This window comes from Salvelinus namaycush, chromosome 5 (assembly GCF_016432855.1).
Source record: "Salvelinus namaycush isolate Seneca chromosome 5, SaNama_1.0, whole genome shotgun sequence".
Classification (NCBI taxonomy): domain Eukaryota; kingdom Metazoa; phylum Chordata; class Actinopteri; order Salmoniformes; family Salmonidae; genus Salvelinus; species Salvelinus namaycush.
This window is the reverse complement of record NC_052311.1, coordinates 36,202,187-36,346,365: the sequence shown is the minus strand read 5'-3', so window position 1 is coordinate 36,346,365 and position 144,179 is coordinate 36,202,187. Positions and strand designations below refer to the sequence as shown.

Below are 144,179 nucleotides of genomic sequence, written 5' to 3'. Positions count from 1 at the left end.
CCAAGAAACAACTTCATCAGATGACAGTCTTATAACATGTTATACAATAAATCTATGTTTTGTTCGAAAAATGTGCATATTTCAGGTATAAATCATAGTTTACATTGCAGCTACAATCAGAAATTGCACCGAAAGCAGCCATAATAATTACAGACACCAACGTCAAATACCTAATTACTCATCATAAAACATTTCTAAAAAATACATAGTGTACAGCAAATGAAAGACAGGCATCTTGTGATTCCAGCCAATATTTCCGATTTATTAAGTGTTTTACAGCGAAAACACAATATAGCGTTATATTAGCTTACCACAATAGCCAGAAACACAAGCCATTTCCCAGTAGCAAAAGTTAGCGATCGTAACAAACAAGCAAAGGATATATAATTTTTGACTAACCTTGATATACTTCCTCAGATGACAGTCCTATAACATCAGGTTATACATACACTTATGTTTTGTTCGTAAATGTGCATATTTAGAGCTGAAATCAGTGGTTATACATTGTGCTAACGTAGCATCTTTTTCCCACAACGTCCGGATATTTTTCGGACACTTTTTCTGACACACATATTCTGACCAAATAGCTATTCATAAACATAACTAAAAAATACTGTAACGGCAATGTGAGCCCAGTGTCCTTTTCCCTCCAATACTTCCTCCCAAGTCCATGAGTCCTGATTTCTTGGCCGCTGCTCAAACTTGCGCTGCTTGGTTCTGGATTGGTGGGTGGTTCTGTAACGGCTCTCCTCCTCCTCTTCATCCGAAGAGGAGGAGCAGGGATTTAACCAAAATGCAGCTTCTTGAGTTGACATGATTTATTTAAAGAAAAGACGAAAACACGAACTTCACTATAAACTAACAAAACAACAAACGGAGTAGACAGACCTGGACGACGAACTTACATGAAACACGAAGAACTCACGAACAGGAAAATGACTACACAAAATGACGAACGAACGAAACAGTCCCGTATGGTGCAACATAGACACAGACACAGGAGACAACCACCCACAAACAAACACTGTGAAACTACCTACCTTAATATGATTCTCAATCAGAGGAGATGAAAACCACCTGCCTCTAATTGAGAACCATATTAGGTACCCATTAACCAACATAGAAACAGAAAACATAGACTGCCCACCCAAACTCACGTCCTGACCAACTAACACATACAAAACTAACAGAAAACAGGTCAGGAACGTGACATAACCCCCCCCTTAAGGTGCGAACTCCGGGCGCACCAGCACAAAGTCTAGGGGAGGGTCAGGGTGGGCATCTGACCACGGTGGTGGCTCAGGCTCTGGGCGAGGTCCCCACCCCACCATAGTCAATCCCAGCTTACTTCTCCCCCTCAGAATGACCACCCTCTTATTCCACCCACCTAATATAAGAGGCAACACAAAAATAAGGGACAGCTCCGGGACAAGGTAGCTCAGGACAGAGAGGTAGCTCAGGACAGAGAGGTAGGTCAGGATAGAGAGGTAGCTCAAGATAGAGAGGTAGCTCAGGATAGAGAGGTAGCTCAGGATAGAGAGGCAGCTCCGGACTGAAGGGCAGCTCCGGACAGAGAGACAGCTCTGGACTGAGGGGCAGTTCTGGATACATGACAACTCCGGACGCTCATGACTGGCGGACGGCTCTGGACGCTCATGGCAGGCTGACGGCTCTGGACGCTCATGGCAGGCTGACGGCTCTGGACGCTCATGGCAGGCTGACGGCTCTGGACGCTCATGGCTCGCTGACGGCTCTGGCTGCTCATGGCTCACTAACGGCTCTGGACGCTCATGGCTCACTGGCGGCTCTGGCAGATCCTGTCTGGCTAGCGGCTCTGGCAGATCCTGTCTGGTTGGCGGCTCTGGCAGATCCTGTCTGGTTGGCGGCTCTGGCAGATCCTGTCTGGTTGGCGGCTCTGGCAGATCCTGTCTGGTTGGCGGCTCTGGCAGATCCTGTCTGGTTGGCGGCTCTGGCAGATCCTGTCTGGTTGGCGGCTCTGGCAGATCCTGACTGACAAACGGCTCTAGCGGCTCCTGACTGACGAACGGCTCTGATGGCTCGGGACAGACGGGCGGCTCTAATGGCTCGGGACAGACGGATGGCTCAGATGGCGCTGGGCAGACGGATGGCTCAGATGGCGCTGGGGAGACGGATGGCTCAGATGGCGCTGGGGAGACGGATGGCTCAGATGGCGCTGGGGAGACGGATGGCTCAGATGGCGCTGGGGAGACGGATGGCTCAGATGGCGCTATGGAGACGGATGGCTCAGATTGCGCTATGGAGACGGATGGCTCAGATGGCGCTATGGAGACGGATGGCTCAGATGGCGCTATGGAGACGGATGGCTCAGATGGCGCTGGGGAGACGGATGGCTCTGGCCGGATAAGGCGCACTGTAGACCTGGTGCGTGGTGCCGGAACTGGAGGCACCGGGCTAAGGACACGCACTTTCAGGCTAGTGCGGGGAGCAGGGACAGGGCACACTGACCTCTCAAAGCGCACTATAGGCCTGGTGCGTGGTACCGACACTGGTGGTACCGGGCTAAGGGCACGCACCTCAGGGCGAGTGCGGGGAGAAGGAACAGTGTGTACAGGACTCTGGAGACGCACAGGTGGCTTAGTGCGTGGTGCCGGAACTGGAGGCACTGGGCTGGAGACACGCACCATAGGAAGAGTGCGTGGAGGAGGAACAGGGCTCTGAAGACGCACTGGAAGCCTGGTGTGTGGTGTAGGCACTGGTGGTACTGGACTGGGGCGGGAAGGTGGCGCCGGAAATACCGGACCGTGCAGGCGTACTGGCTCCCTTGAGCACCGAGCCTGCCCAACCTTACCTGGTTGAATACTCCCCGTCGCCCGACCAGTGCGGGGAGGTGGAATAACCCGCACCGGGCTATGTAGGCGAACCGGGGACACCATGCGTAAGGCTGGTGCCATGTAAGCCGGCCCGAGGAGACGCACTGGAGACCAGACGCATTGAGCCGGCCTCATGACACCTGGCTCAATGCCCAATCTAGCCCTACCAGTGCGGGGAGGTGGAATAACCCGCACCGGGCTATGCACACGTACAGGAGACACCATGCGCTCTACTGCGTAACACGATGTCTGCCCGTACTCCCGCTCTCCACGGTAAGCCTGGGAAGTGGGCGCAGGTTTCCTACCTGCCCTCGGCCCACTACCTCTTAGCCCCCCCCCAAGACATTTTTGGGGTCTCTTCTCGGGCTTCCAGCCACGTCTCCTTGCTGCCTCCTCATACCACCGCTCTTGGGCTCTCGCTGCCTCCATCTCCTCACGAGCGCGGCGATATTCCCCAATGTGAGCCCAGTGTCCTTTTCCCTCCAATACTTCCTCCCAAGTCCATGAGTCCTGATTTCTTGGCCGCTGCTCAAACTTGCGCTGCTTGGTTCTGGATTGGTGGGTGGTTCTGTAACGGCTCTCCTCCTCCTCTTCATCCGAAGAGGAGGAGCAGGGATTGAACCAAAATGCAGCTTCTTGAGTTGACATGATTTATTTAAAGAAAAGACGAAAACACGAACTTCACTATAAACTAACAAAACAACAAACGGAGTAGACAGACCTGGACGACGAACTTACATGAAACACGAAGAACTCACGAACAGGAAAATGACTACACAAAATGACGAACGAACGAAACAGTCCCGTATGGTGCAACATAGACACAGACACAGGAGACAACCACCCACAAACAAACACTGTGAAACTACCTACCTTAATATGATTCTCAATCAGAGGAGATGAAAACCACCTGCCTCTAATTGAGAACCATATTAGGTACCCATTAACCAACATAGAAACAGAAAACATAGACTGCCCACCCAAACTCACATCCTGACCAACTAACACATACAAAACTAACAGAAAACAGGTCAGGAACGTGACAAATACATGTTGTATAGGAAATGATAGATCCATTAGTTCTTAATGAAATCGCCGTGTTAGAATTCTAAAAATAACTTCATTACGACATACAGCTTCGGTATAGCTAGAGTACCCAAAAGCTGGGCGCCGACGACTAGTTCACATGTATGACAGATATATGAAATAGCATCATAAAATGTTTCCTACTTTTGCTGATCTTTCATCAGAATGTTGGACAAGGGGTCCTTTGTCAAGAACAATCGTTGTTTGGATTTAGAACGGCCTCTTTCCCTCTCGATTTAGCAAGCACACTAGCCAAGTGGCACGAATCTCTCCATGTCAACAAACGGAAGAGAACGGAACACGGCAAAACTTTCGAAAAAATTTCAATAATCTGATTAAGAATATTGGTAGTAGTAATAATTTGTCAAACAGTAAATAATTTGTCTGGATTTCCAGAATCAGAAATGCCCTAAACCAAACTGTTGTTCTGGTCTGTCCTCTCTCAAGGTTATGGCAAAGGTGACTACAGATGGTGTCTAGCATCGAAGCAATAATTTGACAATAATAAAGAATGATACATTTTGACTTCCATTTTGACTTCCATTGTGCCTGTGTAGAAATTCCACGACAACAGCCTCGTTATTGTTTTTTATTTTGTTACTATTTTAAAATAATAATAATAAAAATATTAGCAAATTGGGTGATTTTTTACTCTTCCTTATTATTAGACTTGATTTATTGATTTATTGTCATCGCTAAGATAAAGTGCATGTCCTCCATTTCCATTTGAGCACCAGTAGACTCAAAGCATGAGAGAGCTTACCTGTAGACCATCTATTTGTGGAATTGATGAAGTCAGTGAGTTCTTGTTAAGCAGCCCATTATTTCAGCGTCTTTGCCATTGTTACAGATAAGCATTGCTGAGTTTTTTTTCTTCCATTGTTCTTTTGCAGAGATGAAAAGACAGGAGAGACAAGCCTATGTAGAGTAGACAAAACCAACCAGTTTTATTTTCCTTTTTGGGGATGGGAGGAGAGGTAGGAATCAAAGTGAGGTCAGGATCTTGTTCATTTATATTCACTAGTCTGTTATCTATTTTTCTACTGCATTACTATTTGCCAAAACTAATCTAGCAGACCTGGGGTGACGAGACAGGCCTGTGCTTTGAAACAGAACTAGTCTCTTTCTCTGTAGATGCATTTTCTACAGTGAACTAATTTCAGCAGCAGAATACCTGAATATGCAGTGAAGCACAAATGCCACATTCCCTTGTGAGCCATGATATGCAGTTCACATGCAGATAGGAACCAAAGGATAGGAACCAATGAAAAAGAGTTTCCTACAAACATAATTTTAAGTCATGACTATTCCTTTATATTTATCAGGGCTCTAGGTGCCCTTATTTTATGGCATTAAATGGCATTAATAATACACGGTATAATGTGAAAGGCTCTATTCTATTTCTAAAACATTAATAATAACCTAGCTATTGACAACTATTACATTTGTATTGCTTAATACTGAACAGGCTGGAAAGAGTAATCACTAAATGTATGTATTGAACTGAAGCAGGCTCAAGTCAGTCTTTGGGAGGGAAGGGAAAAATGTTTTTACCTTGATGCAATCACTCCCTCGAGGAATTCCCATCCTTCCCAGTCATGGCTCCAAATTGATTCTGAAATCTATTTGTTCTAGAAAGCAAAAAGGTACCGAATGTTCTGAGGGAAAAATTGAATTTCATAGTGGTTATAAAGGCCCTAGCTAGTTCTGATCCTGGTTAAACAGAATATCTCCCACAGAGGGGAAAAAACACTCAAGGTCAGTGGGAGCTCTCAGTACACAGAAGTCCTCACGTTCCGAGAAACAGGAACAAGCCAAAGAATCAACATCCTGACAGCAACAGAGGTGATATGAACAGAGGTGATATGGTCGAGCTATCTGCTACAATAATCCCTTCAGGATTATTGGCAGGTTAAGAATATGTGGGGTTTATGGGATCCTTAATTATGCAGCAGCATTTCCTGATTGTCCGACTAATGACGATAGAATTAGCACTGTTTGCCAATTAGTCGGCCTGCTCTCTGAGCCATAGCATATTGAGCAGGAGGGAATGGCTCCATTTGTCATGTGAAGGTTCTGCTTACCAAACAGCCCTGAAGCATTTTCAGCCTCATCCACTCAAAGTTCAGCAATTAGCTCCGGCAACAATAATTTATTAGAGCAAGTTTACCTCCCCTAATTTACTTGTCAGCATGATTAAGGGAAATCCAAAAACCACCCTGGTAAATCGAGAAGGGCGTTGAGATGGTTCGTTACAATGGCATCCTCTTAATGTAAAATTTAAGTGAGTCTTAAATATTTAAGAGGGACTTAGTTTGGTTAAATATATGTTATATGCTGTTTCTCTCTTCAACAAACATCCAGCTACATTGATGTTTGTGTGTAAAGAAAGGATACAGTAAAAGTTCCACTGTGGCCCTCAGTAACTTAACATTTACCTTTAGTGGGGCAAACATAATTTTGAAAGGAATGGGAAAACATTCATTTAAACTATCTCAGTAAGAAAATGGCAGCATAAAAAACACTGGCTGTGGCGTAGTGCAATGCTATTAAATTTCACCACTTCATGTCTTAATGCTATAAGAGTGCAACAATGCTGAACACTGCACATTGTACTGCTCTCTGTCCGTGAAGGTTCAAAACGCCATGCAGTATAACCTAAGCACTCATACAACAGATCATCAACTCATGAGTGCATTGATTTTTTATTAGGGGCCAGGAACGCAATAATGAATGACATATGAAGTGGATGCCCCCACCCCCATCAATATTGAGAGAGGGGCCAGTGTATTAAAAAATATGAGAATTGATGCCACCCCCTAGCTTTCAATTGAGCAGTAACACGTTGTCAGTGATTTACACACCTGTAGTGATGCAGCTTGTTGAGGTGAATCTCTATGATGGACACTCAGTGGATCATAGCATGCAGTGGACAGGAATCACAGATGCCTAACAGTGATCGACTGCAGATCTGTGATTAATGAGTCCCCATCATCTATATTTAATGTGTGTGTGATATTAAGGGGCATCCTGGTAAGAAGTCACCCCATACCCTTCATCCGGCATACCCGTCTATTTTAGGCACTGAGAGATGACCGGTAATTGGTTTTCATTTTCATTATGAAATCCTTTGAATTTTTAATTCCACAGGGCCTCTTGCTCCTGAACAGTTTAATTACTACCTCTGTGCCTGCCGTGGCTGTGGCTGGGCCTGCAGGTCCACCATGCTGCAGTGAAAAGACTCTCTCAAAACAGGGAGTGGTAGTGGGGGAGCCACGGGGGTGGGGATATTCTTACTGTTCTCAGCGAAGGAGGACTTATTGATTATAGTCATACACTTGCAAGTATTTATTTGTATTAAAAAATATATGTATGTCCGTTTCACCCTAGGAGAGGTGGGTGTGGAGTCAGGCGCAGGAGAGAGCGAATTGCAAGAAAGGGCGTTTTATTTACAAGTCCAAAGAACAGGAACAGGACCACAACAGTAGCCACAAAACAACAGGAACGTAGCCCCGAAAAAAAACACCTGTTCAACAGAACAAACCAAAACGCAACCCAAACAAATGACAGCTACACGAACAATCCCGCACAAAACCAAGAGGGTAGGGCGAGATTAAATACCCCACTAATAACCTAAACTATACACAGGTGCACAACAAGATAGACAAAACTAAACGAAAAAGAAAAGGGATCGGTGGCAGCTAGTAGACCGACGACCGCCGAGCGCCGCCCGAACAGGGAGAGGAGCCACCTTCGGTGGAAGTCGTGACAATGTATTCTAATTTAACTTTTACAATATAGGCTACATGAATTGTAGATCAGGCCAGTGAAATACAAATTACAAAACAGTTATTGAAAATATTGAAATACCTATATCAAATACATGTAACAGAAATACTGCCCGTCGTTGGCACTAGCTACCTGCACTGTACATCTGCAACAGTCTACTAACCACTGTGCTTCCAGTAATGCACGGTAAATTCTAACAATATAGCATGTTACTGTAGTCAGGTGTTCCAGTAATTATGCTTTAAATTTGTGTGACAGTAAAGGTCCTGTACATTTACAGTAATGTACTGGCTACTTTGCTGCCAGTCATTTACTGTAAAATTACAGGAAATGTTTTACATGGCACTTATGAAGAGGATAGATTTTTGTGACATTGTTTTGGATAAAAACTCAAAAGGTAATATTTTACAGTATGAATAAAAAAACTCAGTCTTGATGAATTACAGCCAAATAGACATTGATTGCCAATAACTGAAACATCAACGTATAGATTTTTGTCTTGGTCCAGAAAGGGCAGCTGCTATCTTATTTCAGTCACAGCTAAAGAAAAAGAGAGCTGCCGATATCTTGGTGAGGCAGGGCTGAATGAAAGAAGATGGAAGACGCAACATCCAGTATTTTTGTACAGTATTACATGGCTCTGAAATGTGAAATAAGCTACACTTCCTGTTATTGTGTGTGTGTGTGCCTATGCACTTCTCCTGAAATAACCTGCAGGTGTTTTGACAAAGCATGCATTTATGCATACAAATGCAAACTACACTGCACAAAAATGCTATTCCTCTTTGTCTGCTTGTAAACACACAAGGGGAGGATTTCTCTAGTTTTCCCTGGTGAGCATGAACACATTAATATTTTAGTGAACTCGCATCCACATAAACACACACCCACTTGGAAAGTTAAATCTAGTGTTTTAAACATGGTGTTTCACCTAACATAACAGACCCTGAGTGGAAATGGAGCACAGATTTACCCAAACCTTTAAATCTGAATTAAGTGGTATTTTGTTCATTGGCTAGCAACGTTACACCCACTACTGATGGCAGCTACTGATTATCCATGTCACACTAAAATGAAATGATGTTGAGAGATATAAACAAACATGTTGATATTTTCAGCTTTAAAACTGAATTATTCTGATTTATTTCTGGCTGAGAAATAGTATCATAATAGTATCTGAATAGTTCAATCTTGGCAATATATTTTATACTGCCGAATTTGACAATGTACCATCCTATCTTCATATACCCTACATGCAACAACTGGTTATCACACAATCTCCTCGAGCAAAATGTGCTTACCAGGCATCTTGCAATTATAGAACTGCATTGTTTACAAGTCAAAACAACCCAATGCACATTTTGCAGACACATTTATTTGCATAGTTGGATACAAATACATACATTTTTACATTTCAGCTAATGGAACAGAGGTGTTATATTGTTTTAATGATGGTGAAACCATCATTGGGGAGTGATACATGATTGTACCCATCTAATAGTGGTTGTTGGTTTAGAACAAACAATTTGCTTTTCACTTTACCTGTCTGACTAAAGATGTGTGATGTTGCAGAGATAGCCCATTCCCACTTGTGTTTATGTTGTTTAGCCAATCTGCAGGCAGAGTGCTTCTTGTGATTGATTACTCGACTGCAGAAAACATTTCATTGAGAGAGATGCCCTTGCCTGGGCTATGGGGCCAATGTTGGTTAATGCCCTTTGTCAGTCTCCAATATAGATACACTGAGGAATCCTGGGAAGAAAATGCTCACTGTGCCTCACATACCTCCGCACATTACTCCTCACGCTCCACACATTCATATTGTACACAGCAACAGTGATTTTTTTTGTCACGACTCAAGTATTACAAAAACAAGGCGAAACACTTTCAAAAGTTAAGGTATTGATGACTTCTAAGCAATAAAAAAATATAACTTTTTTTTATTTATCTTAGAGTTTTCTTTGATGTTCCTCAAGTAATGCTATTTTGTAATTAACTAGCCCTCACATGGATATACCCATTCTATTTGTAGGGAGCAGTTGCCTCAATTTATAATGCTCACTATGTTGCTGTCACGCCCTAGGATGGGCATTAGGGTGGGCATTCTATGTTTCTATTTCTTTGTTTTTTGCCGAGTGTGGTTCCCAATCAGAGGCAGCTGTCTATCGTTGTCTCTGATTGGGAATCATACTTAGGCAGCCTTTTTTCCCACCTGTGTTTTGTGGGTAGTTGTTTTCTTTTTTGTGTCTGCACCTGACAGAACTGTTTCGTTTTGTTCTACTTTGTTATTTTGTTTTCTCAATCAGAGACAACGATAGACAGCTGCCTCTGATTGAGAACCACACCCGGCCAAACACATAGAAATAGACAACATAGAACAAAAAAATAGAATGCCCACCTCAACTCACGCCCTGACCAACCAAAATAGAGACATAAAAATGATCTCTAAGGTCAGGGCGTGACAAAATGTTTCTTACAGAAGAAATACTGTATGAAAAGCATATTCATAAGCATAGTAGCAATTGAAAGGGAACAGTTTGGAGATTATGGGAAATGTATTAGACCAAAGTTGAGAACACAACAGTTCACCTGAACTTTTCACTGCATTTGTTGATAATGAAATCTGACAACACTCTGGATACATTCAGTAACATGATAAGAATGTTAGGTAGGAAAATGTTGGGTAGGTGCAACATAAGACAAAATAATGACAAGGGTTTGAGTGAGAGAACTAACTGGTGTCTCCATGTACCCCCCCCCCCAAGTGTGCACAGTTCCTAAGTAATTTCAATCAACTTCTATGACTCAAGGAGGTCTTCAACTATACAGTGCTTTTTTGAGCTCTCATAGCTGTGCCGTTGAGGAACTAGAGCAAGCACCCTTGTAGTTTGTTTGAAACACAACCCTGCAATAACATTATTTATTCGCAATCTGGGTCAGGTGGGCATCATTTGAAAGCTTGTTCTATTGCCAACATGACTAGTTAAGTTATAAAATATGATCTTAAAGTGTTAGGCTTTCACAGGCAATTTAGAGAAACAGATTGTAATTTTGGTGTGCAATGAAAGGTGTCGTGCGTGCATTCAGGTGCGTGTTCTGTGGCGTATTTTCTTCACAATAGACAAATATAAGCTGTTCAGAACAACCCAGGGTATGACGCCATGTCACCTAGGAACTGAACATCAAATATAGTAATAATAAGCATTGACACTGTATATGACATGAGCTTTATGATATGGAAATGTGAAATGCACATTTGGACTCACGGGTGTTTGGCTTGAATGTATGACATCAGATCTGCATTTATTACAATCCTCAATGTCTCATCTTTCATAATACATTGAGTCTTCTTAATTGACACAATTTCTCTCACTCAGACAACAAAACCTTTGCAAAAGTTGCCAATTAGCGAGAAGGATGGGGGAACCTGTCGTGCGCAGTGCTACAGTTCAGAACGGCTGTCAATCAAAATCCTTACATCGCTGTGAAGCACAGAGACAGATTTTTACAGATTTGATTACAGAATTGATTACAGCCTGATTTTTACAGAATTTCCCTTACTCAGACAACAAAACATTTGCAAAAGTGGCCCAATTAACAGGAAGGATGGGGGAACCTGTCATGTCTGGTGCTCAAGTTCAGAATGTCTGTCATTCAAACTCCTTACAGCGCTGTGAAGCACAGAGGCTGAGCTCTGACGTCATTTATAACATTTTACTGTATAGCCACTGCGTACCAATTTAGGTGCTTATCAGTGCCCAAATATTTAATTTTAACTTGATAAGAAGTAAATACTAAATCATGTTAATTGACTCAAATCATGTGTAAATCTATGTGTATTTTTTTATTCTAAATTAATCAAAATATCAAAGCAGGTAGGAATGCCAACTATTGGAAGTTGAACAGCGGTTATAATGTATTAAATAGTTGGGGGAAAGTATTTAAAGCTTTCTGCTTTTATATCTTGATTGTGCTAACTGTTGTATGTCTGTTTGCCCTTTGCATGTTGAGAGGAGAAACTCCCCCACTGAAGATCAATGACTGGGTGGTCCTCCCCTGAAACATATAAACGAGGAGAAATAGTGCAAAGCAGGCATGCCTTTGTTAATGTCCTTCATTACTCTATGATGTTTGTGGCCCATAAACAAGCTGGAGCAATGAGTTCACTCCCGTGTCATGTTTACCTAAACAACACTGGGCGGGGTCAGGGTCTGAACACCAACCGCAAAGGATCACTCTCACGGTTTTAGGTTTGAGTTGTGAGCCGCTTGATCGCCCGGGGTGAAGTTGTGGATCTATGGCATAAAACATTTAGCAGCATGGGGCGTGCTTATAGCCTCTTAGCAAGAATGCCAAGTAAAGCACTTGATTGTATCATAGTCTTTGCTGCAGAGTGTGCTTGAGTTTCAACTTAATGTTCGCTCCTGAAGAGAAAATGGGAAGAATTGGCCTCGAGAATGGTCCTCCTGCTTCACCACTAAGTTGTAAGCAATACAACTTAGTAGAAATACATTAGTAGAAATAGGTTGAGGCCTCAAGGTTGCCTTTTTTGATTAACCTTTTTGGGATAGGGGGTGCTGTTGTCACTTTTTCTGGAAATCGTGTAATTTTTAAACGGCTTCCTACTCAATTCTTGCTCGTACAATATGCATATTATTATTATTATTGGATAGAAAACAGTCTCTAGTTTCTATAGGCGTTGAAATTTTGTCTCTGAGTGGAACAGAACTCATTCTACAGCAATTTCCCTGACATGGAGTCAGATTTCACACATCTTGGCCCCTGATCTGGAGTCAGTTTAAAGGTCCCCGTAAATGCTATGAGGATACAGACACTGCTTACGTCTTCCCCTGGATGTCTTTACGTGATGACGCTTTGAATGGTGTCGATTGCGCAATCACAGCCTCTATAAAACAGATCAACGTGTAGGAAGTAACTCTTTTCCAGCTGCGTCGGACGCGCGGTGGACACCGACCTACTATTTTTCCAAGCATTAGTGTAGCCAGTAATATTTATCCGGTCATGTTTTTACTTGTAATAGGTGTTAAAAACATCATAAGGTAGTTAATTTAAACCGTTTTATAGCAATTTATATCCGTTTAGTGCGATTTTGGGACATTTATTTCTGAGACAATTTCAAGCTCTGGGCACGTTTTCAGTTCATGCCGAACGCAGTGGGCATTTCGACATGGCAAGAGGACAGCTTTCGACCAAAAGACGATTAGACCCAAGAAAGGATTCTTTGCCCAAGATTCTGATGGAAGAACGGCTCAAAGTAAGATCAATTTATTATGATAAATCGTGTTTCTGTCGAAAAATGTTAATCGCTAATACCGCCATTTTGTTTCGTGTAGCTTCGTTTGGCGCAAACTGTATTGAAAAGTAAGGATAATTAAAAAAATGTAAATCAGCGATTGTATTAAGAATTAAATTGTCTATCAATCGCTGTCCACCCTATATTTTTTAGTCACGTTTATGAGTATTTATGTATACGACTAGATCACTGTCTAATATTGCGTCCGACATTTTCTGACCAGCTCGGCTACTTTTCTCATTGTATAACCACGATTTTGGTGGCTAAATATCCACATTTTCGAACAAACTGTATATGTATGTTGTAATATGATGTTACAGGAGTGTCATCTGAAGAATTCTGAGAAGGTTAGTGAAAAAATTAATATCTTTTGGCGATGTTGACGTTATCGCTCTCTTTGGCTAGAATCAATGCTGGGGTAATGTTTGCACATGTGGTATGCTAATATAACGATTTATTGTGTTTTCGCTGTAAGACACTTAGAAAATCTGAAATATTGTCTGTATTCACAGGATCTGTGTCTTTCGATTAGTGTATGCTGTGTATTTTTACGAAATGTTTTATGATTAGTAATTAGGTAAGACACGTTGCTCTATCTATTTATTCTAGTCGATTTGTGACGGTGGGTGCAATTGTAAACTATGATATCTACCTGAAATATTCACATTTTTCTAACAAAACCTATCCTATACCATAAATATGTTATCAGACTGTCATCTGAGGAGGTTTTTTCTTGGTTAGTGGCTATCAATATCTTAGTTTAGCCGAATTGGTGATAGCTAGTGGTGTTGGTGGACAAAGAAAAAATGGTCTCTTTTGCTAAGGTGTTTACCTAATAGATTTACATATTGTGTCTTCCCTGTAAAACATTTTAAAAATCGGACATGTTGGCTGGATTCACACGATCTGTATCTTTCATTAGCTGTATTGGACTTGTTAATGTGTGAAAGTTAAATATTTTAAAAAAATATTTTTTTTGAATTTCGCGCCCTGGCTTTTCAGTGGAATGTGGGAGGAGTGCCGCTAGCGGCACCCCAGTCCTAGACAGGTTAAAGTATGTTCTACGGCTATTAATCTCCTTAAGTTAAACATATTGATATGGCAAGGATACCTTGAAACTCAAAAGGAGGTCCCTTTAGTTGTATTTGCAAGGGGAAATTAAACATCTAATAGGTTTCAATATGCCAAGAGTCATTACACACATAATGAACAAACACAACCCAAAGAGCATGGTGATTGATGTGAGGAGAGATTGGCGTATGAAAATTAGGTTTCCTTAGGTGGAGGTGAGCCTTGAAGGCTGTCTCTGTGGGTGTTTAAGGGGTATCTCGAGATTACAGGGCTGATATCTATGTTTAACTCATCCATCATCCATCATCGCAGATTCACCAGTGTAAGTGAAGCTCACACTTGGGGATAAAGCTAGCAAGGGATGAAGGGTTTCAGCCCAAAATATATTCAAGGTAAATGGATTGATACATCTTGATTTAAATATCACTATAGATTTAAGTTAAGAAGCTTTAAGACATTTTCACTACCCCTGAAATCAGTGTGTAAATACGCAAGAGACTCAAATACTGTAGATACTGTATTTTCCTGTCTCAAATCATTTGGGAGCTGTTTCAATGTAAACTATTTTTTTATCTATAGTGTACTCACTCACAGTGTGCTAACGTTGCACAGCATGTGAAACATAGAGCTCATGAGACCCTAGCCCTAGCAATAGAGATGTGGCCATGTGGTTGCCTTGTAGAGATGCCTGTCAGTTGTACCCCAACAGCAGTGGAGGTGAGGGACTCTCCTCTCTCTCTATCCAGCCTGTGAGCTGTGAAGCATAAAGGGTTGTGAGCGGAATTGAGAGAGAGCGTTCCATTTTGTCCCTGCCCATCAGAGAGGGGTGGATAAACCGCTGGGACCAGGGAAAGGCCTTCATGTTGCCTGTCCCTTCACAGTGTAATCTTTTGTGACAGAGCCATAGAGTCCTGGGAAACAGCCTATAACAGCCAAACCTCCTAATAAAATGGCCTCACAGGGAGAGAGTGAAAGACCACAGAGAGAGGGGGGGGAAGCAAACACACACACAACACACACACCTATTCACTGGCCTGGCTGTCTGCCTGTGTCAGTCAGCATGAAGGCTGCACAGTACAATATTTTTATCATCATAGTATGCGGCCTCTGTGACCTGAATCTGGGGTATAAAGACACCTGGCAACGATGGGTCAGAGGTCCTGGAGCTGCATGTGTCATCTTGCTTTGTTGGAAATGCCAAGGACCAAACTTAGTCACTTCTTATGTTCAGTGGTAAACTTACAGAAATGGAGGTTGAAAAAGAAAGAAAGGTTATGATGAATAGGGTTTATCACTCTGTCCTGTCACAAATTCCTCCAGAGCATGAAGAAAGGTGATTTGAAGAAATTCTGTTACATCAAGAATTGTTGGATTGTAACTACGGGGTGTTTTCACATAGTCCTCTATAAGGATGTTGACATACTTGGTCCCTTTCAGTTTGTTTTGCTAAATGTTTTGTGCAGCATGAACATTTCAAAAGAACTCAGCCCCCACAAAAGTGACCCCAAAGTGAACTCGAGAGGTGGTCTGAGATCGGCTCGTTTGAATTCCGTGGCCCCGTTCACTTTTTTTCGGGAAATGTGAAAACAAAGCTACCCAGGTGCGCTTGTCATTATTCCGGCACCACACATTAGACTAGTGCAACAACGTTTCCCCTGCCTTAACCCCTCACATTGGTGCCAATAACGAGAAAAGATGATGCTGTGTTTTTGGATATTTGGATATTGATTAGTGATTGTCAAGGACACACAAAAATTCCAAAACGTGTGGAGTTTTTAGTTCAGATTATTTGTTTGCAATATTTGGTCTATAGGCTAAGAGAGCTTCATAAACATTCCATTGTGGGGTTTCAATAGTGTGAGAAGACAACAACATATTTGCTGAGAATCACAACATAGGCCACAAAATTAATTATAGCTCTTAAAGGACCAGTAGCCTACATTGGGTGTACCATTTTCAATTACAGCATTATTTAATCTTCAGTTATTCTTCTACTATTTATTCTGTTACCAATAATATTTACATGTTAATAGTATCTTCTGTTTACAATTATTATGTCTCACCTTTTGCAATCTATTAGCTTAGTTATATCTAGCTGTCCGATAACACGTTCTGATGGAATTGCTTCACCTGCACCTTGTAAAAACCCAGAGTGCAATGTGTGAATGTTGTAAAAATATATTGGTTCCTTTCTAAACATAGCAATGTGAATGCAAAGAGGACGTGGACCACAAAATAGGTGAAGTGAGCTGGCAAAAAAAGTCCTCTTTCAAAGTCCTCATTTTAAATATGTCTTCTGTCCCTGAACAAGGTAGCTAACTTGCAGACGTGTTGCTGTGCGTTTTGTTGCCAACCTTACTTTGCTACCTGACAACTTTACGGTTTTTACTTTTTAATTACCGTTTATAATTTTAGTTTTTCCCTCACAACTTTTTTTTTTCATTCAACTTTTTCACTCCGGACGCTTTATCTGGACATGGTTCGTCAGCACCTTCAACAGCCGAAGCTAAGTAGTAACATTAATGCAATCGCTGTGTTACATTTTTAAAATTAACGTTACTACGACATACAGCGTGCGTTAAAGCGAGACCACACAGAAATTAATGGCGGATTATGCATTTTACATTTTTCAACAGAACAACGAATTAACAGCATAAATAGTTCTTACTTTTTGATGTGCTTCCATCAGAATCTTGGGAAAGTTGTCCTTTGTCCAAAAGAATCGTTGCTCGGTTGTAGAATGTAGTCTTCAACGTTGCAATTAGCAGTAAACATTAGCCATGTGGGCCAGACATCCCCAACTCCATAGAACGCAACACAAATAAATACCCGAAAATCGCAATATACTGACATAAACTGATATAACTCGGTTTAAAATAACAACATTATGATGTCTTTAACAGCTATATCGAATAAAAACAGAGCCGGATATATCTAAGAGCTATAACCGGAGCTTTCTAGTACGACATGCCAAGGTCCTTCCTGCGTCAGAGCGAAGTGAACAAAGACCGGACCCTTCGTTCCCAAGCCATTTATAACCTCTCAGATCTGCCTAGAGACTCCATTTCAAATCTCACTATTCGCTGACATCCAGGGGAAGGCGTATGCAGTGCATCTCAACCAATAGAAGACAGGCAAATTAATAAACTGACCTGGGAACAGCTTGCAGAATTCAGCATTCTCACATCCACATAGGAAAAAGGCTCCAACTCGAGTTCTGTTTTACTCACAGATATAATTCAAACGGTTTTAGAAACTAGAGAGTGTTTTCTATCCAATAGTAATAATAATATGCATATTGTACGAGCAAGAATTAGGTACGAGGCAGTTTAATTTGGGAACAAAATTATTACAAAGTGCAAACAGCACCCCCTATTGAGAAGAAGTTAACATGATGCCTTCTAATTGCAGTCGCTGTACTCATAATATACAGGAGAATGATCGCCTTAAGGCGAGGATAGCTGTGCTGCAAGCCCAGCTTCAGACGCAATCATTAGGCAAGGGTAATTTCAGTATAGGAAAGGATGAAACAACGTCTGTGCCAGATAGTACAGATAGTACTATAATTCCCCTCGCACAGTCCCCGCAGCCGGACAACTTTCTCATGGCTTCTGGAGGGAAATGCTGTAGGAATGCTCAACCGGTGTCGCTCATTCAGCCGACAGAAACTTTCAACCGGTTTTCCCCATTAACTTCTCTAGAGTAGGGGGCAGCATTTTCACGTTTGGATGAAAAGCATACCCAAATCCAACTGCCAGTTACTCATCCCCAGGACATAAGATATGCATATTAATAGTAGATTTGGATAGAAAACACTCTGAAGTTTCTAAAACTGTTTGAATAATGTCTGTGAGTATAACATAACTTATTTAGCAGGCGAAACCCAGAGGACAAACCATTCAGATTTTTTTTTTAGGTCACTGTCTTTTCAATGAGATTTCATTGGGAAACCAGATTTCTAAGAGAATTGCTTGCTGTTCCTACGGCTTCCACTAGATGTCAACAGTCTAGAGAAATAGGTTGAGGTTATTCCTTTGCGTAATGAAGAAATACGGCCATCTTGAAGTCGAGGCACTCCAGGTGTCCTGGACATGCGCTTCAATCAAACAGAAAGCATGCTACATATCGTTTTAATTCTGTATTGAACACATATAATCCCATGTTCAATTTTATCGATTATTAACGTAAAAAAATACCTAAAGTTGTATTACATAAGTAGTTTGACATTTTTTTGCAAAGTTTACAGGTAACCTTTGATATATTTTGTCGTCATGTTTGAGCAAGTTGGAACCGGTGTTTTTCTGGATCAAACGCGCCAAATAAATGGACATTTTGGATATATATCGACGGAATTAATCGAACAAAAGGACCATTTGTGATGTTTATGGGACATATTGGAGTGCCAACAACAGAAGCTCCTCAAAGGTAAGGCATGAATTATATTTTCATTTCTGAGTTTTGTGTCGCGCCTGCAGGGTTGAAATGTTTTCTCTCTTTTGTTTACTATGGTGCTATGCTCAGATAATAGCATCGTATGCTTTCTCTGAAAAGCCTATTTGAATTCTGACACGTTGGCTGGATTCACAACCAGTGTAGCTTTAATTTGGTATCTTTCATGTGTGATTTAATGAAAGTTTGATTTTATAGTAATTTTCATAGTAATTAATATTAATTTGCGTTCTGCATTTTCTCAGGCTTTTTGCCAAGTGATACAGTAGCGTCTTGCCTAAACTCAGATTTTTGGATATAAATATGAACTTTACCGAACAAAAAATACATGTATTGTGTAACATGAAGTCCTATGAGTGTCATCTGATGAAGATTATCAAAGGTTAGTGATTCATTTTATCTCTATTTCTGCTTTTTGTTACTGCTCTCTTTAGCTGGAAAAATGGCTGTCTTTTTCTGTGACTTGGCTCATACCTAATCTGTGACTTGGCTCATTACCTGTGACTTGGCTCATTTCGGTGTTCCTAATCTCCACCCGGCACAGCCAGAACAGGACTGGCCACCCCTCATAGCCTGGTTCCTCTCTAGGTTTCTTCCTATGTTTTGGCCTTTCTAGGGAGTTTTTCCTAGCCACCGTGCTTCTACACCTGCATTGCTTGCTGTTTAGGGTTTTAGGCTGCGTTTCAGCACTTTTTAGATATCAGCTGATGTACGAAGGGCTATATAAATACATTTGATTTGATTTGATATACATGCATGACTGTAAATCGCTTTGGATAAAAGTGTCTGCTAAAATGCATATATTATTTTAAATTCCCTGCCTCACTGAGGGGCTTTACAGATAATTGTATGCGTGTGGTACAGAGAGTAAGTAGTCATTAAAAAATCATGTTAAACAGTATTATTGCACACAGAGTGAGTCCATTCCACATATTATGTGACTTAAGCACATTTTCTCTCCTGAAAGTATTGAGGCATCAAAGGGGTTGAATACTTATTGATTGAAGACAATTAAGATTTTAATTTGAAACAATTACTAAAACAGTTCCACTTTGACATTATGGGGTATTGTGTGTAGATAAATTACACAAAATCTCAGTTTAACCTGTCTGGCACCGGCGTTCCGCTAGCGGAACTCCTCCCACATTCCACTGAAAAGGCAGAGTGCGAAATTCAATTTTTTTTTTAGAAATATTTAACTTTCACACATTAACAAGTCCAATACAGCAAATGAAAGATACACATCTTGTGAATCCAGTCAACATGTCCGATCTTTAAAATGTTTTACAGCGAAAACACCACATATATTTATGTTAGCTCACCACCAAATACAAAAAAGGACAGACATTTTTCACAGCACAGGTAGCATGCACAAAGCCAACCTAACTAACCAAGAACCAACCAAACTAACCAAGAAACAACTTCATCAGATGACAGTCTTATAACATGTTATACAATAAATCTATGTTTTGTTCGAAAAATGTGCATATTTGAGGTATAAATCAGTTTTACATTGCAGCTACCATCACAGCTACCGTCAGAAATAGAACCGAAGCAGCCAGAGTAATTACAGACACCAACGTCAAATACCTAAATACTCATCATAAAACATTTCTGAAAAATCGATGGTGTACAGCAAATTAAAGACAAACATCTTGTGAATCCAGCCAATATTTCCGATTTTTTAAGTGTTTTACAGCGAAAACACAATATAGCATTATATTAGCTTACTACAATAGCCTACCACACTACCGCATTCATTCATCAAGGCACGTTAGCGATAGCAATAGACACGTTAGCGATAGGGAATAAACCAGCAAAAGATATTAATTTTCACTAACCTTCATAAACCTTCATCAGATGACAGTCCTATAACATCAGGTTATACATACACTTATGTTTTGTTCGAAAATGTGCATATTTAGAGCTGAAATCAGTGGTTATACATTGTGCTAACGTAGCATCTTTTTCCCAGAATGTGCGGATATTTTTACGACACTCAACTATTCTGACCAAATAACTATTCATAAACGTTACTAGAAAATACATGTTGTATAGGAAATGATAGATACACTAGTTCTTAATGCAATCGCCGTGTTAGAATTCTAAAAATAACTTCATTACGACATCCAGCTTAGTTATAGCGAGAGAGTACCCAAAATCTGGGCGCAAACGACTATTTCACATGTTCGACAGATATATGAAATAACATCATAAAATGGTTCCTACTTTTGATGATCTTTCATCAGAATGTTGTACAAGGGGTCCTTTGTCCAGAACAATCGTTGTTTGGATTTAGAATGTCCTCTTCTCCAGTCAATTAGCACGGAAAGCTAGCAAAGTAGCGCGAAGCTCTCCTTCCTGAACAAAGGCACACAACGCAACACGCCTAACGTCCCGAATAAATTTCAATAATCTAATAAAACTATATTGAAAAAACATACTTTACGATGATATTGTCACATGTATCAAATAAAATCAAAGCCGGAGATATTAGTCGTCCATAACGGCAGCTTTTCAGAAGGCAAAACCAGGTCCCTTCACGCGCTCTCCAGAAAAAAGGAAACTGGTGACACGTCATGCCGAGAGCTTTTATTCGACCCCAGATCAAGTTATACACTCCATTTCTTCTCTCACTGCCTGTCGACATCTAGTGGAAGACGTATGAAGTGCATGTCTACTGATATATATGAAGCCCATTTATAGGCAGGCCCTAGAACAGAGCATCGATTTCAGATTTTCCACTTCCTGTCAGGAAGTTTGCTCCAACTTGAGTTCTGTTTTACTCACAGATATAATTCAAACGGTTTTAGAAACTAGAGAGTGTTTTCTATCCAATAGTAATAATAATATGCATATTGTACGAGCAAGAATTGAGTACGAGGCCGTTTAAATTGGGCACGATTTTCCCCCAAAATGAAAACAGCGCCCTCTGTCCTCAACAGGTTTTAATCCATTTTAAATTCAGACTGTAACACAACAAACTGTCCAAAGGTCAAGGAGTGTGAATACTTTCTTAACCTGTTTGGGCTGCAAGGGGCAGTATTGAGTAGCCAGATAAAAGGTGCCCATTTCAAACGGCCTCGTACTCAATTCTTGCTCGTACAATATGCATATTATTATTACTATTGGATAGAAAACACTCTCTAGTTTCTAAAACCGTTTGAATTATTTCTCTGAGTGAAACAGAACTCATTCTGCAGCACACTTCCTGACCAGGAAGTGGAAAGTCTGAAATCGAGGCTCTGTTCTTCTTCCTGCCTATAAATGGGCACGAGACCTATTAGTATACATGCACGTCATACACCTTCCCCTGGGTGTCAAGAGGCTGTGAGAGAAGAAATGAGGTGATTATCTTGGTCTGAGATGGAACATATCATCTTGGAATGACGTGTCCACCATTTTCGGTACTCTGAAGAGCGCGAGCTGGACAGTGGGATTGCCTTTTGTTTAGCTGTCGTTATAGGCGACTACTATCTCCGGCTTTGATTTTATTTGATACATGTCACCATATCATCGTAAAGTATGTTTTTTCAATATAGTTTCATCAGATTATTGAAAATTTTTCGGGAGTTTTGTCGTGTTCCGTTCTCTTCCGTTTGTTGACATGGAGAGCGTCGTGCCACTTGGCTAGTGTGCTTGCTAAATGAAGAGGGAAAGTTGCCGTTCTAAATCCAAACAACGATTGTTCTGGACAAAGGACACCTTGTCCAACATTCTGATGGAAGATCAGCAAAAGTAAGAAACATTTTATGATGCTATTTCATATATCTGTCGTAGATGTGAACTAGTCGTCGGCGCCCAAGTGTTTCTGGCTATTGTGGTAAGCTAATATAACGCTATATTGTGTTTTCGCTGTAAAACACTTAGAAAATCTGAAATATTGGCTGGATTCACAAGATCTGTGTCTTTCATCTGCTGTACGCTGTGTATTTTTAAGAAATGTTTTATGATGAGTAATTAGGTAATACACGTTGCTCTCTGTAGTTATTCTAGTCGCTTTGGTGAGAGTTGTGATGGTGGCTGCAATGGTAAACTATGATTTATACCTGAAATATGCACATTTTTCTAACAAAACATATGCTATACAATAAATATGTTATCAGACTGTCATCTGATGAAGTTGTTTCTTGGTTAGTGGCTATTTATATCTTTATTTGGTCGAATTTGTGATAGCTACTGATGGAGTAAAAAACTGGTGGAGTAAAAAAAGTGGTGTCTTTTGCTAACGTGGTTAGCTAATAGATTTACATATTGTGTCTTCCCTGTAAAACATTTTAAAAATCGGACATGTTGGCTGGATTCACAAGATGTGTACCTTTTATATGCTGTATTGGACTTGTTAACCTGTCTAGGACTGGGGTGCCGCTAGCGGCACTCCTCCCACATTCCACTGAAAAGCCAGGGCGCGAAATTCAAAAAAAATATTTTTTAAAAATATTTAACTTTCACACATTAACAAGTCCAATACAGCTAATGAAAGATACAGATCGTGTGAATCCAGCCAACATGTCCGATTTTTAAAATGTTTTACAGGGAAGACACAATATGTAAATCTATTAGGTAAACACCTTAGCAAAAGAGACCATTTTTTCTTTGTCCACCAACACCACTAGCTATCACCAATTCGGCTAAACTAAGATATTGATAGCCACTAACCAAGAAAAAACCTCCTCAGATGACAGTCTGATAACATATTTATGGTATAGGATAGGTTTTGTTAGAAAAATGTGAATATTTCAGGTAGATATCATAGTTTACAATTGCACCCACCGTCACAAATCGACTAGAATAAATAGATAGAGCAACGTGTCTTACCTAATTACTAATCATAAAACATTTCGTAAAAATACACAGCATACACTAATCGAAAGACACAGATCCTGTGAATACAGACAATATTTCAGATTTTCTAAGTGTCTTACAGCGAAAACACAATAAATCGTTATATTAGCATACCACATGTGCAAACATTACCCCAGCATTGATTCTAGCCAAAGAGAGCGATAACGTCAACATCGCCAAAAGATATTAATTTTTTCACTAACCTTCTCAGAATTCTTCAGATGACACTCCTGTAACATCATATTACAACATACATATACAGTTTGTTCGAAAATGTGGATATTTAGCCACCAAAATCGTGGTTATACAATGAGAAAAGTAGCCGAGCTGGTCAGAAAATGTCGGACGCAATATTAGACAGTGATCTAGTCGTATACATAAATACTCATAAACGTGACTAAAAAATATAGGGTGGACAGCGATTGATAGACAATTTAATTCTTAATACAATCGCTGATTTACATTTTTTTAATTATCCTTACTTTTCAATACAGTTTGCGCCAAACGAAGCTACACGAAACAAAATGGCGGTATTAGCGATTAACATTTTTCGACAGAAACACGATTTATCATAATAAATTGATCTTACTTTGAGCCGTTCTTCCATCAGAATCTTGGGCAAAGAATCCTTTCTTGGGTCTAATCGTCTTTTGGTCGAAAGCTGTCCTCTTGCCATGTCGAAATGCCCACTGCGTTCGGCATGAACTGAAAACGTGCCCAGAGCTTGAAATTGTCTCAGAAATAAATGTCCCAAAATCGCACTAAACGGATATAAATTGCTATAAAACGGTTTAAATTAACTACCTTATGATGTTTTTAACACCTATTACAAGTAAAAACATGACCGGATAAATATTACTGGCTACACTAATACTTGGAAAAATAGTAGGTCGGTGTCCACCGCGCGTCCGACGCAGCTGGAAAAGAGTTACTTCCTACACGTTGATCTGTTTTATAGAGGCTGTGATTGCGCAATCGACACCATTCAAAGCGTCATCACGTAAAGACATCCAGGGGAAGACGTAAGCAGTGTCTGTATCCTCATAGCATTTACGGGGACCTTTAAACTGACTCCAGATCAGGGGCCAAGATGTGTGAAATCTGACTCCATGTCAGGGAAATTGCTGTAGAATGAGTTCTGTTCCACTCAGAGACAAAATTTCAACGCCTATAGAAACTAGAGACTGTTTTCTATCCAATAATAATAATAATATGCATATTGTACGAGCAAGAATTGAGTAGGAAGCCGTTTAAAAATTACACGATTTCCAGAAAAAGTGACAACAGCACCCCCTATCCCAAAAAGGTTAATGTGTGAAAGTTAAATATTTAAAAAATATATATTTTGAATTTCGCGCCCTGCACTTGAAGTGGCTGTTGTCATAAGTGTACCGACGCCGGGCTGCAGCCATAAGAAGTTAAATTCACACAGGACACCGGATAAGACAGGAGAAATACTCCAGATATAACAAACTGACCCTAGCCCCCCGACACATAAACTACTGCAGCATAAATACTGGAGGCTGAGACAGGAGGGGTAAGGAGACACTGTGGCCCCATCGAATATTACCCCCGGACAGGGCCAAACAGGAAGGATATAACCCTACCCACTTTGCCAAAGCACAGCCCCCACACCACTAGAGGGATATATTCAACCACCAACTTACCATCCTGAGACAAGGCCGAGTATAGCCCACAAAGATCTCCGCCACGGCACAACCCAAGGGGGGGGGGGCCAACCCAGACAGGAAGATCACGTCAGTGACTCAACCCACTCAAGTGACGCACCCCTCCTAGGGACGGCATGAAAGAGCACCAGTAAGCCAGTGACTCAGCCCCTGTAATAGGGTTAGAGGCAGAGAATCCCAGTGGAGAGAGGGGAACCGGCCAGGCAGAGACAGCAAGGTCGGTTCGTTGCTCCAGAGCCTTGCCGTTCACCTTCACACTCCTGGGCCAGACTACACTCAATCATATGACCCACTGAAGAGATGAGTCTTGAGTAAAGACTTAAAAGTTGAGACCGAGTCTGCGTCTCTCACATGGGTAGGCATATCATTCCATAAAAATGGAGCTCTATAGGAGAAAGCCCTGCCTCCAGCTGTTTGCTTAGAAATTCTAGGGACAATTAGGAGGCCTGCGTCTTGTGACCGTAGCGTACGTGTAGGTATGTACGGCAGGACCAAATCGGAACGATAGGAGCAAGCCCATGTAATGCTTTGTAGGTTAGCAGTAAAACCTTGAAATCAGCCCTTGCCTTAACTTCTCTGCGCTACGGATCCCTTTTACGCGATCATTTTCCTAAACAACTGCTGAATTGCAGGGCCCAAAATATTACAAAAAATATTGTGAAATATACCAAAACACAGCTTAGCTTGTTGTTAATCCACCTATCGTGTTAGATTTTGAAAATACGCTTTACAGAGAAAGAAATCCAAGCTTTTGTGAGTGTATCAATCAATGCTAGAACATCTAGCCCCAAATTAACATGGTCACGAAAGTCAGAAAAGCAATTAAATTAATCGCTTACCTTTGATAATCTTTGGATGTTTCCAATCACGAGACTTCCAGTTACACAACAAATGTTATTTTTGTTCAATAAATATTACTTTTATAACAAAAAAACGCCATTTGGGTTGCGCGTTATGTTCAGAAAACTACAGCCTCGTTCCGGGCCTGAAACCCAGAAGACAATTTCCAAACGTATCAGATTAAAAAATATTACAAAAAATATTTATAATCATACAATCACAAGTGAAATATACCAAAACACAGCTTAGCTTGTTGTTAATGCACCTATCGTGTCAGATTTAGAAAATATGCTTTGCAACGAAAGCAATCTAAGCTTTTTTGATACACTCACTCAATACTAGAACATTTAGCCTTATATTAGCTTGGTTAGCTTGGTCACGAAAGTCAGAAAAGCAATAAAATTAATCGCTTACCTTTGATATTCTTCGGAAGTTTGCACTCACGAGACTCCCAGTTACACAACAAATGTTCTTTTTGTTCGATAAATATTACTTTTATAACAAAAAAAACGCCATTTGGGTTGCGCGTTATGTTCAGAAAACCAAAGCCTCGTTCCGTTCGACGAAAATTCCAAAAAGTATCCGTAATGGTCGTAGAAACATGTCAAATGTTTTTTATAATCAATCCTCAGGTTGTTTTTAACAGGAAGCCAGTGTAGGGAGACTAGCACTGGAGTAATATGATAAAAAAAATGTGGTTCTAGTCAGGATTCTAGCAGCCGTATTTAGCACTAACTGAAGTTTATTTAGTGCTTTATCCGGGTAGCCGGAAAGTAGAGCATTGCAGTAGTCTAACCTAGAAGTAACAAAAGCATGGATACATTTTTCTGCATCATTTTTGGACATAAAGTTTATGTATACATTTTACATATGGGTGGCCCCGGGAATCATACCCACAACCCTAGTGGTGCATGTACCATGCTCTACCAACTGGGCTACAGAGGACCTTGCAGAGTCAACCACAAAGACCAGGGAGTTTTTAATTATTGTGTGTAGATGGCTGAAAGAAAATGTATTTCATTCATTTTGAAATCAGGCTACAACACAAAAAAATGTGGAATAAGTCAAGAGGTATGAATACTTTCTGAAGGCAAAGGTGGTGCTCACTCCCTAATGTTTTCAAGTATGTTGTCAAATATGAAAATGGTTAAATGATCCTAAATGATCCATAAATAGAGGAAGACAAATAAATGACACAGGATTCCATAATAATTGCCAACTAAGTCTGTTTGTTTTGATAAACATTTCCTCGCCTGCCTTATTGAAACTAAAGGGAAAAGTACAAGCTGAGTACTTATTTATTGCCCAAAATACTGCAATCAAGCCCATCTCCTGACTCCTCCAAAACTACATTTTTAAATAAGCTACTGTTTCTACCCTCCTCCTCTGTGGATGGTACTTGTGTGAATTAGCCACTCTGCTCTGAGAGAGGAGATACAGCAGCAATACTAAAGAACTTTATATAACATGTGTTCTGTGCAACACAGCATTGACAACTATATGGTAACTCTAACCAGGGGCTTTCTTTTTATATATATATATGTATATATATATATATTTTTTTTTAATAGGGGTGGATCAGTTTAATATTGCGGAAAGATTGTTGCTTCCATCTGCATAATTTCCAATCCCCCATATAATTTTTCGGTAAATATATATATATATATATGCATACACGTATATATCTATATACACTGCTCAAAAAAATTAAGGGAACACTTAAACAACACAATGTAACTCCAAGTCAATCACACTTCTGTGAAATCAAACTGTCCACTTAGGACGCAACACTGATTGACAATACATTTCACATGCTGTTGTGCAAATGGAATAGACAAAAGGTGGAAATTATAGGCAATTAGCAAGACACCCCCAATAAAGGAGTGGTTCTGCAGGTGGTGACCACAGACCACTTCTCAGTTCCTATGCTTCCTGGCTGATGTTTTGGTCACTTTTGAATGCTGGCGGTGCTTTCACTCTAGTGGTAGCATGAGACGGAGTCTACAACCCACACAAGTGGCTCAGGTAGTGCAGCTCATCCAGGCTGGCACATCAATGCGAGCTGTGGCAAGAAGGTTTGCTGTGTCTGTCAGCGTAGTGTCCAGAGCATGGAGGCGCTACCAGGAGACAGGCCAGTACATCAGGAGACGTGGAGGAGGCCGTAGGAGGGCAACAACCCAGCAGCAGGACCGCTACCTCCGCCTTTGTGCAAGGAGGAGCACTGCCAGAGCCCTGCAAAATGACCTCCAGCAGGCCACAATATATATATATATATATACAAATATGCATACATACAGTTGAAGTCGGAAGTTTACATACACCTTAGCCAAATAATTTAAACTCTGTTTATCACAATTCCTGACATTTAATCCTGGTAAACATTCCCTGTTTTAGGTCAGTTAGGATCACCACTTTATTTTAACCTCTAACACCTCCCAAACCTGGATCCGGGATCCCCCCCCATCAAAAAAGCTGACTAGCATAGCCTAGCCTAAAGCCACAGGGATATCATATAATAAAATGTTCATGAAATCACAAGTCCAAGACACCAAATGAAAGATACACATCTTGTGAATAAAGCCATCATTTCTGATTTTTACAATGTTTTACAGGGAAGACACAATATGTAAATCTATTAGCTAACCACGTTAGCAAAAGACACCACTTTTCTTACTCCACCATTTTTTTACTCCATCAGTAGCTATCACAAATTCGACCAAATAAAGATATAAATAGCCACTAACCAAGAAACAACCTCATCAGATGACAGTCTGATAACATATTTATTGTATAGCATATCTTTTGTTAGAAAAATGTGCATATTTCAGGTATAAATCATAGTTTACCATTGCAGCCACCATCCCAACTCTCACCAAAGCGACTAGAATAACTACAGAGACCATCGTGTATTAGCTAATTACTCATCATAAAACATTTCTTAAAAATACACAGCGTGCAGCAGATGAAAGACACAGATCTTGTGAATCAAGACAATATTTCAGATTTTCTAAGTGTTTTACAGCGAAAACACAATATAGCGTTATATTAGCTTACCACAATAGCAAACATCACACCAGCATTGATTCAAGGCAAAAATAGCTATAACGTATAAACCACCAAAATATATTAATTTTTTCACTAACCTTCTCAGAATTCTTCAGATGACAGTCCTGTAACATCATATTACACAATTCATATAGAGTTTGTTCGAAAATGTGCATATTTAGCGGCACAAATCGTGCTTATACAATGAGAATAGTGTCCATAACGTCAAGCAATCTGTCCGGCGCCATCTTGGAAAGGCACCTATTCTTATCGAAAACTATTCATAAACTTGACTAAAAAAATACAGGTTGGACAGCAATTGAAAGACAAATTAGTTCTTAATGCAATCGCTGAATTACATTTTTAAAATTAACGTTACTGCGCAATACAGGGTGCGATAACGCAAGGCTACACTGCAAGAAATGGCGTCTTATGCATTTGACATTTTTCAACAGAACAATGAATTATCAGCATAAATAGTTCTTACTTTTCGATGAACTCTCATCAGAATCTTGGGATAGGTGTCCTTTGTCCAAAATAATCGTTGCTAGGTTGGAGAACGTCGTCTTCCACGTTGCAATTAGCAGTAAACATTAGCTTGAGAGAGAGAGATACCCAACTTCCTACAGCGCCAAGAAAATAAATACCCGAAAATCGCAATATACTGACATAAACTGATATAATTCGGTTCAAAATAACAAGATTATGATGTCTTTAAAGCCTATATCGAATAAAAACACAGCCGGAAATGTCTGAGATCTATAACCGATGTTTCCAAAAGAACGTTCCAAGGTCCTCAGTGCGTCAGAGCGAAGGGGAAAAGAACGATACACCTCGTTTCCAATCAATTTATAGACTTTCAGCTCTGCCTAGAGACTCCATTTCAAGGCCCTCTATTCGCTGACACCCAGAGGAAGGCGTATGCAGTGCATCTCAACCAATAGAAGACAGGCAGATTTATAAACAGGTCTGAGAACAGGTTGGAAAATTCTGCATTCTCAACTCCACATAGGGAAATTGCTCTAAGTCCAGTTCTGTTTCACCCACAGACATAATTCAAACGGTTTTAGAAACTAGAGAGTGTTTTCTATCCAATAGTAATAATAATATGCATATTGTACGAGCAAGAATTGAGTACGAGGCAGTTTAATTTGGAAACGAATTTGTACTATGTCGAAATGGCACCCCCCTAGTGGCAAGAAGTTGACCTCTACCGACCACCAAACCCGGATCCGGGATCCCCCCCAGCATAATTGCTGACTAGCATAGCCTAGCCTAAAGTTACAGGGATATCATAAAAAAAATTGTTCATGAAATCACAAGTCCAAGACACCAAATGAAAGATACAGATCTTGTGATTCAAGCCGTCATCTCTGATTTGTAAAATGTTTTACAGGGAAGACAAAATATGTAAATCTATTAGCTAACCACTGTTAGCAAAAGACAACAATTTTTTTACTCCACCATTTTCTTACTGCATCAGTAGCTATCACCAATTCGGCTAAACTAAGATATTGATAGCCACTAACAAAGAAAAAACCTCATCAGATGACAGTCTGATAACATATTTATTGTATAGGATAGGTTTTGTTAGAAAAATGTGCATATTTCAGGTATAAATCATAGTTTGCTATTGCAGCCACCATCACAAATCTCACCAAAGCGACTAGAATTACTACAGAAAGCAACTTGTATTACCAATTTACTCATCATAAAACATTTCTTAAAAATACACAGCACATAGCAATGGAAAGACACAGATCTAGTGAATTCAGACAACATTTCAGATTTTCTAAGTGTTTTACGGCGAAAACACAATAAATCGTTATATTAGCATACCACATATGCAAACGTTACCCCAGCATGAATTCAAGCCAAAGAGAGCGATAACGTAATCATCGCCAAAATATATTAATTTTTTCACTAACCTTCTCAGAATTCTTCCGATGACACTCCTGTAACATCATATTACAACATACATATATTGTTTGTTCGAAAATGTGCATATTTAGCCATAAAAAACCGTGGTTATACAATGAAAATAGTAGCAAATCAAGCCTCAAAATGTCTGACGTCATCTTTCAGAGTGATCTAGTTTAATTGAAAGCTAATCATATACTTGACTAAAAAATACAGGGTTGACAGGAATCGAAAGACAAATTAGTTCTTAATGCAATCGCTGATTTACATTTTTTAAATTATCCTTACTTTTCAATACAGGTTGCGCCAAGCGAAGCTATAGAAAACAAAATGGCGCCATAAGCGTTTAAAATTTTTCGACAGAAACACGATTTATCATCATAAATTGTTCTTACTGTGAGCTGTTCTTCCATCAGAATCTTGGGCAAAGAATCCTTTCTTGGGTCTAATCGTCTTTTGGTCGAAAGATGTCCTCTTGTCCGTCGAAATGCCCACTAACGTTCGACCGGGACCCCGAAACGTGCCCGGCGCTTCAAAGTGCAACACAAAGCAATGCCTCAAAATCGCACTAAACGGATATAAATTGCTATAAAACGGTTTAAATTAACTACCTTATGATGTTTTTAACACCTCTAACGAGTAAAAACATGACCAGAGAAATATTACTGGCTAAACTAAAGCTTGGAAGGAGGCGAGTCCGATGTCCTTCGCGCGCAAGGCGCAGGCAGCAAAGGGAAGCTACTTCCGGTATTTGCTGTTTTATACAGCCCCTGATTGCGCAATCGACTCCATTCAAAGCGTCATCACGCACTGACATCCAGGGGAAGACGTAAGACGTGTCTGTTTCTCCATAGCATTTACACGGACCTTCAAACTGACTCCAGATCAGTGGCCAAAATGTTTGAAATCTGACTCCCTATCATGAAAAGTGCTGTAGATTGAGTTCTGTTTCACTCAGAGACAAAATTCCAACGGCTATAGAAGCTAGAGACTGTTTTCTATCCAATAATAATAATAATATGCATATTGTACGAGCAAGAATTGAGTAGGAAGCCGTTTAATCTGTAGTGCAAATTATGCTAATGCCAAACAGCACCCCCTATATTCGCAAGAGGTTAACCTCTTTCAGCTAGGGGGCAGAATTTTTATGTTTGGAAAAATAACGTTCCCAAGGTAAACTGACTATTTCTCAGGTCCAGATGCTAGAATATGCATATAGTTGACAGATTGGAATAGAAAACACTCTAAAGTTTCCAAAACTGTCAAAATATTGTCTGTGAGTATAACAGAACTGATTTTGCAAGCGAAAACCTGAGGAAATCCAACCCGGAAGTGCCTTTTATTTGGAAAAATCCCTGTTCCATTGCCTGCCCCTCCTCCATTTAAAGGGGTATCAACCAGATTCCTTTTCCAATGGCTTCCTCAGGCTGTGACCAGACTTTAGACTTAGTTTCAAGCTTTTATTTTTAAAAATGAGCGAGATTTTTCAAAACGCGTCAGGTGTCCTTTGATTAGTTCCTGTGCCCGAGAGATGTAGCTCGACATTTTCTTTCTCTGTAGTATTGAATAGGTTACCGTCCGGTTGAAATATTATCGATTATGTATGTTAAAAACATCTTATGGCTGCAGGGGCAGTATTGAGTAGCTTGGATGAAAGGTGCACAGAGGTGCCCAGAGTAAACGGCCTACTCCTCAGTCATAGTTGCTAATATATGCATATTATTATTAGTATTGGATAGAAAACACTCTGAAGTTTCTAAAACTGTTTGAATTATGTCTGTGAGTATAACAGAACTCATATGGCAGGCAAAAACCTGAGAAGTTCCACTTCCTGTTTGGAATTTTTCTGAGGCTGGTAGTTTTTCAACCAAGCTCTCATTGAAATTACAGCGAGATATGGATGAGTTTTCACTTCCTACGGCTTCCACTAGATGTCAACAGCCAATAGAACTTTGTCTGATGACTCTGCTGTGAAGGGGGGCCGAAGGAGACAGGAATGAATAACCAAAGCCATGAGGTGACCACGCTTTGACCATGCGCGTTCACGTGGGAGGCAGCTCCATTCCATCGCTCAACTGAAGTCAATGTAATTCTCCAGTTGGAACGTTATTCAAGATGTATGTTAAACTTCTTATGGCTGCAATCCCACTACCGGGATCGATATGACAACAGCCAGTGAAAGTGCAGGGCGCCAAATTCAAACAACAGAAATCTCATAATTAAAATTCCTCAAACATACATGTGTCTTCAACATTTTAAAGGTAATCTTGTTGTTAATCTCACCAAAGTGTCCGATTTCAAATATGCTCTTCAGCGAAAGCACTACAAACGATTATGTTAGGTCACCACCAAACCACAATAAGCACAGCCATTTTTCCAGCGAAAGATAGCAGTCAGAAAAAGCAGAAATAGAGATAAAATTAATCACTAACCTTTGATTATCTTCATCAGATGACACTCATAGGACCTCATGTTACACAATACAAGCATGTTTTGTTTGATAAAGTTCATATTTATATAAAAAAATTGGAGTTTACATTGGCGCGTTACATTCACTAGTTCCAAAAACATCAAGTGATTTTGCATAGCCACATCGTTTCAACAGAAATACTCATCATAAATGTAGATGATAATACAAGTTATACACATGGAATTATAGATATACCTCTCCTTAATGCAACCGCTGTGTCAGATTTCAAAAAAACTTTATGGAAAAAGCAAACCATGCAATAATCTGAGACAGAGCTCAGAAAAATAGTAAAATTAGCCGCCATGTTGGAGTCAACAGAAACCAGAAAATACATGATAAATGTTTCCTTACCTTTGATGAACTTCATCAGAATGCATTCCTAGGAATCCCAGGTCCACAATAAATGCTTGATTTGTTCGATAATGTCCGTTATTTATGTCCAATTAGCTACTTTGGTTAGCGCGTTTGGTAAACAATTTCAAAGTCACAAAGCGCGTCCACTATAACGTGACGAAATGTCCAAAAGTTCCGTAACAGTCAGTAGAAACATGGCAAACGATGTATTGAATCAATCTTAAGAATGTTGTTAAAAACAACCTGAGGATTGATTATTAGAAACGTTTGACATGTTTCTACGAACATTACAGATACTTTTTGGAATTTTCGTCTGCCTTTCAGGACCGGAATGAGTCTGTGGTTTTCTGAACATAACGCGCAAACCAAATGGCAGTTTTTGGTTATAAAACAAATCTTTATCGAACAAAAATAACATTTATTGTGTAACTGGGAGTCTCGTGAGTGCAAACATCCGAAGATTATCAAAGGTAAGCGATTAATTTTATTGCTTTTCAGACTTTCGTGACCAAGCTAATTTGAGGCTAGCTGTTCTTACCGTTTTGTCTAGTGATTGATAAACTCACAAACGCTTGGATTGCTTTCGCTGTAAAGCATATTTTCAAAATCTGAAACGATAGGTGGATTAACAACAAGCTAAGATGTTTTTTGGTATATTTCACTTGTGATTTCATGATAATAAATATTAATTTTTTTATTTATTTTTATTTGGCGCTCTGCAATTCAGCGGTTGTTTACGAAAATGATCCCGCTAAAGGGATCCGTGCGGCAAGAAGTTAAAGGAGCTCTGTCAGGAGGAATGGGCCAAAACTCACCCAACTCATTGTGGGAATCTTGTGGAAGGCTACCCGAAATGTGTGACCCAAGTTAAACAATTTAAAGGCAATGCTACCAAATACTAATTGAGTGTATGTAACCTTCTGACCCACTGGGAATGTGATGAAATAAATAAAAGCTGAAATAAATCATTCTCTCTACTATTATTCTGACATTTCACATTCTTAACTTCCATACAGGAAGTGAAAAATCTGATAACGAGGCTCTGTTTCAGGGCCTGCCTTTTCAACTGGCTTTTATTATCGATATGTATGCACTTCATACGCCTTCCACTAGATGTCAACAGGCAGTGGAAGGTGGAATTGGGTGTCTAGCTTGATCTGAGGCTGAATAAGAGCTTTTGGAGTGACAGGTCCGGTATTTTCTTTGTCTTCGACAAGGCGCGCGGGGGAGCTCGACATTGTCTTCTGAAAAGCGTTCGGTATACACGGCGAATATCTCCGGCTCTGATTTTATTTGATACATATGAGAAAAACATCATAAAGTCGTTTTTTTCAACCGAGTTTTATCAGTTTATTCAACGTTTAATGGGACTTTTGGAATTTTCTGTTCTTTGCGCCAAGAGAGGATGGGAATGTTCGCGCCACAATGCTAGCCAAGGTTGCTAATTCGACCGAAGAAACGGACATTCTAAAACCAAACAACGATTTATTCTGGAAATAGGACTCCTTGTACAACATTCTGATGGAAGCTCAGCAAAAGTAAGAAAACATTTATGATGTTATTTCGTAATTCTGTGTAATATGTTGATGCCTATTCTCCACCGTATTGGTGAGCGCTGTCTCACAATAACCCAAGCTGTATGTTGTGGTAAGGTTATTTTTAAACATCTAACACAGCGGTTGCATTAAGAACCAGTGTATCTTTCATTTGCCATACAACAAGTATTTTTATGTAAAGTTTATGATGAGTTCTTTGGTCAGATTAGGTATGTATTTCTATTAGCTAACCACAATAGCCAAACACACAACCGCATATTTTCACCATGTTTCCACCGCATAGGTAGCTTTCACAAAACCCACAAATAGAGATAAAATTAATCACTAACCTTGAACAACTTCATCAGATGACAGTCTTATAACATGTTATACAATAAATCTATGTTTTGTTCGAAAATGTGCATATTTGAGGTATAAATCATAGTTTTACATTGCAGCTACCATCAAAAATAGCACCAAAGCAGCCAGAATAATTACAGAGAGCAACGTGAAATACATAAATACTCATCATAAAACATTTATGAAAAATACATGGTGTACAGCAAATGAAAGATAAACATCTTGTGAATCCAGGCAATATTTCCGATTTTTTAATTGTTTTACAGCGAAAACACAATATAGCATTATATTAGCTTACCACAATAGCCAAACACACAACCGCATTCATTCACCGCAAAGATAGCATTCGCAAAAACCAGCAAAAGATATAAAATTAATCACTAACCTTGACCAACTTCATCAGATGACAGTCTTATAACATCATGTTACACAATACATATATGTTTTGTTCGAAAATGTGCATATTTAGAGGTACAAATCTTGGTTTTACATTGTGAATACGTAGCCAAAATGCACAAAATTCGCCGGAGATATTTTGGACAGTCACCTAATCTAATCAAAGAACTCATCATAAACTTTACTAAAAAATACATGTTGGACAGCAAATGAAAGATACACTAGTTCTTAATGCAATCGCCGTGTTAGATTTTTTAAAATAACTTTTCCATAACAAACAGCTTACGTTATAGCGAGACAGCGCCCGCAAAAAGGAAGGAAAATAGGACTAAACATTTTCCACAGAAATACGAAATAACATCATAAATGGTTCTTACTTTTGCTGAGCTTCCATCAGAATCTTGTACAAGGAGTCCTTTGTCCAGAATAAATCGTTGTTTGGTTTTAGAATGTCCTCTTCTCCTGTCGAATTAGCAACATTAGCTAGCCATGTGGCGCGAACATGCCCAAATTCTCCTGACGCAAAGAAAGGAAAATTCCAAAACTCGCAATAAACGTTGAATAAACTGATACAACTCGGTTGAAAAAAACTACTTTATGATGTTTTTATCACATCTATCAAATAAAATCAGAGCCGGAGACATCCACCGTCTATACCAAACACTTTTCAGAAGCCAATGCTGATGTCCTTCCCGCGCCTTGGTAGACAAAGGAAATTGTGGTCACGTCATTCCAAGAGCTCTTGTTCGACCTCAGATCAAGCTAGACACCCCATTCCACCTTCCACTGCCTGTTGACATCTAGTGGAAGGCGTATGCAGTGCATGCAAATCCATAGAAATTAGGCAATTGAATAGGCAGGCCCTGGAACAGAGCATCGTTTTCAGATTTTTCACTTCCTGTCTGGAAGTTTGCTGCCAAATTAGTTATGTTTTACTCACAGATATAATTCAAACAGTTTTAGAAACTTGAGTGTTTTCTATCCAATAGTAATAATAATATGCATATTGTACGATCTAGAATAGAGTACGAGGCTGTATAAATTGGGCACGATTTTTTCCAAAGTAGAAATAGCGCCTCCCTATTGACAAGAAGTTTTAACTGAGTCAGGATTGTAGGCCTCCTTACTCGCACACACTTTTTCAGTTCTGCCCACAAATGTTCAATGGGATTGAGGTCAGGGCTTTGTGATGGCCACTCCAATACCTTGACTTTGTTGTCCTTAAGCCATTTTGCCACAACTTTGGAAGTATGCTTGGGGTCATTGTCCATTTGGAAGATACATTTGCGACCAAGTTTTAACTTCCTAACTGATGTCTTGAGATGTTGCTTCAATATATCCACATAATTTTCCTGCCTCATGATGCCATCTATTTTGTGAAGTGCACCAGACCCTCCTGCAGCAAAGCACCCCCACAACATGATGCCACCCCCGTGCTTCATGGTTGGGATGGTGTACTTTGGCTTGCAAGCCTAACCCTTTTCCTCCAAAATAATGATGGTCATTATGGCCAAACACTTCTATTTTTGTTTCATCAGACCAGAGGACATTTCTCCAAAAGGTACGATCTTTGTCCCCATGTGCAGTTGCAAACCGTACATTTTTTATGGCAGTTTTGGAACAGTGGCTTCTTCCTTGCTGAGCGGCCTTTCAGGTTATGTCGATATAGGACTCATTTTACTGGGCATATAGATACTTTTGTACCTGTTTCCTCCAGCATCTTCACAAGGTCCTTTGCTGTTGTTCTGGGATTGATTTGCACTTTTCACACCAAAGTATGTTCATCTTTGGGACACAGAACGCGTCTCCTTCCTGAGCGGTATGACGGCTGTGTGGTCCCATGGTGTTTATACTTGTGTACTATTGTTTGTACAGATGAACGTGATACCTTCAGGCATTTGGAAATTGCTCTCAAGGATGAACCACACTTGTGGAGGTCTACAATTTTTTTCTGAGGTCTTGGCTGATTTCTTTTGATTTTCCCATGATGTCAAGAATTTAGGAACTGAGTTTGAAGGTAGGCCTTGAAATACATTCACAGGTACACCTCCAATTGACTCAAATTATGTCAATTAGCCTATCAGAAACTTCTAAAGCCATGGATCAACACTGGAGGCTTCGTGCCATGGATCATCACTGGAGGCGTCTTGCCATGGATCATCGCTGGAGGCTTCTTGCCATGGATCATCACTGGAGGCTTTGTGCCATGGATCATCACTGGAGGCTTCTTGCCATGGATCATCACTGGAGGTTTTGTGCCATGGATCATCACTGGAGGCTTCTTGCCATGGATCATCACTGGAGGCTTCTTGCCATGGATCATCACTGGAGGCTTTGTGCCATGGATCATCACTGGAGTGAGGAGACGTATGGGCAGTCTGGTACGTGGAGCTGCAACAGGGATCACCAGGCTGGGGAGACATACAGGAGGCCTGGTTCTGGCAGCTGGCACAGGACTCACCAGGCTGGGGAGACATACAGGAGGCTTAGTTCTGGGCGCAGGCACATGACTCACCAGGCTGGAGAGACATACAGGAGGCTTTGTCCTTGGCAGAGGCACTGGATACACTGGGCCGTGGAGACGCACTGGAGGTCTCGAGCTTAGAGCCTGCACAACCTGTCCTGGCCGAATGTTTATCTTCGCCCTGCACATGCAGGGCGCTGGCACAGGACGCACTGGGCTGTGCAGACGCACCGGAGACACTGTGCGTAGAGCCGGCACAGGATATACTGGGCCGAGGAGGCACACTGGAGGTCTGGAGAACAGGGCTGGCACAACCCGTCCTGGCTGGATGCTCATCCTAGCCCGGCAGATGCGGGGAGCTGGGATGTAGCGCACCGGGCTGTGAACGCGCACTGGAGACACCGTGCGCTCCACCGCATAACACGGTGCCTGACCAGTACGACGCTCGCCACGGTAAGCACGAGGAGTTGGCTCAGGTCTCCAACCTGACTCAGCCAATCTCCTCGTGTGCCACCCCCCCAAAAAAAATTGGGGGCTGCCTCTCGGGCTTCCTCGCTAACCGTCTACATCTCGCCAACTCCATTCTCTGGTATCCCTCTTCGCACTGCTCAATTGAATCACAGGCGGGCTCTGGCACTCTCCCTGGGTCGACCGACCACCTCTCTACCTCCTCCCAGGTTGTCTCATACTCCTGGCCACGCTGCTTGGTCCATTAGTTTTGGGAAGTAATGTCACGGCCGTCGAATGAAGTAGACCAAAGTGCAGCGTGGTCAGCGTACATATTCCTTTTATTTAGGATGACGCCGCCAAAAACAATAAACAATACAAAAACAACCGTGAAGCTGAAGGGCTATGTGCCACAAACCAAGTTAACTTCCCACCCTGAAAGGAGGGAAAAGGGCTACCTAAGTATGGTTCCCAATCAGAGACAATGATAGACAGCTGTCCCTGATTGAGAACCATACCCGGCCAAAACATAGAAGTACAAAATCATAGAGAAACAAAACATAGAATGCCCACCCCAAATCACACCCAGACCAAACCAAATAGAGACATAAAAAGGCTTTCAAAGGTCAGGGCGTGATACATATACAGTGTTGAACAAGTATTTGATACACTGCCGATTTTGCAGGTTTTCCTACTTACAAAGCATGTAGAGGTCTGTCATTTTTTATCATAGGTACACTTCAACTGTGAGAGACGGAATCTAAAACAAAAATCCAGAAAATCACATTGTATGATTTTTAAGTAATTAATTTGCATTTTATTGCATGACTTAAGTATTTGATCACCTACCAACCAGTAAGAATTCCGGCTCTCACAGACCTGTTAGTTTTTCTTTAAGAAGCCCTCCTGTTCTCCACTCATTACCTGTATTAACTGCACCTGTTTGAACTCGTTACCTGTATAAAAGACACCTGTCCACACACTCAAACAAACAGACTCCAACCTCTCCACAATGGCCAAGACCAGAGAGCTGTGTAAGGACTGTCGTGGCTGAATCAGAATTAGTTAGGTAACATATATAAATAAGATGTTTTAGATATCTTTATGCTTGTCATTAGAATGTCTTCTTTTGGACTATACTGTTGGCAGTTGAATGTCCCTTTCTCTCTAGGGAAACGTCACTGGGGCCCAGAGAGGGGAGAGGTCAGGCTTGTCTTTTACATGTCTGGTAATATGTGAATCATCTGTGAAACCATGTGAAGGGATCCATTATGTCTGTAATCCACTCACTCCCTTCTTTTCCCCATTCTGGGGAGGAGTATGGCAGTGTCTGAAACCATTATACCACCTCTTCTGATGTTGAACTTATCTTTCATAGTATATGACCTAGAGGTTCACTCCCCTTAGTGAGCTTCTCCAGGAGTGGGGAGAAGAGGGGGTGTATTTGGGATGGGAGTATCTAGAATTGACAATTGATATATGCCATTGGATGAGGTAATGTTTTCGTACTAAGTGGTACCAAGAACGAGATATAAATCTTGTCTTAGGAGACCAAACTGAACGATAATTTATAGCTAATGCTATCTAGCTATGGGATACTCCTCTTTCAAGTAAAAGGTTATTTGTAATGTTCCTAAGATCTGTTATTCGTCATGTGAGTTGAGAGGGGTGTATCTTGGCTATAAAAGATGGAATGAATTGTTTTGTAAGCACTCTCAGAGAATTCATTTATAGACACTGAATTGATCTGAGAGTCAAAAAGGGCTATGGTGAAGCTCATATATAATTAAAGATGGACTTTATAATATAACTCTGACTTGTCTGTGGTTTGCTCTCTCATCATTGAGTAATACATGAAATTACCACGACAGGACATCAGGGATAAAATTGTAGACCTGCACAAGGCTGGGATGGGCTACAGGACAATAGGCAAGCAGCTTGGTGAGAAGGCAACAACTGTTGGCACAATTATTAGAAAATGGAAGAAGTTCAAGATGACGGTCAATCACCCTCGGTCTGGGGCTCCATGCAAGATCTCACCTCGTGGGGCATCAATGATCATGAGGAAGGTGAGGGATCAGCCCAGAACTACACGGCAGGACCTGGTCAATGACCTGAAGAGAGCTGGGACCACAGTCTCAAAGGAAACCATTAGTAACACACTACGCCGTCATGGATTAAAATCCTGCAGCACACGCAAGGTCCCCCTGCTCAAGCCAGCGCATGTCCAGGCCCATCTGAAGTTTGCCAATGACCATCTGGATGATCCAGAGGAGGAATGGGAGAAGGTCATGTGGTCTGATGAGACAAAAATAGAGCTTTTTTGTCTAAACTCCACTCGCTGTGTTTGGAGGAAGAAGAAGGATGAGTACAACCCCAAGAACACCATCCCAACCGTGAAGCATGGAGGTGGAAACATCATTCTTTGGGGATGCTTTTCTGCAAAGGGGACAGGACGACTGCACCGTATTGAGGGGAGGATGGATGGGGCCATGTATCGCGAGATCTTGGCCAACAACCTCCTTCCCTCAGTAAGAGCATTGAAGATGGGTCGTGGCTGTGTCTTCCAGCATGACAACGACCAGAAACACACAGCCAGGGCAACTAAGGAGTGGCTCCGTAAGAAGCATCTCAAGGTCCTGGAGTGGCCTAGCCAGTCTCCAGACCTGAACCCAATACAAAATCTTTGGAGGGAGCTGAAAGTCCGTATTGCCCAGCGACAGCCCCGAAACCTGAAGGATCTGGAGAAGGTCTGTATGGAGGAGTGGGCCAAAATCCCTGCTGCAGTGTGTGCAAACCTGGTCAAGAACTACAGGAAACGTATGATCTCTGTAATTGCAATCAAAGGTTTCTGTAACAAATATTAAGTTATGTTTTTCTGATGTATCAAATACTTATGTCATGCAATAAAATGCAAATTAATTACTTAAAAATCATACAATGTGATTTTCTGGATTTTTGTTTTAGATTCCGTCTCTCACAGTTGAAGTGTACCTATGATAGAAATGACAGACCTCTACATGCTTTGTAAGTAGGAAAACCTGCAAAATCGGCAGTGTATCAAATACTTGTTCTCCCCACTGTACACCGTAGCGCAGAGAAGTTAACACTCATTTAAGACCTGTAAGTGATTTCTGAATTAAATTAAAGTCATGCTGAAGTTCACAAATGGCCTGATGCACTGAGGTGGCACAGGAATACATAACCGTGTCATCTGCATAGAGATTAATGTTACAAGTATTAAGTGTTTCCTATGTCATTAATATACAAGGTGAACAATAATGGACCCACAATCGAACCCTGAGGAACACCTTTTTGAATCTCAAGAAATTCAGATTTAACCCCAAGATGGCCTGAGTTCTGTCACTAAAATAATTCTGAAACCATAAACAGGCTGTATATCCCAGGCCTATTCTTGATAACTTCTTCAGTAAAACAGAATGATCAGTAGTGTCGAACGCCTTTGACAGGTCAATGAACAAGGCAGCACAGCTCTTTTTAGCATCCAAGGCATTGACAAGATCATTAACAACTAGCGTCGTTGCTGTGGTAGTACTATGCCCAGACCTAAACCCTGATCCAGGACTTCTTTATCAGTGAATCCCGACTAGCATTTTTAGTATCATTCAATAGATTTTCACCATCAACATCCAAACTACTCTTTTCAAGAGCTGGCTTTCAAATACATTCAAATATATATACAGAGATGAAATGCATTAATGATATCAATTTTGTCAGTAATAGGGACAGAATCGAAGTTAATTTATTGGAGGAGAGAAGAGAAGACACAATCCTTCAGTGACGTAACAGCTTTCCAAATTTAGCTGGGTACCCTATTTACATTCAGATAATGTATTAACATAAATATCTCTTTTAGCTTTTTTAACTAGTTTTACACACAGATTTCTCAATCGCCTAAAAGACTGCCAGTCGGTTCCCGAGTCTGTGAATCTAGCTTTGGCCCAACCAGCATGTCTGTTGTGTATGACTTCAGATAGCTCTGGACTGAACCAAGGGCAAGACCTTTTTTTAACCTGTTTGGGCTGCAGGGGCAGTATTGAGTAGCCAGATAAAAGGTGCCCATTTCAAACGGCCTGGTACTCAATTCTTGCTCGTACAATATGCATATTATTATTACTATTGGATAGAAAACACTCTGTAGTTTCTAAAACCGTTTGAATTATATCTGTGAGTAAAACATAACTCATTTGGCACAAACTTCCTGACCAGGAAGTGGAAAATCTGAAATTGATGCTCTCTTCTAGGTCCTGCCTATAAATGGGCATGATACGTATTAGTATACATGCACGTCATACACCTTCCCCTGGATGCCAAGAGGCAGTGAGAGAAGAAATGGAGTGTTTATCTTGGTCTGAGATGGAATAAATCCTCTTGGAATGACGTGTCACCCATTTCCTGTTTTCTGGAAAGCGCGAGGTTGGACCTGGAATTGCCTTCTGAAAAGCTTTCGTTATAGGCGACTACTATCTCCGGCTTTGATTTTATTTGATACATGTGACAATATCATCGTAAAGTATGTTTTTTCAATATAGTTTTATTAGACTATTGAAATTTATTCGGGACGTTAGGCGTGTTGCGTTGTGTGCCTTTGTTCAGGAAGGAGAGCTTCGCGCCACTTGGATAGTGCGCTTGCTAATTCAAGAGGGAAAAAGGACGTTCTAAATCCAAACAACGATTGTTCTTGACAAAGGACATCTTGTACAACATTCTGATGGAAGATCAGCAAAAGTAGGACCCATTTTATGATGCTATTTCATATATCTGTCGAACTGTGTACTATTAGTTTTGCGCCCAGGTTTTGGGCACTCGGTCGCCATAACGTAAGCCTTATGTCGTAATGAAGTTATTTTTAGAATTCTAACACTGCGATTGCATTAAGAACTAGTGTATCTATCATTTCCTATACAACATGTATTTTTTAGTTATGTTTATGAATAGCTATTTGGTCAGAATATGTGTGTCAGAAAAAGTGTCAGAAAAATATCCGGACGTTGTGGGAAAAAGTAGCTACGTTAGCACAATGTATAACCACTGATTTCAGCCCTAAATATGCACATTTTCGAACAAAACATAAGTGTATGTATAACCTGATGTTATAGGACTGTCATCTGATGAAGCATATCAAGGTTAGTCAAAAATTATATATCTTTTGCTGGTTTGTTACGATCGCTAACTTTTGCTGCTGGGAAATGGCTTGTGTTTCTGGCTATTGTGGTAAGCTAATATAACGCTATATTGTGTTTTCGCTGTAAAACACTTAATAAATCGGAAATATTGGCTGGAATCACAAGATGCCTGTCTTTCATTTGCTGTACACTATGTATTTTTTAGAAATGTTTTATGATGAGTATTTAGGTATTTGACGTTGGTGTCTGTAATTATTCTGTCTGCTTTCGGTGCAATTTCTGATTGTAGCTGCAATGTAAATTATGATTTATACCTGAAATATTTCGAACAAAACATAGATTTATTGAATAACATGTTATAAGACTGTCATCTGATGAAGTTGTTTGTTGGTTAGTTTGGTTGGTTCTTGGTTAGTTAGGTTGGCTTTGTGCATGCTACCTGTGCTGTGAAAAATGTCTGTCCTTTTTTGTATTTGGTGGTGAGCTAACATAAATATACGTGGTGTTTTTGCTGAGAAACATTTTAAAAATCGGACATGTTGGCTGGATTCACAAGATGTTTATTTTTCATATGCTGTATTGGACTTGTTAATGTGTGAAAGTTAAATATTTCTAAAAAATATATTTTGAATTTCGCGCCCTGCACTTGAAGTGGCTGTTGTCATATTGTGGCCGGCCTCGGGCTTGCAGCCAGAAGAAGTTAACCTTTTCTCAATAGGGGGTGCTGTTTTCACTTTGTAAAAATTTCGTTCCCAAATTAAACTGCCTCGTACTCAATTCTTGCTCGTACAATATGCATATTATTATTACTATTGGATAGAAAACACTCTCTAGTTTCTAAAACCGTTTGAATTATATCTGTGAGTAAACAGAACTCAAGTTGGAGCAAACTTCCTGTCAGGAAGTGAGAAATCTGAAATCAGGCAGTCTGTTCTAGGGTCAGTTTATTAATTTGCATGTGTTCTATTGGTCGACATGCACTGCATACGTCTTCCCCTAGATGTCAGCAAGTAGTGAGAATTTGAATGGAGTTGCTAGGCAGATCTGAGGCCATATAAAGGGTCTGGGTACGTGGGGTACACTCTTTTCAACATTCGCCATGACGCAAGACAGACCCCAGGATGGCGTTCTGGAAAGCTCCCGTTATAGGCCTTAGATATATCCGGCTCTGATTTTATTCGATATAGGTGTTAACTTCTTCTGGCTGCAAGCCCGAAGCCGGGCACAATATGACAACAGCCACTTCAAGTGCAGGGCGCGAAATTCAAAATATATTTTTTAGAAATATTTAACTTTCACACATTAACAAGTCCAATACAGCATATGAAAAATAAACATCTTGTGAATCCAGCCAACATGTCCGATTTTTAAAATGTTTCTCAGCAAAAACACCACGTATATTTATGTTAGCTCACCACCAAATACAAAAAAGGACAGACATTTTTCACAGCACAGGTAGCATGCACAAAGCCAACCTAACTAACCAAGAACCAACCAAACTAACCAAGAAACAACTTCATCAGATGACAGTCTTATAACATGTTATTCAATAAATCTATATTTTGTTCGAAAATGTGCATATTTAGAGCTGAAATCAGTGGTTATACATTGTGCTAACGTAGCTACTTTTTCCCACAACGTCCGGATATTTTTCTGACACTTTTTCTGACACACATATTCTAACCAAATAACTATTCATAAACATAACTAAAAAATACATGTTGTATAGGAAATGATAGATACACTAGTTCTTAATGCAATCGCCGTGTTAAAATTCTAAAAATAACTTCATTACGATATGCAGTTTACGTTATGGCGAAGAGCGTGCCCAAAACCTGGCCTCAAACTACTAGTTCACATGTACGACAGATATATGAAATAACATCATAAAATGGGTCCTACTTTTGCTGATCTTCCATCAGAATGTTGTACAAGGGGTCCTTTGTCCAGAACAATCGTTGTTTGGTTTTAGAACGGCCTTTTTCCCTCTCGATTTAGCAAGCACACTTGCCAAGTGGCGCGAATCTCTCCATCGTCAACAAACTCAGAGAACGGAACACGGCAAAACTCCGGAAAAAATTTCAATAATCTGATTAAACTATATTGAAAAAACATACTTTACGATGATATTGTCACATGTATCAAATAAAATCAAGGCCGGAGATATTAGTCGTCCATAACGACAGCTTTACAGAAGGCAATACCAGGTCCCTTCACGCGCTCTCCAGAAAACAGGAAACTGGTGACACGTCATGCCGAAAGCTATTATGCGACCCCAGATCAAGTTACACACTCCATTTATTCTCTCACTGCCTGTTCGACATCTAGTGGAAGACGTATGAAGTGCATCTAAACTAATAAATATCAAGGACTTTAATAGGCAGGCCCTAGAACAGTGCATCGATTTCAGATTTTCCACTTCCTGTCAGGAAGTTTGCTGCAAAAGGAATTCTGTTTTACTCACAGATATAATTGAAACGGTTTTAGAAACTAGAGAGTGTTTTCTATCCAACAGTAATAATAATATGCATATTGTACGAGCAAGAATTGAGTACGAGGCCGTTTGAAATGGGCACCTTTTATCCGGCTACTCAATACTGCCCCTGCAGCCCAAACAGGTTAACCTGTTTGGCGTGCAAGCCCGACGTCGGTACACTTATGACAACAGCCACTTCAAGTGCAGGGCGCGAAATTCAAAAAAATTTTTTTTTTAATATTTAACTTTCACACATTAACAAGTCCAATACAGCATATGAAAGGTACACATCTCGTGAATCCAGCCAACATGTCCGATTTTTTTAATGTTTTACAGGGAAGACAAAATATGTAAATCTATTAGCTAACCACGTTAGCAAAAGACTCCACTTTTATTACTCCATCAGTTTTTGACTCCATCAGTAGCTATCACAAATTCGGCCAAATAAAGATATAAATAGCCACTAACCAAGAAACAACCTCATCAGATGACAGTCTGATAACATATTTATTGTATAGCATATGTTTTTTTCGAAAAATTTGCATATTTCAGGTATAAATCATAGTTTACATTGCAGCTACATTCAGAAATTGCACCGAAAGCAGCCATAATATTTACAGACACCAACGTCAAATACCTAATTACTCATCATAAAACATTTCTGAAAAATACATAGTGTACAGCAAATGAAAGACAGGCATCTTGTGATGCCAGACAATATTTCCGATTTATTAAGTGTTTTACAGCGAAAACAAAATGTAGCGTTATATTAGCTTAGCACAATAGCCAGAAACACTTGGGCGCCGGTGACTACGACAGATATATGAAACAACATCATAAAATGGGTCTTACTTTTGCTGATCTTTCATCAGAATGTTGAACAAGGTGTCCTTTGTCCAGATGAGTCGTTGTTTGGATTCAGAATGGCAACTTTCTCTCTCCATTTAGCAAGCGCGCTAGCCGGGTTGCACGGATCTCTCCATGTAAACAAACGGAAGAGAACGGAACACGGCAAAACTCCTGAAAAAAATTCAATAATCTGATGAAACTATATTGAAAAAACATACTTTACGATGATATGGTGACATGTATCAAATAAAATCAAAGCCGGAAATAATAGTCGCCTATAACGTCAGCAAAACAAAAGGCAACCCCACTGTCCAAATCGCGTTCTTCAGAGTACCGGAAATGGGGTACACGTCATTCCAAGAGGATTTATTCCATCCCAGATCGAGATAATCACCTCATTTCTTCTCTCACAGCCTTCTTGACACCCAGAGGAAGGTGTATGACGTGCATGTATACTAATAGTTCTTGTGCCCATTTATAGGCAGGAAGAGGAAGAGAGCATTGATTTCAGACTTTGAACTTCCGGGTCAGGAAAAGTGCTGCAGAATGAGTTCTGTTTCACTCAGAGAAATAATTCAAACGGTTTTAGAAACTAGAGAGTGTTTTCTATCCAATAGTAATAATAATATGCATATTGTACGAGCAAGAATTGAGTACGAGGCCGTTTGAAATGGACACATTTTATCAGGCTACTCAATACTGCCCCTTGCAGCCATAAGAAGTTAAAGACATCATAATGTAGTTATTTTAAACCGAGTTATATCAGTTTATATCAGTATATTGCGATTTTCGGATATTTCTTTGTGCTGCGTTATAGTGAGTTGGGCACGTCTTCGCCACATGGCTAATGTTTACTGCTAATTCCATAGTTGAAGGCGACAATCTACAACCGCGAAACGATTCTTCTGGACAAAGGACAACTTGCCCAAGATTCTGATGGAAGCTCATCAAAAAGTAAGAACTATTTATGATGTTAATTCGTTGTTCTGTTGAAAAATGTGAAACTACTATTCCGCCATTCATTTCGGTGCGGTCTCGCTTTAACGCACGCTGTATGTCGTAGTAACGTTAATTTTAAAAATCTAACACAGCGGTTGCATTAAGAACTAATGTATCTTTCATTTGCTGTCCAACCTGTATTTTTTTGTCAAGTTTATGATTAGTTACTGATTAGATTAGGTGCCTCTCCCAAGATTTCTCCCGACATTTTGTTGGCAGCTTGGCTACTATTCTCATTGTATAACCACGATTTGTGCCGCTAAATATGCACATTTTCGAAACAAACAATATATGTATTGTGTAATATGATGATGGCTGCAAGCCCGATATCGGTACACTTATGACAACAGCCAGCTCAAAGTGCAGGGCGCGAAATTCAAAAAAATATTTTTTTTAAATATTTAACTTTCACACATTAACAAGTCCAATACAGCATATGAAAGGTACACATCTTGTGAATCAAGCCAACATGTCCGATTTTTAAAATGTTTTACAGGGAAGACAAAATATGTAAATCTATTAGCTAACCACGTTAGCAAAAGACACCACTTTTCTAACTCCATCAGTTTCTTACTCCATCAGGTGCTATCACAAATTCGACCAAATAAAGATATAAATAGCCACTAACCAAGAAAAAACTTCATCAGATGCCAGTCTGATAACATATTTATTGTATAGCATAGGTTTTGTTAGAAAAATGTGCATATTTCAGGTATAAATCATAGTTTGCCATTGCAGCCACCATCACAAATCTCACCAAAGCGACTAGAATTACTACAGAGAGCAACGTGTATTACCAATTTACTCATCATAAAACATTTCTTAAAAATACACAGCGCATAGCAATGGAAAGACACAGATCTTGTGAATTCAGACAATGTTTCAGATGTTCTAAGTGTTTTACAGCGAAAACACAATAAATCGTTATATTAGCATACCACATATGCAAACGTTACCCGAGCATTGATTCAATCCAAAGAGAGCGATATCGTTATCATCGCCAAAATATATTAATTTTTTCACTAACCTTCTCAGAATTCTTCCGATGACACTCCTGTAACATCATATTACAACATACATATAGAGTTTGTTCGAAAATGTGCATATTTAGCCACAAAAAAACGTGGTTATACAATGAGAATAGTAGCCAACCTGGGCCGAAAACGTCGGCCGCCATCTTTGACAGTGATCTAGTCTAATGAATAACTATTCATAAACTTGACTAAAAAAATATAAGTTGGACAGCTATCGAAAGACAAATTAGTTCTTAATGCAATCGCTGAATTACATTTCTAAAATTATCCTTACTCTGCAATACAGGGTTCGCCAAGCGAAGCTACACAAAAAAAAATGGCGATATATGCGTTTAACATTTTTCAACAGAACAACGATTTATCATCATAAATAGTTCTTACTATGAGCTGATCTTCCATCAGAATCTTGGGCAATGTATCCTTTCTCCGGTCTAATCGTCTTTTGGTCGAAAGATGTCCTCTTGCCCTGTCGAAATGGCCACTAACGTTCGGCATGTACTGGAAACGTGCCCAGCCGTTCAAAGTGCATCACAAAGAAATGCCTCAAAATCGCACTAAACGGATATAAATTGCTATAAAACGGTTTAAATTAACTACCTTATGATGTTTTTAACACCTATAACGAGTAAAAACATGACCGGCGATATAGAAGTTGCTAAACCAAAGCTTGGAAAGAGAGCCAGTCCGACGTCCATCGTGCGTCAGGCGCAGGAAGAAAAGAAAGCTACTTCCGCCTTGTAGTCTTTTATACAGGCCCTGATTGCGCAATCGACTCCATTCAAATTGTCACCTCTTACTGACATCTAGAGGAAGGCGTAGGCAGTGTTTGTATCCTCATAGCATTTACAGGGACCTTAAAACTGACCTGGGACCAGGGGCCAAGATTTCTGAAATCTCACTCCCTGTCAGGAAAAGTGCTGTAGAATGAGTTCTGTTTCACTCAGAGACATAATTCCAACGGTTATAGAAACTAGAGAGTGTTTTCTATCCAATAATAATAATAATAATATGCATATTGTACGAGCAAGAATTGAGTACGAGGCCGTTTGAAATGGGCACGATTTAACTGGCTACTCAATACTGCCCCTTGCAGCCATAAGAAGTTAAAGGACTGTCATCTGAAGAAGTTTGAGAAGGTTAGTGAAAAAATTAATATCTTTTGCTGGTTTATTCGTTATCGCTATTGTTGGCTTGAATCAATGCTGTTGTGTGGTTGGCTATTGTAGTAAGCTAATATAATGCTATATTGTGTTTTCGCTGTAAAACACTTAAAAAATCTGAAATATTGGCTGGATTCACAAGATCTTTGTCTTTCATTTGCTGTACGCTGTGTATTTTTCATAAATGTTTTATGATGAGTATTTAGGTAATTCACGTTGGTCTCTGTAGTTATTCTAGTTGCTTTGGTGAGAGTTGTGATGGTGGCTGCAATGTAAAACTATGATTTATACCTGAAATATGCAAATTTTTCTAACAAAACATATGCTATACAATAAATATGTTATCAGACTGTCATCTGATGAAGTTGTTTCTTGGTTAGTGACTATTTATATCTTTATTTGGTCGAATTTGTGATAGCTACCTATGCAGGAAAAAAATGGTGGGAAAAAAAAGTTGTGTCTTTTGCTATCGTGGTTAGCTAATAGAAATACATATTGTGTCTTCCCTGTAAAACATTTTAAAAATCAGAAATGATGGCTGGATTCACAAGATGTGTATCTTTCATCTGGTGTCTTGGACTTGTGATTTAATGATATTTAGATGCTAATATTTACCTGTGGCGCTATGCTAGGCTATGCTAGTCAGCTTTTTTACTGATGAGGGTGCTCCCGGATCCGGGATTGTGACCAAGTAGAAGTTAATTCACAGTTTTATAAAAGTAGCATGTTTATCTATAATACAATTGAAAACATTTGAGAAGTGGTTCAGAGCCACTCTGGGTCAGGTATACATGCAATCAAAGTCACCAAAATAAAGGTCACAAAAAAGGCCTGTTCATTGAAATGTTCAAAATTCCTCGTTGATAAAACGAGGTTTGGATCTAGGCATCTGTATATCCCTGGCATATACAATTGGACAGTGTTCACTTACATCCAAAGCAAATACCCCACTCCCAGCATATTTCTCTGGAGTATTTGTAAATATGAGGTCAATCAAAGTAAATTTCGTAGGGTCATTTACATTTGGACAAGTGGGCTTTGGAATCAGCTGGGTCAAATTTTAATCAGTACAACAATTATTTAAACAGTCAGCATACTGCGTTCCCCATTGTCATGAATACTCAGGGAGAAAAAGGTGTAGATTCACACGCAGAGTGCGGCAGGTGTAGGCAGACAGGCAGGGTGAATCAATTGGTTCTCACAAACGAGCTAGGAAAAGGCTTAGTTTAGTCAAAACGAAGAATACCTCACAAAGGCACAAACAGAAGGAACTGAAGTAAATAAGGAGCTGATGAGACCAGGTGAGTAACTAACACAGGTGAAATCAATGAACAAAAATGAAAGAAAGGGCTACGTTCAAGAACACAAAAACAGGGCTACGTTCAAGAACACAACAAAACACAAGGTTGACTAAGAAATTAAATACAGCACCTTACACCCATGCAACATTAAAATCTCCAGCTATCAACACCGCTGAGGTAGTAAAAATGGCAATAAAATCAGTGAGTTCACTTAGTACACACTTCTTGGTGGAGGGTGGACGATAGATTCCTATAACTGTTATTTTTTAGTTTGAACCCAACTGAAAACCAAAAGCCAACAATTCTAATTGTTTAGGACTGGAGGTAGCCTTTAACAGAGACACAGAAATAATATTATTTGTGTGAATAGCAACACCACCACCTTTGCCTTTCCTATCAGCCTGAAACACATTGTAACCATACATAGCAACCTCAGAGTCCAGGGTTTTATCAGTCAATCAGGTTTCAGATACAATAAAAATATCAGGGTCTGCCTGAGGCCCAGATCTTGACATTATCCATTATCCAAACCTTTTCTGCATTTAAAATCACACTGAGTTTTAATACAAGTCAGATTACTTTGAGATTTCAGGACAGGAGACTCAAATATTGGATTATACATCTTAGGAAAAGAAAAGTAGGAATAGCAATTACATTTCTCCGGTTAGCACCATTAGGCATATCACCACTTTCAGAAGCAACATGTGGAACTCTCACAGTGACCAAAAGAGGAGATGGTAAAAACGGACTTACATGTAATGTTAATATTGTCCTCTCATCAATTTAGTTGACCAAGAACCTTTCCAATGTTTGATGACAACTGTCGGGAGCCATTTTCACTCAGGTGAATACTGTCTTCCACAAAGTAGCCACGCCTATTCCAGAAGGAGTCAAAATTGTAGACGAAGGACATGCCCAAGTCTCTGGTGAAGAGACCAGACAGCCTAAACACTCAGTCTCACAACGGCGAGGAGATGGAACTGGGCCCGAGACAATTATATGCTCTGCTAATTTCTGAGCGTTCTCCAAGAGGTGTCAGAAATTGTCTCTTAGCTTTACAGTTTTCACATGCATAATATCATTAGACCCCATATGCAACACAACTGTTTCAGAGCAGGAATATGTTTATTGATGGTGGGCATGACTTCTGATAAATCCAATCCCCTAACTCCAGGAAAACAAAGTGTACGGGTATTTCAGGCTTCCACCGATCTAACCATGGAGCTTCCCATAATAATGGTTCATGGCCGAAAATGGCATCAGTGGTTCAAGGCATGTCCAGCCATGAGCTCTTGCAACTGGCTACTATTAATGTTCTTGGCAACTCCAGACAACGGCATCCCTTTCTTGGGAGGAAAGGTAGTTTCTCCCAGAGGGAGGAAAATACCCCCAAAAAATCGGCTTCGCCAGCAATGGGGGACAACTCCAAAACAGGCTGATCCTTCTCCAATCATGTGTCAAGCCCTGGCCATAGAGAGGCTTTTATTCTCTATTCTGGTTAGGCCAGGGTGTGACTAGGGTGGGCATTCTAGTTTCTTTATTTCTATTTTTTCTGTTTCTATGTTTTGGCCGGGTATGATTCTCAATCAGGGACAGCTGTCTATCGTTGTCTCTGATTGGGAATCATACTTAGGCAGCCTGTTTTTCCACCTTAGTTGTGGGTAGTTGTCTGTGTTAGTGGCCTGTATAGCCCTATTCATATACATGTTCGTTTCTGTTGTTTCTTGTTTTGTTGGCGACATTCATAATAAAAAATGTACACTCGCCACGCTGCACCTTGCTCCGGTCATTTCCACCCTGACGACGATCGTGACATCAGGCTGGTTCTTCTTCCGGGGTATTCCCGGTGCTGCGACTTCCTCCACCAGGGTCTTCTTGCCGCTGCTGTGACCAACGACCTTGGCACCATGGGCTCTAATAATGCATGGCTCCAGTTATGACGGGTGATCCATTGTGTCTCCCAGTCTGAAGACCACTATCCTTCAAAGGAAAGATGTCAACCTCATCAGCCTCTTGCTGCCCCACCCCGGGTGTGACCGGGATCATGGCTTGTTAATATGCAACAGTCTTTAAAACCTCTGATCCCAGGCTACAGCATATCCTTTCCATCGCAGAGTTTGTGGTAGCATTTTAGAACAACTTTAGGTATGTAAAAACATATTAACTTCTCTGGGATAGGTGGGACGGTAGCGTCCCACTTGGCCAAAATCCAGAAAGAATGTAGCGCGCCAAATTCAAATATATTACTATAAAAATCTATTTTTCATGAAATCACACATGAAAGACACCAAATTAAAGCTACACATGTTGTGAATCCAGCCAACATGTCTGATTTCAAAAAGGATTTACAGGGAAAGCACACCAAACAATTATGTTAGCTCAGTACATAGCCACAGGAAAACACAGCCATTTTCCCAGCAAATGATAGTAGTCACAAAAAGCAGAAATTGAGATAAAATGAATCACTAACCTTTGAGGATCTTCATCAGATGACACTCATAGGACATCATGTTACACAATACATTTATGTTTTGTTCGATAATGTGCATATGTATGTCCACAAATCTCAGTTTACATTGGCGCCATGTTCAGAAATGCCTCTAAAATATCCGGAGTAATTGCAGAGAGCCACGTCAAATAACAGAAATACTCATCATAAACTTGGATGAAAGATACATGTTTTACACAGAATTAAAGATACACTTGTTCTTAATGCAACTGCTGTGTCAGATTTAAAAAAAACTTTACGTAAAAAGCACACCATGCAATAATCTGAGACAGCGCTCAGATTTAAAAACATTTCTCCGCCATGTTGGAGTCAACAGAAATACGAAATTACATCATAAATATTCCCTTACCTTTGATTATGTTCATCAGAATGCATTGCCAGGAATCCTAGTTCCACAATAAATTGTTGTTTTGTTCGATAATGTCCATGACTTATGTCCAATTAGCTACTTAGCTACTTTTGCGTGTCCAAACGCTCGCGCAGATGCAGGCAAACGTCGGAAGAAAACTTCAAAAAGTTATATTACAAGTCGAATAAACTGGTCAAACTTAGTAGAGAATCAATCTTCAGGATGTTGTTATCATATATATCCAATAACGTTCCAACCGGAGCATTTCTTCATGCCTGTATAAGTAATGGAACGCAAGGCGATATCATGAGTGAAGCGTGTGAGCAAGAACTGGCAATCTGCCAGACCAGTGACTGAAACACCTCCCATCTGGCCCCACATCACACTAGAGGCTTCATTCAGCGTTCTACAGACTGTTGACATCTAGTGGAAGGCGTAGGAAGTGCAAACAGATCCATATAGTACAGGGAATTGAATAGGCAATGACTTTAACATCGACCCTTCTCAGAATTCTCACTTCCTGTTTGGATTTTTTCTCCGGTTTTTGCCCTGTCCTATGAGTTCTGTTATACTCACAGACATCATTCAAACAGTTTTAGAAACTTCAGAGTGTTTTCTATCCAATAGTAATAATAATATGCATATATTAGCATCTGGGACAGAGTAGGAGGCAGTTCACTATGGGCACGCAATTCATCCAAAAGTGAAAATGCTGTCCCCTATATCAAAGAAGTTAACTTCTAGTTCCTCCCAAACCCGGATCCGGGAGCACCCCCACCAGTAAAAAAGCTGACTAGCATAGCCTAGCATAGCGTCACAAGTAAATACTAGCATCTAAATATCATTAAATCACAAGTCCAAGACACCAGATGAAAGAAACACATCTTGTGAATCCAGACATCATTTCTGATTTTTAAAATGTTTTACAGGGAAGACACAATATGTAAATCTATTAGCTAACCACGTTAGCAAAAGACACCATTTTTTTTACTCCACCAGTTTTTTACTCCATCAGTAGCTATCACAAATTCGACCAAATAAAGATATAAATAGCCACTAACCAAGAAACAAATTAATCAGATGACAGTCTGATAACATATTTATTGTATAGCATATGTTTTGTTCGAAAAATGTGCATATTTCAGGTATAAATCATAGTTTACCATTGCAGCCACCATCACAACTCGACTAGAATAACTACAGAGAGCAACGTGTATTACCTAATTACTCATCATAAAACATTTCTTAAAAATACACAGCGTACAGCAATTGAAAGACACAGATCTTGTGAATCCAGACAATATTTCAGATTTTCTAAGTGTTTTACAGCGAAAACACAATATAGCGTTATATTAGCTTAGCACAGTAGCAAACCACACAACAGCATTGATTCCAGCCAAACATAGCGATAACGTATTCACCACCAAAATATATTAATTTTCACTAACCTTCTCAGAATTCTTCAGATGACAGTCCTGTAACATCATATTACACAATGCATATAGAGTTTGTTCGAAAATGTGCATATTTAGCGGCACAAATCGTGGTTATACAATGAGAAAAGTTGCCAAGCTGCCCAGAAAATGTCGGGCGCCATCTTGGAGAGTCACCTATTCTAATCAATAAATAATCATAAACTTGACTAAAAAATACAGGGTGGACAGCAAATGAAAGACAAATTAGTTCTTAATGCAATCGCTTTGTAACATTTTTAAAATTAACGTTATTGCGCAATACATCGTGCGCTAAAGCAAGGCTACACTGAAATTAATGGCGGCTTATGGATTTAACATTTTTCAACAGAACAACGATTTATCAGCATAAATAGTTCTTACTTTTTGATGATCTCCCATCAGAATCTTGGGAAAGGTGTCCTTTGTCCAGAACAATCGTCTTTTGGTTGAAAGCTGTCCTCTTGTCCTGTCGAAATAGCCGCTAACGTTCGGCATGTGCCGGAAAGGTGTCCAACTCTTGAAAGCGCGTCACAAAGAAATGCCAGAAAATCGCAATAAACTGATATAAATTGCTATAACGAATAAAAACATGACCGGAGATATAGAACTGGCAAAACGAAAGCTTGGCAGGAGGCCACTCTGATGTCCCTACTGCGCCAGGCGCAACGTTGAAAAGGACGGTACTTCCGCTCCAGGGTCTTATATAAGGTCCCAGATTGCGCAATCCACTCCATTCAAATTCACCCCGCTTACTGACATCTAGAGGAAGACGTATGCAGTGCACGTAGCCCGATGGCTTACATGGGGACTTATAAACTGACCTCAGAACAGGGACCTCGATTTCTGAAATCTCACTCCCTGACAGGAAAAGTGCTGCAGAATGAGTTCTGTTTCACTCAGAGAAATAATTCAAACGGTTTTAGAAACTAGAGAGTGTTTTCTATCCAATAGTAATAATAATATGCATATTGCACGAGCAAGAATTGAGTACGAGGCAGTTTAATTTGGGAACACATTTTTCCAAAGTCGAAATAGCACCCCCCATAGGCTCAAGAGGTTAAACAATTATTTGATAAAATATAGATTTTGGCCTTTACTATTAAAGCCCATGGAAGCACATTGAATAACGCATTCAAAAATGGCAAAAAGGACATTCAAAAAATAAATCATAAGAAAGTGTCTGTCCTAAATCTATGAGATATAAAAAACCTCAGGAAATATATATATATATCAAAAAATGTATAACCCCGTTTTTAGATAAGCCCAAAACTACCTTTATACTTCCATTTGTTTTTTTCCGTGACACTTCTCGGGGTCATGGATAAAATATTTTGTGATAATCTCCCCTTTCCATAGAGTGGTTATAATAGTAATAGGTCAAACGGTTCGGACGCTACAGACGTTTGTCATGGTCTGACAAACACCGCTCTAGCTCTGCCACCTTCCACCGCAGATGCGGAAGTGTGACACTGGTGGATACAGTGGATTGAGACGCATCCAATGCAAAAATGAGATATCTTTAGATTTCATTTTTTTATTTTTTTTATGTGGATTTATTTTTGTGTGATTTAGAATCGACTCTAAGGGATTAAGCATAGTGACCAAATCCCAGAGCCCCTAACAAATCAACTCTATTGGACATTATTATTACCAAGTTTTGGAAACTAAAGAAATCAGTGTCAAATGAATCCTCTGGCCTTCCAGACCATTTAGTGATGGATTCAAATGAAGTGAAGGATAAAGATGATATTGTAGGGATATTTTACAAGCACTTCATATCTGATGTTTCAGTTTTTGATAAGGGTGGGGCACACGCCTCTAATGTAAGCTATGTTACAGTGAGCTCTGTGGCCCTCATGTGAACCCTTTTAACTTTGAGGCTGTTTCTTATGCTGAGGTCTATAAAGCTCTAAAAGCAATAGACCCTAAAAGGTCTGCAGGCCCAGACAACTTGGATCCCTATCTCATAAAGACAGCAGCTGGTATTATTGCTGAGCCTGTGGCTTACATTTTATACTTATGTCTCTGTAACCCACATTTTGATATCAGCTTATGTCCTCACACTACTATACCCTTCAGATATAACTACCGCCCTATCTCCAAGCTCACTATCCTGGCAAAAGTCTTTGAATCCATTGTGAACTCCCAGCTAAAGAAATTATTACTTGAAAATAACATCCTGAGCGGGTTTGTCTGGTTTTAGGTTTGGGCACAGCACCAAAACCGCAGCTTGACCACGAAATGTTGCTAGCCAGACTCAGCAACATTGGTGTCCGTGAATGTGCTGTCAATTTGTTTAGAAATTATCTTGCAGACAGAACGCAATGTGTCAATACTGAGAATGACAAGTCTAGCTTATTTTAGGTCACTAGAGGTGTAAGCCAGTGCTCCATTTTAGCTCCAATTTTGTTTTCCATTTTTATCAATGACCTTTGAAATGGGATGCAACCAGCCAAATTGCATCTGTATGCAGATGATACGGTCATCTACTCAAATTCTCCATCTCTGGTTCAGGCTGTTGAAGAGGGTCAGACTGCCTTTTAGTCACTGCAGACCTCCCTATGTGGTATCAAACTAGTCTTGAATGCTGAAAAAACTAAATTCATGACATTCACCAGAGCACGCTCTCAGCCTGAGAAGGTTAGCATTTTGATCTCAGGGGGCACACCCATTGAAAAGGGGTCATCCTACAAAGACCTTAGTCTTTGGTTACAAAGTTAATGTAGACCATTTTCGTAACAAGTCTTGCTTCTCGTTTGAGGATAGAAAGAAGCTTGTTCAAGCCACTTTTCTTTCTGGAATTGATTATGGTGACTAATTTTATAAACATCAAATCAAATTTTATTGATCACATGCACATATTTAGCGGATGGTATTGCAGGTGTTAGTGAAATGCTTGTGTTTCTAGCTAAAATGCATCTTGCATTTTGTTACAAAGGCCAAGTTGCTCATCCACCATTGCACTTTCTATCAAATGGTGGGATGGACATCGCTTTACATGCGCAAACAACTACATTTGTATATGTTTATTTATAAAGCCCTTCTGGGTAAACTCCCCCTCTACCTTAGTAACCTGCTCTCTCCTTCAACGCTAGCAGTTACCAGACACGGTCTACTAGGTGGTTGCTATTTAAAGTAGAGTCACCAGGGCCCTTACCAAGACTGCCTTTTCCCAATGTGCAGCAGAGGCATGGAAGAGTCTGCAATGTGTGCTTCAACTAGATGTACCAGTGCCCCTTAGTGAGTTTAAAACTATGGGGTGTAGATGTTCCTGTAGGCTGAATCAACTCTTGATGACACGTTGATGTGCTGTTTATATTGTTGTAATGTTGTATTGACTGCTGCTGCTGCTTTTTTGGCCAGGTGTCCCTTGCAAAAGAGATCCAGTGTCTCAATGTTTATTTCCCCTGGTTAAATAAAGTTTCTCGAGGCTATTCATGGGGAACACTTTACCATATCATGAATATTTACTATGGTTGTTTCTTAAACAATGGTTTGCCGTGTGTCATAAACTTTCTTTAGCAGGGAGAGCACAGAGTAACACTATATATACAATAGTATGTGGACACCCCTTCAAATTAGTGCATTCGGCTATTTCAGCCACACCCCTTGACAACAGGTGTTTAAAATCGAGTACACAGCCATGCAATCTCCATAGACAAACATTGACAGTAGAATGACCTTACTGAAGAGCTCATTGACTTTCAACATGGATGGACCTTTCCAACAAGTCAGTTTGTCAAATGTCTGCCCTACTAGAGCTGCCCCGGGTCAACTGTAAGTGATGTTATTTTGAAGTGGAAACGTCTAGGAGCAACAACGGCTCAGCCATGAAGTAGTAGGCCAAACAAGCTCACGGACTGGACCGCCGAGTGCTGAAGAGCATTGTGTGTAAAAATCGTCTGTCCTCGGTTGCAACACTCACTACCGAATTCTAAACTGCTTCTGGAAGCAACGTCAGCACAAAGAACTGTTCGTCGGGAGCTTCATGAAATGGGTTTCCATGGCCGAGCAGCCATGGAAAGCCATGGAAATCCAAGTGTCGGCTGAAGTGGTGTAAAGCTCGCCGCCTTTGGACTCTGGGACAGTAGAAATGCGTTCTCTGGAGTGATGAATCACGCTTCACTATCTGGCATGAATCTGGATTTGGCGGATGTCAGGAGAACACTACCTGCCCGAATGCATAGTGCCAACTGTAAAGTTTGCTGGAGGAGGAATAATGGTATGGGCTGTTTTTCATGGTTCGGGCTAGGCCCCTTAGTTCCAGTGAAGGGAAATGTTAACGCTACAGCATACAATGACATTCTAGACCAAACTGTGCTTCCAACTTTGTGGCAACAGTTTGGGGAAGGCCCTTTCTTGTTTCAGCTGTTATAGCAGCAAAGGGGGGACCAACTCCATATTAATGCTCATGATGTTGAAATGAGATTTTCGACAAGCAGGTGTCCAAATACTTTTTGTCATGTAGTATATTTCCAAATATAGCTTTTCTCTGCAGGGACAACAGTGCATATACGTAGGCTAGTGGTAATGGCTCGAAAGTATAATTCATGATCAGCCTATATTTATCTGACAATATTAATTGTTACTCATTGTCACTTCATTCTTAAGCTCTGCATGCAATGCACAGGCATAGTTATTATCAGAGGTGGCACCACAAGTTCAAAAGTGGTGTGGCAAAATTTGTAGGTGTATTTTCTGGGGCCTGGAGTTTTTCCTGATCTCATGGCCTGGTCAGGTAAAACTCTGGCTCATGTTAGTATGCTATGACAACATTTTATTATTATAGATAGCTTCCATTTTTTCTGTGCTAAGACTATATGGCTATGGTTTTTCTTGTCGGGTCATGTGATTTGTAAACACTCCTGGCGTGATGGATCAAATCCTTTTAGAACAATCACAAACCTTGTTATTATTCAAATCAAATACAATTTGATGTAACTGAGTTAATAAAGCTGCATACAAACATGGTCTATTTTAGTTTCTTGAGGAAGGCAGCTCCAAAATGCAGGTGTTTCAGCCTAGCTCAGTGCTTTCTGTGGTGATGGGGCTAGCCAGCAGAAAATACAGAGCGTTGCGCCTGATTGGCTCAGTTTTCTGTCTAGATTGGCTCAGTTTTCTGTCAGTCATTGGACATTACGTCATCCCCAATTCTAATGTTAGAGCTGAAAAATGTTTGCCCCTAGGATTCTGCCATAGAGTTATTTTAGAAGTGCCCATCCAAGAAGGCTCAAGGTCATTGACCACAGAATGACATCAAAATGTCTCGGTGCTCATCGGCCATTGTACAATAACATTACAACAAGTTGGAAATCGCAAATTCAACAATGAGTGGTTTGGGAAGGAATCAGTGGCTAACTGTGAGTTCAAGACAACTGGGAACTCGGGAAAAGCGAGCTACGACTTGGAAAATACGTTTTGAACAGTCATTGAACTTGGAATTGTAAATCCGGAATCTTTCTCTTTGATGACAAAATTTGCCCCACGAAGGACCGCCGCGCCACTTTCCTGTTCAAGCACATCATAACTTGAGTCCATAAATTATATAGGATGCCAGAGAGATATGTATACTGTAGCTAAAGTAATACTAAGTGTATGTTGTGTAGTAAGCTGTTAGTAGCCCATGTGCCTCACCATAATAATTTGGTCTATTTTCACCAACGGGGTATTGTAAACACACCGTTTGTGGCCGGTGTGTGCTTGTTTGCAACTTTTTTTGTACAGCTTTGACAGTGCTACTGATATTAGTGGTGGCGCTTGGCAGCACACACAACGTTCCATAATAGAAATGTGTTATTTGATGTGTCAAATTAAACATTTATTTAACACGTCAAATAGTGTAAAGTGACGTGTATCCTTTTTGACACACTAAGACCCAAACGGCGTTCAATGTTTAGAGAAATGTAATCATCGAATATTGTAAGAGCTTTCATTGTCTGTTTATATGTAAGAACGGCCCATGTTCTGAATTCTGTCACCTGTACATTTCAAAAGTGCGGGACAAATCGTTATATTGACTACGTCCGTCATCTCTCGCTCACTATTATCTTAATCGAAATTACAGATTGACTCATTCGCTTGTCGTCTCCTTATGCCATAGTTTGTACATCTCAATTGTCAGTAGAAACCACATTTGTTTAAGCAAGTCAGCCATATCAGCTATGTTTTTTTTAAAGGCAGTAAATGAGGCTGAATGAACTGTAGCAGTGGTAAGGTGTTGGGACTGCTGTTGGGAGACTACTGTTGGGATAGCTTTATGTAGGCCCTAACAGTTTATGAGCACCGTTTGTCACTGTTATAGTGCAATTAATGTCATGTTTAGTGTTGTGTTGTTGCTTTGCTGGCATGCATCCCACATGTTTGTTGTTTGCCCCTCCAAGATTTACATGCTAAAATCGCCACTGGGCCCGAGACATGGGCATTATCACTTTTATACAATGGGTTACCAACACATTCAAATAATGATTTACATATGTTCATAAAAAATGGTATTTTGATGAATTTATTCATACTATTTCATCCCTCCACAAGATATAGTCCCCACACAAATCTAAGGTTGCTACCCAAGCCAGAGGTGGTCATTCATTCTATTGGTTTGGTTGCCAGAGACGCAGCCCATCGTTCAGTCTTTTTGTTCTGTATCTATGGATGCGACCCAGTTGTTCATTCTAAATGTTCCATTGCCATACTGGCTGGCATTGTTCTTATCCCTTAATTGCTAGCTAACCAGCTACGGTTGGGTTCCAAAATAAGCTTTAAATGTGTTTTATATACTGGATTCCAGAAGGCTGTTGAATGTCCAGAGAACTTTTTTTTTCTTTATAATGCTGTACAGAGCAATGAATGACATTCCCATTGATTCTATATACTCTGATATTTATTTGCACACAGAGTTTGTAATGTTTATAATAAACTGTTGTCTCAACATTCATAGTGTGGTCTTTCCTATTTACCTTTGTACATGTTTGACTCCTACAATTTCACCAAAGTTGACAGTATAAGACAGAATGTAGTAAAATGCACAGCAATGTTGTAATGCGCACTGCAGGTAAATATACTGGTAATGCAATTGACATGTTCTGTAACTTTTCCATGTCAGTTTTACTACATTTCAATAGTTACAAGCTTTGCATTAATTACTTACTACTTCCTTGATGAGTCCTACAATGTACCCACACAGCATTTAGACATAAACATGTCTGTTTTTGAACATTGTTTGACTTGAACCATTCCAAAAAAAATTTACAATTAGGCTAGAGAACATTTGCTGCATCACAATTCTACAATAAAGTGTATTGTGTACCTTTCGATACATTGATTTAAATCACTACACAATCCCGGGTCTTGGCAATGTTTGGAGGGTGTAACGGGTCTGCGGTCAAACGACCACCTAATCACGGTCAAACGCTCCCTAAAACACTTCAGCGAGCAGGCCTTTCTAATCGACCTGGCCCGGGTATTCTGGAAGGATATTGCCCTCATTCCGTCAGTAGAAGATGCCTGGTTATTCTTTAAAAGTGCTTTCCTCACAATCTTAAATAAGCATGCCCCATTCAAAAAAACATTGAACCAGGAACAGATATAGACCGTGGTTCACTCCAGTCCTGACTGCCCTTGACCAGCACAAAAACATATTGTGGCGTGTTGCATTAGCATCAAATAGCGCCCGCGATATGCAACTTTTCAGGGAAGTTAGGAACCAATATACACAGACAGTTAGGAAAGCAAAGGCTACCCTTTTCAAACAGAAATTTGCATCCTGCAGCACAAACTCCAAAAAGTTCCTCCCAGCTGCCCACTGCACTAATGCTAGGAAACACTGTCACCACCGATAAATCCACAATAATTGAGAATTTCAATAAGCATTTTTCTACGGCTTGCCATGCTTTCCACCTTGCCACCTACTCTGGTCAACAGCCCTCCATCCCCCATAGCAACTCGCCCAAGCCTCCCCCATTTCTCCTTCACCCAAATCCAGTTAGCTGATGTTCTGAAAGAGCTGCAAAATCTGGACCCCTACAAATCAGCAGGGCTAGACAATCTGGACCCTCTCTTTCTAAAATCATCAGCCTAAATTGTTGCAACCTCTATTACTAGCCTGTTCAACCTCTCTTTTGTATCGTCTGAGTTCCCCCTCTTCAAAGGCGGAGACACTCTAGACCCAAACTGCTACAGACCTATATCTATCCTACCCTGCCTTTCTAAGGTCTTTGAAAGCCAAGTTAACTTCTAGTTGGTCCCAATCCCGGATCCGGGAGCACCCTCATCAGTAAAAAAGCTGACTAGCATAGCCTAGCATAGCGCCACAAGTAAATACTAGCATCTAAATATCATGAAATCACAAGTCCAAGACACCAGATGAAAGATACACATCTTGTGAATCCAGCCATCATTTCTGATTTTTAAAATGTTTTACAGGGAAGACACAATATGTATTTCTATTAGCTAACCACGATAGCAAAAGACACACATTTTTTTTCCACCATTTTTTTACTGCATAGGTAGCTATCACAAATTCGACCAAATAAAGGTATAAATAGTCACTAACCAAGAAACAACTTCATCAGATGACAGTCTGATAACATATTTATTGTATAGCATATGTTTTGTTCGAAAAATTTGCATATTTCAGGTATAAATCATAGTTTTACATTGCAGCCACCATCACAACTCTCACCAAAGCAACTAGAATAACTACAGAGAGCAACGTGAATTAGCTAAATACTCATCATAAAACATTTATGAAAAATACACGGTGTACAGCAAATGAAAGACAAAGATCTTGTGAATCCAGCCAAAATTTCAGATTTTTTAAGTGTTTTACAGCGAAAACACAATTTAGCATTATATTAGCTTACTACAATAGCCAACCACACAGCAGCATTGATTCATGCACGTTAGCGATAGCGAATAAACCAGCAAAAGATATTACATTTTTCACTAACCTTCTCAAAACTTCATCAGATGACAGTCCTATAACATCATATTACACAATACATATATTGTTTGTTCGAAAATGTGCATATTTAGCGCCACAAATCGTGGTTATACAATGAGAATAGTAGCCAAGCTGCAAACAAAATGTCGGGAGAAATCTTGGGAGAGGCACCTAATCTAATCAATAACTAATCATAAACTTGACTAAAAAATACAGGTTGGACAGCAAATGAAAGATACATTAGTTCTTAATGCAACCGCTGTGTTAGCTTCCATCAGAATCTTGTGCAAGTTGTCCTTTGTCCAGAAGAATCGTTGCTCGGTTGTAGATTGTCGTCTTCAACTTTGGAATTAGCAGCAAACATTAGCCATGTGACGAAGACGTGTCCAACTCACTATAAAGCAGCACAAATGAAATACCGAAAATCGCAATATACTGATATAAACTGATATAACTCGGTTTAAAATAACTACATTATGATGTTTTTAACACCTATATCGAATAAAATCAGAGCCGGTTATATCTAAAGCCTATAACGAGAGCTTTTCAGAATGCAATCCTGAGGTCTGTCATGCGTCATGGCGAACGTTGAAAAGACTGCACACCCGGTTCCAAGAGCTTTTATACGGCCTCAGAACTACCCAGACACCCCATTCCAATTCTCCCCATTCCAACTCAACAGCCTTGGTTTCTCAAATGACTGCCTCGCCTGGTTCACCAACTACTTCTCAGACAGAATTCAGTGTGTCAAATCGGAGGGTCTGTTGTCCGGACATCTGGCAGTCTCTTTGGGGGTGCCACAGGGTTTAATTCTCGGGCCGACTCTTTTCAATGATGCCGCTCTTGCTGCAGGTGGTTCTCCGATCCAGCTCTACGCAGACGACACCATTCTGTTAACTTCCGGCCCTTCTTTGGACACTGTGTTAACTAACCTGCAGACGAGCTTCAATGCCATACAACTCTCCTTCCGTGGCCTCCAACTGCTCTTAAATGCAAGTAAAACTAAATGCATGCTCTTCAACCGATCGCTGCCCGCACCTGCATGCCCTTCCAGCATCACTACTCTGGACGGTTCTGACTTAGAATATGTGGACAACTACAACTATTTAGGTGTCTGGTTAGACTGTAAACTCTCCTTCCAGACTCGCATTAAGCATCTCCAATCCAAAATTAAATCTAGAATCAGCTTCCTATTTCGCAACAAAGCATCCTTCACTCATGCTGCCAAACATACCCTCGTAAAACTGACTATCCTGCCGATCCTTTACTTTGGCGATGTCATTTACAAAATAGCCTCCAACACTCTACTCAGCAAATTGGATGCAGTCTATCACAGTGCCATCTGTTTTGTCACCAAAGCCCCATATACTACCCACCACTGCTCCCTGTATGCTCTCGTTGGCTGGCCCTCGCTTCATATTCGTCACCAAACCCACCAAATCCTGGTCATCTATAAGTCTTTGCTAGGTAAAGCCCCGCCTTATCTCAGCTCACTGGTCACCATAGCAGCACCCACCCGTAGCATGCGCTCCAGCAGGTATATTTCACTGGTCACCCCCAAAGCCAAATCCTTCTTTGGCCACCTTTCCTTCCAGTTCTCTGCTGCCAATGACTGGAACGAACTGCAAAAATCACTGAAGCTGGAGACTCATATCTCCCTCACTAGCTTTAATCACCAGCTTTCAGAGCAGCTCACAGATCACTGCACCTGTACATAGCCCATCTGTAAATAGCCCATCCAACTACCTCATCCCCATACTGTTATTTATTTTTTTGCTCCTTTGCACCCCAGTATCTCTACTTGCACATTCATCTTCTGCACATCTATCACTCTAGTGTTTAATTGCTAAATTGTAATTACTTCACCACTATGGCCTATTTATTGCCTTACCTCCCTTATCTTACCTCATTTGCACACACTGTATATAGACTTTTTTTTCTCTATTGTGTATTGACTGTATGTTTGTTTATTCAATGTGTAACTCTGTGTTGTTGTTTGTGTCGCACTGCTTTGCTTTATCTTGGCCAGGTCGCAGTTGTAAATGAGTACTTGATCTCAACTAGCCTACCTGGTTAAATAAAGGTGAAAATATATATATTTTTAAAAGTGTCTCATGGAAGTGGCATGTTTTTGGCTCACATTCTATCCTCATAACCCACTGCTTGGACCGTTTGCAGAACACCTGGCTGAACCTGGGCTGTCCTGTAAAAATAGCAATCCAACAACCAAGCATATCAAAAGGTGAGATAATTGGCTTAGCACAGGGAAGAGCAGAGCAATTGGGAATTATCTCAGTGATGTCCAATGTAGATGAAACCTATTCATGTTTCTGTGTGAGAATACAGTATAGGTGAAGTATGGAAATACATTCAAACGTTGTTGCTTGAGTCCCACGTTATCGTTGTGGTCGAGTACTGCAATCTGTGTCCGCTGTTTCATGCAAGTGCAGTCAAAATGCTTTCGTTTTGGAGAATATTGTAGCAGGGAACTGTGAAATGTCTCCAGGTTTTCTGTAGTGATTTTATTTATTATAAGTAGATCAGTACACAATCCAACTGCGTATAACTACCCAAAAAATAATGTTTGTTTCAGCCCAGCTTGAAACAAAAAGGGAAAAACAAAAAAGGAATCAGGTGCTTGACTTTATGCCTAGGAAATCCCCCCAAAAACATGCCTTACCCATCCTTACCCATGGACACTTCAATAAGTGACTATCCCAGTATATAAAGAAATAGGCAAAAAAACACGCAGACTGCGTGTTTGTCCTGTAAATAAATTATCAGACAATGCAGAAACAGAGTGCTCCTTTTTCTTTATTTCCGGGAAAGGAATGCTTTTTTGGACATCAAGCAGATGATGGTGAAATACTGTTCTTACTAGTGTGTTTGCTCATCCTCCTCATTTAGTGCTTGTTGGGTGCACAGCCTTGCCAGACAACTGTTCCTCTGGAGATTGTACTGTTAGGTGTTCTGTATCGCATAGAATGTGGTCCTGCCAAACATGTTCAGAAGCCTTGACCATTGCTCCAGTGTTGTGTATGTGCCACCCTGTGAATAAAAGAGATGCGGCAGGCAGGAAATTGCTCTCTGGCATACCTCTTATATCAGGGAATGATGTCCAGGTACCCGAGTGTCCATTGATACAATCCGGTGCGGTGTGGCGGTGCATGGATAATCTCACTTTTATTCTATTCCTTGCATGCATCTCTTTTACATCTGATTCAATATCGTTTTCAATCTTTAGATCCAATTGTCACGTTGTTGAGTCCCTTCTCCCTGGTAAGTAACTAAATTGCTCTCTGGCATACCTCTTATATCAGGGAATGATGTCCAGGTACCCGAGTGTCCATTGATACAATCCCACTTCACCCTCAACTGTGCGCACAAATAATAGATGTCTATGTGCAAGACTGAGGTTGAAAAGTGGTAAAAGTTGTTTCTCAAAGACAATTGTCTGACTCTTGCCATGCTTGACTCTTGTCATGCTACATCTTCACTGTCAAGAGTCTGAAGACGAGCTTAAACTTGTTCCAGGCCTATAACTTGTATCGTGGGGTCTGCAGCCTCTTCCTCACGGGTGTCTTTGGAGGGTCTTTTTGAGGGTGTTGACATCATTGGCTGGGCTGAACTGGGTCCAGGTTGGTGCTTATGACAATTGAATAATATAAAGAGACTAGCTAATTGGCAACTTAATATTATAATACAAATAGCAAATACATGTGATAAAGATGTTTTCTTGAGGAGACCAGCAGTACAAATCATAGCAAGAGAAATCAAAGGTAACTGTAGCGACAGATTGCATAACATTACTTACTTTTGTTGGCAATGATGTAGAGGCAGTGGTCACACTTTGTAAATACTAAGGGTGAAAACAGAGCGAGACAATTAGCCAGCTAATTAGTCACATCATTTTAAATTATCTCCATCCATAATGACCAAACGACTGTGTTGCGTTTTATGAACATTTTGGCTAGTTTAGATAACGCTTTGATAACTTGCACACACCATATGGCTTTTTAGGATCCTGAGGACTTGGTAGCTTTTTAGCTATATGGCTAGGTGGTATTAGCAAGCTAGATAGATAGCTAGTATGTAACAAAACATCTTCTCTTACTTTGTGACTTCTCTTCTTTTGCGCTATTGTTTGGTCGTATGACACAGGTCGTTTGTGGAAAAGGGAAATATATACACACAATGTTAAGCAGTGGACTTTGGAAAAAAAACTTAAGTTAACCTGTTTGGGGTGCAGCCCGACACCGGTACACTTATGACAACATCCAGCTCAAGTGCAGGGCGCGAAATTCAAAAGATATTTTTTTTAAATATTTAACTTTCACACATTAACAAGTCCAATACAGCATATGAAAGGTACACATCTTGTGAATCAAGCCAACATGTCCGATTTTTTAAATGTTTTACAGGGAAGACAAAATATGTAAATCTATTAGCTAACCACGTTAGCAAAAGACACCACTTTTCTTACTCCATCAGTTTTTTACTCCATCAGTAGCTATCACAAATTCGACCAAATAAAGATATAAATAGCCACTAACCAAGAAACAACTTCATCAGATGACAGTCTGATAACATATTTATTGTATAGCATATGTTTTGTTTGAAAAATTTGCATATTTCAGGTATAAATCATAGTTTACATTTCAGCTACAATCAGAAATTGCACCGAAAGCAGCCATAATATTTACAGACACCAACGTCAAATACCTAATTACTCATCATAAAACATTTCTGAAAAATACATAGTGTACAGCAATTGAAAGACAGGCATCTTGTGATTCCAGACAATATTTCCGATTTATTAAATGTTTTACAGCGAAAACAAAATGTAGCGTTATATTAGTATAGCCACAATAGCCAGAAACACTTGGGCGCCGACGACCAGTTCACATGCACGACAGATATTAGAAATAGCATCATAAAATGTTTCTTACTTTTGGTGATCTTCCGTCAGAATGTTGGACACCTTGTCCAGAACAGTCGTTGTTTGGATCTGGAACGGCAAATGTCCCTCTTCATTTAGCATGGGCACTTGCCAAGTGCTACGGATCTCTCCAACGTCAACAAAGTCAGAGAACGGAACACGGCAAAACTCCCGAAAAAATTTAAATAATCTGATTAAACTATATTGAAAAAACATACTTTACGATGATATGGTCACATGTATCAAATAAAATCTAAGACGGAGATGTTAGTCGTCCATAACGAGAGCAAAACAGAAGGCAAATCCATGTCCTCTTTCGCGCGCTCCAGAAACAGGAAGTGGACGGTCACGTCAAACAAAGAGCTTTAATTCCACCTCAGACCAAGATAAACACGAAATTCTTGACAACCAGGGGAAGGTGTATGAAGTGTATGTAGACTCTTACGTATCATGCCCATGTATAGGCAGGAAGTTGAACAAAGCATCGATTTCTGACATTCCACTTCCTGGTCAGGAAGTGTGCTGCAGAATGACTTCTGTTTCACTCAGAGAAATAATTCAAACGGTTTTAGAAACTAGAGAGTGTTTTCTATCCAATAGTAATAATAATATGCATATTGTACGAGCAAGAATTGAGTACGAGGCCGTTTAAAATGGGCACGATTTAACTGGCTACTCAATACTGCCCCTTGCAGCCATAACAGGTTAACTTTTATTTGTTCATTAAGATTAGTGCTCTTCTGGAATTATTCATTCTGTAAGCTTCATGTACTGTAAAGCAGGGTTACATTTAACACTATACACAGTATACTTTGTAACAGGGCAGGTTAACACTATACACAGTAGACTTCGTAACAAAGTTTTATGTGTAAGTTATAAATCCACTAACCTTGTGTTGTTGTCCTGGTCTCCATCAGAGGTTGGGTCCCTGGTGCTCACTGTACGAATTTATTGGCTGTAAAATCCATATATCCAATCATTAACTTCTTATGGCTGCAGCCCGACGTCGGTACACTTATGACATCAGCCAGCTCAAGTGGAAGGCGCGAAATTCAATTTTTTTTTTTTTTTAATATTTAACTTTCACACATTAACAAGTCCAATACAGCATATGAAAGGTACACATCTTGTGAATCCAGCCAACATGTCCGATTTTTAAAATGTTTTACAGCGAAAACACCACGTATATTTATGTTAGCTCACCACCAAATACAAAAGAGGACAGACATTTTTCACAGCACAGGTAGCATGCACAAAGCCAATCTAACTAACCAAGAACCAACCAAACTAACCAAGAAACAACTTCATCAGATGACAGTCTTATAACATGTTATTCAATAAATCTATGTTTTGTTCGAAAAATGTGCATATTTCAGGTATAAATCATAGTTTACATTGCAGCTACAATCAGAAGTTGCACCGAAAGCAGACAGAATAATTACAGACACCAACGTCAAATACCTAATTACTCATCATAAAACATTTCTGAAAAATACATAGTGTACAGCAATTGAAAGACAGGCATCTTGTGTTTCCAGACAATATTTCCGATTTATCAAGTGTTTTACAGCGAAAACACAATATAGCGTTATATTAGCTTACCACAATAGCCAGAAAGACAAGCCATTTCCCAGTAGCAAAAGTAAGCGATCGTAACAAACCAGCAAAATATATATAATTTTTGACTAACCTTGATTTTCTTCCTCAGATGACAGTCTGTCACGTTCCTGACCGGTTTTCTGTTATTTTGTATGTGTTTGACGGTCAGGGCGTGAGTTTGGGTGGGTAGTCTATGTTATGTGTTTCTATGTTGGTTATAGGGTGACCTGATATGGCTCTCAATTAGAGGCAGGTGGTTTTCATTTCCTCTAATTGAGAGCCATATTAAGGTAGGTGTTTTCACATTGATTGTTGTGGGTGGTTGTCTCCTGTGTCAGTGTCTGTGTATGTTACGCCACACGGGACTGTTTTCGGTTTTGTTTGTTCGTTCGTTTTATGTAGTCATTTTTCCTGTTCATGCGTTCTTCGTGTTTCATGTAAGTTCGTCGTCCAGGTCTGTCTACATCGTTTTATGGTTTTGTAATTATTCAAGTGTTCGTCGTGTTTTCTGTTTTGTTTATTAAATATCATGTCTTATCACAACGCTGCGTCTTGGTTCAATCCATGCTCCTCCTCTTCGGATGAAGAGGAAGAGGAAAGCCGTTACACAGTCCTATAACATCAGGTTATACATACACTTATGTTTTGTTTGAAAATGTGCATATTTAGAGCTGAAATCAATGGTTACACCGTGTGCTAACTTAGCTACTTTTCCCCACTACGTCCGGATTTTTCCTGACACTTTTTCTGACACACATATTCTGACCAAATAGCTATTCATAAACATAACTAAAAAATACATGTTGTATAGGAAATGATAGATCCATTAGTTCTTAATGAAATCGCAGTGTTAGAATTCTAAAAAATAACTTCATTATGATATGCAGCTTCGGTATAGCTAGAGTACCCAAACGTTGGCCGCCCACGACTAGTTCACATGCACGACAGATATATGAAATAGCATCATAAAATGTTTCTTACTTTTGCTGATCTTTCATCAGAATGTTGGACAAGGTGTCCTTTGTCCAGAACAGTCGTTGTTTGGAATTAGAACGTTCATTTTCCCTCTTCATTTAGCACGCGCGCTAGCCGGGTGGCACGAATCGCTCCATCGTCAACAAAGTCAGAGAACGGAACACGGCAAAACTCCCGAAAATTTTTCAATAATCTGATTAAACTATATTGAAAAAACATACTTTACGATGATATGGTCACATGTATCAAATAAAATCAAAGCCGGAGATATTGGTCGTCCATAACGGCAGCTAAACAGAAGGCAATCCCACTGTCCAGCGCGCGCTCCTCAGAGTACCGGAAATGAGGGACACGTCATACAAAGAGCCTGTATTCAACGTCAGACCAAGATAAACACGAAATTTCTTCTCTCACCGCCTCTTGACACCCAGGGGAAGGTGTATGAAGTGCACGTAGACTCTTACGTATCATGCCCATGTATAGGCAGGGAGTAGAAGAGATCCTCGGTTTCAGACATTCCACTTCCTGGTCAGGAAGTGTGCTGCAGAATGACTTCTGTTTCACTCAGAGAAATAATTCAAACGGTTTTAGAAACTAGAGAGTGTTTTCTATCCAATAGTAATAATAATATGCATATTGTACGAGCAAGAATTGAGTACGAGGCCGTTTGAAATGGGCACATTTTATCTGGCTACTCAATACGCCCCCTGCAGCCCAAACAGGTTAAATCAACAACTTTCAACATGTTCATTTAAAATAATATCCCCTTTTTCATTAAGTATATTTTATTGAATGTCACTCATTCTATAGCACTCTATTCTAACCAAACCTGCCTTACCAGTTTATATCAACAGGTGTCACTATGCACTAGCTAGTCAAAAATGGCTGATGCCATGATGGCTGCATGTCTCTGTAAGTTATGTTTGTGCTAGAATCCATACATTTTATTTTTATGCAATAGCCATCCATCTGTTATGGTTGGACACATGTTCATATTCTCTGTGTAGACTGCTCTGTGGTGGAAATAGTATATGTTTTACTTATAAAATACTTTTAAAACTAGCTATAGATTGGATCACTAGTTTTAGAGGACGACTATTAACTGCTTTTATCAACACATACCTTGTTTTCCATGAAATTGAGTTTTTGCTCTCTCATGAGGCAGGCAACCAGGCAGGCAGGAGAGGAGGGTTTCTACTAGATTACACAGCCACAAAGTCAGATTCCACAGACCAGAGAGGACTGTGAGTGAAGAAAGAGTGCCAACCAAACAGTTGTTGAGGCGTGGTTGATGAGGCTCTGTTGGCTGTATCTAGGAGACCACTGTGACTTACAAGTGAATCCACCTGTCGCAGAGAGCGTGGGGATGACCGTGTTCGGAAATCCCAGGGATAGGGTTGCATGCACAAGACAAAATGGAGGCAAACGGGCTGAAATTGGGGGAGGTACTATGTCAACTTGTCCAATTAGAAATGCCAGTGTTCTTAATGTTCAATAAGAAATGCCTGCTTTCTTTTCCGTTGCAAAAGGTTTTTCTATGACGTGAACAAATGAATGTCTGGTAAACACGTTCGGTGATGCTGTTTGAAAGCGGTGTGGCGGTGCATGGATAATCTCACTTTTATTCTATTCCTTGCATGCATCTCTTTTACATCTGATTCAATATCGTTTTCAATCTTTAGATCCAATTGTCACGTTGTTGAGTCCCTTCTCCCTGGTAAGTAACTAATGTTATTTTTTATGCCTGCAGCCCTGCATAGGGCTACCTGCCATCATATCATCTGGCTCAGAGGATCTTCCCTCGGAGACGAGGCCATTCCCCAAACTATTTAAGAAAATGTTATATTGCATTTAGTTTTTGTTGTTCATTCACTTATGCCTGTACTCGAGTGAAATGTCACTTACGAAAGTTCAATCAGAAAGGCTGGTAAGAATGCTCGTTTAACTTCATCCAATAAGCATAACATAATTCACTTAGTTTCCTAATCTACGGGCATAGTGGGAATAAATACAAATGTATCAGCATAGCATCTTGTTTCTCCTCCTCTTTCCTATAAGCCATGTGCCTATTTAACTGAGAGCCTATAAGCATGGCACAATAATGCACATTCCTCGCGCTTACTGTTTAAGCTATGGGCTCACTCTTGGGGTGGGGGGGGGGGTCAATGCCTGCAGCCCCGCATAGGGCTAACTGCAATCACATCATCCTACGACGCCATTCCCCAAACTATTTAATAAAATGTCATATTGCATTCCGTTTTTGTTGTTCATTCATTTAATGGCCTGTGTAGGGCGCAGTCTTTCGGATGGGATGTTAAACGGGTGTCCTGACTCTCTGAGGTCATTAAAGATCCCATGGCACTTATCGTAAGAGTTGGGGTGTTAACATTGTTAGCATGGCAGACTCTGGTGCTTTCTTGCCGTGGCCTCAAAACAAAAGAGAAAATCATACCTGCTTGTTCTATAGTGTGTTACTTCATCAGTTTTCCTTTTTGTTTTGTCAACTTTACGGCATTTTATCTGTGAAGTAGGCTACGAGAGTTTTGTCAAATTTTCCACCTTGGCCTAGCGCGCTAGCTGACTGACATCTGGAATCAATCTATTTTAGATTTCGGCCCAGTGAAGGGCCTGCCTCCCCAAGGCTTTGGTAGTTAACTCAGCCTGCACTCTTTTAAAAGTTTTACCATTGGATAGTCCCCAACCATCAATCTGTACGTGTCTGCTCTCTCTTTGCTTTCAATCTGTCGTTATGTTTTAGTTGTGTTGTGTTATGTTCTAGCTGGTCTCCAGTAGTTGGGCTTTAGCTTCCCGACAATAACCATGTTGCTTGGCTAGGCTAATAGCTAGTTGACTAAATAGCGAGTGTAAGCTGGCTGGCTAGATAGCTGGCTAAGATAATTGCAGATAGCTAACATTCTTTGATAACTGGTTAGATGGTGTTATGTATTTTGGTTTGCTTTAATGTAGGTGTAAGCTAGGTGTTGATAGCAACTGGCTGACTCGTTCAGTGCTACATTATAGTTAACAGGCTAGTAGGGCTAACGTTAGAAGGCGTTTTGGCTAGCAACATTACAAGTTATTTGTAACAATACATTCATAAAGTAACTTTTTATACGTTGGCTGAACATACAATTTAAATCAGTAGTCAATTTTGGTTTGGTTTCATTTGAATATATACACTACTTGTCAACGGTGTGTGTACTGGGAGCGGAGTCAGGTGCAGGAGAGCAGAGTTGTGAACAGGCGCACACTTTATTAGGGCAGGAGAAACCAACAGACGGACGCCATTGCGTTGAAACCTCCAGCCAATTGCAAACCGCGCAAACAGTCACAATAATTATGTACAAACAAATTAACATACCCCGTTAAATAAAACACGGAAATAAACGCATATCAGTATAACGCGTCAAAATAGACACGTAACACAAAACAATCTCACACCAAGACATGAGGGGGAACAGCGGAATAAATACATGTAGTGTGATTGGGGAATGAAAACCAGGTGTGCAGGGAACAAGACAAAACAAATGGATAAATGAAAAATGGAGCGGTGATGGCTAGAAAGCCGGTGACGTCGACCGCCGAACGTCGCCCGAACAAGGAGAGGAGCCGACTTCGGCGGAAGTCGTGACACTACTGGCCAAAAGTTTTAGAACAACTACTCATTCAAGGGTTTTTCTTTATTTTTTACTATTTTCTACATTGGAGAATAATAGTGAAGACATCAAAACTATGAAATAACACACATGGAATCATGTAGTAACCAATTTTTTTTTATACAAATCAAAATATATTTTATATTTGAGATTCTTCAAATAGCCACCCTTTGACTTAATGACAGATTTGCACACTCTTAGAATTCTCTCAACCAGCTTCATGAGGTAGTCACATGGAATGCATTTCAATTAACAGGTGTGCATTCTTAAAAGTTAATTTGTGGAATTTCTTTCCTTCTTAATGCATTTGAGCCAATCAGTTGTGTTGTGACAAGGTAGGGGTGGTATACAGAAGATAGCCCTATTTGTTAAAATACCAAGTCCATATTATGGCAAGAACAGCTCAAATAAGCAAAGAGAAATGACATTCCATCATTACTTTAGGACATGAAGATCAATCAATATTGAAAATTTCAAGAACTTTTCAAGTTTCTTCGAGTGCAGTCGCAAAAGCCATCAAGCGCTATGATGAAACTGTCTCTCATGAGGACCGCCACAGGAATGAAAGACCCAGAGGTACCTCTGCTGCAGAGGATAAGTTCATTACAGTTACCAGCCTCAGAAATTGCAGCCCAAATAAATGCTTCACACAGTTCAAGTAACAGAGGTGAATGTGTGAATCAGGCCTTTATGGTCAAATTGCTGCAAAGAAACCACTACTAAAGGACACCAATAATAAGAAAAGACCTGTTTGGGCCAAGAAACATGAGCAATGTACATTAGACCGGTGGAAATGTGTCCTTTGGTCTGGAGTCCAAATTGGAGATTTTTGGTTCCGACCGCCGTGTCTTTGTGAGACGCGGTGTGGGTGAACGGATGATCTCCACATATGTATTTCCAACCGTAAAGCATGGAGGAGGAGGTGTTATGGTGTGGGGGTGCTTTGCTGGTGACACTGTCTGTGATTTATTTAGAATTCAAGGCACCCTTAACCAGCATGGCTACCACAGCATTCTGCAGTGCATTGCCATCCCATCTGGTTTGCGCTTAGTGGGACTATCATTTGTTTTTCAACAGAACAATTACCCAACACACCTCCAGGCTGTGTAAGGGCTATTTGATCAAGAAGGAGAATGATGGAGTGCTGCATCAGATGACTTGGCCTCCACAATCACCCAACCTTAACCCAATTGAGATGGTTTGTGATGAGATAGTGATGGAAAAGCACAGAGTGATGGAAAAGCAGCCAACAACTGCTCAGCATCTATGGGAACTCCTTCAAGACTGTTGGAAAAGCATTGAGAGAATTGAGAGAATTCTGGTTGAGAGAATGCTAAGAGTGTGCAAATCTGTCATTAAGGCAAAGGGTGGCTATTTGAAGAATCTCAAATATATTTTTGTTTAACACTATTTTGGTTACTACATGATTCCATATGTGTCATTTCATAGTTTGATTTCTTCACTATTATTCTACAATGTAGAAAATTGTAAAAATAAAGAAGAACCCTTGAATGAGTAGGTGTTCTAAAACTTTTGACCGTTAGTGTACATTTGAAGTTATTTCTGTTGGAGTTTACATTATAGGGAATATTCTGGCTTGCCAGGTCCTCCATATTAAATCACATCCCATAATTTTTTCTCTCCAACATAACCTGGGCATTCTTCTAAATGTTGATCGGTTTTATGTAATAACTCCAAAAATAGAAAAGTGAGGTGTAACTTTGCATTGGGACTTGATGCATATACTAATGCAAATTCATATGTTACATGTGGTTATATTTATGCTACCTACCCTTTAAGCCTGTACTCGATTTAACTTATCTTGCATGACAATAAGGTGACAGTGTCGAGCGAAAAAATGCAACTCCATCTTTCTCACATTAAGAAATCATCACCTGACTCTGTAAGAACTTTAAGATAGGGAATGACAAAGCATTTTTTGCATTACAATCTAATGTGGTTCTCAGGAGAGAATCACTAAAGCATAGGATGAGGGATCGATTTGCTCATTGTGTAAAGAGACGGCAGATATGAGCATTGCATGATTATTTGCAGATAACCTCAGATGTTAAGACATCCTGTATTGCTGCTACAGAAATACACATGGCTGGAGCTACCAGATGATAATAAACAAACTGACACTAATAAATTGTACATATGCCCCCTATATTATTTAGATGGCTACTGTATTAAAAGATAATCAGATGTCCTGTCAGTTACTCTGGTGATACAGCCATGAATTGCTATGTCAATAACCAACACAGCTCTGATGTGAATATTCCAAGAATATTTGCCATACAAATATTAGCAGAACATGAACCTTGGATATATCATGAGATAAGTGGTGTTATGTGTTTTCCAAGTACAGTAGCTAGTGTTTGCCATAGCAACTGACAGTATCACAACATGTGATCACCATATGACATCATGCAGTTTGTTTAGAGCAGGGGTCGGGTGTCAAACTCATTTTGCCATGCGGGGCGCATTCGGTCTTCATCGAGGTCTGGATGGCTGCACATAAAGACGTTCTCCAGCGATTCAAGTGTAAATACAGTAAAGTACACACACTAAAGGGTAAAAAAGTATATTTTTTAAACCACATGGCTCTCGGGATATGTTGTTGGAATCGGTTCAGCTACCGGGCTTTTCCATGCATCGTGCCGACAGAGATAAACACCTCTCTGGGAAGAGGAAGGGCGGGAGAATTCTCGTCAGTTATAGTCACATGTGTACATTCCCCCTCAAGAGAACACCAAGACGGCCCTCAAGGAATTTCACTGGACTCTATGTAAACTAGAAACAATATATCAGGAGACTGCATTTATTGTAGCTGGGGATTTTAACAAAGCAAGTTTGAGAACAAGGCGACCTAAATTCTGTCAGCATATTGATTGCACGACACGCAGCTCTAATACTCTCGACTACTACTACTCTAACTTCCGTGACGCATACAAAGCCCTCCCACGCACTCCCTTTGGCAAATCCGACCACGACGCCATCTTGCTCGTACCGTTTTATAGGCAGAAACTCATACAGGATGTACCAGTAACGAGAACCATTCAACGCTGGTCTGACCAATCGGAAGCCACGCTTCAAGATTGTATTGATTACGCAAACTGAATATGTTTCGGTCAGCCTCAGAGAACAACATTGACCTATACGCTGACTCGGTGAGTGCATTCTTGTCAATACGGGGGCGCTGTTTTCACTTTGGAAAAAATCGTGCCCAAATGAAACGGCCTCGTACTCTTTTCTAGATCATACAATATGCATATTATTATTACTATTGGATAGAAAACACTCTCAAGTTTCTAAAACTGTTTGAATTATATCTGTGAGTAAAACAGAACTCATTTTGCAGCAAACTTCCATACAGGAAGTGAAAAATCTGAAAACGAGGCTCTGTTTCAGGGCCTGCCTATTCAACTGGCTTTTATTTATCGATATGCATGCACGTCATACGCCTTCCACTAGATGTCAACAGGCAGTGGAAGGTGGAATGGGGTGTCTAGCTTGATCTGAGGTCGAATGAGAGCTTTTGGAGTGACAGGAGTGACAAGAATTTTCTTTGTCTTCTCAGGCGCGCGGCGGAGCTCAACATTGTGTTCTGAAAAGTGTTCGGTTTACACAGCGAATATCTCCGGCTCTGATTTTATTTGATTCATGTGATAATAACATCATAAAGTAGGTTTTTTCAACCGAGTTTTATCAGTTTATTCAACGTTTATTGGGACTTTTGGAGTTTTCCGTTCTTTGTGTCAAGAGAGGATGGGAATGTTAGCAACCTTGGCTAGCATTGTGGCGCGAATTCGACAGAAGAAATGGACATTCTAAAACCAAACAACGATTTATTCTGAACCAAGGACTCCTTGTACAACATTCTGATGGAAGCTCAGCAAAAGTAAGAAAACATTTATGATGTTATTTCGTATTTCTGTGTAAAATGTTGAGTCCTATTCTCCGCCGTTTTGGTGAGTGCTCTCTCGCAATAACGCAAGCTGTATGTTATGGTAAAGTTATTTTTAAAAATCTAACACAGCGGTTGCATTAAGAACCAGTGTATCTTTCATTTGCCATACAACAAGTATTTTTATGGAAAGTTTTTGATGAGTTCTTTGGTCAGATTAGGTGAGTGTCCAAAATATCTCCGGAGATTCTGGTGAATCGATGCTACGTATTCACAATGTATAACCGGGATTTGTAGCTATAAATATGCACATTTTCGAACAAAACATAATTGTATTGTATAACATGATGTTATAAGACAGTCATCTGATGAAGTTGTCCAAAGGTTAGTGATTAATTTGATATCTTTTGCTGTTTTTTGCGAAAGCTACCTTTGCGGTGAATAAATGCATTTGTGTGTTTGGCTATTGTGGTAAGCTAATATAATTCTATATTGTGTTTTCGCTGTAAAACAATTAAAAAATCGGAAATATTGGCTGGATTCACAAGATGTTTATCTTTCATTTGCTGTACACCATGTATTTTTCATAAATGTTTTATGATGAGTATTTAGGTATGTCACGTTGCTCTCTGTAATTATTCTGGCTGCTTTGGTGCTATTTTTGATGGTAGCTGCAATGTAAAACTATGATTTATACCTCAAATATGCACATTTTCGAACAAAACATAAATGTATTGTATAACATGTTATAAGACTGTCATCTGATGAAGTTGTTTCTTGGTTAGTGACTAATTTTATCTCTATTTTGTCGGTTTTGTGAAAGCTACCTATGCGGTGGAAACATGGTGAAAATATGCGGTTGTGTGTTTGGCTATTGTGGTTAGCTAATAGAAATACATATTGTGTTTTCTCTGTAAAACATTTTAAAAATCGGAAATGATGGCTGGATTCACAAGATGTTTATCTTTCATTTGCTGTATTGGACTTGTGATTTCATGAAAATTATATTATATGATATCCCTGTCCCGTTAGGCTAGGCTATGCTAGTCAGCTTTTTTGATGAGGAGGATCCCGGATCCGGGAGAGAGAAGCGGTAGAGGTTTTAACAAAGAAGTGCATTGGAGATGTTGTATCCACTGTGACTATTAAAACCTACCCTAACCAGAAACCGTGGATGGATGGCGGCATTTGCGCAAAACTGAAAGAAAAACTGAAAGTGCGATTCACTGCATTTAACCATGGAAAGAGGTCTGGAAATATGGCTGAATATAAACAGTGTAGTTTTTCCCTCCGCAAGGCAATCAAACAAGCAAAATGCCGGTACAGGGACAAGGTGGGGTGGCAATTCAACGGCTCAGACACGATACGTATGTGACAGGATCTACAGGAAATCACGGACTACAAAAACAAAAACAGCCAAATCACGGACACTGACGTCACGCTTCCAGACAAACTAAAAACCTATTTTGCCCACTTTGAGGACAATACAGTGCCACTGTCGCGGATCGCTAACAAAGACTGCCCCCCCCACCCTCTCAGTGGTTGACGTGAGTAAAACATTTAAACGTGTTAACCCTCGCAAGGCTGCTGACCCAGACGGCATCCCTAGACGCGTCTTCAGAGCATGCGCAGACCAGCTGGCTGGTGTGTTTACGGACATATTCAATCGCTCCCTATCCCAGTCTGTTGTCCCCACATGCTTCCAAGATGGCTACCATTGTTCCTGTACCCAAGAAGGCAAAGATAACTGAACTAAATGACTACCGCCCCATAGCACTTACTTCTGTTATCATGATCATATCACTAGAACCTTACTGGCCACCCTAGACCCACTTCAGTTTGCATACTGCCCAAACAGGTCCACAGATGACGCAATCGCCATCACAGTGCACACTGCCCTATCCCATCTGGTCAAAAATAATACCTATGTAAGAATGCTGTTCATTGACTACAGCTCAGCATTCAACACCATTGTACCTTCCAAGCTCATCAACAAGCTGGAGGCCCTGAGTCTCAACCCCGCCCTGTGCAACTGGGTCCCAGACTGGGGACGGGCCGCCCCCAGGTGGTGAAGGTAGGAAAAACATCTCCACTTTGCTGACCCTCAACACTGGGGCCCCACAAGGGTGTGTGCTCAGCCCTCTCCTGTACTCCCTGTTCACCTACGACTGCGTGGCCATGCACGTCTCCAACTCAATCATCAAGTTTGCAGACGACACAACAGTAGTGGGCTTGATCACCAACAACGACGAGACAGCCTACAGGGAGGAGGTGAGGGAACTCGGAGTGTGGTGTCAGGAAAACAACCTCTCACTCAACGTCAGCAAAACAAAGGAGATGATCGTGGACTTCAGGAAACAGCAGAGGGAGCACCCCCTCTATCCATATCGAAGGGACAGCAGTGGAGAAGGTGGAAAGTTGCTGGGCGTAGACATCACAGGCAAACTGAAGGTCCACCCACACAGGCAGTGTGGTGAAGAAGGCGCATCAGTGCCTCTTCAACCTCAAGTGGCTGAAGAAATTTGGCTTGTCACCCAAAACTCTGACAAACTTTTACAGATGCACAATCGAGAGCATCCTGTCGGGCTGTATCACAGCCTGGTACGGCAACTGCACCAACATCAATCGCAAGGCTCTCCAGAGGGTTGTGCGGTCTGCAAAACACATCACCGGGGGCAAACTACCTGCCCTCCATGACATCTACAGCACCCAATGTCACAGGAAGGCCAAAAAGATCATCAAGGACAACAACCACCCGAGCCACTGCCTGTTCACACAGCTATCATCCAGAATGCGAGGTCAGTACAGGTGCATCAAAGCTGGGATAAGTGGCCAGGGTTACATTCTGGAAGCACGCTTTTGACTACAGTCTTGATTCGGTACTGCAGTTTAACTGACGTCCGGCTCAGAAAGACATCTCCCATAGAAAAGTCAGTTTTGAAAATTACTATTAAGACACTTAGTCATCACCTTTGTGTATAAAACATCCATAGAATTATTCAAATAATTGTTGCTGAGGATTTTTTTCCATCACTCACAGCTGAAGATGTTAATGTTTTATATTATATTATATTTTGTGTCGATATAGTGCCATTTATTGAATTTTGTCCTGCTAACTTTAGCAGAAAGGTTGGAGATCGTCCTCTGGAAGTCGCCATAATTACAATGTAGGTCTATGGGGGTGAGGAGCACAGGCCTCGTAGGTTTTGTATTGAAGTCAATGTAGCCAGAAGAGGACAGAAAGTAGCTGTCCTCCGGCTACTCCATGATGCTAACCAAGAGGGTGCTGTTAAGACTACTGTAGACCTTCATTTCAAAACAGTGTTTCAATCAGATATTTGGTGACGTGAATATATTTTGTGTAGTTTTATCTAAAAAGTCCTGTCCTTTTTCCTCCGAGGAGACTCCATTGACCTTTTGAGATGTAAATCAGGTGTTAAATGTAGTGAAAAGGAAACTAGAGTGCCACTTTAAAATTGGTTATATTTCCTCACCGTCAAAATTTGCAAATGCTTGTACTCTATCCATCGCTATTTGATGCACCCTGACTGTCTAGCTTTTGTTCCGATGACTGTTAGCAAGCTGGACAGAGTAAAAATAATATAAATGTAGGTCCATTATCATTTCTACACAGACTATGTGGTAGATATGACCCCCCTTCATCCACTCTTTTGGTTGGTGGCTCATTGCGTTACTGGCAGCCCTTTTGGTCCTGGATGGCACCACAGTGAGACAGGGATCAATATGCTGCAGAGCACTTCAGTTGCTCCACAAATTACCCCTCTCCTTTCCACTCATCCATGGCTGGATGAAAGGTGGGAAGAGAGTAAGAGGAATGATTCTGTCGCCTTGGCTTACTCTTGTCACAGGCCTGAATGAGGAGTCAAGGACTGCTTTCCCTTTCCGTACATCCTGTCTAACCTTTCTTCCCCCCTAACACATTACCTCCTGTCTCTACGCCCATCTCTCACAGAGTGAACCATGGCAGTGACAATGAGCTTTGTGCCATGGAAACAAACAAGCATGAATGTCCTCAGAGATCTATCTGAGAACAGATAGATCTCTGTGGTGTTGAGATGAATGTTGACCAAAAATATTGATTAAAACAGGGTTAATTTCAATCGAAGAACATTTCAAAGTAAACACTGTTGTGACACTGGGAGAAAGTTGAAGAGAAAGTTTTTTTTAAATGCCGGTATGATCCCTCAATCTGCCGTTTTTTCCCTGTAGTAGTTAATTTGGGCTGGGATTCAATCCAATCCTGTGTTGTAGCGCGCTTGACATTTAAAGGTCATTTTCATATTGAGCTGACATGTGCATTGTTTACCCAATGTGATCACAGGGAGAATTTACATTGGTGGATTGGTGAACTAATGGACAAAGGTTAGGATAATTTACGTGAAAGGTTAGAACTGAAACAACAAAAGTTAGGTTCATTTATGCTGCAGTTTATGTGAATTGGGTTAAGTTTAGAATAAGGGGAAAGGGGGGAAAGGTTAGCTAAAATGCTACAGTTGTCCGAGATGCAACTCAAACACGGGATTACTAGACGGTTGCGGATTACACCCATCCATCCTCTCCGACCAACCTCACTACTTTAATTTCTGTCTAAAGTAACTAGACCATTAGTAGGTATCATACTTCTTGGAGGAGCTCATGAATACGTAAAGTATGTTTAGTATTGCTCTGAGGACAGGCTGGTTTACGGTGAATGCAATCTCCGTGAACACGGGAACATTACCTTTAAAAGATGCACCTTGGTTAACAGTCAGTGGCAAAAGGTTATGTAGCACAGTATACTCCACATTCGTCAAAGGAAATATTGTGTCACAAGGTTATTTCAGTTAAATTCAAAAGTACCAGCACACTTTTATGGAGTGGTTAAGATCTACGGGATCGGTGTCCCTATCCCGCGGCGGTTGTTGCTAACGTGCACTAATGTGCCTTGAATGACTTTGTAAGTAACAGCAAACTATATGGGCAGAAAGCTTACATTCTTGTTAATCTAACTGCAGTGTCCAATTTACAGTAGCTATTACAGTGAAAAATTACCATGCTATTGTTTGAGGAGAGTGCACAACAACAACAAAAATTATCACGGCAACTGGTTTGATACATTGACCTCTGATGTTAAATAATGTACTTACATTCAGTAATCTTGCTCTGATTTGTCATCCTGAGGATCCCAGAGATAAAATGTAGCATAGTTTTGTTTGATAAAATCCATTTTTATATTCAAATGTTAGAACTGGGTTCTACAGTTTGAACCCCTGCTGTCAAAATCTAAATTGTGCCTGAACTCCTATATGATATTATGGCCTTTCTCTTGCATTTCAAAGATGATGGAACAAACAAAAACAAACAAAAACCGGATATAATGTGTTATATTCTCCTACATTCTCCTTTCAAATGGTATCAATAATATGCATATCCTTGCTTCAGGTCCTGACCTACAGGCAGTTAGATTTGGGTATGTTATTTTAGGCGAAAATTGATTTGGTCTTCTAAAGACCATTGATATTTATGACTACCGTCACACAAAGTCATAGTTTTTACACCTGCTCTAAATCTGTCTAACCATAGGAAAGGAAGAAATTGAATGTAAGTGCTATAATTGTAATTTCTAATTATTTCCAACCCAACAAACAGAACATTCACTGTTATGTAATGGCCAAAGAGTGCCATAATGTTTAGAATAATTTATGTATGGAGACATCAAGATGAGGTTAAAAATCATTGCTTTATAAACCAAATATAGTAATAACATGCTTTACAAAAACATTTATAGAAAGTTATACCTTCTTATTCCTTTCGGTTCTATAAGCACCAATTCATGTGAGGACTGTAGACATGAAAACGATGGGCACTTCATATTGGAAGGGATATGACCTGCCATCACACAGTGCACTCAATCAGTACCTCTCAGTGCAAAATGCATGCTATTGTAGGATGCAATACTTTCCAATAAATAATTAATATATTGTTAATAATAACAAACCACCAATAATGATTAACAAAAAACAAAACAGGTTGCGACAGCCAAGTTTCCTCTGTTCATCAATAGAGGAGATCAAGATCGATCACAGTCTCTAGTCAGTTAGATGTTCAAAAGAACACGTCTCTGACTCGTTTAGCCCAGAAAACACTCGGCTCAGCCTCATGTCCTCAATATAATTTCCAGGAAGCTTCAGTATACTTCCCAGTTAATTGAAGTAGGATGTGGTTATTCAACTCCCAAAGACCCTGCAACCGTCCTTTGATGAATTCAGGCTGATTTCCCTCTCCACAAGCATCAAAATTAGCTGAGCTCTGGTGACAGACTGGATGTGGCATAACATTGAAATCAAACCCCACCCCAAACTGTTTGGAAGCCGGAGGTGTAGTGTCCGTCAAATATAGGAATCTTTAATGCTTGTGGTTCGAGTCGGTGGTCAGTTTTCATGACCTCCTTCACAACTCTAAGGATAAGGAAAAAACTTGTGCCACTTAAGTCAGGACTTCTTTCTAAGGTGTTTAATAAAGCGTATAATAATAATGTGGTAGATTGATCAAAATGTATCGCTCTCACCTAAGTGCATACAGTTGAAGTCGGAAGTTTACATACACCTTAGTCAAATACATTTAAACTCAGTTTTTCACAATTCCTGACATTTAATCTAAGTAAAAATTCCCTGTTTTAGGTCAGTTAGGATCACCACTTTATTTTAAGAATGTGAAATGTCAGCTTTTATTTCTTTCATCACATTCCCAGTGGGTCAGAAGTTTACATACACTCAATTAGTATTTGGTAGCATTGCCTTTAAGTTGTTTAACTTGGGTCAAACGTTTTGGGTAGCCTTCCACAAGCTTCCCACAGTACTTGCGTACTATTGTTTGTACAGATGAACGTGGTACTTTCAGGCGTTTGGAAATTGCTCCCAAGGATGAACCAGACTTGTGGAGGTCTACAATTCTTTTGGATGATTTCTTTTGATTTTCCCCATGATGTCAAGCAAAGAGGCACTGAGTTTGAAGGTGGGCCTTGAAATACATCCACAGGTACACCTCCAATTGACTCAAATGATGTCAATTAGCCTATCAGATGCTTCTAAAGAAATGTCATCATTTTCTGGAATTTTCCACGCTGTTTAAAGGCACAGACAACTTAGTCTTTAATTCCAGACCAACTGGAATTATGAAACAGGGAATTAATTATAAGTGAAATAATCTGTCTGTAATCAATTGTTGGAAAAATGTCTTGTGTCATGCACAAAGTAGATGTCCTTACCGACTTGCCGACTTGAAATTTGTGGAGTGGTTGAAAAACTAGTTTTAATATCTCCAACCTAAGTGTATGTAAACTTCCGACTTCAACTGTATATCTACACATATCTTTGTAATTACTTCAAGGCTTTACTGTACACATACTGTATGTAATCTGATTGGGTAAATACATACGTCTTTCTTCTCTCTTCGCATGATTTCCAACGAACACAACAAAGCCTACAACGTTATAATTTATTACATGTGATGGCATGAATATGGAGCAAGAACAATATCATACTTGATTTACTGACAAACGGAAGGAACACAAGTGATGCAACATACAGAAATATACCCAGTCACTCTGCAGATCAATTTGGGGTGTGGAGGTAGGAAGGTGTAAAGTGACGTCAAGTTGAGAACCACACAATCCAAAATCTAAATGAGTGGTTATTTTTATACATATTTGCACAAACATTGCATCACGGTAAATTACCTGGAAGAGATGCTCTTAAAATGTATCAGATTATATCAGGATACTTTTGCATATTCTATGTGCATTTTCTGTCAAGGTTCATGTTATCAGTGTTCATTTATATCATTAAGGTTCACAATGACAAATAGTAATACAGTGCATTCGGAAAGTATTTAGACCCCTTCTCTTTTCTCACATTTTGTTAGGTTTCATCCTTATTCTAAAATAGATTCAATTAAAACATTTCCTCATCAATCTAAACACAATATCCCATAATGACAAAGTAAAAGAAGGTTTTTAGAAATGTTTGCAAATGTATCAAAATAAATAAATAAAATAACTTATTTACATATGTATTCAGACCCTTTGCTATGAGACTTGAAATTGAGCTCATCCTGAAAATGTTTCTACAACTTGATTGGAGTGCACCTATGGTAAATTCAATTTATTGGACATGATTTGGAAAGGCACACACCTGTCTATATAAGGTTCCACAGTTGACAGTGCACGTCAGAGCAAAAACTAAGCAATGTCGAAGGAATTGTCAGTAGAGCTCCGAGACAGAATTGTGTAGAGGCACATATCTGGGAAAGGGTACCAAAAAATGCTGCAGCATTGAAAGTCCCCAAGAACACAGTGGCCTCCATCATCCTTAAATGGAAGAAGATTGGAACCACCAAGACTCTTCCTAGAGCTGGCCGCCTGACCAAACTGAGCAATCGGGGGAGAAGCTGTTCCGGTGACCAAGAACCCAATGGTCACTCTGGCAGAGCTCTAGAGTTTCTCTGTTGAGATGGGAGAAGACTTCTAGAAGGACAACCGACTGCAGCACTCCACCAATCAGGCCTTTATTGTAGAGTGGCAAGAAAGAAGCCACTTTCAATAAAAGGCACATGACAGCCCTCTTGGAGTTTGCCAAACGGCACCTAAAGACTCTAAGACACAGGTATCAAACTCATTCCACGGGGGGCCGAGTGTCTGCGGGTTTTCGCTCCTCCCTTGTACTTGATTGATGAATTAACATCACTAATTAGTTAGGAACTCCCCACACCTGGTTGTCTAGGGCTTTATTGAAAGGAAAAACCAAAAACCTGCAGACACTAGGCCCTCCGTGGAATGAGTTTGACACCCCTGCTCTAAGACCATGAGAAACAAGATTCTCTGGTCTGATGAAACCAAGATTCAACTCTTTAGCCTGATGTTGAATTACAGGCAACATCCGAACTGAGCTAAAGGGTAGAGTTGCCGCTTTCAAGGTGTGGGACCCCGCTATTCCCTTCAACGAACCATCAAACAGGAAAAACACAGGTCAATACACGACTAAGATTGAATCGTACTACACTGGCACCGACGCTGGTCGGATGTGGCCGGGCCTGCAAACTATTACAGACTACAAAGAGAAGCACAGCCACGAGCTGCCCAGAAACACAAGCCTACCAGATGAGCTAAATTACTTCTATGCTCGCTTTGAGGAAAGTGACACTGAAACATGCATGAGAGTAGAGGTCGACCGATTATGATTTTTCAAAGCCGATACCGATTATTGGAGGACCAAAAAAGCCGATGCCTATTTTATTTTATTTGTAATAATGACAATTACAACAATACTGAATGAACATTTATTTTAACTTAATATAATACATCAATAAAATCAATTTAGCCTCAAATAAATAATGAAACATGTTCAATTTGGTTTAAATAATGCAAAAACAAAGTGTTGGAGAAGAAAGTAAAAGTGCAATATGTGCTATGTAAAAAAGCTAACGTTTAACCTCTCTAGGGTATGTGGGACGTTAGCGTCCCACCTCATCAACAGCCAGTGATACTGCAGGGCGCCAAATTCAAAACAACAGAAATCCTATAATTTATATTCCTCAAGCATACAAGTATTTTACACCATTTTAAAGCTACACTTGTTGTAAATCCAGCCAAAGTGTCCGATTTCAAAAAGGTTTTACGACGAAAGCACACCAAACGATTATGTAAGGTATGAGCCAAGTCACAGAAAAAGACAGCCATTTTTTCAGCTAAAGAGAGCATTAACAAAAAAGCAGAAATAGAGATAAAATTAATCACTAACCTTTGATAATCTTCATCAGATGACACTCATAGGACTTCATGTTACACAATACATGTATTTTATGTTCGGTAAAGTTCATATTTATATCCAAAAATCTGAATTTATGCAAGACGCTACTGTATCACTTGGCAAAAAGCCTGAGAAAATGCATAGCGCCACATTAAAATGAATGACTATGAAAATTACTATAAAATCTAACTTTCATTAAATCACACATGAAAGATATCAAATTAAAGCTACACTGGTTGTGAATCCAGCCAACATGTCAGAATTCAAATAGTATTTTCAGCGAAAGCATACGATGCTATTATCTGAGCATAGCACCATTGTAAACAAAAGAGAGAAAACATTTCAACCCTGCAGGAGCGACACAAAATGCAGAATAAAAATATAATTCATGCCTTACCTTTGACGAGCTTCAGTTGTTGGCACTCCAATATGTCCCATAAACATCACAAATGGTCCTTTTGTTCGATTAATTCCGTCGATATATATCCAAAATGTCCATTTATTTGGCGCGTTTGATCCAGAAAAACACCGGTTCCAACTTGCTCAAACATGACGACAAAATATATCAAAGGTTACCTGTAAACTTTGCAAAAAAATGTCAAACTACTTATGTAATACAACTTTAGGTATTTTTTTACGTTAATAATCGATAAAATTGAAGACGGGATGATATGTGTTCAATACAGGATTAAAACGATATGTAGCATGCCTTCTGTTTGATTGAAACGCATGTCTAGGACACCAGGAGTGCCTTGACTTCAAGATGGCCGTATTTCTTCATTACACAAAGAATAACCTCAACCTATTTCTCACGACTGTTAACCTGTCTGGCTCTGGCGTTCCGCTAGCGGAACTCCTCCCACATTCCACTGAAAAGGCAGAGCGCGAAATTCAAAAAAATATTTTTTAGAAATATTTAACTTTCACACATTAACAAGTCCAATACAGCATTTGAAAGATAAACATCTTGTTAATCCAGCCAACATGTCCGATTTTTTAAATGTATTACAGCAAAAACACCACGTATATTTATGTTAGCTCACCACCAAATACAAAAGAGGACAGACATTTTTCACAGCCCCGGTAGCATGCAGGTAGCATGCACAAAGCCAACCTAACTAACCTAGAACCAACCTAACTAACCTAGAAACAACTCCCTCAGATGACAGTCCTATAACATGTTACACAATAAATCTATGTTTTGTTCAAAAAATGTGCATATTTGAGCTATAAATCAGTTTTACATTACTGCTACCATCATAGCTACAGTCAGAAATAGCACGGGAGTAGCCAGAGTAAATACAGACACCAACGTCAACTACCTAATTACACATCATAAAACATTTCAGAAAAATATATGGTGGATAGCAAATGAAAGACAAAGATCTTGTGAATATAGCCAATATTTCCGATTTTTAAAATGTTTTACAGCGAAAACACCACGTATATTTATGTTAGCTCACCACCAAATACAAAAGATAGACAGACATTTTTCACAGCACCGGTAGCATGCAGGTAGCATGCACAAAGCCAACCTAACTAACCTAGAACCAACCTAACTAACCTAGAAACAACTCCCTCAGATGACAGTCCTATAACATGTTACACAATAAATCTATGTTTTGTTCAAAAAATGTGCATATTTGAGCTATAAATCAGTTTTACATTACTGCTACCATCATAGCTGCCATCATAGCTACAGTCAGAAATAGCACGGGAGTAGCCAGAGTAAATAGACACCAACGTCAACTACCTAATTACACATCATAAAACATTTCAGAAAAATATATGGTGGATAGCAAATGAAAGACAAAGATCTTGTGAATATAGCCAATATTTCCGATTTTCTAAGTGTTTTACAGCGAAAACACAATATATCATTATATTAGCTTACTACAATAGCTAGCACAAAACAGCATTGATTCAAGGCAAACGTAGCGATAGCACAGTTCGACAGATATATGAAATCGCATCCCAAATTGGGTCCTTATCTTTGTTGATCTTCCATCAGAATGTTGTACAAGGGGTCCTTTGTTCAGAACCGTCTTTGTTTGGGTCCAGTCCGAACTATTTCCCTCTTGAATTAGCAAGCACACTGGCAGTGCGGCGCTAACCTCTCCTTTTTGAAGAAATTCCTCCAACGCATCACGTCTAAAGTCCCGAATAAATTTCAATAATATAATTAAACTATATTGAAAAAACATACTTTAGGATGATGTTGTGACATGTATCGAATAAAATCGAAGCCAGAGATCATATTCATCAATAACGACGGTTTTCCAGGAGGCGATACCAGGTCCAAATTCGCGCCTCCCAACAAAAAATAAATGGCGGTCCTCTCAATCAAAGAGGTTGTATTCAACCCCTGAACGAGATAATCACCTAATTTCTTCTCTCACTTCCGCATGACACCCAGGGGAAGGCGTATGGCGTGTTTCTACAGTCATAAGTGACATGCCCTTTTATAGACAAGCTCTTGAAGAGAGACCTCGATTTTGGAAATCTCACTTCCGGATAGGAAATGGGCTGTAAAAAAAGTTCTGTTTCACTTAGAGAAATAATTAGAACTGTTTTAGAAACTAGAGAGTGTTTTCTATCCAATATTAATAATAATATGCATATTGTACGAGCAAGAATTGAGTAGGAGGCCGTTTAAATATCATACGATTTTCCCCAAAAGTGAAAATAGCACCCCCTGGTCCTCATCAGGTTAACATCCAGTGGAAGCTCTAGGACCTGCAAGCAAGTTGCTTAGAAATCTGGTTTCCCAATGAAAAATCTTTGAAAAGACAGTGACCTCAACAAAATAAAAGATTGTGAATGGTTGTTCTGTTATACTCACAGACATGATTCAAACAGTTTTAGAAACTTCAGAGTGTTTTCTATCCAAATCTACTAATAATATGCATATCTTATCTCCTGGCGACGAGTAACTGGCAGTTGAATTTGGGTATGTTTTTCATCCAAACGTGAAAATGCTGCCCCCTACCCTAGAGAAGTTAAGCTCCTTGCTCAGAACATGAGAACATATGAAAGCTGGTGGTTCCTTTTAACATGAGACTTCAATATTCCCAGGCAAGAAGTTTTAGGTTGTAGTTATTATAGGAATTATAGGACTATTTCTCTCTATACCATTTGTATTTCATATACCTTTGACTATTGGATGTTCTTATAGGCACTTTAGTATTGCCAGTGTAACAGTATAGCTTCCGTCCTTCTCCCCGCCCCTACCTGGGCACGAACCAGTAACACATCGACAACAGCCACTCTCAAAGCATCGTTACCCATCGCTCCACAAAAGCCGCGACTCTTGCAGAGCAAGGGGAACAACTACTCCATGTCTCAGAGCAAGTGACGTCACCGATTGAAACGCTATTAGCGCGCACCCCGCTAACTAGCTAGCCATTTCACAACGGTTACACCAGCCTAATCTCGGGAGTTGATAGGCTTGAAGTCATAAACAGCTCAATGCTTGAAGCATTGCGAAGAGCTGCTGGCAAAACGCACGAAAGTGCTGTTTGAATGAATGCGTACGAGCCTGCTGCTGCCTACCATCGCTCAGTCATACTGCTCTATCAAATATCAAATCATAGACTTAATTATAACATAATAACACACAGAAATACGAGCCTTTGGTCATTATTGTGGTCGAATCCGGGAAACTATCATTTCGAAAACAAAACGTTTATTCTTTCAGTGAAATACGGAACCGTTCCGTATTTTATCCAATGGGTGGCATCCATAAGTCTAAATATTCCTGTTACATTGCACAACCTTCAATGTTAGGGTCATAATTACGTAAAATTCTGGCAAATTACTTTGCAACGAGCCAGGCGGCCCAAACTGTTGCATATACCCTGACTCTGCGTGCAATGAACGCAAGAGAAGTGACACAATTTCACCTGGTTAATATTGCCTGCTAACCTGGATTTATTTTAGCTAAATATGCAGGTTTAAAAATATATACTTCTGTGTATTGATTTTAAGAAAGGCATTGATGTTTATGGTTAGGTACATTTGTGCAACGATTATGCTTTTTTCGCAAATGCGCTTTTGTTAAATCATCCCCCGTTTGGCGAAGTTGGCTGTCTTTGTTGGGAAGAAATAGTCTTCAAACAGTTCGCAACGAGCCAGGCGGCCCAAACTGATGCATATACCCTGACTCTGTTGCAAGAGAAGTGACACAATTTCCCTAGCTAATAGAAATTCATGTTAGCAGGCAATATTAACTAAATATGCAGGTTTAAAAATATATACTTGTGTATTGATTTTAAGAAAGCCATTGATGTTTATGGTTAGGTACACGTTGGAGCAACGAATGCGAATGCGCACCACATCGATTATATGCAACGCAGGACACGCCAGATAAACTAGTAATATCATTAACCATGTGTAGTTAACTTGTGATTATGATTGATTGATTGATTGTTTTTATAAGATAAGTTTAATGCTAGCTAGCAACTTGGCTTCTTACTGCATTCGCGTAACAGGCAGGCTCCTCGTGGAGTGCAATGTAAGGCAGGTGCTTAGAGCGTTGGACTAGTTAACCGTAAGGTTGCAAGATTGAATCCCTGAGCTGACAAGGTAAAAATCTGTCGTTCTGCCCCTGAACAAGGCAGTTAACTCACTGTATATAGGCCTTCATTGAAAATAAGAATGTGTTCTTAACTGACTTGCCTATTTAAAAAAAGGTGTAAAGATTGTTATGAAAACTTGAAATCGGCCCTAATTAATCGGTCGTTCAGATTAATCGGTCGACCTCTACATGAGAGCATCAGCTGTTCCGGACGACTGTGTGATCATGCTCTCCACAGCCAATGTGAGTAAGACCTTTAAACAGGTCAACATTCACAAGGCTGCAGGGCCAGACGGATTACCAGGAAGTGTACCCTGAGCATGTGCTGACCAACTGGCAAGTGCCCTCAAAGCTCATCACTAAGCTAAGGACCCTGGGACTAAACACCTCCCTCTGCAACTGGATCCTAGACTTCCTGACAGGCCGCCCCCAGGTGGTAAGGGTAGACAACAACACATCTGCCCCGCTGATCTTCAACACGGGGGCCCCTCAGGGATGCATGCTTAGTTCCCTCCTGACACCCTGTTCACCCTTGACTGCATGGCCAAACACGACTCCAACACCATCATTAAGTTTGCCTACGACACAGCGGTGGAAAGCCTGTTCACCAGCAACGATAAGACAGCCTATAGGGAGGAGGTCAGAGACCTGGCAGTGTGGTACCAGGACAACAACCTCTCCCTCAATGTGATCAAGACAAAGGAGATGATTGTGGACTACAGGAAAAGGAGGACCAAGCACAACCCCATTTTCATCAACGGGGCTGTAGTGGAGCAGGATGATAGCTTCAAGATCTTTGGTATCCACATCACTAACAAACACACAAAGACAGTCGTGAAGAGGGCACGACAAAGCCTATTCCCCCTCAAGAGACTGAAAAGATTTGGCATGGGTCCTCAGATCCTCAAAAAGTTCTACAGCTGCACCATCGAGAGCATGGTGCTCGTTGCTATACCAGTACATGACTGGGGCCAAGCTTCCTGCCATCCAGGACCTCTATACCAGGTGGTGTGAGAGGAAGGACCTAAAAATTGTCAAAGACTCCAGCCACCCTAGTCATAAACTGTTCTCTCTGCTACCGCACGACAAGCGTTACCGTGCAAAGTCTAGGTCCAAAAGACTTATAAACAGCTTCTACCCCAAGCCATAAGACCCCTGAAAAGCTAATAAATTGGCTACCCAGACTATTTTCATTGCCCCCACCCCTCTTATACACTGCTGCTACTCTGATTAGTATCTATGCATAGTCACTTTAACTCTACCTACATGTACTATTGAAGTCTGAAGTTTACATACACCTCAGCCAAATACACTTAAACTCAGTTTTTCACAATTCCTGACATTTAATCCTATTAAAAATTCCCTGTTTTAGGCCAGTTAGGATCACCAATGTATTTTAAGAATGTGAAATGTCAGAATAATAGTAGAGAGAATGATTTATTTCAGCTTTTATTTCTTTCATCACATTCCCAGTGGGTCAGAATTGACATAATTGACATACACTCAATTAGTATTTGGTAACATTGCCTTTAAATTGTTTAACTTGGGTTAAACGCTTCGGGAAGCCTTCCCACAATAAGTTGGGTAAATTTTGGCCCATTCCTCCTGACAGAGCTGGTGTAACTGAGTCAGGTGTGTAGGCCTCCTTTCTCGCACACACTTTTTCAGTTCTGCCCACACATTTTCTATAGGATCAAGGTCAGGGCTTTGTGATGGCCACTTCAATACCTTGACTTTGTGGTCCTTAAGCCATTTTGCCACAACATTGGGAGTATGCTTGGGGTCATTGTCCATTTGGAAGACCAGTTTGCGACCAAGCTTTAACTTCCTGACTGATGTCTTGAGATGTTGCTTAAATATATCCACATAATTTTACTCCCTCATGATGCCATCTATTTTGTGAAGTGCACCAGACCCTCCTGCAGGAAAGCAGCCCCATAATATGATGCTGCCACCCCCGTGCTTCACGGTTGGGATGGTGTTCTTCGGCTTGCAAGCCTCCCCCTTTTTCCTCCAAACATAACAATGGTCATTATGGCCAAAGAGTTCTATTTTTGTTTCATCAGACCAGAGGACATTTCTCCAAAAAGTACGATCTTTGTCCCCATGTGCAATTAGAAACCGTTGTCTGGCTTTTTTGTGGTGGTTTTGGAGCAGTGGCTTCTTCCTTGCTGAGTGACCTTTCAGGTTATCTTGATATAGGACTCGTTTTACTGTGGATATAGACACTTTTGTACCCGTTTCCTTCCAGCATCTTCACAAGGTCCTTTGCTGTTGTTCTGGGATTTGATTTGCAAACGCGTCTCCTTCTTGAGTGGTATGGCGGCTGCGGGGTTCCATGGTGTTTATACTTGCGTACCATTGTTTGTGCAGATGAACGTGGTACCTTCAGGCGTTTGTAAATTGCTCTCATGGATGAACCCGACTTGTGGAGGTCTACAATTTATTTTCTGAGGTCTTGGCTGATATCTTTTGGATTTGATGAAGTCAAGCAAAGAGGCTCTGAGTTTGAAGGTAGACCTTGAAATACATCCACAGGTACACCTCCAATTGACTCAAATTATGTCAATTAGCCTATCAGAAGCATCTAAAGCCATGACATAATTTTGGGGAATTTTCCAAGCTGTTTAAAGGCACAGTGAACTAAGTGTATGTAAACTTCTGACCCACTGGAATTGTGATATAGTGAATTATAAGTGAAATAATCTGTCTGTAAACAATTGTTGAAAAAATGACTCCAACCTAAGTGTACGTAAACTTCTGACTTCAACTGTATTTAGTTGTTTCTCTGTAATACTATACTAGCCACCTAGCAATTTAATGAAGTTGGCTTTAGGTTCCCAATCTGGGCTAGTTATCTCCCAACCTCATAACTAGCTACCAAAAAGCCATATCAGGTTAGCTAGCTTGTCTAACTATCTTAGCTGGCATGCATGCTGGCAAGGTTGATAGACTTTAGAAAAAGCAAGCAATAACTAAATAACTACATTTTTTTACCCAGATTTTAGCAGAAATGCAGAAAAGCATATTTAGTTTCTTTAAAAAAAGAACCACCAGATAGATAGACAGCTCATGAGGTATTCTTGTATATGCAGAAAAATGTACGCACACATATATATATTTTTATTTTTAAAAATTAATTTTAAGTACAATGATTATGGCTCTAGATTGCAGGAGTAAGCTGTTTCAGGTGTTTGAAAAATGCTAAATTCTACAACCCCTAGCAATTCTCATGTACTTTGTGTCCCCCTCTAATTTTTGGGTGAATGACGCCCCTGGTGGTGACCTAGTTCCAATTGTTTTAACCCGCAAAACACCAGTCTCCATGTCAACAGTGAAGAGGCGACTCTGGACAGAGGAAGTCTGCCTAGAAGGCCAGCATCCCAGAGTCGCCTCTTCACTGTTGACGTTGAGACTGGTGTTTTGCGGCTACTATTTAATGAAGCTGGCAGTTGAGGACTTGTGAGGAGTCTGTTTCTCAAACTAGACACTTTAATGTACTTGTCCTCGTGCTCAGTTGTGCACCGGGGCCTCCCACTCCTCTTTCTATTCTGGTTAGAGACAGTTTGCGCTGTTCTGTGAAGGGAGTAGTACACAGCGTTGTACGAGATCTTCAGTTTCTTCACAATTTCTCGCATGGAATAGCCTTCATTTCTCAGAACAAGAATAGACTGACGAGTTTCAGAAGAAAGGTCTTTGTTTCTGGCTATTTTGAGCCTGTAATCGAACCCACAAATGCTGATGCTCCAGCTACTCAACTAGTCTAAAGAAGGCCAGTTTTATTGCTTCTTTAATAAGAACAACAGTTTTCAGCTGTGCTAACATAATTGCAAAAGGGTTTTCTGATGATCAATTAGCCTTTTAAAATGATAAACTTGGATTAGCTAACACAACGTGCCATTGGAACACAGGAGTGATGGTTGCTGATAGTATGCCTATGTAGATATTCCATAAAAAATCTGCTGTTTCCAGCTACAATAGTCATTTACAACTTTAACAATGTCTACACTGTATTTCTGATCAATTTGATGTTATTGTAATGAACAAAAAAGTTAATTTTTATTTTTTAAACTAAGTGACCCCAAACTTTTGAATGGTAGTGTCGTTGCATGGATTATTTGTGGGAGATGTCACTTTAATATAATTTTCTTTCAGGCATCAGTCTTAATTTTAATATTTTTTGTTGCCAACTGATGCTCATCAAAGGAAAACAGACAGCGCCAGGGTTTTAAACTTGACGGAACACATACTGACAAGGTAATGTACAAGAGCTGTGTAAATATTTGAATATGTACTATCTTTGACATCTGGATTAATAATCATAATGCATTGAAATGAATATTTAAGAACAGAGGCTCTGTGAAGAAGAAACCAAAGCGGTGGATTGGACAGTGAGGAGACAGACAGGATGTTCTGGTGCGCACCTCTCTTAGAGGCATTTATTTAACTTCACTAGGGTAGGGGCAGCATTGGGAATTTTGGAATAAAAGCGTGCCCAAATTAAACTGCCTGCTACTCAGCCATAAAAGCTAGAATATGCATATCATTTGTAGATTTGGATAGAAAACACTCTGAAGTTTCTAAAACTGTTTGAATGATGTCTGAGTATAACATAACTCATATGGCATGGAAAAACCTGAGAAAAAATCCAACCAGGAAGTGGGAAATCTGAGGTTTGAAGTTTTTCAACTCATTGCCTATCAAATACACAGTGTCTATGGGGTCATATTGCACTTCCTAAGGCTTCCACTAGATGTCAACAGTCTTTAGAACCTTGTTTGAGGCTTCTACTGAAGTGGGGGCGAATGAGAGGGGATTGAGTCAGAGGTCTGCCAGAGAGGCATGAGCTGACCTTGCGCGTTCACCTGATAGTTAGCTTGCGTTCCATTGCAATTCTACAGACAAAGGAATTCTCCGGTTGGAACATTATTGAAGATTTATGTTAAAAACATCCTAAAGATTGATTCTATACATCGTTTGACATGTTTCTACGGACTGTAACGGAACATTTTGACTTTTTGTCTGCACCTAGTGATCGCGCCTCATGAATTTTGATTACTGGGCTAAACGCGCAAACAAAAAGGAGGTATTTGGACATAAATGATGGACATTATCGAACAAAACAAACATTTATTGTGGAACTGGGATTCCTGGTGCATTCTGATGAAGATCATCAAAGGTAAGTGAATATTTATAATGCTATTTCTGACTTCTGTTGACTACACAACATGGGGGATATCTGTTTGGGTTGTTTTGGTCTCTGAGCGCTGTATTCAGATTATTGCATGGTGTGCTTTTTCCGTAAAGTTTTTTTGAAATCTGACACAGCGGTTGCATTAAGGAGAAGTGGATCTAAAATGCCATGCATAACAGTTGTATCTTTAGCAATGTTTATTATGAGTATTTCTGTAAATTGATGTGGCTCTCTGCAAAATCACCGGATGTTTGGAACTACTGAACATAACGCACCAAAGTAAACTTAAAAGTAAACCAAAGTACTTTACCGAACAAAACATACATGTATTGTGTAACATGAAGTCCTATGAGTGTCATCTGATGAAGATCATCAAAGGTTAGTGATTAATTTTATCTCTATTTCTGCTTTTTGTGACTTCCCTCTTTGGCTGGAAAAATGGCTGTGTTTTTTTCTGTGACTTGGCTCTGACCTAACATAATCGTTTGGTGTGCTTTCGTCGTAAAGTCTTTTTGAAATCGGACACTGTGGCTGGATTTACAACAAGTGTCTTTAAATCTTTAAAATGGTGTAAAATACTTGTATGTTTGAGGAATTTTAATTATGGGATTTCTGTTGTTTTGAATTTGGCGCTGGCTGCTAGCGTCCCACATACCCTAGTGAGGTTAAAATATTAACAGATGCAGGACTAATTGGCCAATAAACTTTGTATAGAAAATAACAAACAGGACGTTGACAAAGACTTGAATAAATCAAACATATTCCCAGTATAAACTATAACTCTACTCTAGCCAACCTGTTACCTGCCCAGCCTGCTCTCCCCAAGGCAAAATCCAACTGAGCAACTGAGTTCTTTCCAGGAACTCCCTTCAGCTAAGAATGTTCCATCCTGATAGCCCCAAAACACATTTCTACCATAAATGCGTAATTTCCCATGGACATATAACATCATAAACAACAGTTTTACATAAACGCACACTTCAATAACTTGTGGCATAAATTATTTTTTTAAATCACACAATACACATTCATGAAGTAATTCACCTCCACAATAATTAATCACTTTGGTTATTCCCGTCAACCAATAAATGTTCCTCGTAGACTAATTTGCCTCATTCATAACGCACACCGGCACTTCAACACGGAAACCGCACGGAGCTTCAGACAAACACATGAGGTAGGTAAAAATACTCTAACAATACTTTGATTGTTATCCTCTAACACCTCCCAAACCCGGATCCGGGAGCACCCCCATCAGTAGAAAAGCTACTAGCATAGCCTAGCATAGCGTCACAAGTAAATAGTAGCATCTAAATATCATTAAATCACAAGTCCAAGACACCAGATGAAAGATACACATCTTGTGAATCCAGCCATCATTTCTGATTTTTGAAATGTTTTACAGGGAAGACACAATATGTAAATCTATTAGCTAACCACGTTAGCAAAAGACACCATTTTTTTTACTCCACCAGTTTTTTACTCCATCAGTAGCTATCACAAATTCGACCAAATAAAGATATAAATAGCCACTAACCAAGAAACAAATTCATCAGATGACAGTCTGATAACATATTTATTGTATAGCATATGTTTTGTTAGAAAAATGTGCATATTTCAGGTATAAATCATAGTTTACCATTGCAGCCACCATCACAACTCGACTAGAATAACTACAGAGAGCAACGTGTATTACCTAATTACTCATCATAAAACATTTCTTAAAAATACACAGCGTACAGCAATTGAAAGACACAGATCTTTTGAATCCAGACAATATTTCAGATTTTCTAAGTGTTTTACAGCGAAAACACAATATAGCGTTATATTAGCTTAGCACATGTGCAAACATCACCCCAGCATTGATTCAAGGCAAAAAGAGCGATAACGTATAAACCACCAAAAGATATTAATTTTTTCACTAACCTTCTCAGAATTCTTCAGATGACAGTCCTATAACATCATATTACACAATGCATATAGAGTTTGTTCGAAAATGTGCATATTTAGCGGCACAAATCGTGGTTATACAATGAGAAAAGTAGCAAAGCTGCCCAGAAAATGGCAGGAGAAATCTTTGAAGAGGCACCTAATCTAATCAGTAACTATTCCAAAACTTGACTAAAAAATACAGGTTGGACAGCAATTGAAAGACAAATTAGTTCTTAATGCAATCGCTGAATTACATTTTTAAAATTAACGTTACTTCAAGCATACAGCGTGCGCTAAAGCGAGACCGCACCATAATTCATGGCGGAATTATTATCTGACATTTGTCAACATAAGTACAAATTAACAGCATAAAGACTGCTTACTATTAGCTGAGCTTCCATCAGAATCTTGGGCAAGGTGTCCTTTCTCCAGAACAATCGTCTTTGGGTTGAAAGATGTCCTCTTGTCCGGTCGAAATAGCCGCTAATGTTAGCCGCCAACTGGAGTGGTGTCCAACTCGTGAAAGCGCATGGCAAAGAAATCCCAGAAAATCGCAATAAACTGCTATAAACTGCTATAAGTCGGTTTAAATTAACTACCTTATGATGTCTTTAACACCTATAACGAATAAAAACATGACCGGAGATATAGAACTACTAAAACGAAAGCGTTTGCAGGACGCCATTGTGATGTCTTCATGCGTCAAGCGCACTGTTGAAAAGGACGGTCCTTCCGTTCCACGGTCCTATATAAGGTCCCAGATTGCGCAATCGACTCCATTCAAATTCTCACCGCTTACTGACATCTAGAGGAAGGCGTATGCAGTGCATGTAGCCCCATAGCTTGCATGGGGACTTATAAACTGACCCTAGAACAGGGACCTCGATTTCTGAAATCTCACTCCCTGACAGGAAAAGTGCTGCAGAATGAGTTCTGTTTCACTCAGAGAAATAATTCAAACGGTTTTAGAAACTAGAGAGTGTTTTCTATCCAATAGTAATAATAATATGCATATTGTACGAGCAAGAATTGAGTACGAGGCAGTTTAATTTGGGAATTCATTTTTCCAAGATCGAAATAGCACCCCCCATAGGCTCAAGAAGTTATTCTAATAATATATTTCACATTGCTAGAGCATGTACTTTTAAATGGACAGCTTTATACATGGTAGAAACATTGTTAACAAGTTACATTGTTTTAGTAACTGGCGTGCACAACAAACACTTGACTTTGTGTCACGCCCTGGCCTTAGTTATCTTTGTTTTCTTTATTATTTTAGTTAGGTCAGGGTGTGACATGGGGGATGTTTGTGTGTTTTTGTCTAGTTGAGGGTGTTTGTAGTGTCTAGGGGGTTTTGGTAGAGTTTATGGGGTTGTGTTCAGTGTAGGTGTCTAGGTATGTCTATGGTTGCCTGAATGGTTCTCAATCAGAGACAGCTGTCTATCGTTGTCTCTGATTGGGAGCCATATTTAAGGCAGCCATAGGCATTAGACAGGTTGTGGGTAATTGTCTATGTCTAAACGTTAGTAGCTTGTGTCTGCACTTTCGTTTTGTAGCTTCACGGTCGTTTTTTTGTTAGTTTGTAAAAGTGTTTCGTTTTGTGTTCATCTTCGTCAATAAAAAGGAAGATGTATTCGTATCACGCTGCGCCTGGTCCTCTCTTCCACATAAAGACGATCGTGACACTTTGGCACCTTATGTCAAAGTATTTTTGGTAAAGGAATTCACTACTCAATCCAACATTATCTTTGGTTTCAGGATTCTTGGCTATACCTTGAAGAGATACAATAAACAGTCTTTCTTCAACCAATAATCTGTTCAGTGTCATTGTCTAGAAGTCATGGACATGCACTCCATGACAGGCTCATTCTTCTATATCAAGACATACACAACCAGAGAATGGAATTATCCTCTGTCCCTTGTAATAATTTCCAATTATGTCTCCACTGATATGATTTTCTCCAGTTCACAAATAAACACATTGTTAGCTTTCCATTGCTTGTTACATATGAAGGATGGGCTTTTGATTGGAAGGTGAAAACATTAGGAGCCATTTTGAGATACTTCAAACTGCCTCTTAATCTGTGATTGACAGCAATCTTGATCTGTGTCCCAGCAGAAGCAAGGCTCTGGGAATGGATTTATGAATACAATCTGCATAATTGCCCTCCAATCCTGAGTTTGGAAAGCCTGGGGGTCCTCAATCGCCTCTTACTCATTAGAATTTAGAGGACCGTCTGGGAAAAAAATTGTGTGTGGAATGTGCATGCAAAGAGCATGCAAAGAGGAGACACAATGGTGGAGGTAACATGAACAACGTTTATTCCTCAAGTCTCAGTTTTTGCCTATATTTGCAGCTTCATGGCACAAGGAAGAAAAAAAAGGTTTCCCTATATACTTGGCAAGGATCTTGCACAGCTTGTGACATCACTGGTTTGGGCATGCTGCTTCAGAATTGTCATTATTTTAAATAATTGCAAGGCAAGGAGGCATGTGTTGCAAGGTGAGATTCCTTAGCAAATATCACACTGTGGGAACTTAATCCGCTTTAATATTGCTGATCTCCCTAACTGTGCTGTGATAGCAGGTTTAGTAGAATAAAATATATTTGATTTGTGTTTTATAAAAGAGGTATTGTCGCTGGGTGAGTTGAATTAATGCAGTTGGGCAGGCTCACTAACCATAGGGACCGGCATGTTTGCAGGAAAGGAAAGACAAACGAACAAACAGAAACTCACTGAAAATCTACTGTTCTCAAATTGGCATGGGACCAGCTGGTTAGTCCCCTAAACACGCAGCCACAGGGACTCCAGATTGACTAAAGAGTTATCTGACAGTAGAACAGATAACATGGACGGTAAACCAAAAGCCTTCAGCCAAGTCTACATTATCAGACTAAATGAGGAGAGATTTAACAGTGAGAAGAGTGATGGATCAGGGGAAGGCCCTGCAGTGTTCTGAGGGCCTGATAACAGTAGCTATTAACAGATAAATGAGCATCACCTGCCTGGGAGAGTGATCACATTTCAGCATGCAGTGAGCACCATGCTCTACCACTGCTACCCTAATCAACATCCTCTACCTAACCTCCTCACAGACTACCACAGGCTATATAACGACGCTGTTCAGAGAGAGAGAGAGATACCCCGTCTCTCAAAATCCAACAACATACATACCAACTGGTCTTGAAGCATCCACTATACATTGGGTAAGTTAAAATGATTCTCTGGCGTCAGTATTTTAATTTAGTCATCATTGCTTTTGATGGATTGGCTTGATGTGGGAAGCCAAAGAGCACGATCCTGGGTTCTAAACAGAGCCTTTTCTGTTGGAACAGCACAAATCAGACCGCTGTGGTTACAGAAAGGGAGAATCGCCATCCCCTAATGGACTGAGTCACTCTCCTGCTTTTCTCTGATTAAACTAATGACCCATTTGAACCAGTTTAAGAGGCACTTTACTCTGTCTCCACTCTGCAGGCAGGGAATGCAATATATAATATAGAATGATGTGTGGTGAGGCGCAGGAGGACAGAAAGAGAGAGTCCCTGATAGAGCAGTGCCCAGTCCCCAGCAGAGTGACGCTGTTTGTGACAACTGAGTGTCACTGTCCTTCTGCTGATCCTACATGGCACTGCATTGATATGCAGCATAAAACATTCTCACACACTCTCAGGCCACGGAGAGGGACTTTATGCTGCTGTAACTGATGTCCCATGAAGACAAGAATCTGGATCATGGCACCAGTGTAACAGATGTGATCGTACTTTGTAACTCTCTTGCGTTGTGCTTTTAAAGAAAGGACTGTCCAGACAGCAATCAAAGTTGATATTTGTTTATTCTGACGATAGGCACAAAGAAGCACATTAGATGTGCAGGATAACAGTGTGTTGATGGCTGTAGATTCGTAATTCATGTGTTAGCATGGAGATAACTGTGAATTAGCTGGGAGCTAATGCGACCATGACAATTAAAGCAATAACATACAAAAGCACATCCCAGGAAACCCCCAAAATCTAACAGGTACCGTACTCATATACAATATATACACGCCAGAAAATGTACAAAGTGAACTTGTACACATTGTAAATATGAAAATAGAATATAGTATTTCAGAACGTGACCTAACACTTGCATAGAAATATCAGACTGGGAAGAATTGATGTTCGCGATCTCCCTCTATCTGCAAGCATGACCAATAGCATAACACCTTAATGATATGTAAATTCAACCAAACAACAGGAATACATAAACATAAAATACATATTTCTGCAGTGGCAAATTGACCAACCCTGTTAAACTGCAATGGTTTACTTGGCCTGCTTCATTTCTTGGTCTAATTTACATCAGGGGAGATTTCACACTCAAACGTCTACAAAGCCCACATAAAAATATAAAATGTAGATAAGATTATGTATGCAATATAAATAAATGCCATCAGTGATGTCCGGCGTCCAAATAGATGGGTTACCTGACAATGTCACAAAAACGATGTGCACACGTCTAAGGGGCAGAAGAGAGGGAGCTTTTGTGATTCTGGATAGTCAGATAGCTACCAACAATGACAAGAAACTGCCATGTGGGGAATCGTAAGTGACTCGTTTTAGCTAGATTCCTCTTGTTCTTGATACCAGGTCTTGTTTTGATTCATTTCATGTCAATGCTAATATGGCTAAAAATTCGCTATCTAGCTAGTTAACTTCTTTGGGCTGCAGGGGCAGTATTGAGTAGCTCTGATAAAAGGTGCCCATTTCAAACGGCCTCGTACTCAATTCTAGCTCGTACAATATGCATATTATTATTACTATTGGATAGAAAACACTCTCTAGTTTCTAAAACCGTTTGAATTATATCTGTGAGTAAAACAGAACTCATTTGGCACAAACTTCCTGACCAGGAAGTGGAAAATCTGAAATCGATGCTCTGTTCTAGGTCCTGCCTATAAATGGGCATGATACGTATTAGTATACATGCACGTCATACACCTTCCCCTAGATGTCAAGAGGCAGTGAGAGAAGAAATGGAGTGTTTATCTTGGTCTGAGATGGAATAAATCCTCTTGGAATGACGTGTCACCCATTTCCTGTTTTCTGGAAAGCGCGAGGTTGGACCTGGAATTGCCTTCTGAAAAGCTTTCGTTATAGGCGACTACTATCTCCGGCTTTGATTTTATTTGATACATGTGACAATATCATCGTAAAGTATGTTTTTTCAATATAGTTTTATTTGACTATTGAAATTTATTCGGGACGTTAGGCGTGTTGCGTTGTGTGCCTTTGTTCAGGAAGGAGAGCTTCGCGCCACTTGGCTAGTGCGCTTGCTAATTCAAGAGGGAAAAAGGACGTTCTAAATCCAAACACTGATTGTTCTTGACAAAGGACCTCTTGTACAACATTCTGATGGAAGATCAGCAAAAGTAGGACCCATTGTATGATGCTATTTCATATATCTGTCGAACTGTGTACTATTAGTTTTGCGCCCAGGTTTTGGGCACTCGCTCGCCATAACGTAAGCCTAATGTCGTAATGAAGTTATTTTTAGAATTCTAACACGGCGATTGCATTAAGAACTAGTGTATCTATCATTTCCTATACAACATGTATTTTTTAGTTATGTTTATGAATAGCTATTTGGTCAGAATATGTGTGTCAGAAAAAGTGTCAGAAAAATATCCGGACGTTGTGGGAAAAAGTAGCTACGTTAGCACAATGTATAACCACTGATTTCAGCTCTAAATATGCACATTTTCGAACAAAACATAAGTGTATGTATAACCTGATGTTATAGGACTGTCATCTGATGAAGCTTATCAAGGTTAGTCAAAAATTATATATCTTTTGCTGGTTTGTTACGATCGCTAACTTTTGCTGCTGGGGAATGGCTTGTGTTTCTGGCTATTGTGGTAAGCTAATATAATGCTATATTGTGTTTACGCTGTAAAACACTTAAGAAATCGGAAATATTGTCTGGAATCACAAGATGCCTGTCTTTCATTTGCTGTACACTATGTATTTTTCAGAAATGTTTTATGATGAGTATTTAGGTATTTGACGTTGGTGTCTGTAATTATTCTGTCTGCTTTCGGTGCAATTTCTGATTGTAGCTGCAATGTAAACTATGATTTATACCTGAAATATGCACATTTTTCGAACAAAACATAGATTTATTGAATAACATGTTATAAGACTGTCATCTGATGAAGTTGTTTGTTGGTTAGTTTGGTTGGTTCTTGGTTAGTTAGGTTGGCTTTGTGCATGCTACCTGTGCTGTGAAAAATGTCTGTCCTTTTTTGTATTTGGTGGTGAGCTAACATAAATATAGGTGCTGTTTTCGCTGTAAAACATTTTAAAAATCGGACATGTTGGCTGGATTCACAAGATGTGTAACCTTTCATTTGCTGTATTGGACTTGTTATTAATGTGTGAAAGTGAAATATTTCTAAAAAATATATTTTGAATTTCGCGCCCTGCACTTGAAGTGGCTGTTGTCATATTGATCCCGACTTAGGGCTTGCAGCCAGAAGAAGTTAACCAACAACTGTAACGTTGTATTTAAGAGACAACAAGTGCTCATTGCTCAAATGTATTTCTGTTTTCAGTAAATATTGGAGAAGAAATATAGTTTACATGTTGTCAACAATCTAAGCCAACCCTGTCTGTTTTGCCCTATAGTTGCGCAAGTGTCAGTTGTGTTGCTTAACAGTCAGGTAGCCTAGTGGTTAGAGTGTTGGGCCAGTAACCAAAAGGTTGCTAGATCAAATCCCTGAGCTGACAAGGTAAAAATATGTTGTTCTGCCCCTGAACAAGGCAGTTAACTTCTTTGGGCTGCAAGCCCGAAGCCGGGCACAATATGACAACAGCCACTTCAAGTGCAGGGCGCGAAATTCAAAATATATTTTTTAGAAATATTTAACTTTCACACATTAACAAGTCCAATACAGCATATGAAAGATAAACATCTTGTGAATCCAGCCAACATGTCCGATTTTTAAAATGTTTTACAGCGAAAACACCACGTATATTTATGTTAGCTCACCACCAAATACAAAAAAGGACAGACATTTTTCACAGCACAGGTAGCATGCACAAAACCAACCTAACTAACCAAGAACCAACCAAACTAACCAAGAAACAACTTCATCAGATGACAGTCTTATAACATGTTATTCAATAAATCTATGTTTTGTTCGAAAAATGTGCATATTTGAGCTATAAATCAGTTTTACATTGCAGCTACCATCACAGCTACCGTCAGAAATAGCACCGAAGCAGCCAGAGTAATTACAGACACCAACGTCAAATACCTAAATACTCATCATAAAACATTTCTGAAAAATACATGGTGTACAGCAAATGAAAGACAGGCATCTTGTGATTCCAGCCAATATTTCCGATTTCTTAAGTGTTTTACAGCGAAAACACAATATAGCATTATATTAGCTTACCACAATAGCCAGAAACACAAGCCATTCCCCAGCAGCAAAAGTTAGCGATCGTAACAAACCAGCAAAAGATATATAATTTTTGACTAACCTTGATATGCTTCATCAGATGACAGTCCTATAAGATCAGGTTATACATACACTTATGTTTTGTTCGAAAATGTGCATATTTAGAGCTGAAATCAGTGGTTATACATTGTGCTAACGTAGCTTCTTTTTCCCAGAATTTGCGGATATTTTTATGACACTCAACTATTCTGACCAAATAACTATACATAAACGTTACTAAAAAATACATGTTGTATAGGAAATGATAGATGCACTAGTTCTTAATGCAATCGCCGTGTTAGAATTCTAAAAATAACTTCATTACGACATCCAGTTTAGTTATAGCGAGAGAGTGCCCAAAATATGGGCGCAAACTACTAGTACAACATGTTCGACAGATATATGAAATAGCATCATAAAATGGGTCCTACTTTTGATGATCTTCCATCAGAATGTTGTACAAGGGGTCCTTTGTACAGGACAATCGTTGTTTGGATTTAGAATGTCCTCTTCTCCAGTCAATTAGCACGGAAAGCTAGCAAAGTGGCGCGAAGCTCTCCTTCCTGAACATACGCAGACAAAGCAACACGCCTAACGTCCCGAAAAATTTTCAATAATCTAATAAAACTATATTGAAAAAACATACTTTACGATGATATTGTCACATGTATCAAATAAAATCAAAGCCGGAGATATTAGTCGTCTATAACGACAGCTTTTCAGAAGGCAATACCAGGTCCCTTCGCGCGCGCTCCAGAAAACAGGAAACTGGTGACACGTCATACAAAGAGCTTTTATTCGACCCCAGATCAAGTTACACACTCCATTTCTTCTCTCACTGCCTGTCGACATCTAGTGGAAGACGTATGAAGTGCATGTATACTAATAAATATCAAGGATATTTATAGGCAGGCCCTAGAACAGAGCATCGATTTCAGATTTTCCACTTCCTGTCAGGAAGTTTGCTGCAAAATGAGTTCTGTTTTACTCACAGATATAATTCAAACGGTTTTAGAAACTAGAGAGTGTTTTCTATCCAATAGTAATAATAATATGCATATTGTACGAGCAAGAATTGAGTACGAGGCCGTTTGAAATGGGCACCTTTTATCCAGGCTACTCAATACTGCCCCTGCAGCCCAAAGAGGTTAACACACTGTTCCTAGGCCACCATTGTAAATAAGAATTTGTTCTTAACTGACTTGCCTAGCTAAATAAAATGTTTTAATAAAAACAACCAACCTGTCAATTTGAATTGATATCTCTGAGTCCAGTAAGATACATTAAAACATCTACATTAGATGCACCAGCCTGGCCATGTAGGGAAAAAAGGCCTAATTTATTAAAAGAGTTGCCATGGGGAATGGCATTCATGATTAATGTGGCGGTTGATTATGCAACCAATTGACTATAATTCACACCCAGTGAAACCTGGGCCAGAGGGGAAGATGTCAGGGGGAGATGTTATTAATAATAGATCCCCCTTCCCCTCAATCCAAAATAAAGGAGCCCAAATAAAAGGCAAACTTCAGGGATGAAAAGGGATCATTTCCTCACAATCAAACTGCAAAGCTGTCCTGCTGGTGTTGCTGCTGTACAGTAGCATTGTCATTGTCTGCCCCTGCACAAGTAGTAAATGAGGAACATGAAGATAACGGAGGAGTCCATTCCCTTAAAATGTCATCAGATTGTAATCTGAGGACATGCATTGTTTGTTACAGTAAGGCAAGAAAGGATGGCTTGAGGTTAATTAAATAATAATACAGTCAGACAGCGTTCGTGCAGGCTAGTGTCTTCACGGAAGCCCTCATACACAAGATTTTTAAGAATCCAATGATAACAATAATATTGTGTTACATGTAAATAAAATCCATGTTTGCATGATCAGCCTTAGTTTACTCACCAACCTGCTTCAAAACAGAATATCACTTGTACCCACACCCAGTGCCCTGTGGGTGATGCCCTCTTCTAAATCAAATCAAATTCAATGCAACGATATGTGCTTTGTTAATCGACAAGCAGCTAAGAAGAAATCCAGCTATGAAGCAAAAAGTCTGATACACTATTCTTACATGGCATGCTTCTACGTAGCTTCACAGCTATAGGAGAAAATGTAGGAAATGAAGATATAGCTAGGTTGTTATCGGTTAGAAAGCCAAACAACACATTGTAGCTCCAGGTACAGATGTAGGATCTTAATTGAATCACTCTTTTGTTGCTGAGAATTTTACTGCACAGCAGAAAATGCAAACTTGTAATGTATTTGAGTTTAATGAATGCTTCTAAAGTTTGTAATTTCCACTTTGAGATTTCAGACTTGATTTGCCCTAATGAAAAATGTATCATCCACTAAAAAAAATGTCCATTAATTATAATCCACATAATTAACATTTCATGTTTCTACAGGATTATTTTCCTGCTGTAGCAAACTTGCTCAAATTAAGATAATACATCTGTAGAGCCTCATGGAGACCAGTTACATAATCATGTGCACAAGCACTTACAATTCATGACATAATAACTTGTTTAAAACTGTATACATTTGAAAAATAAATAGCAATATTTACACTACATTCCATTACACTGTCAACAGGAAATCAAGATTGGAAACATCTCAATGGCTAGTAAATGAACTACATGTCTTGAATGCTGAAGCATGCCTGTTTAATTTCCTTGCAGGATCCCAAGAAGAATCTGAAGCGAGAACATTTGTGACCCATTTCAGGAAACTAGGCGTATGTCGCAAGTAGAGGTCGACCGATTAATCGGAATGGCCGATTAATTAGGGCCAATTTCAAGTTTTCAAAACAATCGGTAATCAACATTTTTGGACACCGATCATGGCCGATTACATTGCACTCCACGAGGAGACTGCGTGGCAGGCTGTAACGGCTGTCTAATGCCTCCTCCTCTGATGAGGAGGAGGAGCAAGGGTCGGACCAAAATTCAGCGTTGTATGCAGACATAATGGATATTTATTAAAGAAAGACGAAACACGAAAACTCTTACACAAACTACAAAACAACAAACGACGTAGACAGACCTGAACTTGAGAACTTACATATAGACACGAAGAACGCACGAACAGGAAAGACTAGCCAAACGAACGAACAAACGAAACAGTCCCGTGTGGTGCAACAGACACAGACACAGGAACAATCACCCACAAACAAACAGTGAGAACAGCCTACCTTAATATGGTTCTCAATCAGAGGAAACGTCAAACACCTGCCTCTAATTGAGAACCATATCAGGCAACACATTTAACCCAACATAGAAACACATAACATAGAATGCCCACCCCAACTCACGCCCTGACCAACTAAACACATACAAAAACAAGGAAAACAGGTCAGGAACGTGACAGAACCCCCCCCTCAAGGTGCGAACTCCGGGCGCACCACCTAAAGTCTAGGGGAGGGTCTGGGTGGGCATCTGTCCCCGGTGGCGGCTCCGGCTCCGGACGTGGTCCCCACCCCACCATAGTCAAACCCCGCTTCTGTATCTTCCTCCAAATGGCCACCCTCCAAATTAACCCCACTGGATTAAGGGGCAGCACCGGACTAAGGGGCAACACCGGAATGAGGGGCAACACCGGAATGAGGGGCAACACCGGACTGAGGGGCAGCTCCGGACTGAGGGGCAGCTCCGGACTGAGGGGCTGCTCATGGCTGGCTGACGGCTCTGGCTGCTCATGGCTGGCTGACGGCTCTGGCTGCTCATGGCTGGCTGACGGCTCTGGCTGCTCATGGCTGGCTGACGGCTCTAGCTGCTCATGGCTGGCGGAAGGCTCTGGCTGCTCATGGCTGGCGGAAGGCTCTGGCTGCTCATGGCTGGCAGAAGGCTCTGGCTGCTCATGGCTGGCGGAAGGCTCAGGACAGACGGGCAGTTCAGGCGCCGCTGGGCAGACGGCAGACTCTGGCCGGCTGAGGCGCACTGTAGGCCTGGTGCGTGGTGCCGGAACTGGAGGTACCGGGCTAAGGACACGCACCTTCAGGCTAGTGCGGGGAGCAGCAACAGGACGCGCAGGACTCTGGAGACGCACAGGAGGCTTAGTGCGTGGTGTAGGCACTGGTGGTAATGGGCAGGAGACACGCACCATAGGGCTAGTGCGTGGAGGAGGAACAGGGCTCTGGAGACGCACAGGAAGCCTGGTGCGTGGTGTAAGCACTGGTGGTACTGGGCTGGGGCGGGGAGGTGGCGCCGGATATACCGGACCATGCAGGCGTACTGGCTCCCTTGAGCACTGAGCCTGCCCAACCTTACCTGGTTGTATGCTCCCCGTAGCCCGACCAGTGCGGGGAGGTGGAATAACCCGCACTGGGCTGTGTAGGCGAACCGGGGACAGCATGCGTAAGGCTGGTGCCATGTATGCCGGCCCGAGGAGACGCACTGGAGGCCAGATGCGTTGGGCCGGCTTCATGACATCCGGCTCAATACTCAATCTAGCCCTGCCAGTGCGGGGAGGTGGAATAACCCGCACCGGGCTATGCACACGTACAGGAGACACCGTGCGCTCTACCGCATAACACGGTGTCTGCCCGTACTTTCACGCTCCACGGTAAGCTCGGGGAGTTGGCGCAGGTCTCCTACCTGACTTCGCCACACTCCCTTGTAGCCTCCTCCCAAGAAATTTTTGGGCTTGACTCACAGGTTTCCAGCCTCGCTTCCGTGCTGCCTCCTCATACCACCGCCTCTCGGCTTTAGCTGCCTCCAGCTCTTCACGAGGGCGGCGATATTCTCCTGGCTGTGCCCATGGACCTTTTCTGTCCAATATTTCCTCCCATGTCCATGAATCCTGCGATCGCTGTTGCTTTCTCCCACGCCGCTTGGTCCTTTGTTGGTGGGTGATTCTGTAACGGCTGTCTAATGCCTCCTCCTCGGATGAGGAGGAGGAGTAAGGGTCGGACCAAAACGCAGCGTTGTATGCAGACATAATGGATATTTATTAAAGAAAGACGAAACACAAACTCTTATACAAACTACAAAACAACAAACAACGTAGACAGACCTGAACTTGAGAACAAACGAAACAGTCCCGTGTGGTGCAACAGACACAGACACAGGAACAATCACCCACAAACAAACAGTGAGAACAGCCTACCTTAATATGGTTCTCAATCAGAGGAAACGTCAAACACCTGCCTCTAATTGAGAACCATATCAGGCAACACATTTAACCCAACATAGAAACACATAACATAGAATGCCCACCCCAACTCACGCCCTGACCAACTAAACACATACAAAAAACAAGGAAAACAGGTCAGGAACGTGACACAGGCTGACTACCTGTTATGCGAGTACAGCAAGGAGCCAAGGTAAGGTCCTAGCTAGCATTAAACGTATCTTATAAAAAACTATCAATCTTTAAAAATTCACTAGTTAACTACACATGGTTGATGATATTACTAGTTTCTCTAGCTTGTCCTGCGTTGCATATAATCGATGCGGTGCCTGTTAATTTATCATTGAATCATAGCCTACTTCGCCAAACGGGTTATTTAACAAGCTCAACACCGGTTGAATATGGCCGGTTTCAGTAAACGTCGGCAAAAAAGCGTAATTAAATTGTTGCCAGGAGCACAATTACAGTCACCAACGCTCTGGATAACATGAAAACAGCCTAACCAGCTCTGCTAGGGCGAGTAAAATGGTCAGAGTTTGGGTGGGGGCTAAAGCTTAAGATGTTTCTTATAGCATTGCACACAGTCAGTGTGATCCAGAGTGACTTGTCACAGCAACAATGGGCCAAGCAAGCTGTACATACAAAACGGAAATGACACAGGATATCTTATTTCATGAAACGGGTTGCAGTCTGCCATGAAGCTTTCATCCATGTATACGGGTAAGAGTCTAGTTACAGTTTCAGATATTGTAAGTTGTTGTTTTCATTGCAAGTTAAAGATTGCTGTTAGCTAGCTAACGTTACCTGAGGTTAGATAGCTGCTTGCTAGCTAACATTAACTTACGTGTATGAACTGTGTGTGACGTTAGTGATGTTTTCTCAGAATGGCATTTCGCATTGCTAGTTATAGCCTAATGTTAGCTATCTAACATTGAACCTATTTTGTTAATTTTAGCTAGCTTTGACAATCGGTTTGTATTGCTACCATTCCGTACAGATTTGCGCAACCGCGGCATTCAAACGAGGCTGCAATAAAAACGAATGAGACTGTAGTGTTGGCATCAAAATCTGGGGTGTGAACTACGTTTCTACTCCAGTGGTGATTGACATGGTAATGGCCCGATAGTATTGGAGAAAAGTTGAAAGAACTGCCCCCTCTGATGCTGTACGTTAAATTGTGACGTGTCGTGACGTAACGTACAGCACGCATAATGCAACTCATTCTGTGTCGTACAGCCTCTCTCCACCAGGTGTATCGCTTCTCTCGCAGTTTAAAAACAAGAAAGGGGCAACGTAAGGGGGGATACCTAGTTAATTGTACCACTGAATGCATACATTTTTGCGTCATCAAAAGCCGTGAACTTCTGAAGATAACTTTAGCGCCGCCCTAAAAACCCGATTTCAAATTTGACACAAACCTTCAAATAGGTATGAAATGACACATTATATAAACTCTTTATAGTGTTTTATTTACATTTTAGAGGTGATTTTGGACAGATCGGGTGAAAAAAGCCATTTCCCCACACAGCTTTTCTCCCCCTTTCCCTATCACTCAGTAGGTTTCTCTTCCCCACCCGCCATTTTTAAAAAGACCAGACAGAGCTTATTGCCTTCTTCAATCATGCAGAGATGGGTAGCATGAAGGTCTCATCATTGATTTAGCTGGAAAGGGGAGAAATTGTGCTTTACAATGGTATTCATATTACAGTTGACCTGGAAGTATTCCGTTTTTGGGCGCTAAAATAAGATCAATTGTACGTTACAGCGCAATGTACAAAAGTGTCTCAGCTAACTACAGTACTCTATGGATTGGGATTATGGTTAATTATTTAGCTAGCTAGCTAGCTAGCTAGCTACATGTCTAAACAAAAGAACCCAAGTTAAAGCATGCTGTTAGGTAGCTGACGTTAGATGGCTGGCTAGCTAGCTAACATTACGTGTACAAACTGTGTGTAGTGATGTTATCTCAGAATGCCATGTTGCATCTATTGTATTATATTGCTAAAATATTTGGATCTGGAATTTCAGCATCAGTAGAACATGCCTGACTCTCCTCCACCAGTCATACAAAAAGAATAATCACCCATCAAAAAGAGAGCTGGCCCAAGCAAGAACAGGTTACACCTGAAGCATGAGGACTTGCAGCGAGTGGCGAACTCCATCAACAACTATGCAGAGGATAATGCAATAGTATTACCAGGACGCCACCCAGGACACAAAAGCTTTGGTGGAAAGCTGCTGTCATCCCATGTGACAAAAGCAGCAGTGTGGCGTCTCTACAAGGAATCGATGACAACACTTGGTATGTAAAGCATAAACCCGTTTTGATTATTTAATTGACCTCCAACATGATTGGCACTATTTTTATTGATCTTACATTATTTCTGTATTTTCCAGAAGCTGTTAAGTCAGCCAAGCTGAAGAAGCAAGAGCAGCATCTCCTGCTTGTTCAGAGAGAGTGGTCTGTCTACCTGAAGATGGTTGCTGACTGCAAGACCACCTGTCCAGACCTGCAGTTGTCTCTTGGGGCCACTACTGAACCAGCCAGCAAAGACATCAGGATGCAATACAGCTTTGATTTTGCTCAACAAGTAAGCAACATTCCCTCCTTTATACTGATTAAGGAGATAGATAGATAGATAGATAGATAGATAGATAGATAGATAGATAGATAGATAGATAGATAGATAGATAGATAGATAGATAGAAAAAAAATATATATATATGGGAGGCAGGCAAATACCTTTCACTGAGCTGTGTAAAGACAGACTGACAGGGTTGAGACAATTAATTATAATTTATCTTAAATTGTTTTGTTGTTTACAGGTGCACTATCCTTCTGATCCTATGCAGCCAGGTCCCATCTACTTTTTAACTCCTCGCAAGTATGGCTTGTTTGGTGTCTGCTGTGAAAGAATACAACAACAAGTCAACTACTTGATTGATCAAAGCATGTCATCCAGCAAAGGCAGCAGCGCAGTCATCAACTACATGCACCATTTCAACTACGGAGTTGGGAAAACACATGTGGACCTGAATTGTTTTAACTGCAGTGGCCAAAACAAGAACAAGTTTGTGCTCTGGTATTGTGCCTAGCGGACCATGTGCAAGCTCCACCACAGTCTGGACCTTAACTTCCTGATCACAGGCCAGACCAAGTTTGCCCCCGACTTGTGCTTCGGCCTCACCAAGCAGCACTTCCGAATGACCAGTAAACACTTTGTCTGAGATTGCTGGTGTTGTGAAGGACAGCACTGTGAAAGGGGTTGTTCCACCAGTGCTGGTGTAAAGCTATGGCTGGCAACAACAGCTGACTCTGTACTTCAGGCCGCTGGCAGAGATCATGCAGTACCAGTACTTCAGGTGAAAATAATTTTCATTGTATGAGGTTATAGTTCTTATATAAACTTGGGAGGTGAATTGATGTTGGGCAAGGTTGTAATGTCTTCTGATTTTTGTTGTTGTTTTAATTCCCTGTTTTACAGCTTCAATGCTCTGCAGCATGGTGTTGTTGTCGCCAATGCTGACATCCTTCTTCCCATAGATGGTCTGCCTGTACAAGCACCACCTGGACTGGACACAGCTAGACAAATGTATCTTTTCGGAAGATCATGGAGATTTGCGACGAAGAGGCTATGGACATCACATGCCCTGCACCAAAGTCAAGGGCAGGACAGAAACAGGCTCTCCGAATGTAGATTCCCTTGTTCATGCGTGGTTCGGACGGACCAGTCATCAGCACTGTCTGTAGTGCCTCTATTCAAATGACACTCTCCTAACACACACGTCATACGTTGCTGCTACTATTTTTTTTTATCCTGCTGCTCAGCCACTTTAGCCCTGATAGTATGCATATAACTACCTCATCTATCAGTGATATCGTTATAGATATTGTTCTTGGACATACTGTATTTTATTTATATTGACACTATCTATTTCTGATATTGCTACTATGAAAGTAACCATTTGGCTGTACTGTTTACACCTTCTGTAGAGACCAATCCACTTACCAAGACTTAGCAAAATATTGATATATAAAATGTATATTGATATGTTTGGTCATAACATGATTTTGTGACATACCACAACAATATCATGTGACCGTATCATGAGTCCACCACATAAATATATGGCGCATGCATCTGTTTATGTACTGTACATGTGCACCTCACTCAGGTTTCAACTCAGGTTGCATGGCCTTAACTTATGTATGGATTACTATGTGATAAGTGCGTGTGTAACAGTCTATAAAGTATGCTAATGTACTGCTGTGAAGGCATTTGGGCAGTTGTGTAAAGTACTACTTAAGTATTTTTTTGAGGTATCTGTACAGTACTTTACTATTTATATTTTTGGCAACTTTTACTTTTACTTCACTACATTCCAAAATAAAATTATGTATTTTTTTACTCCATACATTTTCTCTGACACCAAAAGTACTTGTTACATTTTGACAGGAAAAAAGTCAAATTCACACACTTATCAAGAGAACATCCCTGGTCATCCCTTCTGCACCTGATCTGGCAGACTCACTAAACACAAATGCTTATTTTGTAAATTATGTCTGAGTGTTGGAGTGTGCCCCTGGTTCAACATAAGGAATTTGAAATTATTTATAATTTTACTCAAGTATGACAATTTAAAACTTTTTACAAGACTGGATGTGGCTGGGGGTTAGAGCATTTTCTTTCACATGACCCATCAATTTTGACAAGTGTGTCTGGGTAAGCATTTAATACTTATCAAATATTTCTATCTGGACACTTTCTTTTTACCTGGACTTTTTCCTTATTGTAGGCTACTACCACTTTTAGTCTCAATCTTTACTACAGTACTCACTGTTTAGCACATGACCTCAGATGTTAATCCTTAAAGAGATGGGTGGGGCTGAGGGTATGAACAATGCTGAATGGGTGTAGACAAAGGAGAGATCTCCAGTTGGTACCAAAACATTCAAATGCCCTTTTCTCAAAAGTAAGTTTACAAGTTTATCAACAGTCAAAGCAGAATTACTTTCCCATTGTTCCTCAAAAATGCAATGTATGATATCATTTTGTAGCTCTGAGTCTCTACTTTTATCCAATATAAATATAATCCAATATAAAAACAATTTCAAATTTTGCTACATAAGACCAATTTGAGCCAGTCGATCGCATTTGTGACTCACCACCTGGATTCGGTCTGATGTAGCAACATTTGAATGTCTGTTTTTACATTGGATAAAAGTAGAGACTAAGAGCTACACAATGGTATATCATACACTGCATTTGAGGAAACAATGGGAAAGTATCTCTGCTTTCAAAATTGATCAACTTGTAAACTCACTTTTGAGAAAACCGTCATTCAATGTTTTGGTACTACTATTGGAGAGCTCTTCTTTGTCTACACCCATTCAGCATTATTCACACCCTCTTAAGCATTAGCCCCACCCATCTCTTTAAGGGTTGATCCGGGCGTTCTGTACTAACTTGCCAACTACTTCCAGACATCTAAGAGAGAGAGAGAGAACAGCTCACTGAACATTACTCACCCTAGCAGAGCTGGTTAGGCTGTTACATTATGTTATCCCGAGCGTTGGTGACTGCAACTGTGCTGTCAGATTGTCCATTCATAAATTCAGAGCGTTTTGCGTTCAGAGCACACACTGGACACTCTGGCCAATAAGTAGGATTGTTCAGAAAGCTCTGACCTCACAACTACAGTCAAGCACCCAAGCAAACTGCCTAACATTGGCTAGCTACTTCCAGACACATAATGAGAGAACACCCCACTCTGACCGTTTTACTCCCCCTAGCAGAGTTTTCATGTTACCCAGAGCGTTGGTGACTGTGACAGTGCTGCTGGCAAAAATTGAATTACGCTTTTTTGCCGTTACCTGACACCGGACATATTCAATGGTGCTAGCTAGCTAGCTAAACAATGGACCATAATCACAACCTGCATGAATCTGCAGGTAGCTAACCAACCAGGTTCTATGGCTATAACTAGTCAAGCAAATCTGTCTGAGATACGAAGGATAAGATCATACACATAACGTTAGCTAGTGAACCAGCCAGCTAACGTTAGCTAGCTAACAGTACACATGAAATTAAACCACTTTCTATCAACATTTTAAATGTGTAATATCTGAAAATGTAGCTAGCTGGAATATTTTACCAGTATACATCATGGTTGGACGCATCTCCTGTCTGATGTCATGCACGATGTAGTCCAGACTGGTGTTTTCTCCATCTCCTTAGCTATCATACTCAAATTCCACTGATTTCAAAACTCGGTCCTCCAGAAAGTGGAGAGCATACACATAATGTTAGCTAGCGAGCCATCCAGCTAACGTTAGCTAGCTAGCAGTACACTTTAACTTGACATTAGGTTAATGCAGTTTTACTACACGATATATTTAACAAAAAGCAGTGTTTGACATTATTACCTACACATACTGACCAGCTCCAATAGACAGACACGTGCTATATGGCAGACCAATCCAAACTCATCTCTCGGCATGTCCAGCCCACTCATTATCTCAGCCAGTCATGGATAGCGGGAAGGTTGCTCACTTCTGTGACTAAACCAACTAGGCTAATAATTTAACAATTTTATTCATATTTACAGATGGCATACCAGTTTGGTATTAAGGCAAATGAAAGTTCACATGTTCGAGAAGGCATTTCTTCCAAAAAACGCATTTTGATAAAACAAATATGTTTTACTATCAAACAGCTCCCCTGTGAAGTCGTGACGTGCAACATATGCTTAGTTTCCTGAATCGGGTCACATTTGTCAACATGTGCACGCACCTCTGACAACTAGGTTACACACACACTATTCATGTGTAACTTGTTTGTTGGGGACTCTTAAGGAGTCAGAGGAAATGATCTCATCAGAATGGAAAGAGGTGTCTTTAACTTATGTAAAAGTTAAAGACAATGGATGGGGTTTTGAGAGATAACATTAGAATGCTTGATTTACCGGAGGGGAGGTGTTTCCTGTGTGCGGCATACTGTATGAAGCTGTCTTAGTGTGGCAAACTACAGTCAGTGATGGCCCACTGATACTACACAGAGCCCTGAGGGCAGGACAGACAATAACCACAGACACAACTTTTCCCATTTAGTTCAAGTAACTTTACATTAACTTGACATTGTATTACATATTAAAATGAGGGATGCAAGATATATCGGTGAACATATCGGAATCGGCCGAAATGATCTAAAAATGCCAACATCGGTATTGGCCGATGTCTATTTAACAGCGATGTGCAAAACCGATGTCAAAGCTGATGTGCATACCTATATAACGTAGGTACATGACATAACGACGCCACGTAAAATGTTGCTCTCCACTTGCAACACAGCATTCCTAACCTAGCACACAATGTCTGCTGTGTGGATCGAGCAGTCAACAATTTGAGCAGTCATTTGAAAGAGTAAGAAAATTTCAGCGAAACAACTCTAAGCGCGAACTCTATTAACGGCAAGATAATTGAATTCATCGCCCTTGACAATCAACCGTTCTCTGTCGTGGGTGATGTTGGCTTTTGCCGACTGGTCGAGCACCGGTACACACTACCAAGTGCGCTATTTTTCAGATGTTGCCCTACCGGAGTTACACAGTAATAGTCACTGCTGTCGCCTCTTCACTGTTGACGTTGAGACTGGTGTTTTGCGGGTCTATTTAATGAAGCTGGACTTGTGAGGCATCTGTTTCTCAAACTAGACACTCTAATGTACTTGTCCTCTTGCTCAGTTGTGCATCGGGGCCTCCCACTCCACTTTCTATTCTGGTTAGAGACAGTTTGCGCTGTTCTGTGAAGAGAGTAGTACACAGCGTTGTACGAGATCTTCAGTTTCTTGGCAATTTCTCGCATGGAACAGCCTTCATTTCGCAGAACAAGAATAGACTGACACATTTCAGAAGAAAGGTCTTTGTTTCTGGCCATTTTGAGCCTGTAATCGAACCCACAAATGCTGATGCTCCAGCTACTCAACTTGTCTAAAGAAGGCCAGTTTTAATTGCTTGCGCCGCCCTATGGGACTCCCAATCACGGCCGATGTGATACAGCCTGGATTTGAACCAGGCACTGTAGTGATGTCTCTTGCACTGAGATGCAGTGCCTTACACCGCTGCGTCCATGTGTGTGTGTGTGTTAACTATTTAACTGTTCTAGAATGCTTAAAAGACCTCTAAAATGGTAAATATTGGTTATCGTTATCATTATCCTTTTTGGGGGGGCGAGGAAAATATCGGATATCGGGCAACATTTTTATCGTGCATCACTAATTAAAATATATGATTTACATAACAATACCTAGGAATATCAGTCTCTGAAGGTCATTCAGCACGTCTATGGGTGAAAATGTGTTCATTTACATCAATTAAGAGTGCATTTTATGACACAAGTGATAATAGATTATGACAGCCTGGTGTTTTTATCACACCACCTTATAGACACATCACATCATTATCAGATGTAGGATACAGAAAATATATCATTAGCTCCATCAGACAATGGCATTGAATGTACATATTGCATCATCATTCACCTCAAGGATGAAACATTTTCAACACAAAAGCATTGAGGTAATTTTGTATCACATTCACATGATGGTGTTGTACAATGTGTCTCCACTGGGTATGCCAATATACTATTGACCTGAGACATGTTTGAAAGCTCTGCACCTTTTCTTTGGGTTCATTTATTATCTATTCATTTATTTTCAATCGAAATGTAACAACAAATTGTTTATTCTGAAGATATATTCTCCTTTTCCCGAGGGAAATCACTGGGTGAGATTCCAAACCAAAAAAAGCACAATTACATTCGGTGCACTTGTCGGCGCAGGACAGATCAAATATAAAAGACCTCAAAAGAACAATACCAGGGAGCTTGGGAATCCACCTGAGAGGAAAATAATAAACTGCAGTGTTCTAGGGGCTAGAGTTTATTTCAAAGCGTTTCTTCTCTGTCACTATTTTGATAAGAGGGTTGTCAGCTTTTCCATCTTTATCTGTCAAATAAGGGCTGTATATTTATTCCTGCACATACAGTATTGATTTTAGATTAACTCTAAAAGGGTTGCAGGGAAAATACAATTACTGGAACTACTGGTATTCAATTACTAATATTCTAATGCAGTGGTTTTTATTCAAAGAAAATGGTAACCCAATATTGCTTGTACTAAATTCAACTTTCGTTACATCACAGGAACTGCTTTAACTGAATCCAAACTTACCAAACATAAAACAACACAATCTCACACTTCGCGTGTTTTTGTGTGTTTTGTGTGACTTAATTCATGTAAAAAGACACACATTTTTGTGCAACTTAATTCATAGAACAATACACACATTTTGGTGCTACTTCATTCATAGGAAAATAAAATTTTGGGTGGCAAACTTAGGAACAATCTTTTGAAAGTTATTGGAGCAATGCATGGTGGGCAATGATGTTCTACACTGCCTTTTTTTGTGTTCCACATTTATTTATATAACAAAATAAATGTTTTAACAACCCAATATTGTTAATCAACCAGGTTGACACTGAACTAATTATAATATAATATTAGCCTTATGTTGTTTTTTTGTTTGTATTAATGCCAATACTGTTTTCCATGCTTGTTTTCGCTTTATACTTTGGGACACTGGTATACTTATAGTCAGAAAAGCCAGTTTTTCGTGTAGGCAACTAGGCCTACACTATTTTCTTCATAACGCATTTAATACAAGACTCCAGTTTTTTGTGTATATTACACCATTTGTTTTATAATGCATTTTATACAAGGCTATGTCAAATTTAATGAGAGTTGCCAGATTGGAGAAAAAAGACAGATTTGGCTATGGGTTTCATAACCCTATAATAATGATACAAGTTATATCACCTTTAAAATGATTTATTTACATCCTATGGGGTGTAATATGTTGGGAATAGTGACATAGGAAAGTATGTAATTAACTAAATACCCTAAACCTAAGCTATGTCCAATGTCAGCAGCAATTTCCATTGAGAAATGCTCAGTCTGAAGCCATTCAGCTATGGGTTTCACAACCCTATAATAATGATACATCCATCTCATCAGATGAGAACAAGATGGATCAACAGTGATTCATAGTACAGTTCGCATCCTACTGCATAACACACTTACACTATTTGTCAACCCATATGATGTGGATCATTGTCAGGTTATTTGATATATAATCTTCAGTAACAACAGAACACCATGGTTGTAATAACACTTTAAACAGGTTGTTTGTAAATGTGTAGAAAGTGTTTGTTTTGAGTCCACACTGGTAATTTTCTGCTGAATAACTGGTCAGGGTATATAGCACTTTCCATTCAGCTTCAGGCTAGTTTGATGTAAGGCTTGATCACACCTGTAGTGACTACTTCTATCTGTTACGCCCATTGTTGCCTATTCATTGTTCACTAGATATATCAATGTAATTACACCCAACACAATGTTGAAAAACAGAATGCTTCCCACCTCTAGATCACAAAACTATACGTGAGCTGGACGATCTCAACACTGCCACCAATGTAGCAGAAGAAAGTCAAATCTGCAACAGAGACTCTATCCAGGGCTCATATGTGGCAAAGTGAGCTGTAACGGCCGATGCCGTGAAAGCCTCTGCTGAAATGTGAGATTGTGTTAGATAAAAGTAAGGTTGCTGTAGGAATAGCATAAATCAGGTCAGCTTGCTTTCTAGAGTATAGAGAAAATAATTTAGCAATGCAAAGACATATAGTGAGTCAGAAAGTGACAGTAATACTGGATTTTGTTTGCTAATCTGTCAATTTGTCACTCTTTTGAGGGGGATTTGGGATTTTGCCATGGAAAAGGTAATTTACTTTGACAACTTCTGCCAGGATACATGCATGAATCAATATACTTTTTGGGACAACTTAACCCAAACTCCAGCTATATTTGATTATAATACCAATGGTGGCTTAAAACTTACTGCCATGCTCAGAATACAAAATATTTAAAAATGCTATTATACAAGTGTCTCTCCCTACATTCCATAGGCCCTGTTCTTCCAGCAAATGACACTGGAAAAGTGACGTGATGCATACGCTAGGCACCTCTCAGCACACTATAAACACAGCCAACATATGCAGTTGAAGTCAGAAGTTTACGGACACTTAGGTTGGAGTCATTACAACTAGTTTTTCAACCACTCCACAAATTTCTTGTTAACAAACTATAGTTTTGGCAAGTCGGTTAGGACATGTACTTTGTGCATGACACAAGTAATTTTTCCAACAAATGTTTACAGACAGATTATTTCACTTATAATTCACTGTATCACAATTCCAGTGGGTCAGAAGTTTACATACTAAGTTGACTGTGCCTTTAAACAGCTTGGAAAATTCAAAAAAAGTATGTCATGGCTTTAGAAGCTTCTGATAGGCTAATTTACATCATTTGAGTCAATTGGAGGTGTACCTGTGGATGTATTTCAAGGCCTACCTTCAAACTCAGTGCCACTTTGCTTGACATCATGGGAAAATCAAAAGAAATCAGCCAAGACCTCAGAAAAAGAATTGTAGACCTCCACAAGTCTGGTTCATCCTTAGGAGCAATTTCCAAATGCCTGAAGGTACCACGTTCATCTGCACAAACAATAGTACGCAAGCATAAACACCATGGGACCACACAGCCGTCATACCGCTCAGGAAGGAGACGTGTTCTGTCTCCTAGAGATGAACGTACTTTGGTGTGAAAACTGCAAATCAATCCCAGAACAACAGCAAAGGACCTTGTGAAGATGCTGAAGGAAACAGGTACAAAAGTATCTATATTTACAGTAAAACGAGTCCGATATTGACATAACCTGAAAGGCAGCTCAGCAAGGAAGAAGCCACTGCTCCAAAACCGCCATTAAAAAGTCAGACTACGGTTTGCAACTGCACATGGGGACAAAGATCATACTTTTTGGAGAAATGTCCTCTGGTCTGATGAAACAAAAATAGAACTGTTTGGCCATAATGACTATCGTTATGTTTGGAGGAAAAAGGGGGCGGCTTGCAAGCGAAGAACACCATCCCAACCGTGAAGCACGGGGGTGGCAGCATCATGTTGTGGGGGTGCTTTGCTGCAGGAGGGACTGGTGCACTTCACAAAATAGATGACCCCAAGCATACTTGGCTTAAGGACAACAAAGTCAAGGTATTGGAGAGGCCATCACAAAGTCCTGACCTCAATCCTATAGAAAATGTGTGGGCAGAACTGAAAAACTGTGTGTGAGCAAGGAGGCCTGCAAACCTGACTCAGTTACACCAGCTCTGTCAGGAGGAATGGGCCAAAATTCACCCAACTTATTGTGGGAAGCTTGTGGTAGGCTACCCGAAATGTTTCACCCAAGTTAAACAATTTAAAAGGCAATGCTACCAAATACTAATTGAGTGTATGTAAACTTCTGACCCACTGGGAACGTGATGAAAGAAATAAAAGCTGAAATAAATCATTCTCTCTACTATTATTCTGACATTTCACATTCTTAAAATAAAGTGGTGATCCTAACTGACCTAAGACAGGGAATTTTTACTTGGATTAAATGTCAGGAATTGTGAAAAACTGAGTTTAAATGTATTTGGCTAAGGTGTATGTAAACTTCCGACTTCAACTGTATTAAGAGCCTGCACTCTGCACGCACTCATAAGCTGATTGATTTGGTTATGTGGAAATACATACAATGCTTGAGGGATTGTCGCAGTCAAAATATGATGTTTGTACTTTTTTCTCTCTTTTAGTCAGTCATCAAACCATCATTGGCCTCCCCCCTATGTCCTCCTCCTAGCCAGGATAGACAGCAATAATCCTTTCTGTATAACAGCACTATAACATCCTTGTCATGTCACTGTTGCAGCTGCACCAGCACAGAGGGAGTTTAAGATGCTCAGGTTGTTTCTGATGTTGTTTGTGTATGCCTGCCAACGGGGACATTTTTGTCCCCAAACTCCCACTCTTAGGATTCTTTCATATAAAACATTTATAAAGTAAAACATCCATTACGCAATCTAAATGGGAGAGAGACAAGGTCTGTGACAAATGTTGCACTAAAATGGTTTGTTTGTAACTAAACTAAGCATGGGGGCAGATTACCTACTTACCTACTTGTTTTATCTTTATTTATGCTCCTGTGATTGAAACCTGTCTCGGGAGTGAAACAGTGACTGTTTTTCATCATGACGACATGTTCTGGATGGGAACCCTGTCTGACAATTCAATTTCCAGAATAAAAATGCAATATACATAACTTATTAATGATTTTTATTTTGTTATATTCAAATCTGCTCAACTGAGAAATGCTAAAACATTACTTAGCAAAATGTAGGGGAGGGGAGCAAGCACTACCTTTTAGTTCAAGGCAGACAACAATTTAGAGCAAACATACACACAAGTAAAAGCAACTCTCCCACATGGGCCACTTTAAAATGTCCAGTACATAAAGTATTTTTAACACATTCTCTATGCTCAACAACCTCCCTGGAGAATCATAAGACACACCACTACAGGCACAAATACATGATTAGTAGCATGGGCACACAGTGGTATAAAACACCATAGCAACATAAAAACTCTCTGTGGAGCATGTGAAGAAGCAGTGATCAATTTCATGTTACAAACAACTCTCTTTATTTCAATAATGCTGAAGACAATTATTTTCATCATCATTTTACCAATTCAACTGCACACTTATTCACAAACCATGGGCAATTCTCCATTGTTAAACTTGTCTTGACATAGAGAAGCTATGGGATCTCAGATAAGTAATCATTAAGCCTTTTCTCTGCAGCTCTCTGAGCCCTGCACACAGCCCTATACTGTAGTGCCTTGCTCTGCCTTTCTTTCTTCAAACCAATGACCACATTATTCAGGAGAGGCAAAGACCCTGAGATTTAATCCATCCCCGTTATCTGCCAATCACAGCTCGTACTCGGCTCTCCTTATCGCTCTGTGGTTGAAATGGAAAGGCATCCATTGAGTGCCACAGTGTCTGCTTGTGCATGCAGCCCTGCACTCCTGCACCGCCGGGGCCTCCTACAGGAAGTGTGCTGCCTAATGAGCATGTGACATTGACTGGAGCAAATATACATGAATAAATGATTTGCCATTCCATGGCGTCATTTAGAAAGGCTTGAAAGGGCTTGGCTTGCAGGGTGAGGGGCAGGGTTGGAGGGCCTGCCGGTCATACAGGACAGTGTAGCAAAGTTGAGAGTTCAGGGACAGGGGAAGAGACTCGAGCGGTGTATATTAAGATCACTCAGTTACGTTTTTAAAAATTCCTTCAAATGAACCCCCCCCTTACTACCAAACATGATCTGTTCCAAGAGCCACAACAGAATCAAATAGTTAGTGTCACAGAAATGCAAACTAAGGAAAACAAATCCAGACAACAGTACCAGCCAGAAGGGATGTCAGAAATATGATTGGGAGCTTAATCGTTACAATAAAAGGGGTGGAATGCACGTGCACAGTCACACATACTTTGAGCAGATTACTAACGCAAATACAGATACACTTTATCGTTCAACCCCTCGCAGAGCAAAGTTAGCAAACTTATCTGGATAAAACATGCTACGGATAGATACATGTAAATCGTCTTGTAAACCCTGATGATGGGTTCAACCATATGTCATTTGCCTCATTAAAGAGCCAAGAAATCTGTTTCTTGGGGCATTACAAGACGAGGATGCATCAAAAAAAGACGTCATAGATCGTTGTATAGATTGTTCTACTGCATGTTATATCACAAAGGCAACTCCTATATGAAACAATAATGTGAAAATCTCAATGTCAATAAAATCACATGATAAACTGATGGAGTAAGAGATTCTGCTTTGAATATTACATCACAGGAAACCCAATCCATATGGATGCCATTATTGGTTTGACAAAACACAGCAATGCACTTCCTTTGCAATTCCACAAGGGATAAAATTCACACATTAAGTCACAAAAGAAGGTGGAAGCAACAGCATTTGAGGGATTATACACTGAGTATACCAAACATTAGGAACACCTCCTGCTTTTGTGACTTCATGTGTTAATTTTGTCCCTTGTGGAATTGCATAGGAAGTGCATTGCTGTGTTTTGTCAAACCAATGATGGCATCGATATGGATTGGAAAGGGAGATACCTAGTCAGTTGTAATATTCAGAGCAAAATCTCTTACTCCATCAGTTTATCATGTGATTGAGTTGCCCCCCCCCCCCCCCCACAGAACAGCTTAAATTCGTCAGGGAATGGAATCTACAAGGCGTTGTTCCACCGGGATACTGGCCTACAGGTACCCTTGATTCCAATGCTTCCCACAGTTGTGTAAAGTTGGCTGGATGTCCATTGGTTGGTGGACCATTCTTGATGCACATTGACACAAACCGGTGTGCCTGGCACCTAATACAATACCCCGTTCAAAGGCACTTAACAATTTTGTCTTTCCCATTCACCCTCTGAATACACAATTCATGTCTCAATTGTCTCAAGGCTTAAAAATCCTTCTTTAACCTGTCTCCTCCCCTTCATCTACACTGATTGAAGTGGATTTAACAAGTGCCATCAATAAGGGATCATAGCTTTCACCTGGTCAGTCTATGTCATGGAAAGAGCAGGTATTCCTAATGTTTTGTACATTCAGTGCATAATGTACAAACCTTGTCATCTCTATCAGCAGCTTCTGTAGTCAACATTCAGAACTGGCAACACATTAGATCAAAGTGTGTAACTATAAAAAATAAAGACATCTGGTAAAACAGCTAAATGTAATGAAAAATCTAGGCTCTGCCAACGTGTTTACAGTCACAATGCAAATGCATGCGCACACACACAAATATGCAAACACACACAATCATGTGAAATTGACATCAACATGCAGTGCCCGCATTCATGAGTCATTTAGAGCAAATTAGCATGTTACAATATAGGTTACTTTTTTCAGAAAAACAATATTGAGGATGATTGGAAGTCTAAAAAGATTTCCAAGGGGTGTTTCACATTTTGTATTCACCAAATGAGTTCACCATTGTAAGAATGTAAACAAGAAAACACAACATGACAAACCAAATACACAAACATTCAGTAGACAATGAGACGAATTATGGCATAAGTATAACCTGAGTATTCACTCATCAATTTAACATCTGCTATGTTGGCAAGGCTTATTTGTAAGCTAGACATTTCATACAAAAAGACAGAAAAAAAAACAGAAACAGACTACAGGCAACAACAGGCAGTGACTATGGGCCCACACTGCAGTATGCGCCAGACAATGGAAGCAAAACGATGAGACATCCATCTACTACATTACAGTACATGATCCCACATCTCTCTAAGTGAATATGACAAATTAATAACATGAATGTTTACTGGCAAGAAACACCTAATTCATAAAAGACCATATCAGACAAAAGGAAAACTAAAATGACATAAACATTTATTTGTGGGAGGAGTGCAAACATTAAATGCTTTTAAAGTACATAAAAAAACTAACAAAAAATAAACAAAATAAATAAGTAAAATTCAAGTTCACTTGACCTGTCCCTTGACAAACATCCTAACACTAGTTTAGTTCTCACCCACATCTTTAAAACGTTACTCCCTGTTTTACCATAGAACAAGACTCACCAAATATGCACCAGAACATCCGTAAAGGTTATGACACCATATCATCCTTTTACTCACTAATTAATTCCTCCCCTATAAAGGATTACTGTAATGGCCTTAAAAAAAAAAAAAGAATAATGCCCTAAACATTCTTTTATCAGTCTAATGTGACATGATAAAAAAAAAAAAAAACAGCATTGATGATGGGGTTACATCATATGTATTCACTTTCATGTGTATCTGTTGATTGCTGAATTGAGATTCATGTCACACAGTATTAAAACAGATTTTGTGTTCAAATAGTCAACTAATTCTCAGGTTTTTCTTCATGAACATTCAAGGCTTTATTTATAAAGCAACTTAAACGACTGAGGAAACAAGATGACATTTTCTTGAGGAAAAGAAAAACACAGTGCATATAGGTGCTGATTTTAATACCTTGACTTAAACAGGTGTATACAATTAAAAACTAACCAATATACAGTATTCTGCTGTCTGATAGCAAATTTTATTTATTATATATTTGAAGGTACATTCTATCCATTGGTATTTCAAACACTCATTAACTTAACAATACTTTAAATAAGGACTTGGTCAAATAAAGTGGATAAAATAATTTGAAATAACAATATAAAATGTCTCCACAATATAACCTTGAACGAATAAATAACATAAAATATTTAAGCTATTATGATTGAGCATATTAATATTGCACATGGTGTTTGATGTGATTCTGTCCAGATCAGCTATATAAAGCAAATTCTTAGCCACACAATTGTCTTCCAAAGTTAAATTGAACTCATCTCATACACTACCTTTCTCTGCTTTCTATTCCATTCCCAGGGTACACAGTCAAACAATCCAGAATCATATCACTTTAATGCACATTTATTTTGGTTGCATAATGTTAATAACAAACATTTGACAAGATATTGTGGGATATAAGAATAAGGAATTTGTTCAACTTCAAATACTATTAGACCTCAGTTCGTGCAACATCATCACTATTCCCCTTTCTTTCAGGCCATCAGTAGAGTTATTGAAGAAACTCAGAAAACAGAAAGATTTAGACTTATAAATATTTTGTGGCTCAACGTCTGAGCCTGAATTGCTTATGTATTCTACATGTCCATTTCACTTTTAAATAGTACCAATAATCTTTAAATAATCCTGCGTTGAAAAATAAATAAATAATGTAGGTAAATTAACTACCAATTGACAGTTGACAGGGGTCATCAATCATATATTAGTGTTTTTTATTTATTATATATATTTTTTAATCGGTATGGTTGTTTTGTCTTCTGTTGTAATTTACAAACTGTCCCACAGATACAAATAATGTAGACAAAATAAATCCAGGTACGCTTACATGGCAAGCAGCTGTTTTCTTGGGCCTAAAAAAATACAGACATGTGCCATACCCAAAAATATCAAGAGGAACCACATTTCATTCAAACACTATTAACATGGCTCTTTACACAAAAAAAAGTAACGGAATCATTCCAAATCTGCTATTCGGGTTGTAAGTGCCTTTTGTTAGTGAAAACAAGGCATCAGGGCCCCCAGCAGCGACCAGCAGTGATCAGTTATAATCCAGGCAGATCGTAAGTGTCTGTAAATGGGGGATGCCAACAACGATATATTCCCAGGAGAACTGCAAAGTCACAATTTCTGATAGTTATTTCATCCAAAATACTGATTCGATATTTCCACAAAAACACTGTGGAAGGGTCACGATGAGTAACACTCAACATTGTTTCCGTGACCCAATGATTTGGTTGAAAAAAAGTACCAATTTCAATAACAGCAAAATACTACAATTGTCTCTTAAGGATGTCTTGTGGTATGATGTGATATTCATACATGTTATAATGGCATCACCACACCAGGGGAAAAGTCTGACTGGAGCCAGCTGTCCAGTTTATCCATTGGTCATTAAGGTTTTCCACAAGGCACTTTTGTAATTGGGGGAAGGGGGGGGGGGGGGGGGGGGGGGTTGAGTGGATACATAGCCTACATTTTACTCATTTGAGTCTGTTCCTCCAGAACCTGAAGGTAGTCAGGTGTACCTTGAAGTTTTGCTTTAAGTTCATAATACTCATTTTTCCTTTGCTCCACTACTATCTTACTATGGTTTCCCCCTATTACTGACTTTTTCATATTTTTGTCATGTGGTTTCTCTGGGTAACGGATCTCAAACCCACTCACCCCTATACTGTTGAAATCCAGCCTTTTACTGTCTAAAAAGTTTTGAATGAACATGTTGGATTCTCTCGGCAGGAACTCATCCAGCTCATCAATGGTGCTCAGTCTTTTATTTCGGGGGTCCAGGGGGGACAGTGAGTCCTTGTCTTGGTCAGTGCTGTTGCGCATTATTATTTTCTGTCTCTGGGAGTCAGCAAATCTAAAGCCTGACTCAGAGTCTCTAATCGAACAGGTGTGGCTCTTGCTCATATGCTCGATAGTTTGGGGGATGAACGTCTCCCCTCCCAGGTCATCCTTCTTGCTAGATTTGTTGTGTCTTCTGAGCGTGAGTTGCATGGAACCACACTCCTGATTTCCCATGCCCTCCTGGCGTCCAGGTGGCTTTTTATTGCGCCTGAGCACAAACACCAAGAGGCAAAAAGCAACAAATACTGTGAGGATGAGCACCACCAGGATACTGAGGATCATGATGGATAGGGGAACTGGACCTCCCGGAGGGGCCTTGCCCACCCCTGCTGGGGACAAGGAGTTCACCACCGGAATAGCACTGGTCAGGATGAAAGGGGATCTAGCTATGAGTTTGGGGCATAGGACCTCATTTTTCAGCAGCCTTAACTCTATATTGGAAAACTGCACTGGGGATGCGCATTTGATCTCTTTCGCAGCCACTCCGTCATTCAGCTTCTCCAGCCAAAGTTTCAGAGCCACTAAATCACAGGAGCATTCCCATGGATTGCCTTCCAGATCAATCTGAGTGAGAGACCTCAGCTGGTCTAGGACGCCACTCACAGGCAGAGTCATGAAATGGTTGTTCTTAAGATTTAGCCTAGCCAAGGAAACGCTAGCAAAGATATAGGCAGGGAGGCTCCTTAGCACATTATTGTTCAGATACAACAACTGCAGATTTGGCATGGAGTCAAAGGTCTCTGCTAACACCTCTTTTATGGCATTGTATTCCAAGTACAAGTATTGGAGGTTACTGAGCCCAATGAACATCTCAGGATGCAGCTGCTCTAGTTGGTTCCCATTGAGATAAAGCCTACGGAGGTTGGTCAGATTTGCAAAGACACCTTTTTGAACTGTGACTATTTGATTGCTTCCCAAATGTAATAAATCTAAACCCTCAAAACCTTGGAAATCAACTGGACTGATATCTTGTATATAATTACCACTTAGGTGTAGCTTCTTGGCATTTGGTGGTTTGGGAATGAGATCTGCTAGATTGTGTATACTTCTCTCTTGGCAACTCACACCAATGCCAAAGTCTGAGGGATGAGCTTTGCATGTGCAAGGCTGTGGGCAGGAGAGAGGTGGGGTTCTTGTTTGATAGGACATAATTGGAATATGTTTATTCAAACCAGGTAAACCAACAATCCCGTTACCATACATTTTAGATGGGTTTGTTGTTTTGGGATCTTTTGTGGCTATGGGGGGTATCGTAGTGGGTGCAGTGTCGGATGTTGTTTGGCCATTATCTGGCTGTGAAGGGGGCATCCTTACGTCAAAGTCACTACCTGTTCCCATGGGACACAGTTCCTGTTTGTTTGTTTCTTTCAACAGGCTTCCATACAGGTCACTAGGGGTTTCACATATAGCCTCCCCAATAAAAATGTTATAGGGCATGTTCTCCAACCAAGCTTTCAAGGGTAACAAATCACAAGTGCAATTCCATGGGTTGTCATCGAGCTGCAATTCCACTATACGTCCAATGTGTTCCAAAACTCCAAGATATGGTAGCTTCTGAATCCTGTTTCCTCTTATATCCAAATGAGTAAGGGAGGCAAAGCGAAAAATATTATCAGGAAGGATCTGGACGAGATTGTCATTTAGGATGAGAACTTTCAGCCTATGCAATTTGTTGAAGGATCCTTTTTCAACATACTTGATCAAATTGTAGTCAGCCTGGAGGTATTCCAAGTTTTCGATCCCATAGAAAGTGTCAGCTCGGAGCACTTTTAATTCATTGTTATTTAAGTGCAGCTGTTTCAATGAACTAAGGCCATAAAAGGCCCCTCCCTCGATGTTCTGTAATTTGTTGTTTCCCAGTTGAAGAGAGACTGCGTGTGTGAAATTGAGAAAGGAATTGGGGTAAAGGACGATCAATAGGTTATTTTGGAAATTCAAATGATAGAGGCTAGAGACCGGGGGCAGCAGCTGAGTAGGTCTGTACACAGTTATTTTCTCACAGTTCACATAGAGGACATTCTCGATGGACATGCAAGAACAGGCGCTGCAAGTCTCCGCTGAGAGGTCAGAATCCAAGTCAGAAAACGTATTCGATACGGAAAAGGCCAAAAGAACTAGAAGCAGCATTTTGCCTTTTATAAATCCCCCAGAAAACCATTTAGTAACCTTTGAGAGGAAAAACAAACAAACAAACAATCAAAACACACATTTTTACTATACATACAAACAGTATTTCATAAATGGGTAGTTAATAGCCTACTGCGGATGTTAGTAATGCTTTGGCAACACATCAGGCTACATGAATGTACACAAATCAACCCATTTCTTTATAGCAATACAGCTAACAAGTACTATTTTATCCTGAAAAAAATAGTACTTTCTCTCATATTAATAATAATAACCTAATAATAGACTAATAATAATTGCCCGATCAGCCTTATAATCATCATCTCCTTCTGATCCATAATGTTACCAAACATAAAATCACCAGAGGAATAAATCATTCTATATAGCAAGTGGACCAATTGTGTGGGCATATACCAGGTTATTCAACAAAAGAGGAGAAAATATATAGGCTACTGCATTCTACTGTATGGTGACATATTATGGGCTAAAACATCCCATGAAGCCTCTGCCCCAAAAGGGATCCAACCATATTGTAATAAAAAAATATGAACAATGTAAAGAATGGATATTAAATCTTTCCAACCATGTATAAAAAAAGAACCGTTGTCTTACCTTAAGCGTTTGTAAATGTGGTTTCTTGAGAGACAGACATTGCTCCCATTCAGACGTCAGAATCGCAGTGAGCTCAGATTTCAGCCTATGCATCTCTTCTTGACAGACTCCACTTGTTTAAAACATGATTTCTCTCGTAGGGTCTCCAGTGCTGTTGTATATCCATGAAGCATTTCAGTACGGCATGAACTAAAGACAAGGTGCCCACCTCTGCGTTAAGACAGAAGGGACTGAAGGCAAGCAGCTGAAGTGACTGCAAAACAACTTCAGCCTGCTCTCCAGTTCATGAGAGAGGAGAAGGAAACAAATTGTGCTGCTCCAACACCCCCAGTCCATAGAGATGCTCGCTGAAGTTGTACTGAATAGTTCAGGCAAAAACAAAACAGCAATAGGCTACCCACTCGAAAAACCGAAATATATCATGCGCGGGTTTACTCACCTCAAAAAATATTAAATCGCGTCTCTTTTCGAATCATGTAGTTCACAGGGCTACCTACCAGTGATGTCTGAGGTTCAGCCAGTCTTTACACCAAGGCAAAGAAAATGAGGGGAAAAACACCACACTGATATTCAGGAAAAAAAGGAGAACAGCGGCTGTAGTGGGAAAATGTATCATTCAGTTCAGTCAGATGCGGGCAATATTCCACCAAATCAAGAAACTGCGTTCAAATAAACTACTGATAAAACAGTCATCAGGGATCCGGATAAGTGGGAAAAGGGTGTGTGGTTCTTGTAATAGCAACTATCCCTGCCTGTGTCATTGGTATGCTGCTTTACAGCTGCATTGAGCTTCCCACACGACTTGTGGGAGGAGAGAATGCAGAGATGCAGAGAGAATGGGGGAGGAGGGGAGGGGGTGAAGAGAGATGCAGGGAGAGAGAGATGAGTGAGGAGAGGGGGTCTCATAGACCACACGGAGAACTTCAGGCCTTGAAATGTATATTTTAAGAAGTAGATACATAGTAATTTAACAGATTTGTGTAAATTGTGTTTCTTATCCTTATTATGATCATTACCCATATACCTGACAATTCAAGAGGGCTTGGCACCTGGCATTCTATTTTATGATTGGAGTGTTTTTAAAACGGCACGGAACGTGAGCGGCATTCTAATGGGAACTCCTATTCAAGGTGAACTGCAGTCAAAGCAAAGCAAGCATTGCTCAAGGAATAAAAAAAACAATACCTCTCAAATGTGTTTTTGAGTAGTATGCATGGATTTGCCATTAGACACTAACTGCCGTTCAGCCTCACTTTAGTTTTCAGACAACAGGTGCGCACTTCCGAACTCCCTCATGTGACACCAAAAATAGACACCACTCAATGGTAGCCTAGACTTCACCTGTTTGTTCAAATAGACCATGTGAATAGATCTAAATGTGTGAAACGCAAAGAGCTCTCCCTACGTTTCAGTGACAAATCACTAAAAGCTTTCTATTTTTGTAGAATATGAAGAGGAACAAAAAAGACAGAAACAATTGGAAAATTCAGAATGACACAGTGATAGTGAAAGTATGCTATTGTAAAAAATTATGTAAATGTATACTATTTTTTCCCATGTTAGTTTTGATATGAGGACATGTGGTACGGGTTGTGCAAGCGAGTGAACCCAAGTCATGGGCAGGATGTTACTGTATGGTTGGAGATATTTCTCACAAATGTAGAAATAAAAAGTAGCGCCCTCATCTGGCTGAAAGCAATTTTCACCTACTTTATAAACTTGGTCAGAGAGGAAGAGGTGATGCAAGATGGTTGACTCCGCCCAAAATCTGTCCGCACAGATTAAGGATAAAGGCAATGAGATAGTGTAGAATTTGGCCAAGATAAAAGTGAATTGCTTTTTTGATAGGTGAGACTTATTTGATTGAATAGAAGTTTCATAATGCTTAGGTTGTTACTAGTGTGTTGATATGTTTTCTACAAAAGATAATTGCGTAGAATCTCGCCTCCTCCCGCCTGCCTTTCACCTTTGCGGACATGTATTTCTATTGTTAGAACGGTAAGTCGACCATCTTGTAAATATAATAGATTATCTTTTGCCTGGTACCTATAGGCTACAGTGCGGCAGGGCCGTGCACAGCCCGCAGATGCCTCCTAAAATGATTTAGCCAAATTATTACCAACATATTTTTTTTGACATAGCCATAGTTCGTTATTTCCTGCACAAAACAATTGAGCTAAGATGTCTCAATACAAACGGATGCTCTCATCAGTGGTTGCGCTCGCTCCCCAACGGCTCCGACCCGCCGGCAGGGCGAAGCCCCCGCCCCAAAGGGATTTTCTAAGGACAGGAAGGACCAGGCTCCACCGGACAGCCCAGGGGTCTTATTTATAACGTTGAGTAAATGTCACACAACATTTCTGAGTGCACCATTTATGAAAAGTCTATGCACATATAAAAACATTGAGATTTATAAACTTGGCACATGCCATACATACGCATCTTTGTCGTTATAAATCAGACCTGTCGTAAAACTGCACGCGTGAACAATCATTAAAACTCCGCCTGGAAAACACCTCCATTCACCTTTCCAACTCATAAATATTGTCAGTTTGACTGATAGGTGGGCCAGAGCAATGATGTGTTGCGTGGTTCTAGGTTGGATATTACCCACCCTACTCCCTAGTAGGCACACTACAGGAAACAATGGATACATACATTCAACATATAAACTACCTCAGTCCAGAATCTTTTGACGGCTGGACATTTCCAGAACAGATGCATTAGTGTACCGACCTCACCACAGCCATGTTGACACAAGTCTAAGAAGCTTTGATCCATCCTTTTCTACGTGTGTGGTGTGATGTATGCCCTGTGTAAGATCTTCATTTGAATAATCTTATATCTAACACAATTGGATATGAATGTTATATTTTTTGATATTGCATCCCATTGTGCTGCAGTGATAAATAGGCTACACCCATGTCCTGCTCCCAACGTAACTGAGTAGGGGTTTTGCTATTTGGGGAGGAGAGGCCCACCAGCTTGTATAGGGTGAAAACTGTTCCTTTCCCAATAGCAACATTCCTCAGTTTGTTGTCTTAATCACTTTTAGATACCACATCAATACCCGTTGAGGAAATACACTTCAGGCAAAACTCTTATATCAGCTCTTGGAATGGTATAATATATTCCCTTACGACCTGCCCCACCTGACTGATGTTTTGGCATTGCCAGGTAATATTAGCGAGTGTCTTTCCACCACAAGGGGTTGTTCCATATTGGACATGAAGGGAGGGATGCTCCATTGTTAGATAACCTTTTATGAAGTTTCCTTGCCACTTCACAAGATAACTCCAGTAGTGGAGTTACCTATCTTGCAGTGTGAGTTTTTTCATAATTAATGAGTTCATGAGAAATTATCTATTTTGATAGGCAATTTGTTGCATTTAAACTTACAACAGAGAAAAGAGACTAAAAAGGGTAATTTTTCATAGGAGGGCAAAAGGGCAGGTGCTCCAGCACCCCTAAGGCTCTGTCTGTGCATGTGCCTGCAGTACAGTCTACACTCTTGATTGTTGACTGTAATGTAGGCTATGCTACAATTATACAACAAAAAAATGTAAGTGCATAAGGCTATGATATCATTATGAAGCCAAATCCAAATACTGGATCGCCTATGGAGCCTATAGACCCAGTAACATCAGCAATAGGCCTACATAATGCAAGTGTATTAGTAGACTACTCCAGAAAGAGCCTTGTGTATATTTTACACTGTCAAGCAGTGGAAGGAAAGTAATTGCTTGCATACCAGTTGTTTTGTTTAAATCAACAGTATTTGATACCTCATTATTTATTTAACCTCTAACACCTCACAAACCCGGATCCGGGATCCCCCCCATCAAAAAAGCTGACTAGCATAGCCTAGCCTAAAGCCACAGGGATATCATATAATAAAATGTTCATGAAATCACAAGTCCAAGACACCAAATGAAAGATACACATCTTGTGAATCCAGCCATCATTTCTGATTTTTTAAATGTTTTACAGGGAAGACACAATATGTAAATCTATTAGCTAACCACGATAGCAAAAGACACAACTTTTTTTGTCCACCATTTTTTTCCTGCATAGGTAGCTATCACAATTTCGACCAAATAAAGATATAAATAGCCACTAACCAAGAAACAACTTCCTCAGATGACAGTCTGATAACATATTTATTGTATAGCATATGTTTTGTTAGAAAAATGTGCATATTTCAGGTATAAATCATAGTTTACCATTGCAGCCACCATCACAACTCTCACCAAAGCGACTAGAATAACTACAGAGACCATCGTGTATTACCTAATTACTCATCATAAAACATTTCTTAAAAATACACAGCGTACAGCAAATGAAAGACACAGATCTTGTGAATCCAGCCAATATTTCAGATTTTCTAAGTGTTTTACAGCGAAAACACAATATAGCGTTATATTAGCTTACCACAATAGCAAACATCACAACAGCATTGATTCAAGCAAAAAATAGCGATAACGTATAAACCACCAAAATATATTAATTTTTTCACTAACCTTCTCAGAATTCTTCAGATGACAGTCCTATAACATCATATTACACAATGCATATAGAGTTTGTTCGAAAATGTGCATATTTAGCGGCACAAATCGTGGTTATACAATGTGATTAGTGGCCAAAACTTTAAGCAATCTGTCCGGCGCCATCTTGGAGAGGCACCTATTCTAATCGAAAACTATTCATAAACTTGACTAAAAAAGACAAGTTGGACAGCAAATGAAAGACAAATTAGTTCTTAATGCAATCGCTGTGTTACATTTTTTTAATTAACGTTACTTCAGCATACAGCGTGCGCTAAAGCGAGACCGCACCGAAATTCATGGCGGAATTATTATTTGACATTTGTCAACATAAATACGAATTAACAACATAAAGATTGCTTACTATTTGCCGAGCTTCCATCAGAATCTTGGGCAAGGTGTCCTTTCTCCAGAACAATCGTCTTTTGGTTGAAAGATGTCCTCTTCTCATGTGGAAAAAGCAGCTAACGATAGCCACCCACTGGAGAGGTGCCCAACTAGTGAAAGCGCGTCACAAAGAAATCCAGGAAAATCGCAATAAACTGATATAAACTGCTATAAGTCGGTTTAAATTAACTACCTTATGATGTCTTTAACACCTATAACGAATAAAAACATGACCGGAGATATAGAACTGCTAAAACGAAAGCGTTTGCAGGACGCCATTGTGATGTCCTCTTGCGCCAGATGTCCCGTTGAAAAGAATGGTACTTCCGTTCCATGATCATTTATAGTGGCCCAGATTGCGCAATCCACTCCATTCAAATTCTCCCCGCTTACTGACATCTAGAGGAAGGCGTATGCAGTGCATGTAGCCCGATGGCTTACATGGGGACTTATAAACTGACCTCAGAACAGGGACCTCGATTTCTGAAATCTCACTCCCTGACAGGAAATGTGCTGCAGAATGAGTTCTGTTTCACTCAGAGAAATAATTCAAACGGTTTTAGAAACTAGAGAGTGTTTTCTATCCAATAGTAATAATAATATGCATATTGTACGAGCAAGAATTGAGTACGAGGCAGTTTAATTTGGGAACGAATTTTTACAAAGTCGAAATGGCGCCCCCCTAGTGTCAAGAACATCACATTCTCGAAGTCTCCCATTTTGATCAAGAAAAACAGTTGAGGTATGGAATGTACTCTGTTATTCAGACAGGGGTGTCATGCACCCAAAAATCTGAGGAGGACAAAGTACGTGAGGTTGGCTTTGGGGCTGCCGTAGGGTGGCTACTCCCCTCGTCCATATTTTTCTAACAGATGAAACCGCCTTTTCCTGCAATCTAGAGCCATCATTATGCTTAATTAAAAGTAAAAAATATGTATATTTTTCTGCATATCTACAGTGAGCATAACTCTTGAGCTGTCTGTATCCTCCTGGCTGGTGGTAATTTTTTTCTGAAACTATAAATACTTCTCTGCTAAAATCTGTGTAAAAGATTGAAAGGAATATGAGTTTTATTCAGTACATTTATTTATTGCTTGCTTTTCTAAAGTCTACCAACCTTGCCAGGGGACATACCAGCTAAGATACTTAGACAAGCTCGCTGCTCTAACTTGATAGCCTGAAATTGCTTCTTGGTAGCTAGTTATGAGGTTGGGAGATTGGGAACTTATCTGGGATAGCTGGAGCCAACTTCATAAAACTGCTAAGTGGCTAGTAGTATGACAGATAATAAAAAAAAATAACTATATTTTGATTTGATTTTTTTATTTACAGGACAAATCTGAGGGGGGACGTGCCCTATGTGCATGAGTCATGACGCCTCTGGTTGCAGAAACATTTGTTAATATCTTTTCTCTTCAACAGGGTATGAAATAACAGCAGCAGAGCCTTGACAGGATGTGTGTAGTGCAGCTGTTGTGCTAAGGTAATTCTCTGTAGGTAGGCAGGTAGAGCTAGGCTGCGTCAGAAAGTCTTGTGTTTAGCAGAGTGACAGTATTTGCTCTTGGAGTACAGGGGGTCACGTTCATTTTCTTCTACTTCTTCTCTTTCTCCAGCCTCTCTCTTTGACATGCTAAACAGATGTCTATTTATAACCCACACAGAGGGATAGTTGATGGGGACAGATATTAAATGACCATGCCTGGGAAGGGATGGAGGTTGTTATTTCAATCATTTTTTAAATGTTATCTGAGGACACCAAGCTTGATTAGATATGCATACCATTAATGAAATGGGTCAGACTCATGCTTATTAGTTGTATTACTCTTTAGTGAACTTACCTCAAGGCTACAGTGGGATTCCTTATCGGCAGACAAAATGCTAGTCTGTATCACAGTATTAGTTGTGCGAACTGACACATATAAAATATGAATATGCATCAAATGGAATAAATGTCTTTGTAGTTGTTAAGTGAGAAAATGGGCTTGGATTGTGACGTCTTTTTAATTTGATGAAATATATCATCATCGTCTCTACTTATCAGTACAAATGCTGACAGACTATCTTAGTGATAATGTTGGCATCATGAGATGAGGGAAGCTGAGGCCTAATGTAAATTACCCTCCTCAGAGGGTGTGCACATTTCAAATCAAATCAAATTGTATTTGTCATATGTGCCGAATACAACCTTACAGTGAAATGCTTACTTACAAGCCCTTAACCAACAATGCAGTTTTAAGAAAATACCTACAAAAAGTAAGAGATAAGAATAACAAATGATTAAAGAGCAGCAGTAAATAACAATAGGTATTTGAGGTAATTGAGGTAATATGTACTACATGTATGTAGAGTTATTAAAGTGACTATGCATTGATAATAGCAGAGTAGCAGCAGCGTTCCGCGGGGGGGGGGGGGGGGGGGGTGCAAATAGTCTGGATAGCTATTTGGTTAGCTGTTCAGGAGTCTTATGGCTTGGGGGTAGAAGCTATTTAGGATCCTCTTGGACCTGGACTTGGCGCTTCGGTACCGCTTGCAGTGCTGTAGCAGAGAGAACAGTCTTTGACAATTTATAGGGCCTTCCTCTGACACCGCCTGGTATAGAGGTCTTGGATGGCAGGAAGCTTGGCCCGAGTGATGTACACGCTACACTATGTAGTGCTTTGTGGTCGGAGGCCGAGCAGTTGCCATACCAGACAGTGATGCAACCCGACAGGATGCTCTCGATGCAGTAGAGACTGCATCATCTGTGGATCTGTTGGTGCGATATGCAAATTGGAGTGGGTGTCACATCTGCTCCTGCAATGCCCTCTACTGCTCATCCTGTGTCTCCTTGACCTGCCGCCACCCCCCCAGTACTCTCTCACTCTCCATCTATCTCTCTGTGTGTATGTTTGATTGTGTGGGCGGAGACAGGCGTGCTGGAGTCAGAGCAGATTCCCGCCAGCTGCAACCTGTTCCATAATCAAGACCTCTACAAGTACACAGCCCTGCCACTTCCACGCTGCCAGATCGTAATCTCTGCTCATTCTGCCCGCTCTGACTCTGGTCCCTGTCTCCAGTCCCACTTCTCGTCATCCTGCTACTCTGTCCTGGATTCCCCACTCTACTACTCCCTTGGATTCCCCTCCGGACCTGCTTATCCTGTCTCAACCCCTCTCGCTCCAGCCTCAGCCTCTGCA

At 40.2% G+C, this 144,179-nt stretch overlaps 1 protein-coding gene across 1 annotated transcript; it reads right to left on the bottom strand.

Moving 5' to 3' along the window:
• Nucleotides 1-132,955: 132,955 nt before the first annotated feature.
• LOC120047514 (SLIT and NTRK-like protein 4) lies at nt 132,956-135,460 on the bottom strand. Its single transcript, XM_038993041.1, has one exon. It carries the CDS (start codon nt 135,458-135,460, stop codon nt 132,956-132,958), a length of 2,505 nt encoding a protein of 834 aa, XP_038848969.1.
• Between the last annotated feature and the right edge of the window lie 8,719 nt (nt 135,461-144,179).

Excerpts from the sequence above, each read along its gene's own strand:
- LOC120047514 (XM_038993041.1), bottom strand. The coding sequence starts at position 135,460 with ATGCTGCTTCTAGTTCTTTTGGCCTTTTCCGTATCGAATACGTTTTCT.